At 45.2% G+C, this 144,179-nt stretch overlaps 2 protein-coding genes across 3 annotated transcripts in view; one reads left to right on the plus strand and one right to left on the minus strand.

Moving 5' to 3' along the window:
- Nucleotides 1-9,666: 9,666 nt before the first annotated feature.
- JPH1 (junctophilin 1) lies at nucleotides 9,667-100,146 on the minus strand. The gene is made up of 6 exons (XM_008150326.3): nucleotides 99,768-100,146; nucleotides 92,994-93,753; nucleotides 30,129-30,247; nucleotides 19,285-19,931; nucleotides 11,700-11,795; nucleotides 9,667-11,250 (listed from the first exon to the last, which is right to left on the minus strand). The coding sequence occupies exons 1-5, from the start codon at nucleotides 100,144-100,146 to the stop codon at nucleotides 11,715-11,717; spliced, it is 1,986 nt and encodes a 661-aa protein (XP_008148548.2). The 3' UTR covers nucleotides 9,667-11,250; nucleotides 11,700-11,714.
- Nucleotides 100,147-132,575: 32,429 nt separating this feature from the next.
- Nucleotides 132,576-144,179, plus strand: part of GDAP1 (ganglioside induced differentiation associated protein 1) — a 16,178-nt gene continuing 4,574 nt past the window's right edge. Inside the window, exons 1-2 of one of the 2 annotated variants that reach the window (XM_008150325.3) lie at nucleotides 132,576-132,959; nucleotides 134,217-134,409. In XM_008150325.3, the coding sequence (XP_008148547.2) occupies nucleotides 132,843-132,959; nucleotides 134,217-134,409 (310 nt within the window). In that variant the 5' untranslated portion in view covers nucleotides 132,576-132,842. Of the gene's footprint in view, nucleotides 132,960-134,093; nucleotides 134,410-144,179 lie in introns of those variants that run through there. The other variant, XM_028158718.2, reaches the window with a different exon arrangement.

Below are 144,179 nucleotides of genomic sequence, written 5' to 3' on the forward strand. Positions count from 1 at the left end.
TGGGGGACTGGGTTGCACAGCTGCTCTGTGTTGGCAGGGGTCCACTCCTGCACTGTGTAGAACTTCCCTGTGCGCTCTGCTGCCCTGTGTGGGCATGTGGCCTGGTTGCGTGATTGCACACTGCGGGGAACAGATCCCTAGTGCTTGTGCGTGCCCAGGCTGACATGCCGGCAGTGGAGCCACCCTGTGTGGGTGTGGGGGCTTGTCGCGCAATTGCACACTTTGGGGAACAGATTCCCAGTCCCCACGCGCGTACCCAGGCTCAAATTCTGGTAGTGAAGCTGCAGCCCTGTGTGAGGAGCGGAGCAGGTCTAGCAGTTCCTATGGCGCTGCAGCAAGCCTGTGGGGAGGGGGATGGGCTCTGTGACTCACAGAAATCTGCTGCCGGGATGTCTGGATTCTTGGTGTCTGGGTCTGCAGCTGTGGTCACAGGTCTTTGTCCCTAGTGGCTGTAGGGTCCTGGTTTGCGTTTCAGTCATTGTTTTTATCAATGTTGTTTTTATATCATGTTTTTATTCTTTTATATCATGTCTTTGTTGTTATATCATGTTGTTATTGTTTAATAATAAATTTATATATTATTTTCATATATATTTTACTAATTTTCTTTAATCTCTGACACTTCTATTATAGAGAAAGGGTGAATAGCGATATTAAAATATTTCTTCTAATTTCCTTTCAATGTGCATGAATCTGTGCACCGGGCCACTAGTATAGTCAATAATATTGTGGTGACTATGTATGGTGCCAGGTGGGTAATGGAAATGTCAGGGGGAACGCAAAGTGTATGATTGTCTAACCACTATGCTGTGCATCTAAAATTAATACAAAGTAATATTGAATATCAACTGTAATTGAAAAAAAACCCCCACTATGAGGCAGATAATATTGTTCGTATCTTACAGACATAAAAACTATCCTTAGAGTATACAACATGGACATGTGATATTTGGACATCTGTGGACATAGCAAGTGGTGATGGGGACAATTCCAACGGAAGTTCCATAGAAATGGCATTTGAGAAAGTGGCATTCCTGAGTTTAGGCTGCCTCATGCTTCTCTGGCAGAGTTAATCTCCTCAACTAAGCTGGGATGTTTGCCACCCTGCAGTGGTGACTTGTGTGTGTCTTTGCATGCTACTGGGCTGAGGAGACTGACAGGGAGCTATGCTCAGGTGGGATGGAGAGCTCAGGCTTGCAGGCTCTGAGGTAGTAGGCGGTGTATTGAGCACAGTGTTAAAATCCCTGAAAGCTGGAAGGAGGGCAGCAATCAGGTTTTGAATGCTCCCTTTGTAATTTGCTCAGGTAGTCTTTAGAATGTCAACACAAACACAGGTAAATTGTTAATAGTTTGAGTAAATCCATAGAAATCCCCAAATACAGTCTGTTAGGATCTTTAGGTAAGATTTTTACAGTTTGTTAATTTTTATATATTTTTTTTCTTTTTGTGAAAAAAAAAGTTTATTAGAATAAATGGAAAGATGTTTCTATGCACAAAAATTCTAATGGAACCCCCCCCCCCCCGCACCAAACTGTAAAGTAAGAAAATACAGGAAATGAAAAAGTGGACATTGAGAAATGACAAATTATGCTGAATACCTCACATTGCTTGTATCACAACACACTGGATGCAGATAACAACAAACCTTATTTTGAGTTCAGAAATATTTCATTTTTTGGGGTACTTTCTTGTGTGGAGACTATTTCCCAGATTCCTGCTTGGTTTCAATGGACTGATGAGTAACAACCGACTTAATGACACATTATCCTTTGGAATATTGTATGGATTTGAGTAATTCTAACCTCTGCTAACTTCTTATTTGGCCCAGTTGTCTGATGTTCAACTGCTTTTAAAATGCCATCTCTAGTTCTCAGATTCCACCACTACAGCAATTATATCTTCTTGGCCTTTATTAACATCAGAAACAGCGACTTGACCTCTAGGTACCTGCTCTACTGGTTGGAAACTGTTACAACCTGCTCCAACATGAGAAAATCCGATGATCTCGGCTTCTTCTCACCTTTGCATTTACTGCACAGGGGAGGTGATAGTCACCTATTAGATTCTTTTCTTCCAAACACGTGCCATAAATGGCAGGAATGTGAGATATGCAGTTCTGAAACCAAAGACCTCCATTGCTTACCCTTAAGTAAATATCATCCTGAATTCCATTGAATGTTGTATAGTGTTCTTCATATTTCACCAAGGGGGAAGTAGGGGGGCAAGGAAAGATTTGTATGTAAATATTATAATAATCTTTAATGAATTTATCTCTACCTCCAAATCCTTCCTATAAAATTCTTTTCAAGGATTGATACACTGTATTCTTTTATTAAATGATTTTTTACTTTTCAACTACAGTTAACATACTAATTATATTAGTTTCAGGTGTAGAATGTAGTGATTAGACATTTATATAATGAAGTGATCAATCTAGTACCCATCTGACACCATACATAGTTATTACAACATTACTGACTGTATTCCCTATACTGTCTTACATCCCTGTGACTGTTTTTATAACTGGCTATTTGTACAACTTAATCCTTCCACTTTCTCACCACCCCCACTCCCATCTGGAAACCATCAATTTCTTCTTTGTATCTATGAGTTTATCTTTTGTTTGTTCACTTATTTTATATTTTAGAATCCACATATGAGTGAAATCATATAGTATTTGTCTTTCTCTGTCTCACTTATTTCACTTAGCATAATGCCCTCTGGGTTCATCCACTTACTGTTGTAAGTGGCAAGATTTCATTACTTTTTTATGGCTGAGTAATATTCCATTGTGCATATGTACCACCTCTTCTTTATCCATTTATCTATCAATGAACACTAAGGTTACTTCCATATCTTGGCTATTGTAAATAATGCTGCAGTGAACATAGGTGTGCATATCTCTTTTCAAATTGATGTTTTTGTTTTCTTCAGATATATACCCAGAAGTGGAATTGCTGGGTCATACTGTAGTTACATTTTTAATTTTTTGAAGAACCTCCATACTATTTTCCATAGTGATTGCACCAATTTACAATCCCACCAACAATGCACCAGGGTTCCCTTTTCTCCACACCCTCACCAACACTTGTTCTTTGTTGATTTATTGATGATAGCCATTCTGATAGGAGTAAGGTGATATATCATTGGGTTTTTAATTTGCATTTCCCTGGTGATTAGTGATGTTGAGTATCTTTTCATATGTCTATTGGCCATGTGTATGTCCTCTGTGGAGAAATGTCTGTTCAGGTCCTTTGCCCATTTTTAAATCAGATTGATTGGTGTTTTTTTTAATTGTATGAATTCTTTGTATATTAAATCCTTATCGGATGTATCATAAATCCTTATCGGATGTATCATTAACGAATATGTTTTCCCATTGAGGGGTTTGTCTTTTCATTTTTTTTTTTGATGATTTCCTTTGCTGTGCAAAAACTCATTAGTTTGGCATAGACCCATTTGTTAATTTTCTTTTGTCTCCCTTGCTTGAGGAGACATAAAAAAATTATTAAGAGTAATATCAAAGAGTTTGTTGCTTATGTTTTATTCTAGGGAGTTTTATGATTTCCGGTCTTACATTTAAGTTTTTAATCCATTTTGAGTTTATTCTTGTAAATGGTTTAAGAAAGTGACCCACATATTTTTTGCATGTATCTGTCCAGTTTTCCCAACACCACTATGGAAGAGACTGTCTTTACTCCATTGTATACGCTTGCCTCCTTTGTCATAAATTAAACAACCATACAGGCCTGGGTTCTCTATTCTGTTCCATTCAAATATATGTCTGTTCTTATGCCAGTACCATGTTGTTTTGATTAGTATAGCCTTGTAGTATAGTTTGATATCAGGTAGCGTGCTACCTCTAACTTTGTTCTTTCTCAATACCACTTTGACTATTTGAGGTCTTTTGTGGTTCCATAAAAAGTTTAGGATTATTTGTTCTAGTTCTGTAAAAAATGCCATTGGTATTTTGATAGGGATTGCATTAAATCTCAGATCACTTTGGGTAGTGTGGACATTTTAATGATGTTAATTCTTCAATGATGAGCATGGTATATCCTTTCATTTATTTTTATCTTTTTCAATTTCTTTCTACAGTGTCTTATAGTTTTTCCAGTACAGGTCTTTTACCCCCATGTTTAAGTTTATCCTTAGGTATTTTGTTCTTTTTGATGCAATTGTAAATGGGGTTGTTTTTAAAATTTCTCTTTTTGATAGTTTGTTGGTGTATAAAAATGCAACTAATTTCTGAATGTTAATATTATATCCTGCTACTTACTGAATTCATGTGTTAGTTGTAATGGCTTTTTTGGTGGATTTGTTAGGGATACACACACACACACACACACACACACACACACACACACACACACTATCAAGTCCTCTGCAAATAATGACAGTTTTACTTCTTCCTTTCCAATTTGGATGTGCTTTTACTTCTTTTCCTTGTCTGATTGCTGTGGCTAGGACTTCCAATACTATGTTGAATAAAAGTGGTGAAAGTGTACATCCTTGTCTTGTTCCTGATCTTAAATATTTTTGCTTTTCACCGTTGAGTATAATGTTAGTTTTGGATTTGTCATATATGGCCTTTATTATGTGGAGATATGTTCCCTCTATCTCCAATTTGCTGAGAGTTTTTAATCATAAGTGGATGCTGTATTTTTGTCAAACGGGTTTTCTGCATCTATTAATATGGTCATATGATTTTTGTCCTTCATTTTGTTTATGTGGTGTATCAAGTTAATTGATTTTCAGATATTGAGCCAACCTTGCATCTTGGGAATAAATCCCCTTGATCATGGTGTATAATCTTTTTAATGTATTGTTGGATCTGGTTTGCTAATATTTTGTTGAGAATTTTTGCATCTGTATTTACCAGGGATATTGGCCTATAATTTTCTTTCATTTCTTTGTCTGGTTTTGGTATCATAGTAATGCTGGCCTTGTAAAATGAGTTTAGGTCCCTCCCCTACTCTATAATTTTCTCTAACAATTTGAGAAGGATAAGTATTAATTCTTTGAATGTTTGGTAAAAATTCACGTGTGAAGTCATCTGGTCCAGGGCTTTTGTTTGTTGGGAAGTTTTTGATTACTGACTAAATTTCATGAGCAGTTATTGTTATTGATCTTTTCAGATTTTTTGTTTCTTCCTGAATGAGCCTTGGAAAATTGTATATTTCTAGGAATTTATCTTTTTCTTACAGATTGTCCAGTTTGTTGGCATATATTGTTTGTAGTATTTCCTTATAATCCTTTGTATTTCTGTCAATGTCAGTTGTCCTCTTTCATTTTTTATTTTATTTATTTGGGTCATATCTATTTTTTTCTTGATGAGTCTAGCTAAGGATTTATCAATTTTATTTTTTAAAAAACCAGTTCTTGGTTTCATTGATCTTTTCTATTTTTTTAAAGACTCTTTTATTTATTTCCACTTTGACCTTTATTTTTCTTTCCTTCTATTCACTTGGGCTTTGTTCTTTTTCTAGGTCCTAGTGTAAGGTTAGATTGTTTATTCTCAAATCCCCCACTATTACTGTATTACTGTTGATCTTTCCCTTTATGTCCATAAATATTTGCTTGTTTCTTGAGGTAGGCCTGTATTGCTATAAATTTCCCTATTAGAACTTCCTTGGCTGTGTCCCATAGATTTTGAGTCATTGTGTTTTCATTTTCATTTATCTCAAGATATCTTTTGACTTGTTCTTTGATCTGGTTGTTAACCCATTCATTGTTCAGTAGCATGTTATTTAGCCTCCATGAGTTTGTGTGTTTTTTAGTTTTCTTCTTATAATTGACTAGAGGCCTGGTGCATGAAATTCGTGCGGGCTGGGGGGGTGGTCCGCTCAGCCCAGCCTGCACCCTCTCCAATCTGGGACCCCTTGGGGGATGTCCGACTGCCGGTTTAGGCCTGATCTCGGGGATCGGGCCTAAACTGGCAGTCGGACATCCCTCTCACAATCCTGGACCCGGGGCTCTTAATTGCTCACTTGCCTGCCTGCCTGGTTGCCCCTCACTGCCTCTGTGTGCCGGCCTGATTGCCCCTAACTGCCCCCCCTGCCGGCCTGGTCACCCATAACTTCCCCCCTCTGTCAGCCTGGTCGCCCCTCACTGCCCCCCTGCTGGCCTGGTCGCCCCCAACTGCCCTCCCCCACACTGGCCTAGTCGCCCCTCACTGCCCCCCCCTGCCAGCCTAATCGCCCCTAACTGCCCCCACTGCCGGCCTGTTCCGCTCCAACTGCACCCCACCCCACCCCCGCCGGCCTGGTTGCCCCTAACTGCCCCCCCCCCACCAGCCTAGTCGCCTCTTACTGCCCTCCCTGCTGGCTTGGTCGCCCCCAACTGTCCCCCCTGCTGGCCTGTCACCCCTCACGGCCCCCCCCACTGGCCTGGTCACCCCACGCAGCCTGCTGGTCAGTCGTTTGGTCATCCCTCGCTAACCCCCCTGCCAGCCTGGTTACCCCATGCAGCCTGCTTGTTCAGTCGTATGGTCGTCCCTCACCCCCCTGCTGGCCTGGTTGCCCCACACAGCCTGCTGTTCAGTTGTTTGGTTACTCCTCACTAATCCCCCAGCTGGCCTGGTGGAAGGCAGCCATCTTGTGAGGGCGTGAGGGTTAATTTGCATATTATATCTTTATTATAAAGGATTTTTAGTTTCATACCATTGTGATCAGAGAAGATACTTAATATGATTAAAATCTTCTTAAATTAATTAAAACTTGTTTTGTGGCCTATCCTTGGTCTATCCTGGAAAATGTTCCATGTGCACTTGAGAAAAATGTATATTCTGCTGCTTTGGTGTGAAATGCCCTAAAAATATCAACTAAATCCATCTGGTCTAACGTGTCATGTAAGGCCACTGTTTCCTTGTTGATTTTCCATCTGGCTGGCTGATCTATCCATTGATGTCAATGGAGCATTAAAATCCCCCACTATTGCTGCTATTACTGTTGATCTCTCCCTTTTATGTCCATAAATATTTGTTTTATATACAGGGTATCCCTCCCAAAAAAATGAATACCCACTTCAACAGCTGATTCAATTACATTTTCAAAATGAAATGTATTTTAATGAACACTGCCTTTATAATTATTCAAAGTGTGATCATGGTATCTCACCTGCCAGGTAAGCATTATACAAAGTGTGTATACATTTTTTGGGGACACCCTGTTTTTAGGTGCTCCTACATTGGGTGTGTAAATGCTTATAAGACTTATATCCTCTTGTTGGATTGACCCCTTTATCATTATGAAATGCCCTTCTTTGCTTCTTGTTACAGTCTTTGTTTTAAAGTCTATTTTTTTCCTGATATAATACTGCTACCCCTGTGTGAGGTGAGGAAGGCCACTTGTGTGGAAAAGCATCTAGAATAGGTTCCAAACAGGCATTTGAGTTGGGTGGGGTGGGGTCTCAGGGAATCACCACAGCAGGGCCAATGATGTTAGCCAAGTTAATGGAGAGCTCAGATTTGGCATCCATCTGCCACTACAGGCTGGGGATGGAGTGGTGGGATGATGGTGGTAACTCAACGAAGGAACACTGGCATCTGTCGGCACTTCTGTCCTGGAGAGTTGCCCTGATCCCTACCCTCCAGCCCTCACCCTGAAGCCAGTAAACTCAGTTCCTTCTCATATGACCCTGGTGCTTTTGTAGCTGCTGCCCCAGCACTGGAGCCCAGAGTGAAGGAGGGTGTGAGCGAGTGAGTCTGTGCTCAGGTTTTAAGACCTGAGGTGTCTAGATCTGCAGCAACCTCAGACTCAGCCACAATCTCCTGTGGTTTTCACAACCAGATATTATGGAGGATCCTCCTCCTGGCACTGGAGCCCCGGGCAGAGTAGCCCAGTCTGGGGCTGAGACACCTCACTCCACTGGGGGTACCTCTGCAGCAACATTTTCAGTACTTTTGGAATAAGAATGAAATGTGGGACCTCGTTCACAAGCCTCGGGTAAGCAAACACAGGTGTGTGAACTGTTCCTGGGGAGGGGCAGACTCCATATGGAGTTGGGAAGTCGAGGCTACACAACTTCCCAGAGCACGAGAGAAGGGCGGCAGGTCGCACAGTGTGAACCTGGGAGCCTACTCACCATGACTCTTAAAACAGTGATTGCAGTAATTGGGCGTGCAGAATATTTTTCCAGATTCTTCCCAGCCACAGTCTTCTCCTGAGCTTGGGCTTCAACCATCATGACGTGTGGTTTGGACATGAATCTGGAATCAATAATGTTTCTAGCACCCTGTGCTTTTCCCACTTGCTCCAGAACAGTCTGTCCTGTGTTGCGTTCCTTTAGGATTTGCTAGGAGATTCATCGTTTAAGTCGATAAATTGTTAAGTAGCCAGAGGTGATCACTTTGTGCATAATTTATATGGAGGGCTCAATAGACTAGCCCTCGGCAGGAGTGACAAACCTGGGAACTTAAAAGCACCCTGGCAGCTCCTGGGCAGCTGTTCTGGAGGTCCTTTTATTATACCTCTGAGCCCAGCTCGGAGGATGGCTTCAAAGGGCGCCCAGGGGCTGGGAGGTCTAGAGACAGCAGGTTCACTGAACTGCTCATTGGCCTAAGCTTCCAGAAGTGTGCTCAAGCAGGAGGGGCCATAGCAACGTATTAATTTATTTGGGGCACAATGGTCCAAAATACTTGAATTAATTGAAAAGTACCCATGCAGGAGGGAATTGACTCCAACTTTGAGTTTTCCTTAAAAACTTGAAACCCTTGCCCAGCTGGCGTGGCTTAGGGGTTGAGCATCGGCCTATGAACCAGGAGGTCACGGTTTGATTCCCAGTCAGGACACATGTTCGATCCCCAGTAGGAGGCATGCAGGAGGCATCCGATTGATGATTCTCTCTCATTGTTGATGTTTTTATCTATCTCCTTCTCCCTTCCTTTCTGACATCAATAAAAATATATTAAAAAAAACAAAAGGAAAAACTCGAAACTGGGTAGGGCACTAATCCAGTTAATGAAGGCAAGAACCAGAGCAGTGAATCTTATTTTGCAAAATTACCTGGAAGGCCCATGATGAAAGAAATGTAGAAAGAAATAACCGTATAGTACAGCTACCTTCTGCCACGTGGCTTCTCTGAGCCCCAATCCCCTCCCCCCATCATTTCTATTAATTTCTCAGCAGCTCTTTCTTTCAACACCACCACCAAAATTCCACATAACTCCAGACAGTAATTTATGCACAAAGGAGACACACCTACAACTTTTTAAATAACCAACTTTTTTTTTTTATTAGAGCAAATACAGTTGTGAAAACTGTACGTTATACATTTTGGTTTTAAGGATTATAAATAAAGGAACTCACAGGTAGGGAGTTCTTTTTTCACAGCAAGAAACTTTAAATAAACAAAGTCATGTTTTATTAAGTACACTGGCAGACTTCATGTGCTGTCCAAAATGTAGAGTACAGTATAACAACCCATTAGAAAGAGCCTTTCATGTAAAATACAGCTGTGCACATTTTAGAAAAATACCGACAATTTGGGCTTTGTTTTAAAAAAGCTTATAAATCATACATATATTTATAAATGGAACCAACATGCTTACTGTATAAACATATCCTTTCGTCATCTTGTTAACCCATTGTTTCAAAGCATTACACCTTTTAAATAAACACTTAATAAGATTAAATATTTTATCTTTTTTTAAAAAATCAGCTTTCCCAGCGTAAAGAGCTATGGGGTTAGGAAGGAGAAGTGAGAGTATTGAGAATGACACAGGAACTTAAACGTTTCTTGGGTAAAAACGTACTTCCTAAATTTCAAAGTCAAAGCAAAATGTAAAAAATAATTCAATATACAAGTTGTAATTTTCATTGGCTCTCTTTCCGCTTCCTGCTTCCTTCCATGTTGCTCACACCCAGGATTCTCAACATATTGCACTTCTGTAAGAAACGCCCCTGGGTTACTGCCCTGCAGGTGCCCAAGCACTCAGTTCTCCCCTGTGCTAACACGTGAATGGTCTCTTCCGCATCGAAAGGGTAGCAAATAAGGCCAAGAGAATCGGATTAAACCATGCAGATGGTGAAAATATTCAGGAATAGCTCCCTCTCCACAATGTCATGTTTCATAGAGATCTAACAGAAACCTTTCCTCCCCTGATTTCTTTTTAAATAATTGCTTTGAGAAAGACCCTGTAATTTCTCGTAGGCATGCTTCTGAGTAATAAAGGATACATTATAAAACAGCAAAAAAAAAAAAAAAAATCAGATTATGTCAGAATAACAAAGGACGGCGAAAGACAACTATTGAAACAAAAACGTCTAAGCCTTTAAGATGTGAAATAAAATTAAAAAAGGACTTGGAAAAAAACACGAAAGGCATAAAATCGAGAAGCAGTGATTTTACAAAGCTTTATGCTCTACCTGAATGTCTTCAACAAAAAATTTTCAGTTGGGGAAAAAGAAAAATAAAGGGAAAGAGAAGAGCAGTTATTAATAGCATCTTGCTTAACTTTCATGGGAATTAACATGGCCACTGACAAGATTCTATTTGGTTGTAAAGTACGTCAGCAATGAAACCGAATCCTTTAAACACCGATTACTGCAACCCATGCAACATTCTGACTTCTTAGAATTCTGTTGTCTTTCAGTTTTTAGAATTTAGCACCTCCCGAGTGCATAAAGAACTCATCGCAGTAACGTTAAACATGTTTAAAATTAAGTTATTTCTCAGGAAGGTAGGATGCTTTCCGATTGCTAACTTTTAAAGATACACAGCCTTTCACCAAAGGTTTAGGAAGACTAAGTGGCATTACAAAAAATGCTGTCTTGTTGTCAAAATCAACACATTGCCTCTAGACTTTTCGTTGCTTCTTTTCCTTGAGATGCAACGTGTGTGTTCCATCCAGCCAGGACTGCACGTGGTAGGTGACCGTACATCCTATCGAAATAAACAGCAAAAAGAGTCGTGCACAAGCAAACGCAGCGTTCTCTCCCAGAACGTGTGGGGGCGTGAAAGCAGCAGGTCATGGCATAAGACTGCTGAGTGAGGCTGCCGCCCCGTTCTCGGACCCAGGCCGGCGCGAGCGCTGGGAAGGCGGCGGCAGCAACACAATCCTCCGGCCGCATTCCTCGGGTCGGGTCGCTCGTTTCCCCAGCTCCCTACTGCAAACGTCAGATGGTAAAATAGTAAGGCAGCTGTTGACTTCCATCAACAACCCAACACGCAGCTCCATACGTTTCCAGTTTAGTCACACTCTGCTGGGACAGATGGAGCAGCCAGGGCCAGGAACTCCGCCGGACGGGGCTGCTTCAGCAGGTTTTAAAAAAGAAGGATGGTTAAGTTTGGCGCTCCAACCCGCTGCCTGCTTCAGCTCCCAGAGGACCCCAAAGCCACACAGCACTCCCCCCGGGAACCGGACAGGGCCCCTGGCCGCATTTCCCAAGGTTCCCGTCTCTCGAGAGCCCATCCTAATTCCAAGCCTCCTTCCCTGGGTCTGTGTCTGACCGGGGAGTGCCATTTAAAGGGCTGATGACACCACTGGGCACAACTGTGGGCGAAGGCTACTAGTTGTCATGACTCCACCGAAGGGTCAAAACAGTTATATCACCGAGCAGCTATGTGGAATCACATTCAGGCACAGCCAAAGTTAAAGCGAAGGACAATAGGTCGTTGTTAAAAAGAATGTGAATCTGAACATGGGACAAGAATGCTATGTTTTGTCGGTTTGTAATAGAAATCAAGGCTAGTCTTACCTTTCCTAACTCCAATCAAGTCAGAAAGTGAACAAAAAGAATGGCCAACCCGATATTCAACAGCATGACAAGGACAATCATGACTGAATTAGGGCCCTGGAAATAAAACAGAACAAAACAAGCATAACTTTTCCATTTTAATATCAGTACATAAATCAGCTCACAAAAGCAATTACTAAAAATATAAAAATACCCAACACAGTTGCGGTAAAGGAGGCATGAATAATGACAGCAGTTACAAAAGGTGTAAACTAAAAATAGCAATGCCGTATTTAGATGGAGCCATCTCTGAACTTTCACTTAAAAATGAATCCTGCCTTGATTGAATCTAAACTAGGACTTAAAAAAACAACCTGCTACATTCACCCGGAAACACTGGGCAGCAGTCTGGGTGAGACACAGGTCCCTAACAAGGTTAGGGACTGCTGTGGGTTGGACAGGCACTTGTGAACGTGCGATCAGGACGAGGAAGAGTGATTTCCTCAGAAAGGCAGTTGGAATGCGGGAGGGAAACCTGTAGGACAGAGAGGCCTCCCGGGAAAAACGTTGGGAAAACTCAAAATAAGGTTCTCTCTTGCCTTCTCTGGGCGTCTTTTTTGGACACCACCCCTTCCTTAAAATTAAAAACTATAAGTGGGAAGCTGAACACTTTCAGAAATTATTTTACAGGTCTAATTTTGTTGTTTCTCTGCTCATAACCCTAACCTTTCAGAGGTCAAGTTATCCTGAAGAAATTGAAGAATCCTAGTTTGATAAATACTGTTGTAATAAATACCTCACAGCCCAAGGAACCCAAACTGGGTTGGCTTGTTTAAAAACAAACCAGTTCTGGCTGGTGTGGCTCAGTTGGTTGGGTGTCATCCTGTGCACCGAATGGCTGCTGGTTCAATTCCTGGTCGGGGCACATACCCGGGTTGCAGGCTCGATGCCCGGTAGGGGGCATAGAGGAGGGAGCCAATCTCGAAGTTATTTATGCTCGCACATCGATGTTTCTCTCTCTTTCTCTCTAAAAATCAATAAGAAAACCCAAAACCCCAAAACAAAAACAAGCCAGCCTTATATGACCCACCTTTTCAGATCTGCCCAAGCTTGGCCTTGTTGATTACAAAGACATGATCTTGGTATTTACTATTAAAATAGTGTCTTATTCTCTTTTAAATATATTTTTATTGATTTCAGAGAGAAAAGGAGAGGGAGAGACAGAAACATCAATGATGAGAATCATTGATTGGCTGCCTCCTGCATGCCCCCGCTGGGGATGGAGCCTGAAACACGGGCATGTGCCCTGCCTGGGAATTGAACCGTGACCTCCTGGTTCATAGGTCAATGCTCAACCACTGAGCCACACCAGCCAGGCTCGTATCATATTCTTAAATAGCATTAGAAGCGTTCTAAAACTGGTCTCATGACTTAGGTGGGGAGGAAGTTTTGTTCTTAAAGATGAGAAAACAGTTGTACTATGTTTGACTACCCAGCGAGACCACAATGAAACTGTTAGTCTTCAAATGTCTTGTCGTAATTTTGAGGGGCATGGGGTGAGTAAGTTTGGAACTGCCATGGTCCAGTGCTTGTTTCACAGGGTCTAGGGCTCAGGTCACATATCCTTCAAGAAGGTCTCCTCCCTGGAGGAGGTCAGGGTGCGTGCGCCATTTTCCTCTATTCTAATACCTCACGCTTTATTGTCATCTTTGTTAGTTGCTGTTGTCCCTCCCAGATTGAGTTCCGCAGCAGCGGGGCCCCGCCTTGTTCACCGCCGTGCACCCACACAGGTTGCCCGATTCATTCCGGCCACCGGTGTTTAATGAAAGCCTACCATCTTCTGGCACTTTGCCAGGTGACATGGATGTGGTGAGCAGACTAACTCATGGCATTAAAAGAAGAACAGGGTGCCCTAACCTGTTTGGCTCAGTGGATAGAGCGTCAGCCTTCGGACTCAAGGGTCCCAGGTTCGATTCTGGTCAAGGGCATGTACCTCGGTTGTGGGCACATCCCCAGTAGGGGGTGTGCAGGAGGCAGCTGATTGATGTTTCTCTCTCATTGATATTTCTAATTCTCTATCCCTCTTCCTTCCTCTCTGTAAAAAATCAATACAATATATTAAAAACAAACAAACAGGGTGACTAGTAAAATCAGGGTGGTGGAAAGGAGGAAGTAAAAATGGGTGCCTTGCCATAGGTAGTGTTAGTTCCTAAACCCCAAGGAAATGACAGAAAAAAGAAAACACCGACTGCAGGTCTTCCTAGGCCAGGACTGGGCCACGACGCCTGTGTCGATTATTTTTAAAAATTCTTCACAAGGGATTATTAGTTCCATTTCACGGAGCTGAGAGTGTGTGTTTCCCAAGGTGAACGCAGCCTGTTCGGACAAGTTAGAACTAGAATTAAACTTTGGTCTGCTTACGCCAGTGCTCATGTCCTTTTCTCTGCATCCCTATGAAAGCCACAGGCCTCCGGTGAAAAAGAGTGACTTCCCATCAACTACTTTAACATGGCATTTTCATCTCTACCCTATGCTTCTAATATCAGAAGAACATCAGACTTTGGGAAGGACCCGTGTTTCTGCTGGAATACTTGTGTTGTGATTTATTAAGAGAGGACTAACCCAGGCAACTTCTCAATCAGGTGGGAAACTCTTATGACCCAGGAGATAATTTTGATGATGTTTTAACATCACAACAGCATGGAGATTAAGGAAATGCTGTGAATACCACGAACTTTGATTAGATTTTGCTCACGAATGTGTTACCAATTTTGGAATCGTTTCCACTCTCTGGGGTCAGCGGATTTAATTCCCAGCCCCAAAGATAGGGATATGAAAGAAGACGAGGACATTTCTCTATTGAACATATATTCATCCTGTAATATGTTCTAATAGACACACCCACTTATCCTACCATTAAGAGTGCCCTCTTTAAAGATGATTCAGTAAAACCAGCAACAAAAGGTTCAACCTGCAACCAGGTGAAAAGTGAGTTCTGGGTCGCTGTGTCTGAGAGGCAGACGTCGGGACTCAAGCTCTGTGTTCATCAGGGTGCAAAGCTTTAAGGCGAAGTCCCATAAATATGACTGGTGGCCAGTTGTAGCTTAAAATAGCAAAATGGAAAAAAAAACCAGTCTTGCTTTTCAAGACTGACTGGGACAGGTGTCTTGAAGGAAGCTGTTTCAGGGCAAAGTGCAAGTCTTGATTGGAAGAAAACTTTGGGCAGTTACAAAGTAAAGTTCGAGAAGTCAGAATGTGGGGAGGCCAGCTAATTCAAGAAATCAATATCCCCCCGCCCCTTTTCTTTCTTTAAGAGACTATTCGTTCATTTAAAATGGTGAGGAATTTCCTGCTAGAGAGTACAGTTTATTAACGTTAAATGGAAAGCTTCTGCAAAAACAGAAAGACCAAAGCTTAGTTTAGTATTAACAGCAAATTTTAATGATATGGATTGTCTTCTTTATGTGTGTGTATGTGTGTGGTTCAAACATGGCCTGACAAGTTTTTCAAACACGTTTTTCAATAGTTCAAAAGAAATAACGGGTAAATCTCAGAATGAACTTGGAAGCCGATCAGAGGAACGGCCGGGAAAAGGGCAGGCAGTTTCCAGAAGGGGTCGAGATTCTTAATTAGAAGACCCCTCACCATTCTAGCTGACAAGGCTCTACAGATGCTTCTACTGACCCCTACCCAAGTTGCCAGGTTGCAAAATCCTCAAAATATTGTGGTATCCTGTGAGTCTACATGCAACCCCTGCCCACAGGGGCCACAAACTTCATCAGGGGGTTACAGAGCAATCCCTGCCATGGCTCCCCCTCTCAGATTCAAGTAATTCATTTGCTCTCAGTGATTAGCCTGTGTCCCAGAAGATTTTATAGATTTCTAGGGGTTCAATCGCCAGGGTGATCAGAGAATTCTGGAGGACAGCAGGTTCTCAAATGGGTTGTTTTGTTCAACATGGTTTCATTATAAGATGGAGGAGGAAAAAAACACCGCAATAAACAAAAAAACAATTCCCGGTCAGAGCCACTGTCTGCGTGGGTTTTCTCCTACAGCCCGATGGTGTGCTCATGAATGCATTGTTGTGTCTCCATTGTCCCTGTGACGGAAGGTCATCCTGTCCAGGGTGGGTCCCGCCTTGTGCTCTGAGCTGCTGGGACAGGCTCCCGCCACCCACAACCCTGAACTGGAATAAGTAGGTTGGAAAAGAATGATAGTACTTGTTTTTATTTATCTTTCTTACATATGTATGTAGCTCACATTTATCTCAGTGTTGAATATTAGAAGTGTTTTGGGTCTTTATTTAGAAGTTTGGTGATGGTTTTGTGACCAGAAATATGCTGGAACTTAGCTCTTGCTTTTCTCAATTAGCCTGTGGCGAATTGGTTTCGTTACCTGTCATTTCACTTAAAGTGGCCATTTACAAGAACCTATCTGGGTACTGATGACATTAAGCAGGGACTTACTATATTTATCAACTATTCATGCTTCAGCTAGTTCCGTGTTGAAGCAAATTTAATAATAGTTTTTGAGCACTCACAATGTGCCAGGTACCAGGCTAAGAACTTTATAAGTATTAGCTCATTTAATCTTCACAACAACTCTCTGATAGAGGATGAAGAAACCAAGACACCGAACAGCTAGGAAACTTGCCTCAGGTCACACAGCAGGGACTTGAACCTAGGGCGTTTGGTAGCACAGCTCCCACCCTCAGCCACTAGCCTATCCTGTCTCCATAAGCTGGTTGGAATTCTAGATCTGGTTTGGTCAGCCACCCTACACGGGGCGATTCTGACTCACACCGGATCTGCCAGCTGCCCGCAGAGAGCACTGGCTGATTCAGTGTTGTTTTCCCTCAAATGTCTGCTTCAGTGTGAATGTTCCTTTAGTGTGAATGTTCCTATGAATTTCCAAGTTGTTATTTTATCAATCTCTTACTTACACAGTGTCTTCTAATCTCAAAATTGTATTAAATTGTAGTGCTCCCCAGTTTTATTACTTATTTATTAATACTCACCTGAGGATATTTTTCTACTGATCTTTTAGAGAGAGTGGGAGAGAGAGGGAGAGACATCATTATGAGAGAAACACCATTGATTGGTTGCCTCTTGCACATGGCCCTGCTGGGGAGGAGCCCACAACTGAGGTATGTGCCCTCGACCGGAATCGAACCTGGGACCCTTTGGTCTGCAGGCCAACACTTTATCCACTGAGCAAAACTGGCTAGGGCCTCCCTGGGTTTAAAAGTTGTTCATTGACTAACTTGAGGGTAATTCTGTCACTTCCTACATCTCTGTGAAGAAAACAGTGATCAGGGTGTGAAAGGCAGCTTTTGATTATTATTGGAAAGAGAAGGTTAATTGTTAAAATCTTCCCACGAAGGTGCCACGTCCATCCTGACTTCTGGTGCCCATGGCAGACGGAGGTGAGAGCTGCTCTGCCTCCTTGGGGTGTGGAAGGGAACCTGGGAGACCAACCTACTGAGCTGGGAGATGCTTGGCTAACTCCAAGAATCACACAGTTCTGCACAGAAGTCAAACAGATGCTCTTTCTAAACCAGGAGACTATGAAGTCTATAGAGGAGCTATTACAGATAGGAGCTAGGTCACTCACCCAACTGTAAGACACCAGGGCATATGCTTCCCCTGGGGCAGTTCTGGAAGTCAACTGAACCCCACTACTGGGAACCCAAAGCTACAGATTATAGGGCTTGGCAGTGTTTGAATTTCCCCCTTGTAAATCAGGCAAACTAATACTAATGTAAATGTGAGGCTTTATTAATCTGTGGATAAAAATTCTGAAAGCCAAAGGAGAAGTGAATTATTACATTTAACAACTTCAGTAGTGATATCATGTATATTATAGATATAATATCAGGATACTGATATATCAATGTTAAAAACTAAAAAAAGAATGCTTATTGAATAGTCAGAGTCTCAAAGTTATTCTGTTTTGAAACCATCTATCCTCATGGGGACTGACTCTCAGAAAGATAATTCAGTTAATCTGATTAATATATACACTTAGATAATTAAAAAGATGAGAATTTGAAAAAAAGGACGGGAACCAGTGTTTATAGATATTAGCAAAGTCAACAAACCTAAGAAGTTTCAAACATAAGTTAATTAAAAAAATGAATTTCAATTGTTTAAACCTGTGAATACATTAAACAGACAAAAGAAACTGGTGATTGTATTATATTCTTGTTTGCTAAAATACTAACCCACACCTTTATGCAAATATGTCTCTGAAATTTCTAGTAAACATTGGGTTGGCTGTGGCTTCTACCATAAGCTAAACATGCAACACCTCTGTTCCAAAGGCATATGAATAGGTTGATCAACTGTCTATCAGAAAATACTTGCTTCAGATTTTATAAATTCTATAGAATTTGATAAAATCCAAATTCCATTTATCATTAACAAATCAAACTCATTTGATTGAGGATATATTTATCAATAACTGAAAGCTAACTGGTTGAATAACAAAAACCTTAGCTTCTCAAGGCTGATGATAAAACCAGCATCTACCAGAAATATGAAATGTCAGGAGCACTAACACTCTGAGGGGTTAGAACAGTGGTCGGCAAACTCATTAGTCAACAGAGCCAAATATCAACAGTACAACGACTGAAATTTCTTTTGAAAGCCAAATTTTTTAAACTTTAACTTCTTCTAAATAGACTCGCCCAGGCAATGGTATTTTGTGGAAGAGCCACACTCACTGGGCCAAAGAGCCTCATGTGGCTCTCGAGCTGCAGTTTGCCGACCACGGGGTTAGAAGACCAAGGTCGTCATCTTAAACAGTTGAAACCTGGCTTTAATTAAGTAAAATCCAAACGAAATATTTATGAGAATAATTCACAATTGCTAGAAAAGATGTTCTTTTGTCTAAAGGCACTGACTGTTTTGGGGAGTCAAAAGGTGGGCTAAGAACTTAGCAAATGGTGGTGGATCACTCTTCTTAGCTAGAGCTCTGAGCTTTGTAGCCATCGGGGAGTCAGCTTTTGTTCTGGACTGCATGCTTGTGTCCCTCCAGAATTCAGATGTTGAAACCCTAACCACCGATGTAATGTGACGGTATTTGGAGATGGGGGTCTTTGGGAGGTAGTTAGGTGATGAGGGCAGAGCCCTCCTGATGGGTTAGTGCCCTTATAAAAACGAGGCAGAGAGAGCTTGCTTTCTCTCTCTCCCTCAGCTGGGTGAGGACACAGTGAGAAGATGGCCTATGAACCAGGATGTGGGTTCTCACCAGACACCAAATCTCCGGGGACTTGACCTTGGAACTCCCTACCCAATCTACGGTATTTCTGGGAGAGCAGTCCCAACTAAGACAGCTACCAGGAGTGATGCAGTCCCAGCCGGTCATGTTTTAACCTACCTGAAGGATGTCTAAGGTGGGTGGCTGGCTGAACATGGAGGAATTTCTGTCCGGAAAGCTTTTTCCTGTCTCCAGCTACACACGGGCTCAGCTCTACTCTAAACAGCCCTGTGTGTGTTAGGACTTTTGCGAGCCTAGCTGCCATCAAGGTGCAAGTCACCCCATGCTGCTCCCCGAAAGAACCAGAGTGAGGAAAGGAGGGGAAAACACAGCTCAGACAACTTACTGAATTGGCTTCTTTTTCCGAAGTAGGGCACGAATCGTTGCTTGCTGGATTCTTTGGTATAGCAAGTTCAGACTTCTTAGCTTTTGGCTCAGCTTTGCTTTCTTTGGCAACTGGTTTTGTCACAGACTTAGGGGGACTCCACTTGTTGGGTGTCGGCTTGTGCACCAGCGCCGAGGAAGAGTGGCCGGATCCTTCATCTTCCCGCACGTCTTCCGAAGGGTGCTTGGGGGCGTTCAGTTTCACGTAGTAGCCGTGGTACTGAGAATGCAGCTCCCCGTTACTGGGGTTGGGGACATGGTGGCGGCCAGAGTACTTGGACTGGGGCACGGCGGCTCCCAGCTCCTTCGAGGGAGCCTTTGACATCAGGGGCTTGTTGACGATGGCCGTCACCTGCTCATCGGCCACACTCCTTTTGTCACGGTTGAGTCTGGCCCCTGAGCTGGGGTTCTGCTTCCTCATGGGCTGGGGGGAAGGCTGGGGAGAGTGGCTTTGTCTGGGATGTGTCTCAGGAGTGCTCGGGGGTGTCGTGCCTTTGCGATAAAAATGAGGAGATTCCTTTGGTGAAGGTGGCTTTTCCGGTACCTTTTCTTCTGGATTTTCTTTAGCATCAACACCTTCCTGAAATCTCTGTTTGATATAATCTGGGCCTGGCAGGGGAAAAGTGACAACAGAAAGGAAGGTGATAAAAATAAGGCATAAAGGTTTCATCCTCATAGTATGCATCTACAGCAGGTCCCCAAATAACGTGGTTTCATTCAATGCCGATGACATGCCCTAGGAACTTATATCAATTAGCCAGTGGGAAAACTGGTTTCATTATAAGTCATTTCACTTAAAGTAATAGAACCTGTGGATGAAGTTAAGTGAGGACTCAGCAAACATGCAGTAAGTCAGCTTAACCTTTCTTCTTTTTCTCTTAAATATACTTTTGAGGCTTTGACTAAGCACAAGCACATTTCATTCCCCAAAAGGTTACTTACTGCTGAAAATGTGTTTTTGCATTAACACATGTGGTATTTATACTATTCTGATGGCCATAAAGGTGAAACCATTGTGACTTCCCTAATAATTGCACTGGCCGTGCCTACTCGCAGAACACGGAGGCAGAATTCACGGTGACGGAGCCCTGCTGACCACACCGTGGGGATCTGCACATTCAAATTAGGTGGCATAACTAAAACACAGATCCTACTCTCATATCAGTGACATGGACTCGTGTGCTCAATATTTAATAAATTACACTGTATGAGGCGAACCTACAGGTTATATATCTATTGTGTTAATCCTCACTTGATATTTTTTCCATTGATTTTTTAGAGAGTGGGAGGGAAGGGAGGAGAGAGAAGCACCAATGTGAAAGACACATGGATTGGTTGCCTCCTGGACCGGGGCCAGGGAACGAACCCGAGATCCTTTGGTGCGCAGGCCAACGCTCTACCACTGGCCACGCGGACCAGGGCATCCTATTTTTAAGGATCCTCCTTCAAAGGGTCATTTCAAGTTCCTCGCTCGGAGCCACCTCTGTGGTTTAGGTTGTACTTCACAAAAGAACTCGCACACAGTCCTTCCCAGCATGGGCTTGCACTGCAGGCATCAAAGTCAAGACAGGGCAGTTGTCTTTGGCCCTCAGGTCTCAGGATGGTTTATAACAATCCCATGTTATTTTTATCAATGGGAATCCTTTCATTCAAAAAAGGGACGCTGGTGCATTGTTATTTTCTATGGGAGATCTGGGGAGGGAGTGAGGAGTAGAGACACAGAAAGTGCAGCACAAGATGGTACCAGTCACGAGCGTTTAAGGATGCCAGTGGTCCAGGCAGGGACACTGCTGGGGCTCTCAGGGACAGCGCTCCCAGGAAGTTTCCTCCTGCTAGGGACTTCGCCTCTCAGCCCCTCTCCTAGAACCAGGCCATGCACATCCTCTGGCCACCACTCCACCATCAGCCACTTTTCACGTCACAAGGTGAAGCCAAGGTCACCCAGTGCAGTTGGTCCTCTGCTCTGCACGTGGGCAGGAGCGGACGATGTCATCTCTCCCGTGTACAAGGGAGAAACCACCCCACCAATTGCTGACAGGACTTGACCAGTTCTTGTCAACCGCACAGCATCCATTTTCCTTTTGCCCCCTCACGACCCTGAGGGGCCGAAAACCAATTATCCTCATTGTTAAAAAGACATGCTGCCTATTGACACTTTCAATTGCTCTTCCCTTGGTGGTCTGAGTAATAATTTGTTAGGAGACTGCTATTTATTATACGAGGTATTTCCCCAAATTCCAAGCCTCACCAAGTTTTTAGGAAGCAGGCATTATCTCGACTTTACTGATGTGAAAAAAGCGTAGCAGCGGAAAAACCAAATGTCACAGAGCCTGTGTATCCTTAAGATGAGATAGAATACAATGAATAAGGTGATGTTTTAAGCCCATAAATGAGAATTCCTAAGGACCCACAATTATAATTGTATTCAGGGCAAAAACATAATAGCATTATCCCACCTTCCATCCTCCAAAGACAAATCCACCCTGGAGGGTTCGAATTTCCTGGTCCGTGTGGCCCAGTCAGTGGTAGAGCGTTGGCCTGCGCACCAAAGGGCCTTGGGTTCGTTCCCTGGCCCCGGTCTAGGAGGCAACCAATCCATGTGTCTCACATTGATGTTTCTCTCTCCCCCCTTCCCTCCTTTCATGATCACATGTCAACAGTGGTGGTGTCTTTTCTAAATTCAGTATAAGCACCCTCTTTTTAAAAGTTGGCAGTTTTCTTTTAAAAATAAATTGTCGACACAGAGAAAGGCCTCTCGGGTGAGTGAAGAAAAAGGAGAAACTGCAGTTTCTTTTCCGAATTTGTTCTTGGTGCTGTGACAGGGACATAGCACCCCGAGGGCTGGGCTTCGCCCGCAGGCTGGCCGCGGGGTTTAGAACCCATTCGGGTCACTTCCACTGGCCGTCCATGGAGGGGCCCCTCCTCCTCCGATTGTGGAATTGTTTTTACAGAGCCTCTCCCCGGTCAAAGCAGCTGCCACCAAGTGAGAGCTGACAGCAAGGAGCAGACAGAGGAAACACTAACAGTGACAAGAGACCGATTATTTGGGAGGGGGGGGGGACCTCAAAGTAATTCAGTCATCGTGGGTCCAAGGAAAATGTAACTTTTTTTAAAGTCAGCACTTCAAGGAATATGCTTTAGTTATCTGGAAAAAGCTATCTTAAATACAAAGCACATTTTCAAATGCTTTTTGTAAATACGACTCTCTGTGCTTTTTTAAAAAATAAATTTTTCTTGATTTCAGAGAGGAAGGGAGAGGGAGAGAGATAGAAACCTTAATGATGAGAATCATTAATCGGCTGCCTCCTGGACACCCCACACAGGGGAATAGAGCTCGCAACCTGAGCATATGCCCTGACTGGGAATCGAACCATGACCTCCTGGTTCATAGATCGATGTTCAACCACTGAGCCACACTGGCTGGGCTCTCCCTACTTCTTCACTTATGCTCCCATTAATAGGCCAAGTTGGCAATACTCTGGCCACTGGAGGAATATGTGTTAATGGATTTATGAAGCTATCGTCGTTTGGACTCCATTGCACATACTCATTACGTTTATTAACCAGACTACTCCCTTAGATCTGTAGAAATCTGATGTGTTGCTTCGACACACTTTTTCTGTTCTAAATGTGTTAGGAAAGGCATTTCTTTCGCAATTGCTTGTGACACTCTCCTAAGACGCAGTTTTCAGGCATATTCCTGTGGATTTCTCTATAGGGCTTCCAGTGAAATTCAAAATCTGTTGCGTTCCAAGAATTTACTAGGAGGATGGAAGTACACTCTAGCACAGGCTGTCCGATTTGAAAGGGTCCTAGCGTTACTATGCATTGAACGTAGCTGGGTCAGGGACTCCATGTCCTCCACAGCTGTGGCTCCAGAGCTGCCGCCTCAGAGACACCTGGGGCACGACTCCCGGAGACTTAGATTTCATGAGGATGAAGAGAAGCCTAGAAATCTTGAGGTTTAACAAGTATTTCAGGAGGTTCTAACGGATCCAGCCACAGGCGCTTGAAAGCAGCAAGAAAACACGCTGACCAGTGGTGGTCCTCGCTCCAGCCCTGTTGGCAATGATCCCAGGGATGCCGTCGTATGGGGCCTGGGCTCTGGTCGAGGATATACAGTTAACATTTCCAGAATAAGATCAAATGCATTTGAAACAAGACATTTAATATAAGGCAGAGGACAGATGTTGTTCCTGGACTACCTTCTTGGAGGGCACACGTTGTGTCTGCTACTTGTCTGCTGTAGGAATGCATGTCAGGCTCGCCAGGCCAGCGTGAAGCTGATGAGATACAGCGGTTCCTGAGAAAGACTTGTCAGAACAGTGCCAGGGAGGAAAAGGATGGCGAGTGCGAGTGCACAAGGCCTTTTCATCTGTTTTCACTGACAGGATCTATGAGTCTTAAGGGGTTTATCCCTGGAGGATTCCTGTTGGGAATCAGGTCACATGCTCACGGACATACCACACAATGTGAACCAAGAACATTCAGAACAGGCCATTCAGCGCCACGGAAAGGTTCCTGGCTGCAGTGGGCAGGAAGGCGCTGAACAGCTAGGGCAGATGGTAACAGCAGGGTACCCAGCTGGTTCTCACAGGTGAGCTTTGGGGGGGCTGGCCATGGGCAGACGCAGCACCATGAAGATTCCCCCGAAACAAATGTCTGCAAGGGCAGTGCTTGGGAGCAGAGGCTCTGTAGCGTCAGCAGAAGTCATGACATGGACATGAGGTCTCTTCTATGGAGACCGCCTTTCAGCAAAGCAGAGCCACGTGGAACAATTCTAAAAAGATGACAGGGCTGGCGGGAGAACCACTTTTACCTGCAATCTGGGGAGAAAACCACTTTCCTACAGGACTTCGACCCCGTCTCTGACAAGACGGCCGTGTCTGAACACAGCCACAGCAGTCTTGTCTGCGGGACGTCCATTCCTGTCCCTTGCACATGGCCGGCACTCAATACACAGCTGTGAAACTGAATGAATAAGTGGTAAGAATAACCAGAAAAACCATGAATTATTCATTACATATCAACTAGTAGATTATTCCATTCCCCATTTTCTATGAAACAGTTGGTTCGGATTTTGGCAAGTGAGTTGAGAGAAGTCGTCTATTCCAGAATGCTTCTCTTGTCTTAACCATAAAATTTACATATTAATGACTGGCATAGGAAATTACATAATGAATATGTGCTTTATCTCTAAAGATTTCTTTTAAATTTTTATTGAACTTATTGGGGTGCCATTGGTTAATAAAATTATATAGGTTTCAGGTGTGCAGTTCTAGAATGCAGCATTTGTATATTGTATTGTGCCTTCACCAAGTCAGGTCTCCATCCATCACTATTTATCCCCCCTTAACTCTCTTCTAACGTCCCCCATCCCCTTTCCCTCTAGTAATCACCATACTAATGTCTGAGTTGTTTTTTCCCCCCTTAATCTCTTCACCCTTTTCACCCAGTCCCTTCTTATCATTATGTCCTATCTATTTCATTGCTAATTTATTTTGTTCATTAGATTTCACATATAAGTGAAATCCTATGGTGCTTGTCTTTCTCTGACTGGCTTATTTCTCTTAGCATAATACTCTCCAGGTCCATTTATGCTGTTGAGACCCCACACTTCTCAGAGGGAATCCCTTCCGAATCTCAGGGGCTGCCTGTGGGAGTGGGGTCAGCCGTTTTGTGCCTCCATCCTTTTTACCAGTCTCAGTGTGGTTTCTTCTGTAAATCTTTGGTTGTAAGAATTCTCTTCAGCAAAAGGTAAGATTTCCTTCTTTTTTATGGCCAAGTAATATTCCATTGTATAAAGAAATGTACCACAGCTTTATTAATCCACTCATCTAAGGATGTTACTTGGGCTGCTTCCCAATCTTGGCTATTGTAAATAATGCGCTGTAATGAATACAGGAGTGCATATACTAGTATTCTTTTGAATTAGTGTTTCGGGTTTCTGCGGATATATTTACAGAAGTGGAGTCACTGGGTCATTAGGCAGTTCTGTTTTGAATTTTTCGAGTTAGCTCCATACTGCTTTACACAATGGCTGCATTCATTTCCTTTCCCACCAACAATGCATAAGGGTTCCCTTTTATCCACATCCTCACCAATACTTGTTTTTTGTTGTTTTATCTATGATATAGCCATTCTGACAGGTGTGAGGTGATATCTCATTGTGGTTTTAACTGGTGATTAGTGATAAATATCTTTTCATGTCTATTGGCCATTTGTATGTCCTCTTTGGAGGCTGGCTGGACTCTGGCAGTATTCAAATTGCATGAGGTAGGTTCTCAGTGAGTCACCAGGTAGAGGTGAGTGGTGTTCACTAGGTTGATACAGTTTCAAACTCTGTGTCCTTGCTGGGTCTGAGGCCACTCAGCAAAGTCCCAGGGTATACCAAGTCTAGCTGCCATCTGCCGGGTGCCTGCAGGCCTTTGTGGTGAGATGGGGGTCTCGGAGCTATCAGGGTGAGGCAACAGAGTTTATTACTCCAAATGGGACCAAGACTTGGCCTTGTAAATGGAGGGCTCTGCACCAGTCGGGAGTGGGAGAGAAAAATGTCCCCAGTCCTACACCACACAACTCAGTCTGTCTCAGATTCTGCCAGGAGCCCGATCTCAGCAGGGCAAGGCTGACGGGAAGATGGGGCTAGTGGATCTCCCCTGAGGAGGAGGTGCTGATCAAGCTTAGGGGAGGTGGGGGGAGTGGCCCTTGCTCCAGAGTCATGCAACTCAGTCTGTCCCTCATTCTGCCTGTAACATTCACCTCCTCTCTAAAGAGTTCTAATTCATAACAGAAATGTGAACTTCAGCCCACAATAACCTATGCCAAAAACCTTACTTAAAATGATAAATTTACTGGTGTGTGCAAATACATGCTACTATGCATGGTATGTGTGCTCCCCAAATCCATAGTTTGGAGGTGTGGTCACAGGGAGGTAAGTAGGATTAGATTATATCATGTGTGTGAAAACCTTATGATGGAATCGGTGAACTTGCAAAAAGAGGAAGACACAGCAGAGTTCTGTCACTCCCCTTGCATGCGCCCAGGAGAGGTGACCTCACGTTCTGGGAACAGCCCTCTTCTCTCAGACAACGCAGGGAGAAGGTAGGAGAAGGCTCCTCAGCACCCACCTCCCTTTCCTTTCCCCATCTCCACTGTCCTTGGGAAGAAATGGGGAGAATTCTCCCATCATCCCACTGCCTCCCTTTCCTTTCTCTACCTGCCTCTTGTCCTTGAGGAGAATTCTCCCCAGCACCCACCTTCCATTTCCTACCAAGCTCTCATCCTAGGGAAGAAGTGTCCCCCTCATTACCTACTTACCTTTCCCCACTTCTCGTCCTTGGGAAGAAGTGGGGAGGAGGCCACCTCCTTCCTCTCCCTACTACCTGCACTGGGCTTGCTATCTCCAAAGAGGGGCTCCCTGTAAGACATCTGCCACATTCCAGGGCAGTGTTTCTTGGTCTTTTTAAAGTCATGCCCTGTCACTTTGATAAACATAAAAATTTTACACTCTACTTAATATCACATAAAAATTTTTACATTCTACTTAATATCACTTAATATTAAAAATGAAGTATTTTGACTAAAAGGAAATTGTAACAGCGGGACAAACAACCACATGTATATAGTTTCTTGATCTCACCATGTCCCTTTCCCCCTTCCTGAGTGACCACCTGAGGCCTCTCATCTTACCTTTCCTGGCTTAGCTACCTGATTTCACTTGAAGCAGAGCGGCTCCTTGGGGCAGACTCACATTGCCACCAAAGCTCACAGACTGATGCAGGACAGCAGAAGTCCAGCTCATTATTTTAGAACCACCAATGCCAATGTCACATAGGCCAGGGGACTTGCCCTGATACCACCGGTGCATGCTCTCCTTGTGGTCGACCTCCACCAGAAGCTCAATCAACATGAGAAGGTTGCTAGTGAACACGAATCAGGACACGGAGCATGAGATGAGTCAAATTTCTGAAGGCCTGAGGCAGCCAATTCCTCAGTGGGGTCATCTTGCCAATAAAGCCACTCAGTGTTGGTGACAGCTCCTGCATCCTTCCCCATTATAGCAATGTCCTTCCAACGCAACCGCTAGACTCGAGCTTACGTTTTGGCCAAGGCTCCGCTCTCCTTTGGACAGTATTTACGTGGGTGCTGCCAACATTTTTCTCTGTGACTCTTTTTCCCTGGACTCTTTGGGTGACCAATTCTGTCTTTAGATATTTTAATACACTCAATCAGGTGACAAGGACATCTCGCAACTCTGAAACCCAGGTGACCACTTCTGAGCCCTTTATATATATCTCTGTGTAGTATCCTGGGCTCATTTTATAATTCAACGCACAGAAGGCAACCTTTTTCTAAATTCTTGGGGGATGATTCACTCTACCGTGCATGTATGCGGTCACCTACACACATTCAAAGCCATTTGTATGTTTACTTACTAGAATTTAACCCTTTACTCAAAGCCATCCCACAAGGCTTGATGTTACCCCCCCCCCCTTAGTTTTAACTGAACTGCAGAATCATCCAGTTTTGAACTAAAAGCATAAGGTTTAACAAAGAGGGTAAATACGTGAAAATATCGCCAGGTCCTGAGGTAGGTAACTTATTATGAAAGTGATCAGAACATCAGCTCTGATGGACATCCTTCCCCAGGGTTAACAACTTCTCCGCAGGACACATGTACTTCCAACAACGGAAACATTTATAGGTGAGATACCTAAGTTGAACGAGGTGCCTGACTTGCTCACCCTGTCACGTGGCGGGGGAAAGCATGAGTTACGGAGTTCAGCTCCCTGCAGAAGCTCCATCACACTCAGTACAGAAAAGACTTTCTAGACAGTTGCCGAAGGAAGTGCTGGCTGTGGGTAAAGGGGACGCAGCCTCCCCCACCCCTGGGCCTTGTCTCAAACAGAGCCCTTGTTGTCATCCCCTGCTATGGGGATATATTCATTACTGACCAACAACTAGCTTCCATGAAGCCGGTTTCACTCAGAAAGGGTGCAATTACATTTTCCCACAATATTCTCTGCCCACCCCTCTTCCCCCCCACCAAATGCTTTTACAACCATAAAAGGCTTTTAAAACCATTTAGTCTGGAAAACTGAGATGACCTTCTGTATCATTTACCTCTTGGTAACACACCTAATGGAAATCTATAGGGAACCCTTTCCCCAACAGAACCCAGAAACGGCCATCTGCAGACAATAGGGAGTTTGTTTGCTTTGAAAGCCGCTCAGTCAGTGCTGACTCCTGGGGCTGTGTGGTCTCCTCACAGTGTGAGCACTGCGGGGAGGAGCCAGCGGTTCCCAGCTCTCACCTTATAGCAGGCCAGTCGCTAATGTACTTAGGTACCCGGGAAGGGAGTTGATTTCACACCAGCCAACAGTTTCTTCCCACCTGAGGGCACCATAAAAATTGGAAAGTTTCCCTCTCTGGACAAAACATATATACATACATGTTAAATGATTTCAATCTCAGCCACAGGTTAAAAATAACGCACGCGAAGGAGCACACACACAATCCCCACTGCCTCCCCTGAGCTGCTACAGAAGCCACTCTGTGACAAGTCCATCACTCAACCGACCGGACCGGGCCTCGCCCCGGCCTCTCTCATAAAAACAGTCTTCCGAACCTGCCTTTACTGTCTTTATTCTTTGCCGAAAAAAACAACATCCTGTTACTTTCTCTTTCCTCCGTCCTTTATTACAGCCAAACTTTCTAGCTTTTATATGGATTTTGCTCTTCTGTTCACTCTGACTTACCTTGTTCATTCAGTCACAGCGATGTCCCGGGGGTTCCAATATTCTCTCACCTTCATTGGAACCCAATGTGTATGATACACACATGCTGTGCAGGGTGCTAGTTATCCAGCTTGATTTATAGAAACCAATGTGGAAAAATTCTTTACCAAGAAAATACATTATTTTGATATTTTGGTTCTTCTTCACTTAGAAATCTATTGAACCCTCAACCAATCCCGAGAAAGATGTTGACAAGACAATGGAGAAACACATAAAAATGGCTATTGCCATTTTATTAACACCAGTATATTATAGAAAGGGATGGAGGCAGTCTAGTTGGAAACCACTAGGAAGTGACTTCAATATTTAAACCCACGGCAAACATTTGCTTATTGCTATTTTATAACACTCGAGAGACAGATAATCAGGACTGACTGTTATTTTCTGAGGTTGTCACTTTCTCTGCGTCCGTCATGACATACACCGTCATCTCAACCTGTGCAGAGTCACCAGTCTTTAAGCGGGATGTTTCTATACCTCCTAACCACAGTCCTGGGAGCCTCAGTTCAGGTATGTTTCAAAAGGACTTGCACGCATGCATATTAGCATAACCAATGGACACAGACACTGGGGGGTGTGGGGTGGTCAATTGGGGAAAAAGGAGACATATGTAAAACTTTAGACAATAAAACACACACACACACCAGTTTGTATGTATGGGCTCTCCTCTTACTGCCAGTGTGGGGTTATTTGTTACAACTGCAATGGCCACTAACTACGCACTGTGTTAGAATCAGATGCTTCTTTTGGATTCCCGTCTCCCGTACTGCCATCAGCTCAAAGGTTGTTGCTGGGAGTGGGGAGGCAGGCGGGGAGTCACACTGGCAAACACCCGAACCTCTAGCGCTAACCCTCAGGCCTCAGATGTTTCTAACTGTGCTCCCATTTCTTTTCTAGTATTTCTGGGGTTCATGAAGCACAGACCTTTCAGTTGAATGGGAAAGAATGAAAAAAAGGAAATCAGAGGCGATGGTCTTACCTGTCCCACCGCAGGACCACGCGGTCTTACCTGGTTGGTAGAAGTCAGGCGACAGCTCCCTGGCCACTGCTCTGGCGATGTCGCACTCCTGGCGGGCGGCCAGCGCGGCCTGGTCCGCGGCGTCGGCTTTGGCTCTGGCGTGTGCAGTCCTGCAGGGAGCACAAGCGGCCAGCCATCAGGGTGGGACCTTGTTAGCTACACGTGGCCAAGCAAACTGGCTGCGGCCGAAAAGAAATGCTAATTGTGATCCGGCCTTGCACCAGCAAGGCTTAGAGTCGTTTCAACAGAGACAACATGCACTAAACTACCAGTAACATGCCTCAGTCCTTCTTTCAAGGGACACGAAGGATGAGCACGTTCTGTACAGCTCGATGCAAAACTCACTGAATGGAATATCCGGTTCACTTTGGTTGCCATTCCTCTCCCCAACCATGGAGAGTAGAATTAGAACATGCATCAACATGGTGTTTTCTGGATTTAATTCCTATGGTAGGATTTGATTAAGGGTCTGCCCACTGCTGTGGGTAAAGTAGCTCCCTGGGGGAGAAATAAAGTAAAACTCTGATTTTGTAGCACTAATTTCACTGGTGTAAATACTCCCACCACAGCCAATTTCAGGCTACCAGCGTGGTGCCACTGACTGGGGTTGGGAAGCGATGCACACAGTTGGCTCTCACCAGCCTGCTCTAAGAATGTGCTCAGGGGAGGTCCCAAGGAGTAGCTGCTCTGTAAGCATGCTCCTTGGGTAAAACAAAAAAGACGGCAGAGAGGAGAGGAGGAAATGGACTTCGTTCAGTCTTCTGCCCTCTCCCAGGCCCATCCTCCCTCACCGAGACCTCTTATGCTTCTAGACTCTAGAGCAAGCATGTCAAACTCCCGGCTGGCGGGCCGTAAACCTTGTTTAACATGCTTGCTCTAGGGCTAGGGAGAAGGCAGTAGGGAGAACAATGGAACTTCTTATGGCAACAGCAGGTATTTGTTATTGATTTGCTTCCTGCCTGCCTGAGAAGAGGGGATCTGGAGGGTGTGACTGAGAACTTGGGTCATGCACTTCCAAAGGAGAAGACCTTGTCCAGTTAGTCCTTGGATGATGATCACAAGCACCTACTCCTTATAACTTTGTAAACTTCCTTTCCATTCTGTTTCATGAGCACCAGCAGGACTATAGATAACCACTACTGAGAACTTAAGTCTAAAAGGTGCTTGGGCTGATTTCAGAGAGAGGCGCTGGGAAAGGGCAGTGCCCTGGCTGGTCTGAGGAGAGAGAACACAGACGGCAGCCGGAGGAGGCTGGTAGACAGAGTTCCAGGGAGAGGCAGGAGGCCGAGGTCGGACCTGCGACCGTGGGGCTCACTGGTAGGAGGCCCCATTCTCCAGTTACTTTCTTCAACTAGGTCCTCTCCCCCTGTGCTCTCACGGGGCGTTTCCCTCCTACGTACGCCCTAGCCTGGAGGCCTGATGTGCTAGCCGTAGGCTTCCTTCCTGCAGGCTGGGGTTTTAAATCTGGCCCTTGGCTAGATGCCCAATGCACAGAACACTGCCCGGCACACAGTATTTATTGAGGGCTCACTTTATAAATAAATGAATGAATGAGGCTTCCTTAGAAATAGCTGAGTAGTTACTTACACATGAGTGGATGGACAAAACTACAGAGACAGTCAAAAGATCAGTGGTTGCCAAGGGTCCAGGGTGAAAGTGGGTGAGGGATGAACAGGTGGATCATGGGATTTTTAGGGCAGTGAGACTAGTCTGGGGGATACATGACATTATGTATTTGTCAAAGCTCACCGGACTGTACAAAGAGTGAACCCTCCTGCCAACCATGGACTCTAGTTCATACTAATGTATCAATATTGGTTCATCAATTGTACCGAATGTACCCGCTAACACAAGATGTTAAATAGTAACGGGGGAAACGGTGTGGGTGTGGGGAGAGCAGGCACAGGGGAACTCTCTGTACTGTCTACTTACTTTTTCTGTAAACTTAATATTGCTCTAAAAATAAAAACTTTCAATTAAAATGAAGTGGATCAACGTCCAGTCATCAGAATTGTTATTTCTGAATCCCGGAGGATGTATTAGATGGTCTCTGTCTAACGGGTATCGTGAAATGGAGACAAAACCACGAGGGTGAGAACACATTCCTAAACACTGGCCTCGTCACCCCACAGGCAGCCATCACTGAGGACAGGTGACACGTCAGTCCCACGTACGGTGCCTGAGCATCTACGGGGCCTCCGTTATGTTCTTTCAGCTTCCCAGAATCTCCTTTTTCCCAGGACTAGTTTTCATGTTCTCTCATGTTCTTAGCTAGAGCCTAATCATGTCCAGGTGTCATCATACATGAAACCGTAAGAGTTCAGTTATGCTGCCTTGTAATAAAACCTACTACCCTTTCAATGACAAATTCACAAAACTCAAGTAACCAACAGCTCACTGTGATACCATCACAACCCACCACCACAGCGTCAAATAAAATGGAGGTATTAGTTCTGCCGCTTTTCACAATATGCGAAACCGGAGCACAGACAAATACAGCTTAACCTTTCTGCAAATATATTTTGGAAGCAGAACATCAGTGAAGCCTTAACCCTGTCCTGTCTCACTTGCTCCTTCCTGTAACACCACACAGGGAGGGGGACCTTTCCATCCAGCGCCTGTGCCAATTCTCCCGGCCGGCTGCTGAGATGAGTCCAAACCACCTTCGACCCTGAAACCCGAGGTCTGCTGGGGAGCTTTCGGTAGCCCTGGATCCGATCGCAAAAAGCAGAAGAGGACAAGAACCCACTCTGACTTTGCTGTCGCCACCAGCTTTGTGTGGCGAGAGCTGATATATCTAGATTTTGCCTGGGGGGCAATCCAGGCCTGACCCTGCCTCATGTTAGTGAGTTCCTGTGTTCACGCCCCAGGTTCAGTTCCAGAGCAACACACGGTCCCTTTACTCAGCCAGCTGGTAAGACCTGCCATTGCTCATGGGTTGGGGGATGGGGGTTCAGGCTGGTCCATCTGGAGAGATGAGCTCAAACAACTCACAGGGAATGCCCTGCTGCTGTCGCTGGTCACGTGGGAAACACGTATGCATAAAAGCAGCACGCATGCCCAAGAACCTCTCATTCAATCAAACCACTGCTGACACCCATAAATCTTCAGACCCTCACCAGTCTCCAAACACTGACATCACATACACTTTCTCCCATAAAACACAGTCAACAGTAAGTGAAAAGCAACTTCTCTCAGGCATTTGTCACTGACTTTCTTTTAGGGTCATATTTTTAGAAATAAACCAAAGTTTTAACTGGTAGAGAGTTACTATGTAGGAATGTAGAGATACAGACATGTGGGCAGCTGGCTAGACTCACACGGGAGCTAAGTGACTCCCTCCTGGACAGGAGTCCTGCCAAGGTCACCTGTCAAGGGCCAAAAACAGTCCATGTGGAATTTCTGAACTTTAGGCACCACCTGAACTTAAGAACTTAATTACAACTTATTTTTCCAATCAGTAAGTTTATGAGAATCTGAGCTTTCCCCCCCTTTAATGACTGAAACAGTGTTTCATGTCACCTTGTTCAGAACAACATAGCCCGGCTTTCCCAATATTTCTTAAACATAATAATACTTTTACTAAAGAAAGCATATAAACAATACACTGAACATAACCAATTAAAGTAACACGTGGTTCCCTTACATGCCTGTCCCAACTTCTAACTTTCCCTCTTTTATACATCTGTTCACTGACTTAGCTGATAATGATTTTAATCTAGAAAGGACTATGATTCTACTAAAACTCCATTCTCAGTAAATTTGGGGTGGGAAGATAGCTTCATAAGGGTCAATCTTTACATTTATATGTTCTTGAATGTTACTTTTCTCCCTGAGTTGCTTTTTATTTTTATTTTTAAAAGGACGTAGAATAGTAACTTTAAGACAAAAATCTTAGATCCTGGCTATAAACTTGTTCCATCAAAAAAACAAAACCAAAAACCAACCCCCCAAAACAAAACAAAACAAAACAACAACAAAAAACTTGTTCCATCATCAGAAAACATTTGTCTTTCTTGCCAGAGCAGGAGTTCATGTCTTACTTCCCTAAAAAGTAAGCAACATCAAGTTATTTAGATATAAAATGTAAACTAAGGGGCTAGCTATCCCCATGGGAGTTTGATGTTTGATCTTTTAAAGGCCCAGATTCACAGAGGTATGATGACACAGGCTTTGGAAGCACTAATACTCAGAGACGAGGTTAAGGCCAGTCTAGACCACAGATAATCCTTGTCCATAAGATCAAAAGTTAAACCATGTTACTTTTATCACAGAAATGTCTTTGTAGAATCATAATTTATACCACACCCTTGGTTTTTTATCAAGCGGAGACAGGAGGAACCAAGATGTGTATGAAGAATGTTTACATACCTGTTGTAAAATGCAGTTCACTGTATGTATCCTTGCCATGTTTATAAAGATCTGGGTGAGATATTCCTCATAAAGTTCAGTGCCAGGAAGAATGTGGTCTCTGCTGATAAACCGGTGTACTTCCTCATATCATACATAAGAACTACATAACCTTTATTTCTCTTGTTGTTAAGGCAGCCGGGAAATTTGGAGCAAATCCACCCTCAATCTGTGTATATGGTTATCTTCCCTAACTACATGGCTGCAACATTCCCCAGTGTCAGGAATGTATGTGTGACTCATCATAATGCCCTTGCTAATCCTTTTTGGAAACTGGCAGGATATTGGGAAAAAAATTACTGGCTCAATAAAGCTCTCTGTTTTCTGAACTCTAGCCCCTCACACTGTGTTAACGCTCAGGAACACATGTACTAACTTGGGAAAAGCTGAACATATTAGTCAACTTCCTGTATAGGATTTTTTTCTATATTCAGAACATTTTCAAGCTTGGAAAATAAGTCCTCATTCTTAAATACTTTATAGACTTTATTCCCTAAAATTTGATCAAACTTAATAAGCTTAAAGGCTATAGTCTCTGGATAGGCCAGGTCAACAGCACATTCCTAATCCTCAGTTGAAATATGCCAAATAATTGGCTCTCTTTTACTTTATTCTGAGTTTTGTAGAATTTATCTAAAATGTACTTTCGCATGTAATTTGTGCACTGAGAAAAATCGGATGTAAAAAAAAATTAAGAAATGTTATGTTCTTGAAATAATTTTTAGAGAAAAGCCCTTTAATGCGGTCATTTTGAAGTTCAAAGACATTATGACTAAATAATATTAAAACTTCACTTTGAAATAGAGTCACCTGCAACCTACTGAATGGGAGAAAATATGTGCTGACCATATATCTGACAATGGATTAGCATCCAGAATACATAAAAAAACTACTACAACTCAATACCAACAAAGGACCCAATTAAAAACTGGCAAAGGACTTGAATAGGTATTTCTGCAAAGATGACATACAAACGGCCAATAAACATGTGAAAAAAACTCAAGATCATGTATATGAAGGGAAATGCAAATCAAAATCACAATGAGATACTACCTCACATCCATTAGGATGGTCACTAGAAAAAACCCTCCAGAAAATAACAATTGTTGGTGGGGATGTGGAGAAATTAAAAACCTGGTGCACTATTGGTGGGAATGTAACATGTTGCAGCTGTTGTAGAAAACAGTATGGTGGAGGGTAGGGCTGGGAACATAGGGTTTTAGAGGAGGAGGCAATCTGGAGACCCCTGCCCACTGGTTCTCTGTTTTCATTGTCAAAGACTTATTTTAATAAGTATCTCCCCAGTGGACTTCTGTTTTCAGAGATGCTTGCCAATTAAATTGTACAAATTAAGAATAAAACAAGAAAAGGAAACAGTATGGTGGTTTCCCAAAAATTAAAAATAGAATTACCATACGATCTGCCAATTCTATTCCTAGGCATCTACCACAAAGAAGGAAAAGCAGAGTCTCAAAGAGATATCTGCACATCCATGTTCAGGAAGCATTCTTCACAGTCGTCAAAAGGGGGAAACAACCCGTGTCCACCAATGAGTGAATGGATAAACAAAATGTGGTGTATATGGCCATATACTGCACAATGATGTTTTGGTTAATGGTGGACTGCATATAAGATGATCCCACAAGATTATAATGGAGCTAAAAATTTCCTATGGCCCAGTGACCTCAGCTGTTGTAACACTGTAGTGAAATGCACTACTCACATGTTTGTGGTGATGCTAGTGTAAACAAACTTACTGTGCGGCCTGTGGTATAAAAGCATAGCACATACAATTACAGTAGTGCGCTAGACCATATAGATTTGAGTAAGTACACTCTACGATGTGCGAATGACCACGGAATCACCTTATGAAACATTTCTCAGAAAGCATGCCAATGTTAAATGGCCCAGGACTGTACATCCATGTAATATTATTCAACCTCCAAAAGGAAGGAAATTCTGACAACTGTTTCAACATGGACGAACCAGGAGGACATTATGCTTAGTGAAATAAGCCAGTCACAAAACAATGATTCCATTCATATGACGCACTTGGAATAGTCAAATTCATAGAGTCAGAAAGCAGAAGGGTGGTTGCAGAGAATAGGGAGAAAGAATGAGGTGTTATTATTTAATGAGTGTAGCGTTTTAGTTGTGCAAAATGGAAAAGTTCTGGAGACTGGTTGCACAACACTGTGAATACACTTAACACTATGAACTATAACACTTAAGGATGGTTAAGATGGTAAATTTTAGGCTATGTATACTTTTTAAAACAAAGAAAACATGGTTACGGATGTTCAAGTAATTTCCAGAGCATCCTGTGTGTCCAGAGGGTGTGAGGAGAAAGAGCAAAGGTTGGGTTCTCAGATGAGAAGTTGCACGAATCTCAGCCAGGGCATGCAGTGTGTCCTGCGGGGGAAGAGCCATAAGAAAAGGAATAACCAAAGGGCATTATGAGGGAAGAACTATCACCCCTTTGAAACACCAGGGCAGCCTCCACGCCTGCACTGTCAGCTCTTAAAGCCTGGCACAGAGGCTGTCAACAAGAACTCACTGAATGGAGAAATGGGTAAGAAGGATAGAAACATCAGGGAAAACCCCAAGATTTCTAACTTGGTATCCAGATGAATGGCTTTGCTACAGATAGAAATCGTGCAGGTGCGCATGGGAGACAGTCTGAAGGTGATGACAAGTTCAGTTTCATACGAGTAGGATCTTACATGACACAGGCATTCAGAGGGCTGCCATGCAGAGTAAAGGTCAAGGTTAGAAACAGGGAAGTGGGCATTATGATCACGGAGGATGAGTGCACGACAGGTGGATGAACCTATCAAGTCAATGAGTCAAAAACCCAAAGGACACCCTGGCCGGTGTGGGTCAGTGGTTAGAGCGTTGGCCCACACACCAAAGAATTTCGGGTTCGATTCCTGATCAAGGGCATGTACCGGGGTTGCAGGTTCCATCCATAGCCCTGGTCATATGTGCAGGAGGCAACTAATTTATGTTTCTCTCACATCGATGTTTCTCTCTCTCTCTCCCTTCTCTCTTCCACTCTCTCTAAAAAAAAAAAAAAAATCAAAGGAAAAAGTATCCTTGGGTGACAATTAACTGCAACAAAAAACAAAGGACTAAAGACAGAGACAAAAGTGCCCATGGGACTTGGTGAAGGACATAGTGAACTGAGAGGCAGCAGGGAACAGGTGGAAGGTGGACTTCCAATAGAAGCATTCAGAGTTCTTGTTCTTGGATAAATCTCTGCTCCTGTTAGGACGTAAGTGGGCTAGATCGGAATTTGTCCCTTTCCTGGGGCACTACCACTGTGACATGGGCCCGTAGAGTCTGAGGAAGGGGTGGCTTGTCAATTCGGCTGTGTGCTGAGAGAGCTGAGGGCTCAGAGCGTTTGCTAAGAAGCTTTGAGAGGGCAGTGCTGACCCAAAGGCCACTGCAGGAGCCAGACGGAAGGGGGTCGGCGAGGAAAGGGGCGGAGGAAGTAGAGGAAGCAGGTGTCGGCCACATACTGGACACTTTTGACCCAGAAAGGAAGGAGGCAATTTGGACAGTAACCAGAAGGATGAAGTGGGCCAAGGGAAAGGGCGTTTTATTCGCAGCTGAAGACAACAAGAGCTGGTCAGGTTGGAAGCTGGGCAGAAAGATGCCCAGAGAAGAGAAGCAAATGAAGAAGCTTTGAGAAGGTGACAATGGTCGGAGTCGGGTCCAAGATGAAGCAAAAGAAAGGAAATGGGAAAAAGTTAAGAACAGCTAGGTTGATCCAACGTTTTAAGGTTATTTGAAGGATCCTAAGCTTGAAAGAGACACAGAGAACTGTGGGCTTTAGAAGCAGACAGACCTGGGTCAATCCCCCGTTTATCACATACAAGCCATGTAACTTTAGCCTCAAGGTCCTTCCTTGTCAAATGGGGATGCTATTATCTAAGGAACTGTTCTGCATCAGAACTGATTTATACGAAGTACTTAGCACTAACTGAGGGTATTTCGTCGATAAATGGCCATGGTTAGTCTTCCGTTGAAATGTAGGGCTTGGAGGAAGAACCAGGGGGCTTAAAGAGGTGCTATGGGATGGCAGGAAGGAGCACTGGAATTGCTGGATGGGACCAGGAGGACCTGACTTCAGGTCTATATGATTCTGCCTCGTTCTCCATCAGGCTCTCACTCTGGGAGAAACAGGAGAGGGAGAAGGTGGCTTTGACCCAGGGTAGAGACTCGAGCGAGGAGGATGTCCCCGCTGCAGGGCTTTGGGTAGGAAGTAAGGGCACATGGCAACTGTGGACCCTGGGCTGGAGGAAGTAGAAAGGATTAGGTTAGGATCAAGTGAAAAATGGGGAGGCAATCTGATCATTGTGAAGTCTATACATGTAGGCTATTACTATAGTTTTAGGTGCCTTTCATTTTTATTATTATTATTTTTAATATATTTTATTGATTTTACAGAGAGGAAGGGAGAGGGATAGAGAGTTAGATACATTGATGAGAGAGAAACATCGATCAGCTGCCTCCTGCACGCTCCTACTGGGGATGTGCCCACAACCAGGGTACATGCCCTTGACCAGAATCGAACTTGGGACCCTTCAGTCCGCAGGCCGATGCTCTATCCGTGAAGCCAAACCGGTTAGGGCAGGTGCTTTTTTTTTTTTTTTTTTTTTTCAGAGAGGAAGAGAGAGGGATAGAGAGTTAGAAACATCGATGAGAGAGAAACATCGATCAGCTGCCTCCTGCACACCCCCCACTGGGGATGTGCCCGCAACCAAGGCACATGCGCCCGACCGGAACCGAACCCAGGACCCTTTGAGTCCGCAGGCCGACGCTCTATCCACTGAGCCAAACCGGTTAGGGCAGGTGCTTTATAACGAACTGAAATGAGGCTTTGTCTTTCCCTTGGCAAATTCTATAGAAACTGCCTGATTCTGACTAAATTCAAATTCTATAGGAACTGCCTGATTCTTACTACTAAAAGGAATTACTTTAGTTCAAATGATCAGCTAGCAGGCTTTTGAGAACCAAAGGGGGGCCAAATCATTTCAAAATGGATGCATATTGTATAAAATGAAGCCAGAGAGAACCAGGACTACATTTCCTACTGGAACAGACACATCTGGTTGTGTCCGATAAGGACGCTGCAACCTTGGGAACCTAAGACCTGGGTAACGAGAACAGTCATGTCAAGACGGCTTTTATTTGCACACCACTGTTGTTGTGCATCTTGTGCTTTACCAATGGTCCGTTATGGGCACAAATTAAAGTATGACTAAGGATTAGAGCAATTCCAGACGAATGACCCAACCCATCGTGGCAGCTAGCAGTGCTCAGGGAAGGCGGGCCTGTTCTCCACTCACTGCTGCAAGTGCCCAGTAAATGCATGCTCTGTGGGGCTCAAATTCTCCACTGTATACATCCTTCTACATGAAAAAAATGAAGCAACCATCACTCACTCCTCAAAAATGACAGAGATTCTTTAGAACTCCTCCTTCAACTCACAGTTGAAACACATTCTCTTAGGTAATAAAATACCCATTTTTCTTTTTTTTTGTTAATCATCACCCAAGGATATTTTTCTTTGATTTTTTTTTTTTTTTTTTTTTTAGAGAAAGTGGAAGGGAGAAGGAGAGACAGAGAGAAATATCAACGTGAAAGAGACATACTGATTGGTTGCCTCCTGCATGCAGGGCTGGGAAACCTGCAACCAAGGTATGTGCCCTTGACCTAAATCAAACCCGGGACCCTTCAGTCTGTGGGCTGATGCTCTATCCACTGAACCAAACCAGCTAGGGCCAAAATACCCATTTTCTATCCTATAGTATCTAAATGGTTTTCTAAATTCTGTAACTATGTATGGTGATTAGACTTGTTGTGGTGATGTTTCACAAAAGACACAAAGATAGAATCATTACGTTTGTGTACCCCAAACGAATATAATGTATGTCAATTATACCTCAGTACAATAAATTATAAAGCATTAAGAATAAAATTAACATCATAAATTAGTATCATAAAAAATGGCTCTCTAACAAAATCCCGAATCTACCAGTTTCCTCCTTCCCTTTGGCCTGTCTCGAATGCCTAAATGGTAACAATAAAAGAATCTATTCCTCTATCGGGCATTGGATGCTGTCTGAACAAGAACTTGCTTGGGACTAGCTATGCAAAGCCATCCTGAATCTTTAGTTCCATCTCATTCAATGTACAGGTTTTGAAGTTGTTGAGCTTATGAGAAGACTGCTTTGTGAGGAAGGTCAGGACAGTAGGTTATAGTTATTCTCGGCAAACTAGTTTTATTCATTTCGTGTTTCCTTGTAGAAATAGTAATTTAGTTATAACCTACATGAATTTCATGCCTGGTCTGCAACAAGAAATCACTTGCTAGTTCAACCAAGAAGTCCTTGACTAACTTCACTTTACATCATCAGTCTTTTGCAGTAACAGGTATTGGGGACAACAACCTAATGAGCCCAAAGGACTGGCTCTGATTCCTGGTAACCTTCTGATTTTGAGGAAGCGGCTCTTGAATGTTCTGCTTTGCCAGACAGGCTGGAAACCACAATTAGGACTGGAAGGGCCTCTGAGAGCCCCATGGTCAATTATTTTTCTTTCTGTAGGGTTTTGAGACTCAGAGAGGCTAAGGAACATATGCAAAGTCACACAGCAATTCAGTGGGATGAATGGGCAGAACCCGAGTCTCCTAACCTTTTGAGCAAAGCTGGGTGACCTCTGTGAAGAGAGATTTCTGTACCTCTTCTTGATTTTGCTGCCATTTAATGGTTTCATCTATATTTTTGTTCTGTTATAAAAACATATTCATAGCCCTAGTCCTATCTTCTTATATTCATATTTTCTCTGAATCTGCAGCCCTCTTTCTCTAATTCTTTAGTTTTAATAAATTTATGATTCCATTGAAAATTAAAATTTTGAGCTTTCTTCTCATATATGTATATTTTAAAACCAGTTTTGGCTGACTTTCAAATGAAATAACACAGCTTAGAAAACATCTCACTGGAAACTGTAAGAAAGATTTGGTTTTCATCAAGGCTATTCTGCTGGAACATTTTTAGGTGGTGTTAAAAATACTGCAGATTCATCCAACTCATAGTTGCCTTCCCCAAATCACAAATTAGTAATTAACACCTCCAAACTTAAGAGGAAATATCAGATCATTCAGTTTTTCCTGAATTCTTAAAAAGTTTTCTTCTTTTTCCTCATGAGAATCTCAAAAAAATCTCCGTTGTGATTGTACCTGTTTTTAGCATTTGCTGTGTTAAACCGAGAAGATTTTCACCCCAATACTCAACAGATAAAATAATAGCTTGCCCAAGGGCACTGAGAAAAATGCAGGCAGAAACAAATATATAAATTAGGGTGACTGGTTTTCTGTTTACTGCCTTTAAATAAAAATAACACAATTACTTAGGGGAAGACAGAGGTGGTTTTGAAGATGATTATGTGTACCTGGAGGTAAGAATGTATACATACTTCCCCTTCATTAAAGACCATGGTAGAAATGCAAGGCAGGATTCAAATAAAATAAAAGAATCATGTTAAATTCTGGCTCAGATGATAGGAATATTTCCTTCTAGTCCTGGAAGGTCGCCAGTGGTCTGCTTCAATACTGCATCCTTACGGTGCCTATAATACTTGGATTTCTTGACCAGGAGCCTGCTGTCTGCCTGGGTATCTACTCTAGACACATTTTGATGAACTTTTAACCTTTGTTTTTTTCTTCAGGGTGGAATTTATTGACTCTGGGGCCTGGGATGCGTGCCTGTCAGTAGGATGGACAGACGCCGGCTGCAGTCACTGGGGAATGCAGGGTCTGCCTTCTGCGACTCCATTTCTTAGTGACAGATGCATTAACGGGAATGGAACTAGTCCTCAGCAATCTGAGGTCCACACTGAATCCTAAGAATCTCCAGAAGAATTCCAGGCAGAGAGGGAATGCTGCACCTCCCACCCCCAAACAAGGGGGATGTGATTGACACTAAGGTCAGAATTTTCCTTGAGGCCCAAGAATTCAAAATCTACTCCCTGCTACCTTGTCACTGGGGGAATGTCAGGCTGATCTCAGGAGGGGCAGGGAGAGTTACCTGCCAAACCAAAGCCTGCCTCCCCCCAGTTGGGAGTTGTCTAGGGTGGGTCTCCGGTCTGGCTGCTTCGCCGTTTCTCACAGCTGCCCCAGAGGCCTCTAGGTCTACCTCGGAGCACTGAGCTACTTTCCAAGTTATGTTTCCCGACTGTGCCATGTTTTAGCCAGCGATACAAGGGCTGGAAACAACTCCTTCCTTTTCTTTTCTTTTTTTAAATACACTGTTATTGATTTCTGAGAGGAAGGGAGATGGAGAGAGAGAGAGATAGAAACATCAATGATGAGAGAGAACCACTGATCAGCTGCCTCCTGCACAACCCACAGGGGGACTGAGCCCGCAACCTGGACATGTGTCTTGACTGGGAATCAAACTGTGACCTCCTAGTTCAGAGGTCGACGCTCAACCACTGAGCCATGCCAGCTGGGCTCTTCCTTCCTTTTCAATATAATCACAGCACCTACCAAAATGACAACAGATTTGGGGTGCCCTCACCTATGGCTGTCCTGTGCTATCTGAAGTGGGAACATGAAAATGCCTTGCACTTAAGGCAGAGAACCCTGGAGCCTTGAGAGGCTCTGTGGGGCTCTAGTTGAAACCGTAAAGTATATTTATATACAATTTTTGACCCAAGTAATGCTTCAATGGACATGACAAAGTATGGTACTTCACATTCTTCCCTTTGTTCTGGCATGAATGAAATGGGGGACAGAAAACCCTTTTATAGCTTCACGTGGGATTGCTTTGGGTTGACTAGTTAGCCTGAAACGTGAGGGACATTAAGGAAAGGAGAGGCCTATGAGAGTCAATCATAATGTTCAGAACAAGTCCATCCTTCCATATCTATATATAAACTGAAACAGAAGGAAAACTTCCAAACTTATTCTGCAAAGCTAGCATTACCCTCATACCAAAACCAGACAAAGATATGACCGCCCCCTCCCCGCAAAAAAAAAAAAAAAAGAAAATTACAGGCCAATATCCTTGATGAACATAGGTGTAAACATTCTCAACAACATATTAGCAAACCAGATTCAACAATGCATTAAAAAGATTGCCCATCCAGTGTAGCTCAGTGGTTGAGCATCGACCAATGAACAAAGAGGTCCCCAGTTCAATTATCAGTCAGTGCACATGCCCGAATTGCAGACTCGATCCCCAGTAGGGGGCAGGCAGGAGGCAGCTGGTCCATGTTTCTGTCTCTATCTTTCTTCTCCTTTCTAGAATCAATAAAAACATATTAAAAAAATAAAGATCATACACTGTGACCAAGTGGGATTTATCCCAGGATGCAAGGATGGTTCATCAACCGTAAGTCAATATGATACACTGCATCAATAAGATGAAAGCTAAAAATCATATGTTCATCTCAATAAATGCAGAAAAAGCATTTCACAAAATTCAACATCCTTTTATGATAAATACTCTAAAAAGTGGTAGGGAAGGAACACACTTCAACATAATAAAGGCTATGTATGACAAACCCATAGCTAATATCATACTCAGGGGTGAAAAGCTCAGAACTTTTCCCCTAAGATAAGGAACAAGAGAAGGATGCCCATTATCACCACTTCCCAACATAGCATTGGCAATCCTAGCCACAGCAATCAGACAAGAAAAATAAATAAAGCATCCAAATTGGAAAGGAAGAAGTAAAACTCTCTTTGCAGATAACATGATACTATCCAGAGAAAAAAACCCTAAAAACGCCACCAAAAAACTATTAGAACTTATAAATGAATTTAGTAAAGTTGCAGGATACAAAATCAACATACAGAAATCTGTTGCATTTCTATACACCAGTAATGAACAGAGGAGAAATTAAGAAAACAATCCTATTTATAATTGCATCAAAAAGCATAAAATATCTAAGAATAAATTTATCCAAAGAGGTGAAAGACCTATACTCTGACAACTATAGAAAACATTAAAAAAAAGCTAAAGAGGATACAAATAAATGGAAGGACATACCTGGCTCATGGATGGAAGGATTAATATTGTTAAAATATTCTTACTGCCTAAAGTAACATAAGATTCCATGTAATTCCTATTAAATACTAGCAGCATTCTTCACAAAACTGGAATAATCCTAAAATTTATATGGAACCATAAAAGACCCCAAATAGCCAAAGAAATCTCGAGAGAGAAAAAAGTGTAAGGTATCATGCTCCCTGATTTCAAACTATCCTACAAAGTGACAATAATCAAAACAGTATGTACTGACATAAAAACAGATATATAGATCAATGGAATAGAATAGAGAGCCCAGAAATAAATCCCCACTTACATGGTCAATTTATCTATGATGCAGGAGGCACGGATGTATGGTGGGGTAAAGATAGTGTCACTGAAGATAAGTGGTACTGAAAAAACTAGATGGATACATGCAAAAAAATAAAACTGGACTAGTTTCTTAATCATATATAAAAACAAACTCCAAATGGATTAAAGACTTAAAAGTAAGACCTGAAACCATAAAACTTCTGGAAGAAAAAATAGGCAGTAAACTCTTTGACATGGGTCTTACAAATATTTTTTGTATATGTCTCTTCGGGCAGCAACAAAAGAAAAACATAAACAAATGGGACTACATCAAAGTAAAAAGGTTTTTGCATAGCAAAGGGAACCATTTACAAATGAAAAGACAAGCTACTGAATGAGAGATGATATTTGGCAATGATACATCCAATAAGTGGTTAATATCCAAAATATGTAAGGAACTCATACAACCTAACACCGAAAAAAACAACCAGTCCAATTAAAAAATGGGCAGAGGATCTGAATAGACATTTCTCCCCATACACATGGCCCATCCTATATAATAAAAGGCTAATATGCAAATTGACTTAATGGCAGAATGACTGGTCACTATGACATGCACTGACCACCAGGGGGCAGACGCTCAATGCAGGAGCTGCCCCCTGGTGGTCAGTGCACTCCCATAGAGGGAGCGCTACTCAGTTAGAAGCCAGGCTCACGGCTGGCAAGCATAGCCGCGATGGAGGGAGCCTCTCCCACCTCCGTGGCAGTGCTAAGGATGTCTGACTGCCGGCTTGAGAGTGCCTAAGCCAGCAGTCAGACATCCCCCCTATGAGGGCTCCTGGACTGCAAGAGGGCACAGGCCGGGCTGAGGGAACCGCCCCCCACCCAGTGCACAAATTTTGTGCACCGGGCCTCTAGTAGACATATAAAAAGATGCTCAACATCACTAATCATCAGGAAAATGAAAATTAAAACCACAATGAAATATCACTTTATACCTATCAAATTGGCTATTATCAATAAGTCAATAAATAATGTGTTGGCGAAGAGTTAGAGAAAAGGGAACCCTCATGCACTGTTGGTGAGATTGTAAATTTGTACAGCCACTATGAAAAAAGTGTAGAGATTTCTCAAAAAATTAAAACTAGAGCTGCCATATGACCCAGCAATTACATACTGGGTATTTATTTGAAGAAAACAAAAACACTAATTAAAAAGAATATATGCACCCCTATGTTCATTGCAGCATTATTCACACTAGCCAAGATATGGAAGCAACCTAGGTGTCTACTCACAGATGAATGGATAAAGAAGATGTGGTATATATTAAAAACAGAGTATTACTGAGCCATAAAAATGAATAAAATATTGCCATTTGCAACAACATGGATGGACCTATAGGGCATTATGCTAAGTGAAATATGCTGGACAGAGAAAGACAAATACTGCATGAATTCACCTGTATGTGGAATCTAAACAAAACAAAACAAACAAATAAACAAAATAGAAAGAGAACCATAGATAATAGAGAATAAACTAATGGTTACCAAAGAGTTGGGGGGATGGGTGCAATAAAAACATATAAATAAAGCTCACTCTCACATAAGAAAAAAAAAGATGTCTGGGTCGCATTTTTAAAATAGATCCAGAGACACAGAAGCATGGAACAGACTGTCAAACCTCAGGGGGAAGGCAGGGGAGGGTGGATGGGTGGGAAGAGATCAACCAATGAACTTGTATGCATAGATGCATAACCCATGGACACAGACTGTAGGGTGGTGAAGGCCTGGGATGGGGCTTGGGGGCAGGCTAGAAGAGATCACTGGGGAATAAAGGGGACTTATGCAATACTTTCAACAATGAAGATTTTTAAACCCACCTCACCCCCCGCCCCCCGCCCCAATTCCTCAGGGGTAGGAATACAAGAGTAAGCCTGTCTCACAGAGCCCTCCACTGCCCTGTAGACAGGGCTTCTTCCAGGGAGGGCTGGAATGCCCTAGAAAATGGCATTTGTTCCACAGGGCAAGGGGTTAGGAAGCCTCTTTCCATGCAAACCGGAGCTCAAGGCCGGTGAGCAGCTGGCGGCTGGCATTGATGCTGTTAGGAGCTCTTACTGATGTTGCGAAGGTCCTGCTGTTCCCCGTCTTCCTGTGGCTGCCTCTCCAGGTTTCAGATCACTTTCGAAGTTGGTCCCCGAAAATGATCACCGCTGGCCTGTCTCTCCTGACACCTTTCCAATGCCGTTTCAACCCTCATCTCATGATCAACCCCTAATGCACGCATGTCAAACTCAGAGGCTAACACGGGCCAAATAAACGAGGCATGTGGGCCACGGGCCCCGAGTTTGACATGCTTGCCCTAATGTTTTCTCTCTCAAATAAAAACCTCAACATACTTAATGATTCACAGATGTCTCAAAATCCTTTTAAATTCTTTGCTACTCTGGACACACATAATTCATTCTACTGAATTCTGAAGATCATGCTCCTTTTTCTTTCCCTAAATATAATAATATATTTAGTGAACACACCGCCCTCCTGTTCGGAGCCCTCTGCAATGCTAGTCGTGGAACGAAAGCTCCTTTTCTTTTTCCTTTTCTTTTTTTCCCCAATTTTTTTAATTAAGGTATTATATGTGTACATATCTTACCATTGCACCCCCCACCCCACTCCCATATATGTCCTCACCCCCCAGAGTTTTGCATCCATTGGTTATGCTTATACGCATGCATACAAGTCCTTTGGTTGATCTCTTATCTTCCCCACCTCTCCCTAACCTTCCTGCTGTAATTTGACAGACTGTTTGATGCCGAAAGCTCCTTTTCCCTTGCATTTCTCTCTGGCAGGTGATCACTGCTGACAACAGTTGATTGTAAGCATGACATTTCTCTGCAGTGTGTTTCTGAAACGTCACAGTGACAGCAGCTTACAGAGAGCTCGCAGGGCGAAGGGAAAAAAAAATAAAGATTTCCCCCCTTTTTCAGATTCTGGTCTGAGAGGGGCGGCCTGTCACCCCTGGGCTCTCTGACAGCACAACAAGTCACCACGAGCGACATGTTTTAATATGATAAAGAACTTCTTGTCATTTACTTGTTAAAATTTCTTTTCTCCAGAGCCAGCTTAATTCCCAGCAAACAGCTTATCTACCTTCGTTCTAAAAGTCTGAAGTTGATTTTTGAAGCAAACCTTTTTCATTCTAAATGTAACGAAAAGGCCTAGGGTTATTATTACTTTTTAAATGTGTTTTGTCATCTTACAAGTAACCATCAACTTAAATACTATGAGAAGATGAGTCTCTTGTATCATTAAAATTCCTACAGCAGTACGGAATGTTGGCTTGGTAGGCTTAATCTGATAGTGAATTTTGGGGAAGGAATGCATAAATATATGTAAATATGTAATACACAAATTTAAAGTGTGAATGTAATATTTGATTGAAATACAGGGATAGGTAAAAGTAGGTTTATGGCTGTGAGTACACGAAACACAGTTTATTCTTGTATTATTATTTATTAATTACTAGTGGCCCGGTGCACGAAATTCGTGCACTGGGGGTGGGGGTGGGGTCCCTCAGCCCAACCTGCCCCCTCTCACAAACTGGGAGCCCTCAGGGAATGTCCTACTGACGGCTTAGGCCCGCTCCCCTTTGTGGGAGGCAACCGGGCTGATCAGGGGAAGGCACCAGCCCCATCACCCCACTGCTGCAGCCACTGCTAGTCACCACAGCCACCAAGGTGTTTTCATCAACACGGACTCCAGTCCATTCACCAAGAAAAAATAACAGTTTTCTTTAGGCATTTTCAAGATGTGTCTTTCATAGGATATGCATTTCTTTCTTTCTTTCTTTTTTATCCTCACCTGAGGATATGTTTCCATTGACTTTTAGAGAATGTGGAAGAGAAAGGGAAAGACAGAGAGCAGCATCAAAGTGAGAGGAACACTTTGATTGGTTGCCTCCTGCATGAGCCCTGATCTGGGCCCCGGCCAGGGAGGAGCCTGCAACCTAGGTACATGCCCTTGATCAGAATCAACCCAGACCCTGCTGTGGGCAGGCCGAGGCTCTATCCACTGAATCAAACCGGCTAGGGCAGGATATGACATTTCTTAGCCCTCCAGCAGCGGACCTTCGTTTTTTTCTCCAGAGTGTGGTGGAAAAACCCTAGATCACCTTTTTGGATTCTTATTACCAAGTTACTAAGAATATTACCAGTGGCATACAGGAAGCTTAGCCAATGTGCAGTCAGAAAAGGTGTTTCCTCTATAGTTCACACCAATCGTGGGCTGGGCCCTGCCCAGGCCTAAAGCCTCTGGCCGAAGCTTTAGGCCTGGGCAAGGCCCCTCCAGCTCCCTCTGATCCCTGGCTCCACCCCTGCCCAGGCCAAAAGCCTCCAGGGCAGGAGCGGAGCCCCAGCAACCTGCCATCCATCACAGGGGGGCCACTCCTGCACCAGGCCTTCGGCCTTGAGCAGGAGGGGAGCCCAAGCTCCCTGCAATCGATCACAGGGGGTCCGCTCCTGCCCAGGTGATGGATCGCAGGGGGTCCGCTCCTGCCCCAGGCCTTACCTCACAGTGACCTGGGTGCCAGGATGTTCCTGGGACACAGGTGCTGGGCGCCTATGTATGCAAATTAACCGCCATCTTTTTTGGGTTAATTTGCATAGTCACTCTGATTGGCTATGGGCGTAGCGAAGGTACGGTCAATTTACATGTTTGTCTATTATTAGGTAAGAAGGTAAGACAGTATTATTTATTATTACTAATCTACTTTAGCCCACTCCTGTATATATCTGAATCAACCAACATGCACCAGTATTATGTGTGCCTGAAGTTTTTTTGTTTGTTTGTTCTCATTTGGGACAAATATTAACTGTACTTATTATCCTCTAATAATTTTGAGGGGGGGAGTTTTGTTGATTCTCAGGGAATATGACAGAGTTGAAATCAAGAAAAACTAAAAAACAACCAACCAAACAAAAATTTCAGGAATGAATACTTTTAAGAGAAATATCAGCTAAAACTCTAGTACTGATTACTACCAGTGCCCTGGAAACTAGTTAAGTCAGGGCTGCCCCTGTTTTTAAGTTATAATTTCATTATGTGCGGCACCAGGCTCCTTTGTCAAGTAAGGCTTTGTTTCAGGGTTGTTACGTAATTCAACTGATGGGTGACAAAGGTCTTCTAGGCCTGGCAAACCTAACGGCAACGGCGTTGCCCTGGCCTGCGGATGGGAAATCATTAAACGGGGATCCAGTAACCAGCCCATAATAGAAAAGTTATACTATCACACAGTTTTCATCAGCTTTTTAAATAGAAAAGCTTCTGAGTATCTTCACCATTCTTCTCCTTTACGCTCTGGGACTTTGCACGACCGGACAGGTAAGCAATGATGTTGGACGCGGGCGGCCTGTCTGCTGTTCTCCGAGCCTGTACAGTCCATCTCAATCGCCCGTTTCCCCTTTCCCTTCGCCCATCGCTTGGCCGAGAGCCCTCCTCCCTGCCATTTGCCACTTGTTCTGGGCTATTTTAATTCTGGACACGTTGTGGTAGCTGCTATATTTAAATTGGCCTGTGCGGTGCAGAAACACGGCAAATGCTAGTGGCAACCTTTTCCCTTTTTGACATAACCCAGTTGTGCTCTGGCTTTGAGTCAAGATTTGGCCCCATCCACACTGGCTCAGCTCCCGCTCTGCATCCAGGTGCTCACCGCCCTTTGGGCAGGTGGGGGCGGGGTGGTTTTCTGGGAGGGATGACCCACAGCAGGGCCCAAAACTAGAGCGTAAACGGAGAAACAGGAACCATCGCGGAAGGAAGAGCTAAACGCTTCTGGAATATTGGCAGAGTGGTTTTTCAAAGACCAACGTCCAGATATGAATTCTGTAGAATGTAACCCATCGATCGAGGGAGCCTTAAGGGAAACCGCTCGCACGTGAAGAGCCGGCTTTCTGGTTCCTGGGCGCTGAGAAGTGGGCTTGCTAAGATTCGCTTGGTCCTACCCCGCCCCGTGCTGGCCCAGCGGGCTCCTCGGCCAGCGGTGGTTTCTGCACGTCTGAGCTGGGAGGAAGATGTCTCCCCGGGGACTTAAGCTGTCCCTTCAGAGAAGACAAATACATGGAAAATGCCCCCTCATCATTAAAAGCTAAATACAACATAAAGAAGAGGTTTTATAGATGTCCACAGCTCAAAGCTAGCCTTTAGCCAGACTCTGTCATGAAGAATCAGAGAAAATCAACCTAAAAAATTTTTTTTTTACAGTCTAGGGCAGGCGTCCTCAAACTACGGCCCGCGGGCCACATGCGGGTGTTTTTGCTGTTTTGTTTTTTTACTTCAAAATAAGATATGTGCAGTGTGAATAGGAATTTGTTCGTAGTTTTTTTAAAACTATAGTCCGGCCCTCTAACGGTCTGAGGGACAGTGAAATGGCCCCCTGTTTAAAAAGTTTGAGGACCCCTGCTCTAGGGCTTTTGCTTTAAGACCTTAACGTACAAATGCTAATACTGACACGCTCATTTCACTGGCAGGGGAATGAAAATTCAGACGGGCTACAGGATCCTACCCATCTATCTGAAGTTCAGGATTTCTGCCTAAATAGGCCTTTTGAGGTATTTTCTTAGACTGCTTGGGCTATTACACTTTACCTTCTGTCAGCCAAGATTGTACTTGGTTTTTTTTTTCTGGATAAACTTTATACCCACGCAGGTAGTAAGTAAGACTGGGCTTTTATTTTCAGGGCTGAGTAAGAAAACCATCGTGGAAATGTTTCGCTAAAAAAAGAGCATTCACTAGTCAATTCATATGAAACCACCTTTAAACGTCCCCAACAAAGGAGGGCCCATTAGTAGGTTATTTGGTTACATGTAGTCAGGGTTACCAGCTTTCCGATTTCTCGACATAGTAGCCAAACAAAGATGGAGAGAATGGATGGAAACAGAGATGCCTGCTTTTACTAGAAGGCACACAAGTGGTACTGAATATATCATGCTGAGTATCATGAAAACACAACTCGAAATAAATCCCGTATTATCCTAGTGCTCTAAGCTTTCAGAGAGCTAATTCCAATTTTAAGAAATCACATGCCGTCTTCTTTCCCAAATACTTTCCCCGACGCCCTGATATTCTTGTAGGTAAGAAAATTACCTGAGCCCTCAGTGGTTAGAGTATCAGCCTGGGGACCGAAGGGTCCTGGGTTTGATTTTGGCCAAGGGCAAATTGGGGTTGTGGGCTCGATCCCCAGCCCTGGTTGGGGCATGTATGGGAGGCAACCAATCAATGTATCTTTCTCACATCGATGTTTCTCTCTTTGTCTCTCCCCCTCCCTTCCAGTCTCTCTAAAAATCAATGGAAAAGTATCCTCAGGTGATAACACACACACACACACACACACACACGCACACACACATACACACACACACGCACACGCACAATTAAAATTACTTGAGGACCTGAGGCCTTCCTAGTTTGTCTTCTACTAAGATATAGTTTAAGCTCATTCCATTTAAAAAATATTTTTATTGATTTCAGAGAGAGGGAAGGAGAGGGAGAGAGAGATAGAAACATCAATGAGGAGAGAGAATCACTGATCCGCTGTCTCCTGCACACCCCACACTGGGGATTGAACCCACAACCGGGGCATGTGTCCTGACCAGGAATCAGACCGTGACCTCTTGGTTCATGGGTTGATACTTAACCACTGAATCATACCAGCTGGGCTTAAGCTCATTTTTAAATGACAAGGACACATGTGAGGGCCTCTCCCACCACAACCCTGCATAACTATTTCGAATAAATTGTGCGTTTACAAGTCTGGAACAAGAACCCGCCACAGAAATGCTGGTGACAGGAGAACAAGTGTGTCCACAGCACAACAGGATCATGGAAGCGTGCTGGCCCTCAACGAACGTCCAGTCCTCTCATTTACTCTCCCGACAGTCATCTGGATCTTCCCACACAACAAGGACCTGAGGCGGGCTCTTCCGAACTCCCTGCTCTGAGACTGAGGGACAGAAAGGTCATATGAGGTAGGAAAGAAACAAGCAGAAAAGAGACCAATTCTGGCCTTTAAAAAAAAAGGGGGGGGGACTTTAATGATTACTAGTGCTTTTAAAGACACATTTCTAACAACTTCAAAATTATTAGTTCAATTTTGTTATACTGTGTGTTTCTCTGTGATGATTACCAGCTAACACACAAATATATACAGATATCACTCCAAGATCACAATAAACCAACGGCTGATGTCTCGTGATTTCTAGGAGCGACAGGATAAAGGAGAAGTTAAGAAAAATTCTAGCACATTTCTTAAGGAATCCTGGACAGGAACATGAAACGGACAAATAAAGCCATAGGTGGTAGGAGCTGAAAACTAAGGGGCATAGGCCACATTTCTGAATCTGGGGGTGGGGAAGACGGGTGACTGGATGGGACAGCTCCCAGGAGTTTACACCACCCACAACCGGACAGGCTCACCCCAGGCTGTGAAGGAGTGAGCAGGGAGGTGACCTGTGGCCTGGAGGACAGCCCTGCCTCTGGCCATCACATGGCATCGGCGGGACAGGGTACAAAGGAGAAGTGCAGTCTCTTCCTAGTCAACGCAATGACTTGTAATCCACCAAGTACAGCAGGTCCTCACTTGGCAGCGCGGTGGGTTCTGTGACTTTAAGAAAAACGTATAAAGAAACGAATGTCGTCACAGGCTAACGGGTATAAACAAGAGTTAAGTTCGTAGGGCATCTCACCAACGTTATCACGAAACGACTTTATTCGAGGACCTGCTGTATCACCATTGGAAAAAATATAAATACCTGGTATTAAGTTAATCAAGCAAGAAAGTATTGATGATGATAATTACTGTTAAGATTGACCAAGTGCTTTTTATACTCGAGGCCTAAACTTGCATTTTCTGTTCCAAGAACTTGACGTGTAATGTCTCCTATGATCCACGCTGGGTTACGGGCTAGTGTGTGGTGGGAGCTCATTTGAATCAAACGTCAGAATTGTGCCTACACACCCACCCAGCCCAAATCCTGCTCAAGCTCTCTAGACTCCCCCTGGGGTGGTCTCCCTTCTCATTCCAGCCATAATAAATACTTGGTTTCCCTCATCATCTGAATTAATAAAGATGAACATTTTTTTTTCCAGGTACATTTAACATTTTTCTTAAACTAACATATACATTTCTCCTTTTCCCATGAGTTAATTCTTATATATAATAACCGTTTAGGGACAAAAATTTTGAGTTTAAATAAAAGTAGGATCGATGCTATCAAGTAACAAGTGACTAAAAGCTGCACTACCTTTTCAAATGATCTACTCCAAGAAAAGGGATTCAAAAAACCATTGAAATCAGGTTTAAATTTAACATCTCTCTCAGACATTGACATGCTGCTGTTTCACTGGGGTTTCGGCGGCGATACACACCAAATCCTACACACACCAAATCCTACACACACCAAATCCTACACACACCAAATCCTACACACACCAAATCCTACACACACCAAATCCTACACACACCAAATCCTACACACACCAAGCCCTCTAACACAGGCACTTTGCGCCTGTGGTGGTGGCATATGACGCCTTCTGCCTGCTGGGCCACCCTGAGGCCACCTCTACATCCACCCTGGTCCCTGCTGTGCCCTCCATCTGGAGGCTCTGACTGTTCCCTCCCACCTACTCCCCTCGGCATGTCCTTAGGTGTCTCGGCATTTGTGCTATTTGGCACAGAAAACCTGCTACCTCAATCTGTGGCATATTGTTCCAGCCACAGCATAAATGTAACCCTCGGATTAGATAAGCATAGTGGAGATTTCACGGTCTCCCTGGACCGGCACTATAGATGGAGACAAGTTACTGTGGATTCACAGACTTCAGACCTGAAGATCTCTCTTCCACTGCAATGGAACACACTCGAAGTGGAGTTTCTCGCTGTGTGTCGCGTCCCCTCCTAGTGCGCTTAGGAGCGTGAGTTCTAGAATCAGACTGCCTGGATGCGAATTAGCTCTCGCCCTCACTGGCCTGCAACCCTGGGATGTTCCCTCACCTAGCCGTGCCTTCGTTTCAGGAATGGTGGTAAACCCACCTTTTGGGTACTCACATAGGGTACTCAATATCAGTACCAATTAATATTTATCAATTAATTCAATAACTTAAAAATATATTACATTTTGCCCTGGCCAGTGTGGCTCAGTTGGTTGAGCAATGCCCAGTTTAATACCCGGTCAGGGCACATACCCAGGTTATGGGTTTGATCCCCAGTTGGGTTGCATACAGGAGGCAACTGATCAATGTTTCTCTCTCACATTGATGTTTCTCTCTCTCTCCTCCCTTCCATTCTCTTTAAAATCAATAAAAACATATTAAAATATATATGAAGTTTCTGAATAAGATATTCAAATGGTTCAAAAAATATAAAAAAAGAATAATAGGGAAACTCTCCCTTTTACCTGGTCCTGATCCAGCCATAGCCAACCAGTGTCGATGTTTTTTAAAAAACCTTTTCCATAGTTTCTTTAAGTGAATACAAGAAAATAAAGTTCCCGTTTTCTCCTTTTCTACACAAAAGAAAGCAATACGTACATCGTGTCTGTTCCTTTGTGAAATGCAACAAGAAAACAGCGATGAGAGCATAAACCTTATACTGTGGCAAACTTCGGCAGCCCTTGACTATCATGAGGTGACAGTGAGTGGAACTACCCGGGTGAAGCCAGGACAGCAGCGGGGTGGGGCTCTAGTCAGAAGGCCTCTGTTTGGGTCCTGGGCCCGTCATTTGCAAGCTGTGCAGTCCTGGACAGATCACCTAAAAGGAGGTGTGGAGTTGGTCATCACTATGTTTGTTGTGGGGATGTAAGATTTGTGTGCAAGAGTTTTGTAGCCCTGGCTTGTATGGTTCAGTCAGAGCAGTGGTCGGCAAACTGCGGCTCGCGAGCCACATGCGGCTCTTTGGCCCCTTGAGTGTGGCTCTTCCACAAAAGACCACGGCCTGGGCGAGTCTATTTTGAAGAAGTGGCATTAGAAGAAGTTTAAGTTTAAAAAATTTGGCTCTCAAAAGAAATTTCAATCGTTGTACTGTTGATATTTGGCTCTGTTGACTAGTGAGTTTGCTGACCACTGAGTTAGAGCATCGGCCCACGGACTGAAGGGTCAAGGGTTTGATTCTAGGTCAAGGGCATGTACCTGGGTTTCAGGTTCAATCCCCCAGTCCCTGTCGAGTTGCGTGCAGGAGGCAACCAGTCAATGTCTGTCTGTCTGCCTGCCTGCTCCTCGCTCTCTCCCTCCCTCCTTTCACATTCTCTGTAAAAATCAACAAAAAAAGTAACCTTGGGTGAGGATTAAAAAACAAACAAAGCCCAGCCGGTGTGGCTTGGTGGTTGAGCACTGACTCATGAACAAGGAGGTCACAGTTTGATCCCTGGTCAAGGGCACATGCCCAGGTTGCGGGCTCCACCCCCAATGTGGGGCATGCGGGAGGCAGCCTATCAATGATTCTTACCACTGACTAGAGGCCTGGTGCACGAATTTGTGCATGGGTGGGGTCCCTCAGCGTGGCCTGCGGGGATTGGACCGAAACTGGCAGTCCAAGGCCGCCTGCCGCTCCTGCTCATCCCAGCCCCACTGTGCCTGCCGTGGGCTCGTGCCCAGTCAGTACTGATTGGGAGAGGTGAGCGCCAGCCCTGCGTATGGCGCCCATCCCGAGGGAGGTACAGGAGTGGGGAGGGAGGCCCGGGATGCAGTCAGCCCTCCAGGCAGGTGGTAGGACACCTTTGCCGGCCCAGGATCTGGATCCGTCCCACTGACATTCATGCCGGTTGTCAGGAGCCACCTGGAGGCCACTTTTATTTCTTTTCTTTCTATATTGTTTCTTCCTTGCGGAGTGTCTAGGGAGGGGAAGTGGCCATGGTGCCTGAGGCCAACTTCCAGGAGGCCAGCGGGGCTCTTTGGATCGTGCTGGTGGCACCAGTCCGTCGGTGCCTGGCCCGTTCTCCAGAGATTGGACCTGCAGGACTACTGAGGGAGTGAGCGGCTGCTGCTGGGCTGGTGGGCCGCCGGGCTGGTGGGCCGCAGGGACAGTGAGCCGCTGGAACAGGTCAGTCAGCTGAGCAACACTCCTGCTGTGGGAGCGCACTGACCACCAGGGGGCAGCTCCTGCATTGAACGCCTGCCCCCTGGAGGTCAGTGTGCATCACAGTGACCGGTTGACCCGTTGCTTAGGCTTTTATATATATAGATGTTTCTATTTCTCTCTCCCTCTCCCTTCTTCTTTTTGAAATCAATAAAAACTTGTTTAAAAAAATAAGAATTTTGTAAATTGAAGATACACACACCAAGGGTATTACCAGTTAGAAGCTACCACAACCCTTGAAGCCATTCCCCCTCCTCTGGAAACCCCAGTGGAGTGATGAGAACAAAAGTCTCCATCTGCGACCTGGAATCTGGCCGGACAGATTCCATTACTCATCTAGGGTCACCTAGCTGGTGTGGGGTGTGCTCTGTGCCGTAGCTCTATCTTGCTCAACTTTTCCAACATGGGTCCAGTTTGAGAGCTGACCCCAAAATGTGTCAACATAATGGGAGGCTGAAGGTGTGAAAATCAATGAGAGAGAGGCTGGAAGGAGAGGGGGTGACACACAGGACCTAGTGGTTTCCCTTCCTCACCAGCAGCCCAACCTGTTTGGCCCCCCCGAGAGTGCGGCTGTCACGGTGCTCCGGACACTGGCCATGTGGGCCGGCACTGTGTGCGCACTGGTCAAGGGGAAGCTGTCCGTGGGTTTAGAGATTTGGGTTCTTTTGCTGATTCCTTACTATTGTGACCAGAGGCCTCTCACCTCCCTGTGATCCATTAGCTTCCTCAGCTATAAAATGAAGGGGTTCAAGTGAGAATTCTAATCTGCTCTTGTAACAAAATTTAACATACACTTTCAACAATAAAGATTTAAAAACAACAACAACAAAAATTTAACTTACTTCCCTCTACCCCCACACAGTGAGATACCAGGGTGCATGCTCTGGCTGGCAGGGACCCGGGTTTTCCCCGCCTCCAGCAACAGGCCTTCCACCAAACCCTAGAATGCCACAGATCCCGAGAACGCCCACGGATCCCGAGCACGCCCACGGATCCCGAGCACGCCCACGGATCCCGAGCACGCCCACGGATCCCGAGCACGCCCACAGAACCTAAAACTACAGCTTGAAGGTGCCAAGTAAAGAGTCCTAAAGTTCCCTCCAACCTGAATGTTCAATAACTGTGGCAGCTATCCTTGTGTTTCTAAAGAAGTCTGCTTATTATGTATAAACAAAACTAGATCTCTCTTTACTATCTTTAAAAAGTGAGACTAGCCCTGACCTGGAATCAAACCCACCATCTTTTGGTGCACAGGACAATGCCCCAACCAGCCGAGCCACTGGCCAGGGCTGACTAAAATAAATTATTTTGCTTTAGTAGACCAAGTTAGAGGTAAGGTGATTATACCTTCTGGTTAAAGTTTTCCTGCAACTTGAATGGTAAAGAACCCTAAATAATAACCTGGGCATAGCAAACAAATCACCCGTGGAAGGTGAAATATGAAGTTGTATGTATTTCATACAACGTAGATCAACATGTCTAGCAATAGATGTGTACACATGTGAGCATCGAGCAGAAACATCCTCAAGGATTCGTGGCTTCTTCTTCTTATTACTTAAATCCTCACCTAAGGATATGCCCTCTATTGAGTTTTAGAGAGAGGAGGAAAGGGAGGAGAGGGAAGGAGGGTGAGAAAAAGAGAGATACATGTGAGAGATAAACATCGATTAGTTGCCTCCTGCATGCACCCTGACTGGGAATTGAACCCAAAACCTAGGTAAATGCCCTGACCCAGAATCAAACCTGCCACCTTCTGGTGCCCAGATCGACACCCCAACCAACCAAGCCACCTGGCCAGGGCCTTGGTTGATTATTTTTATAAGTGGATCGCTAACGCTAAACATAGTCCTTAAACATCCTGTAATCTGCTAATTAAACCTGGAACAAATTCACATTATATCAACCTATTTCACAAAATCTGGAAACTTGAGAAAGGCCTCAGATCACCGAGTTCGATTCACTTATATAGATCAGCGCCGGCTGGAGCAGGTAAGGTTAATCACACTCCCCCACACTCACGTGCACCCTGCAAATGTCTGCCTGAGGGGACCCAGCCTCGCTGGCGCCAGCGCCCACGGGGACAGCATGGTGGGAGGCACCATAACAGAGCCATACGGGATGCAAAGTCCTGATAGTCCCAGGCGCTGGGCTAAAGGCACTCCTGCAGCGACCATGAGGTGATGAAACGTGGGGGACCTGCCTCCCTCAGGGGACTGTCCGAAGGCGCCTTGTACAGGGATGGCTGTAATTTGATGGCCAAGGATTGGCTACTCTTCAGGAAAGCACACAGGTGTTTTCCAAATATTTGTTTTTAATTAATTACACTTCTAATGCATCCCCATCTCTTATAAGAGAGGGAGAAGGTATGAGAGGAAGGGGAGGGGGGCGGAAGACCCAGAGAAAGGTGGGTGATGGGAGGAGAGGAAAGACAGCAACACAGGGACTAGTGTGGGTCCACACAGCCCAGGAGACATGCCCAGCAGACTTGCTAGAGTTAAGTCTAACCGAGAAAAACTCTCTTAAGTCCCTGAAATGTGAAAAATCACGATTTTAATATTTATATACCACTGTAATGTGTATGTAGATACACACAAACACACTCTAAAGATACAGAATTTTATGCTACTTGCTAAGCATCTATATTCCAGGAATCTTGCTAAACACTTGGGGAGCAAAATTATTACGCTGAGCTCTCCCAACCCCCCTTCGAGGCTGTCAGTCCCCGTTATAAGGAGGCATAAGGAAGTGTGCTCTGACAGCGGTCTGTCCAGAGGACACAGCAGCATCGGACAGAGCCCGGGGACTTTTAATGATGAAGCCCACACCCTTTCTTCCACATGATGCCACCTATCAGCTGGAAGTAATTAAAATGTTATGGGGGAAATCTGCCATTGGTGACACTGTTTGCTTATTACACTGGTTTTTATATTTAAGTCAAACATGATCCCAGTAAAATGACCTTTCACTAAAGTTGATCATTCAGATAAAGGTTCTTATAAACTCTGTGCGATGCAGATGAAACTAAGAAGGAACTGGAAATTAAGCAGCATCGCTAAACCTACGCTGCTTATCAGGGTGCCCCCTGGAGCAGAATGCTAGCAGCGGTCGCTTGGGCATTTAAGCCTCGCCTTAACATCTAAGGAGCAGACCCCTGCTGACCCACTGAGCCAATTTGGTGAAGAGAGCTGAAAATACCACGTGGACAGATGTGTGTACCCAATTATTTCAGGCGTGCAGACCCAGCCCTGGTGCCCAACACACTGAAATAACCTCCTCCTTCTTCGGAAGCAAGTGTCTATGGACAAGTTGCAAACTGAAGTTTGATGAGGACATTTCAGGCTCGAGGGAGTTGGTGAGAGATGCTCAATGTTCCCCTGAGGGCCAGAGTCCACGTGCCACGCCCTGGCCTACGCAACAGGTCCAGATCTGTTCTCACCTGTGACCCACAATTACTCCCTCACGTTTATTCATGCTCTGATGATCTTGGGTCCTGGGATAAATCTTAACATACACCTTCCAACACCCTGCCCTCTTCTCTAACCACTGATGCCGCCCTCTCCCTTCCTAGGAGGGCTGAGCAGCAGCTCTGACAAAAGCGACTGGAAGATGGCGAGAGGCAACTCTCCGACAGGACCAAGCGGCTCCTAGAAGCCGGAGAAACGCGTCTGCCAAATTCTCTAATCCAACCTGGGGCGAGGCGGCGTTCCTAAGGCCCATCGTTCCCCTTACGGCCCGCTCACCGTGTCAGGGATCCTACACGATCCACCGCACACATGCACTTTCCGTGTCCCTCTGAGGAGGGTTCTATAATGATCCCATTTTCATTGGGGAAGAGGCCAAGGCTGAGAGCGGCTCAATCACCTGCCCAAGGTGGAGTCGAGACTTGGCCAGTCTCCAAAGCACATGCTCGTCCTGCACTCCATGACCTCAAGTTACAGTATGCACATCAGATCAGACCCCCTTCAGAGTCTAGAATCTTCCTCCCAGTTTGGCCCCTCAAAGACCTGAACTATTATTAGGGCAGATGTGTGAATATTTTATTCTAAAACAGATGACCCAGAGGCTGTCTGCCCAACCCCAGGAGGCATCCCACCCACTATCAGATTTCTTTTCTGTGCGGTTAGGACAGAGATGCCGATGGTAATCACGGAGGGGTGGGCACTAAAAAGTATCCTAAGTTGTAGAACATTTTAAATGAAGGACTTGAGAATGTTTGCATTAATTTGAGTGGGTACCACCAGGTTTTACTAGAGGTACTTGAAGGACCTGCATCTTGGTTTTTAAAAGTGAGCTGGACACAATGTTTGTTACAGCACAGCCTGAGATAGTGGGGAGCCGGAGGCCCCCGAAATGTCCCCCAGTCAGGCGTGTCAGTCACACGGGGGGGCATGCAGAGTCTGGGATGGTGTGCAGCCATCAGACCAACAGCCCTGGGGGACACAGGCAGCATGCATGGATCCGAAAACGCAGTCTGGAGACGCAAAAAAACAACAACCCCCTAAAAATGATATACAACATGTAAATGTTATTAAGGTATTAAATAAAACATAAATAAGAGAAAATGAGCTTTGTGGTGCAGTGCCATTCATATAAACTAAAAATACACAGGAGAGCCCAGCTGGCGTGGCTCAGTGGTTGAGCATCAACCTATGAACCAGGAGGTCACGGTTCGATTCCTGGTCAGGGCACATGCCTGGGTTGTGGGCTCGATCCCCAGTGTGGGGTGTGCAGGAGGCAGCCGATCAATGATTCTCTCTCATCATTGATGTTTCTATCTCTCTCCCTCTCCCTTCCTCTGGAAATGAAGCAGCATCGCTAAACCTACTCTGGAAATGAATATATATATTCAAATGAACAAACAAAAAATACACAGGAGACACAGCATGTTTCCGTGTATACAGAATCAATGAGCTATAATAAATATCGACTGCTGAGCGCTTACAGAGGGAAGGGAGTGGACGGGGAAAATGGAGAAAGAGGGAAGAGAACAGAAGAGAGAGGCCTGGGGGTGATGGTGCATACAGAAGGCAGAACCGAAGGGATGTGTTCCTTCAACCTTCTACACTGAAGGGTTAAGAAAAGGCAGGAGGAAGGAGAGAGTGGGGAGGGGAAGTGGGGGAGGAGGGAAGATAGAGGACTTGATAGAGGGTGGACACAAGTCGTGAATCCAGCTCAGAGCTAACACCCACTGTTAGCTTTCAGTCCACCTTGTGCTGTTATCACATGCAACCCTCGGCGTGGGGCAGGTCTGTACCACGTGTGTGGGCACACGCTCACCCCGCACCCCCACGCCCTGTATGGCCACGCCTGGATTAGAGCCAGTTTGTAGGTTTGAAGACGAACAGAAACGGAGGATAGTACCTGTGGGCATTGGAATGGAACACTTGGATTGATTCCGAGAAAAAAAATGCTCCCTTTTCTTTTTCTACGTCTACAGGCTGGCAGAGTTTAAACACGCAGAACACGGAGTCCAAGGCAATGAAAGATGAGAGGCGAGTTCATGACCATACGTGACGAAAAGCTCCACCTCGCCTCCTTCCTCCCCTCCACCCGGAGGTTCGGGGGTGGCCCCGATCGCTTTCTCCTTGCTTGGACCCCAGCCCCACGCTCAGGCCGCTGTGGAGGCGCTGGGCTGGGCTGGTGGGGAGAAAGCCGGGGAGCCAGGGGCGGTGAATGAATGCCCAAACAAACTCTCCCCTGACACATCACTAAAAATAAGCCTGCTTACATGCACAGCACGCTGTGGACTGGTAAACTGAACCCTCTCCTTCATCCTCTCTGGAGACCAGACGCTTCAGCTTTTAGAGAAAATGAAATGCAGGTGCAACCGCGTGGAGCCCCGGGGGTGGGAACGTTTGATGTGTGTGACAACGGCGCACCTGCCAGGAGGTTAAGGCCTCGCAGGGCGCACAGCCCGTGGGTGGACGAGTCCCGCGTCCTTGGTCAGACGCTGATAAGGCTCACTGGGGCATTGCCTTATTTAGTCAGGCTGCTCTGCCCCAAGCCGGGCACGGTGACAACTGCGTAAGCTGGGACCGGCCGGCTCTCGCCTCCCAGTCGCTGGTGCTGACACACCAATTACAAAGGCTCTCTGGGATTTAAACAGCCTCTCGCCTTTCCGAGTAGCAACTTCCCTACAAAGAACAACGATATCACAAATAAACCCTGAATGTGTATATTTGCTTGGCAATGAATTCTCTGAGGAACACCGGAAACGAAGTTCCAGTTCGTTCTTAAGGCTTTCTTGCCGCCAACCCTGAACACATGATGAGGTTATATAAGGTGCTTCTATTGGGTTGGCTAACTTGCATATTTTCTTCATAAACCACTATTATTACTGTTTCTTTCATCTTCTTCTGTGTGTGTGTGTGAGCATTGCTTGATTGTGTTTCACAGATACTATCTTTTTTTTTTTTTTTTTTACAAATTCAAGGTTTGCAGCACCCCTGCGTGGAGCAAGCCCACGGGCACCATTTTCCCAACAGCACTTGCTCCCTTTCTGTCTCTGTGTCACACTTTGATAATTCGCACAATATTTTAAGCTACTTGAATATTATTATATTTGTTATATTGATCTGTGATCAGTGATCACTTTTTATTTTTTCCATAACCATTTATCCCTCTATGCCCTCTTCCACCCCCACGCCCCCTGCCCCCAAATCACCACACTGTTGTCCAGTTCTTTTTTTCTCCTCAATCCTTCAGGCTCTACCCCCACCCCTCCGCCACACACACACTATTTCTAACTGTATTATTAAAAAAACAACAGGCATTATAGTATTAAAGACAGCCTGATCTATCAATAACTTGCTCTAGACCTGACTCTGCTCTCAATGAATCTTATACATCTTTACCTACATACATATGTATGTATATGTACATAAACCACTATACATGTAAATTATTTTCTGCAAGAAGGCTAGCATGTGAGCCAGTGTAGTTGCTGATAAATGAGGAAGCTTTCTAGGTACTGAAATGGAACACATTCTAATTTATATTGCTAATTAAAAAACACACACACACCCAACAGGGTACATACACAACAGTGTATTCTGGGCTACAATCCTTTATCTACAATTCCAACATCTGAAAAACTTTAAAAACCAACATTTTTTTTTTAATAAGCTTAGGGCCAAAACTTCTTTGACTATGGCACCGGAAGGTAACTGGAAGGAGGCTATTTATGGTTCTGATTTATCCCCCTCTGTGTGAATACTGTCTCCCTAGAGAATGAATGTGCTTGATTACTGGATGCTACTCAGACCCTGTGGGTAAATGCACCAAATTACTTTTCTAAAATCTAATATGGTGCATTCTAAAACATACCTGGACCCAAAAGGTTTGGAAAGCAATTATGGACTTGTGGGATGTAACCATATGTGTCAAAGGGGACAAAATGTATATTGGTATGTATACACATCAGAAAAATTTTATAAAGATGCCAGTAACATTGCTTATCTTCAGGGAAAGAAAATAATCAGCTGGAGTCAGGAGTGGGAGGGAGATTTATCACTCAGTCTAGACCAGTGGTCGGCAAACCGTGGCTTGCGAGCCACATGAGGCTCTTTGGCCCCTTGAGTGTGGCTCTTCCACAAAATACCACGGCCTGGGCGAATCTATTTTGAAGAAGTGGCGTTAGAAGAAGTTTAAGTTTAAAAAATTTGGCTCTCTAAAGAAATTTCAATCGTTGTACTGTTGATATTTGGCTCTGTTGACTGAGTTTGCCGACCACTGGTCTAGACCATTTTGCAACTTTAAAATTTTGAACCATAAACATGTGCCATCTATTAAAGCATAAACAACATTAAAAATTTAAAAAACCACCAATTCTTCCCTGGCCAGGAGGCTCGGTTGGTTGGAGTGTCATCCCGTGCACCAAATGGTTTCGGGTTCCATTCCTGGTCAGGGCACATCCCTAGATTGCTGGTTTGATCACCAGTTGTGGTGAGTACAGGAAGCAACTGATTGATGTTTCTCACATCCATGTTTCTTTCTCTCTCTTGCTCTCTCTGTCTAAAACTCAATATAAACATGTCCTTGGGTGAGGATTAAAAAAATCACGAATTCTAAGCACAGGACGAGAGCCTAATCTATTTAAAATACATCCTGTTAACAAGTCTTCAGTAAGCAGCATTTCACACCCACTGCCAATGGATCCCTTTGACCAGCCTTCCTTAGTACCTGTTAATTTCAGCTTCTCTTGACTCTCATTTTAAGCATGTCCAGGTCTTTCCAATGCTGCTGTCTTTTCCTTTGAACTACAAAGAGTCCTCACTTAATGTTGTCTACAAGTTCTGCAACTTTAAGCCAAACGACAAATATAACGAAACCGACAGAGTTCAGTGCCTACGGCATCTCATCAATGCCATAATGAAATGACATTATATGAGGTTCTGTTGTACTGCTGACTGTTCATTTCTTTTTTTTTTAAATAAATCTTTATTGTTCAGATTATTACAATTGTTTCTCCTTTTTTCCGCCCATATCTCCCCATCACCCAGTTCCCTCCCCCCCATTGTCCTTATCCATAGGTGTATGATTTTTGTCCAGTCTCTTCCCATACCCCCCACACAGACACCCCTTTCCCCCTGAGAATTATCAATCCACTCCCATTCTATGCCTCTGATTCTATTATGTTCACCAGTTTATTCTGTTCCTCAGATTTTGAATTCACTTGATTTTTAGAATCACTTGTTGATAGATATTTGTTGTTCATAATTTTTATCTTTACTTTTTTCTTCTTTTTCCTCTTTTTAAAGAATACCTTTCAGCATTTCATATAATACTGGTTTGGTGGTGATGAACTCCTTTAGCTTTTTCTTATCTGTGAAGCTCTTTATCTGCCCTTCAATTCTGAATGATAACTTTGCTGGGTAGAGTAATCTTGGTTGTAGGTTCTTGCTATTCATCACTTTGAATATTTCTTGCCATTCCCATCTGGCCTGCATAGTTTCTGTTGAGAAATCAGCTGACAGTTGTATGGGTGCTCCCTTGTAGGTAACTAACTGTTTTTCTCTTGCTGCTTGTAAGATTCTCTCTTTGTCTTTTGCCCTTGGCATTTAATTATGATGTGTCTTGGTGTGGTCCTCTTTGGATTCCTCTTGTTTGGGGTTCTGTGCGCTTCCTGAACTTGTAAGTCTATTTCTTTCACCAGGTGGGGGAAGTTTTCTGTCATTATTTCTTCAAATAGGTTTTCAGTATCTTGCTTTCTCTCTTCTGGCACCCCAAAATTCGGATATTGGTACGCTTAAAGCCATCCCGGAGGCTCCTTATGCTATCCTCACACTTTTGGATTCTTCTTTCTTTCTGCCTCTCTGGTTGGGTGTTTTTTTCTTCCTCATATTCCAGATCTTTGGTTTGACTCTTCGGGTGCGGTGGTCTACTCTGAATATTCTTTATTTCAGACAGTGTATGCATAATTTCTGACTGGTCCTTTTCCATTTTTTTTGGTATTCTCATTAAGGTCCTTGAAGGTCTCTTCAAGTTTCTCAGTGGTTTTTAGAAGATTCTTGAGTAACCTTATAAATATGGTTCTGAACACTGTGTCGTCCATTAGTTTGCTTTCATCTATCTCTCCTACTTGTGACATACTTCGATGTCTCCACATTTTGGCTGCCTCCCTGTGTTGATGGAGTGGCTTTGTGTGGTCGGTGACCTATAGGGGCCGGTAGCTCAGCTTCCCCAATCACCCTAGGTGGTCGCTCTTGGTACTCCCCTTTGTGGGCTGAGTGGAAAGTCTTGGTGTAGTTAAAAGCCCTGATTGCTGTTGGTACACTGGGAGGAATTGACCTCCGGTCCAACTGGTTGTGAGGGCCTGCTGTGTCTATAACGGAAGAATTGCTGTGCTGGAGACACAGTAGGGCTTTTGTGCTCACTGAGTCTGCCTCTTGAGTGTGTCCCTTATGAGAGTGGTTGAAATCTGGTGTCGTCCACACCAACAGAAAAGTCACTCTCACTCTCCGACCAATGGCCAAGAGTCCCGTAGGCATCTGGGTCCCCCGCGTGTCCCCAGAAACTGGAGTTCAGAGTGGTTGGGATTGTTGGTATCACTGGCAGGAATTGATCTCCAAGCCAGTTGGCTGTGAGGATCAGCAGTGTCTCCGCTGGGAGAGCTTCTGTGCTCAGCTTGGATGGGGCGGAGTCTCAGAATGGCGCAGACAAACTTGGTTTCCGTCCGCGCCGTCCTAAGAGGGTCGGTTTCTCCGTGCCCTAATCAATGGCTGCGCGCCTCTGATAGAAGGCAGCTTTCGAGCCTCGTCCGCTGCCAAACAGACCAGTTTCTCCCCGACCGCAGCTGGATTTCAGTGCAGTCGGGAGGTTTTTTTCTCCCAAACGAGAAAGCTAGCCACGCAGCGTCTGTTGCCCTCCCTCTCCGCGCGCTGCGAGCAGGCCTGCCGCATATTCAGCCGCCCGCCCTTTCCGTGCTCACGGATCTCCGCACCTCCACGGCTCCTGAGGCTCAGCGTCCCCCTCTCTTTTTTTCTCTAGTTGTAGGTTTTCCACTCTGCCAGCTTTCTGGTGGTTCTGGACGGTGTGTGCTCTGTTTTCCAGTTGTAGTTTCAAAATTGTTGTGGTAGGCAACAGTTAGGTGTTTACCTTATGCCGCCATCTTGGTTTCTCTCTGTTCATTTCTTAAATAAAGTTTTTGTCTCCCTAACCCACATGTGGTTTCTTCAATTAGATCTGAAACTCGCATTTCTTAAATAAAGTTTTTGTCTCCCTAACCCACATGTGGTTTCTTCAATTAGATCTGAAACTCGATAAAACTCATGTAACAGGCCAGATACACGCTTACTTATTTGACCTAGCCTTTCCATTTCCATGAAATTTCATAAAAGTACAGATAAAATAATCTAACTTTAAAATTTTTACTTGGCACAGTTTTTCTTACATTGGTGGTTAATTATACGGTGTGTATATCTGGTCTTCCTAATGAGCCCTCAGGGTCCACCCAAGTAGCAAGTGATAAATGTAAGCTAAATTGGATTAAGCCTATAAAACAAAAACATTTCCCAGGAAGACTTCATCTTGAAAAGGAAATGGGAAAAGAATCAAGGCAGGTTTCTGAAGACTCAAGTGCCACCTGTAATGGCCGTGAGAAGTAGGGCCCTGGGCTGATGGACATTATTCTGAGATTACAATTTCCAAGTGCTGCTTCGTGCACTGATGGTGGAGAAAGCCCAGTTACTTTTGGTGCCCTTGCCTCTGCAAGACGTGGCCTAATAAGAATTACTGTGAGTTAAAAATCACATTTGTTCCCTGTGATATTAAAATAACAAGTTACTTACTGATTATAACGAGTCCCAAAGGCATAAACTAGGAATCAAAATCTTTAAAAATCATGGGCTACTAAATTTAGAAATAACACCATCCTTATCTTTCTTAGAATCCTTGGAATCACTTCCAAACGATTTTTGAAAACGATATTTGATTTAAAATTAGTCCAGTTTCTCCTTTTTAAGACAGAAAGCAGAGACTTTTGAAGAGTGAAATTCCATGTGGTGCAGCACAATTTCCCTCTGACTATGCATTTCATTCAATTCCACTGCCCTGGCATTGGTAACAAACCTTTGCATCCAAAGCCAAAAATAAAAACGACATTTTCTCCCCTTTTTACCCTTAAAAATTAATCCTAGTAAAGAAATTTACTTACAAACCATGTTGATATAATTACAAGATAAAGGCAAAACATCTACATAGTTTTCAAAACAAATATATAGCTGTTTTAACTGATAATCACAGACTTTTTTTTTTTTGTTAAGCCAGAAAAATCTTGGCCAGAATTCTCAGTCACCCTTTTACTTTACAGATGAAAAACACCAAGCCCAGGGAACTCACAACGTATTGTCTGTGTTCTACCCGCTATGCATTGTGAGGTGTACAATTACTAATAACTGGCTAGACTTACTTAAACAAGCAACTGTGTATGTATATATAGTCTAATAAGTATGGAAACCTATCTGCACCCTATTCCTCGGGAGCACAGGAAGATGGGGGGAGTTGGAGGAGGTGCCCCGGGAGGGTTTGGCTGAGACAGGTTCATCTTTCTGCCTCCCTACCTCGTGGGTCGCTAAGCCTCCCACACCTTCTCCAGAAGGATTTCAGCTGCACCAGTAACTTACGCCCTGTAGTTGGCCATTTACTCGTTTGTCTCGCCCAAAGGGTGAGCACTGCCTTGGAAAACCCATTTCTCAAACATGCACAATGTCATGTCAGCATCCATGAAGTGAACTGGATCTACAAATGACTTGAGGGTACAAACGGGCCAAGTAGAGCTGGACATCCAGGACAGTGGATGGTGGGTCTAGGGAAAGTAGAAAAGGGGGTGGAGGGATGCGAGCAGAAAGGCAAGAAAAGAGCAAGAGGCAGAAGTGAAGAGACAGGGAGCAGGTGAGCTGTTCGAGAACACGCTTAACCAGGAAGGTGAAGCAGAGAGCGGAGTCCATGGACAATTTCTCCAGGAGAGATGAGTGTGTGCATCCTTCCGAGTCAACACTAAACAGAGGTCATGCGACGACAGACTTCCATCACTGTCACAACAGTCTTAGGTTATTTCAATAATCTCCGCTTCACATATTTTCATTAAGAACTAGGACATACCTTCATGGTGCAGGGCTGACTTGGCCTTGGGCGCATCTCTCAAACTGCTTTTGTGCAGGGACTGAGGATATGTCCTGGAAGTTTGCTGCTTGGCCAACATGGACGCAGTCACATGTGGCGGGAGTGGAGGAGCCATCAGAAAAGAGGCTGCCACGTGACCTCTGAAAGACCCAGCAAGCCCGTCCAAAGAAATACACCCCTCCTACCCCACAGGATCCACGACACCACGCTGCCTTCAGTAGGGGAAAACACGTTTTCTATAGAAACCTTATTTGAGAAGATGGGGCAACAGTGGAGTGAGATCCCATGTTCATTGCTTTACAGGATTAAAAGGAAATAACTGACTCCCTCGGCTTCACAGCTTAAGTGCCCCATGGCAGCAAGCGTCTGTATCCATCACAAAGATGCCGCCAGCCACGGTGCGGTCCTCTTTAGAGAAAGATGGTAACATACATCTTCTAAGCAAGAACAACAAGACGGTCTAACAGGCTTGTAGTGATAATTCAAGCTTTGATAGTTTTAAAAAAGGATCGAACCCCGAAGGCATTTAGTTGAAAAAATGTACACACATCACAAATATCCAGAAGCTCTGCGGGCCTTGGTGTACCACGAGATGTTCTCTGTTGTAACTGCTGCTGTGCCCACACCCGCTTTACTTTTTGCTCCGCTTAGAACACCTCTCCCTCCCCCATTTCTGCCTGGCAAATTCTCCTCATGCTTTGAGAGCCAACTGGAACCCCCTCCCCATGAGACCTTCCCCGGTGCTCCCACATGGATAAAACCCTCTGCTTTAAAAACTTTATCCAGACCCGGGAAGATTGTGAAAAACTGACTTGCCCACAGCACTCATGCCTCACCGCGCATCACAGTGACTTGCTGTATTTCGCTCCTGGGGAAGCAGGTGCTGGACAGCGGGATTATGTCCTGCTCACTTCTGCACTGCCCATGCTCTCACGAAGCATCGACAAGTTCACTGTGGTCCAGGACAGTGGCGTAGGGCTTCCATGAATTGTCACGCACTCATGGCATGTGGTTCCGTGGGTACTGACTCTCCCTACTTTTCCTCTATTCTTCTGATGCCATTTTGCAAATGACAACTGACCTAACTGTATAGGGCAGTGGTCGGCAAACTCATTAGTCAACAGAGCCAAATATCAACAGTACAACGACTGAAATTTTTTTTGAGAGCCAAATTTTTTAAACTTAAACTTCTTCTAACGCCACTTCTTCAAAATAGACTCGCCTAGGCCGTGGTATTTTGTGGAAGAGCCACACTCAAGGGGCCAAAGGGCCGCATGTGGCTCGCGAGCCGCAGTTTGCCGACCACGGGTATAGGGGGAAATTCTGGTTTCAGGTATTCCCTAAAGCCTAAACAGACACACTGAGAAAAGGATATAATACGACCTCAATAATCTTATGGTAGACTTGCACACTTTTTTTACATTAATTAAACAGAAAGGTATTATAAGGAGAATTTTCTACCTCATGTGAATGTTACTTTCTCACACTTTCCAGTCCGGCTATTTCTTCTAAATAAGTTGATTGAAATAATGAGGTGGAAATGCAGACATGCAAGCATATAGGTGGCCAACTGTGCAAATCCTGTCACACAAGGCAAGACCCAGGACAGAGGCACAGGTGTTCCGCTCAGAGCTGTTGAAACGTCCCGCGCAGACGGCACACGGTATGAGCCAGGCTGGTCGGAGCCTCGACAGGAAACCTGCATCGCAAAACCCTGTGCTCTGGCCACAGTTTGCACACACCGGAGTGGCCCCCAGGCACCTCACACAGAGGTGCGGCCCTGTTCACCACTGGCCGGGCTTCTCCTCCGTCTGTGTGATGCATCAGGAGGAAACTGGCCCTCCTCTTCCAGGCCTCAGGTCAGAATCTCTACCGCTCTCCTTCTCAGAGACCTCGGAGTGCCAACGAGCGTCAGCCCGATCACTGAACACAGATGTGACCCGAACTTCACAAAAGCCTTGGCTAATGGCTCACAGGCACGATCATGTCCTCAGGTATGGCCAGTGAGGCAGCGGGGAATGACGGCACCCCAAATCTCTCTCTGTGCCCATAGTAAGAGTCAGAGCTCAGACCCGCAGGGCTTACTGGTGCCAGGCACCACTCCAAGCCCAACACACGCCAACTCATGGAGGAAGTACCCGTTCCAACCCTGTGAGGAGGCTCTATGAACGACCATGCCCACTGCACAGATGAGGAGGCTACAGCTTGGGGAGGTCAAGTTGTTTGCTCGAGGCCACTCAGCTAAAAAGTGACAGAGCCAAGACCTAACTACTATACCGTAACACAGAAAGATTTCCGGAGAATTCCCTGCACCTCGCTGGGCAAAAAGCAGGCTGTCGTATTAAAGATTTATTTAAATTTCCTCCCATGCAGCCAGCTCATGCTCACTCCTTCCCTGATTTTCCCGTAACGATACTGAATTTGAGCCGACTTCGGACCAGACTGGCCAAAGAGGAGAGACAGCATTTATCACACTCGAAACTATGGTTCAGAGCCAGGCACACACCACACCTGTGACATATTTTTGCCAGAAATAGGCTAGTTTGGACCTAACTGTTGGAAGACACTGGGGCCAATGGATAGGTATGTCGATCTTGGCCTGGGAGCCGGGGACTGGGGGACACATGGACACAGTAGGGGACACAGTAGGGCACAGGGTGGGCGCTGCGGGGCGGGGCTGCACTAACCTCTTTGCTTTCTCAGATTCGGCTTCCACAACACAGCACAGACCTCCCTCTGGACTTCCTCCCTCTGGTCTGGGCTGAGGGAGTGATGGGGGTGCCACCTGCACGTCTGAGGGAGCTCCCTCCACAGTGGGAGTCCTGGGAGCCGCTAGAATGGAGAGCAACAGGATGGGAGCAACGAAGCGGCTGGGAGTGGAATCACGTGAATGGGCCCCAAAGCGCCAGCCTCGGGACCTGTCTGTGACCTGACTTCTCTCCGCTGCACCTCTCTCAAGCGGATAGCAGGAACCTCCCTATTACCTCTCCAGCTGCAGCGCTAAGGGAAGCATGTGAGCTCCGGCCAGGTAGACGGACGGGAGCCAGGGCGAAGTCAGCCGCAGGGAGTGAAACGGGGCCAAGCGCAGCCTGGCCAGACCTGCCCTGACTCACACGTGACGGAGCCAAAGGACTCCGTGGGCACCAGCCCCTCTCCCCCCAGGATCCCTCCTCGTCTCTGCAACAGACGTCTTTTCTGGTGATGCCGCTGCCTCCCCCTCCGCGTGGCTCATGGTTAATTTCCAGCGGCGCTGCTACCTGTGTACGGATCCATCTCTGTCACTCGGTTATAAATTTCCTGGAGGACAGGGGCCACGTTTTTCTCATTTTGGTCTCTCCCAAGCCACCAACTCCGCTTGCTTTACACAGAGCAGGCATTCATTCACGGTTGAAACGACTACAGCATTTACTCTAACATGAAACAGTAAGCATCCACACTCCACTTCAAATGTCTCACCCCACGATAATCCTGTGAGGAGCTATTACTGCTTCCCCCCCCCCCCCCCACCGTGCAGGTGAAGGAGCGCGAGACGTGGGAGGGTTAAGCCATTTGCCTGAATCCCTGCACTGGGACTCAGGATCTGAACCCAGACTTGGGCTGTGGTGTAGAGACGACCCCTTTATCTCTGGATACAAACCAAGATCCCCAGTGGATACCTGAAACCGCAGATAGCACCGAACCCTATAGATACTATGCATTTTCCCCTATATGTACAGGCCTTTTCACTGAACAGAAGCATTTTATGTCTTATTTGGCATACCTAAATTGCCAGCATCTTGTAATTTGGGGCATTATAATTATTTTTAAAATATTTTTATTGATTTCAGAGAGGAAGGGAGAGAGGGAGAGAGAATCATTGATTGGCTGCCTCTCGCACGCCCCTCACTGGAGATTGAGCCTGCAACCTGTGCCTGTGCCCTGACCAGAAATCCAATCATGACCTCCTGGTTCATAGGTGGATGCTCAAATACAGCCATTCCAGGTGGGCATGATGTGGGGCCATTATTAAGTAAAATAAGGTTACTTGAACACAAGCTCTGTGTTAACCCAGATGGCTACTAAGTGACTGACAGGCAGGGAGCATCTCCAGTGCGGAGACACTGGACAAAGGGATGAGTCATGACCCGGGCAGGGCAGAGCTGGACAGCATGAGATTTCATCACGCTTCTCCGAGTGGCACATAATTGAACACGTATGAATTGTTTATTTCTGGAATTTTCCATTTAATATTTTTGGACCACCATTGACCACAAATAACTGAAACTGTGGAAAGCAGGTGGTGGGGGGTGTGTGGATGCTACATGGTCCTAACCACTAACTGCTAGGACTGCCTCTCTGTGCCCTGGGTCTACATGAATATAAATAACAATAGCGTTTCGGCAGGGAAGAAACCAGCAAGAGCTCTTAATCCCCCAGCTTTGCCCTGGCAGCTACCTCTGCTTGGAGAGCCCTTTCTCTCCTTTCTATTCCTGGAAACACCTACTTGTGTCCTCAAGGCTGCTCAAGAGTCACCCCTTGAAGTCTCCCATGGTCCCTCCAGGTGTTTTGGGACCCTCTGGGTTCTTATATATACACTAGAGGCCCGATGCACAAAATCTGTGCAAGGGGCTTGGCCCTCGCAGCTGTGGCGGCTTGCCGTGGCCTGTGCAGCCCCGACTTCATCCAGAAGGACATCTGGAAGGTTGTTTGGCTGTCCAGTCTAATTAGCATATTACGCTTTTATTATTATAAGTACTGTCATTTGCTAGGTCACATCATATAATACCTGCTGGTTTTCTTCTCAATCTCCTGCCCCAGCATAGGAGGGCAAGGACGGTTTCTTTGTAATATTCAGCATGGAGGCATTCAACAATTGTTGTCCATATCAGTTTATTTACTAACTATTAAGTGCTATTTGTTGGGTTAGGGACATTCACATACACTAATCTCATTTAATTCTTCCAACTTCCTGTGAATTGCCAGGTATCAAGTCACCCCATTTGGGGGATGAGATAGCTGAGGCTTAAACAATATTTAATTAGCCAATATTTGAATGAAATCTCCCACTTTAGTGCCATCTAGTAAGTTCCCAGAGTCATTTTAGCATCCTCATCACCAAACAAGGGAGGGGACAGTACCATGAGAGAGATCCGGTGTCCTCCCTCAGGGCACCTGCGGATGGGTCTGTTGGTGTCTTGCTCCTGGGTCCTGATCTGAGCCTGTTCAGGAAGAGGGTTCAGTCTCCAGGTCACCAGTCACTGGGCCTCTCCAACTGCAACTCATTCGTCCACTCACCTCCTTTCACTCAGGCTTCTGTGTATGTTTTAGCCAAGGCTAGGGATTCAGTCTCACTGACCACAGAGGACTTTCCATAATGAGCGATCATTTCCATTAAACTGAATAACTCTTACGCCGTGACTTCCATATAGAGATTTTACATATATATGGTGTATTGTGCTGATATATGAACTGAGAAATCCACTTAGATCTTAGCCTTGCACTGCAGATTCAAAAATCTCTAAGAAAGAATGCCAACTCAAATATGACAAATCAATGAAAACCAAGTATTTAGAGTGGCAAGAAATATACAAAGTGATGAATAGCAAGAACCTACAGCCAAGATTACTCTACCCAGCAAAGCTATCATTCAGAATTGAAGGTCAGATAAAGAGCTTCACAGACACCAAACCAGCATTATATGAAATGCTGAAGGGTACTCTCTAAGAAGAGGAAGAAAAAGGTAAAGATTAAAAATTATGAACAACAAAGTGACAACAAGTACATATCTATCAACAAGTGAATCTAAAAATCAAGTGAATAAAAAATCTGAAGAACAGAATAAATTGGTAAATATAATGGAATCAGGGGCATAGAAAGGGAGTGGACTGACAATTCTTGGGGGGAAGGGGATGTGGGGAGGTGCGGAAGGAGATTGGACAAAAATCTTACACCTATGGACAAGGACAATGAGGGGGCGGTAAGGGCATAGGGTGGGGTGGGAACCGGGTGGAGGGGAGCTATGGGGGGAAAAAAGAGGAACAACTGTAATAATCTGAATAAAGATTTATTCAAAAATAAAATAAAATAAAATGTCCATACTACCTAAAGCAATCTATAGATTCAATGCAATACCTATTAAAATACCAATGGCATATTTCAAAGATCTAGAACAAACTCTCCAAAATTCATCTGGAATAAAAAAAGACCCTGAATAGCCACAGCAATCCTGAGAAAGAAGAACAAAGTTGGAGGGATCACAATATCAGACATCAAACTATATTACCAAACCATGGTTCTCAAAACTGCCTGGTACTGGCACAAGAACAGACATATAGACCAATGGAACAGAATAGAGGACCCAGAAATTGACCCAAGCCATTATACTCTATTAATATTTGACAAAGGAGGCAAGAGCATACAATGGAGTCAAAACAGCCTCTTTAATAAATGGTGCTGGGAAATTTGGTCAGATACATGCAAAAAAATGAAACTAAATCACCAACTTATACCATACACAAAAACAAACTCAAAATAGCTAAAGGTCTTGAATGTAAGACAGAAAACCATAAAAATCCTACAAGACTCCATAGGTAGCAAAATTGCAGACATATGTCATAGCAATATCTTTACAGACACAGATCCTAGGGCAAGATAGACTAAGGAGAAAAGAAATAAATGGGACTACATCAAAATAAAAAGCTTCTGCACAGCAAGAGAAACCATCAACAAAACAACAAGAAAGCCCACTGCATGGGAGAACATATTTGCCAATGTTATCTCCGATAAGGGTTTAATCTCCAACAATTACAGAGAACTCATACAACTTAACAAAAGGAAGATAAACAATCCAATCAAAAAATGGGCAAAGGACCTAAATAGATACTTTTCTAAAGAGGACATTCAGAAAGCCAAGAGACACATGAAAACATGCTCAAAGTCACTAATCATCCGAGAGATGCAAATCAAAACAACAATGAGGTACCACCTCACACCTGTCAGAATGGCTATCATCAACAAATGACAAGTGCTGGTGAGGATGCGGAGAAAAAGGAACCCTTCTTCAGTGCTGGTGGGAATGCAGACTGGTGCAGCCACTGTGGAGAACAGTATGGCGTTTCCTCAAAAATTTAAAAATGGAACTGCCATTTGACCCAGTAATACCACTTCTAGGAATATATCCCAAGAAAACAGAAACATCAATCAGAAAGGATATATGCACCCCTATGTTCATAGCAGCACAATTTACAATAGTACTACGGTACATCTATAATTGGCCTGTGCATGTACCATTTATTATGGTACATCTACAAAATGGAATACTACCCTGCTATAAAAAAAAGGAATTCTTACTATTTGCAGCAGCATGGATGGAACTGGAGAACATTATGCTAAGTGAAATAAGCCAGGCAGTGAAAGAAAAATACCACATGATCTCACTCATTTATGGATAATAAAGAACATTATAACCTGATGAATAAAAAGATAGATACAGAGGCAGAGAAGTATCAGACTGTCAAACTACAGCGGGAAGGCTGGGGAGGGTTGTGGGGGAGGTAAGAGATCAACCGAAGGACTTGTATGCATGCATATAAGCATAACCAATGGACATAAGACACTGGGGGGGGGGAGGAGGTGAGGTGAGGGCATGTGCGGGGGGGTAGGGGAAGGTCAATGGGGAAAAAAAGAAGACATATATACTACTATTTGTAATACTTTAAACAATAAAAAAATAAAAATAATAAATATCTAAATAAATAAAATTATATAGAACCACAAAAGACCCCAAATAACCTCAATAAAAAAAAAAAAGAAAACCAAGTATTTAGAGTACCTAGAATGTCTTGACATCTGTGCTAGGTTCCATGCAAGGTATAACAAATAGAACTGGTTCTATTAGCTATATCCCAGTGGTTCCCACAGGGGCGTAATTTGATTTTTAAGGGAGGCAATTCGAGAATGAGTTATTAACAGTAAATTTTTTGCATTTCTTATGGTTCTAGGGGCCTCATATATAGTCTATATATATTGTGACATATTTATGCATTTCAGTTCTCTATTATATGTTGTGAAACTTTATTTGCTATTTTTTCATATCACTTCATATTATTATTATTATTTAAACAATTTCTTAGTGATTTCTTCCTCAGTATTTCAACTGTCCTTTCATTCTTTTATTTTTTCTCTTTCATGGATGCTGTGTTCTTTGGAAGCTTGTTTAGATCAAGTTAATGGCCTTTTAGGCTTCCTCCATGTGAACAGGAGTGCACTTTGAATAATAAGAATTATATGTCACGGGGGGGGGGCGGGGGCGGGGGGCGCGCATCAGGATTTTAGAGATGCTTAGGTGGGCCTGGCCAAAAAAAGGTTGGGAATCACTGCTATACAGTATCTATAATAATAAAAGTGTAATATGCTAATTAGACTGGACAGCCGAATGACCTTCCAGATGTCCTTCCGAGGCTGGGGCTGCAAGGGCTGAGGCAAGCCGCCGTGGCTGTGAGGGCCGAGCCCCTTGCATGAATTTTGTGCATCGGGCCTCTAGTATACTAATAAACATAATAGGCCACTGAAGTCTAAAAACGATCTATTCATATCATTTTCTTCTCAGGCGTCGCTAAGTAAACATTTCATTCTTACTAAAAATGATTCCAGCTTGCTTTAGATTTATGCTTAATTATCAGGGAAAACTTGTTAAGTCTGTATAGCTTCGCTGTTCATTAGTTCAGTACTTATTAATTCAGAGTTCTAAAAAGTATTTAGAATTTAAGCAAGTAGGATTTCATACTTATTCTAGAGGTTGAATGGAAGGGGGAAAAAAGAATTGAAAAAAGAGGGGGAAAAAAATCCTGCAAATGTCATGAGAAAATCCAGTTATGCACAGCCTGTTTTAAGTTCTAAAGGTCTTTATACTTATTTGGTACAAGGACTATAATTATATCAATTTGCCTAAAAACTTTCTTTTTTTCTACAAAGAAATCCCTTTTTAATTTCCATGGCTTGAAAACTTAAGCTTTATACATCTCTGGCTGATTCAGAGTCCTCCTACAGACAAACATATAAAGCATGACTCAGTGCAACCAATGATTTTTTTTTTTTTTTTTTTGGTTAATCCTCACTGGAGGATATTTTTCCCATTGATTTTTAGAGACAGTGGAAGAGAGGGGTAGATACACAGAGAGAAACATCAATGTGAGCGAGACACATCGATTGGTTGGCCTCCCACATGTCGGGATTGAGTCTGCAACCCAGGTACATGCCCTTGTCTGGAATCAAACTCGGGACCCTTCAATCTGCAGGCTAATGCTCTATCCACTGAGCCAAACTGGCTAGGGCTGTACCCGATGATTTTGAAAGAGCAGTTTATACCCGAAGAGCATGTAATATAAACAACTTTATATTTTGATTCATTTAAGAGGTGTTTGCCACTTAGTACAAGTATTTTTTCTTTTCATATTTTCCTGTTTTGTGAGTAATAAGAACACTGTTGATGGACTAGAACAGAATATACCTGTAACCAGATTCCTCTTAACAGGAAAGTCAGACTGCTCAAGAGAGACCCCTGTATCTCATCAACACCCCACCCCTGCCTGCTTTCTAGCAGGGGAGGGGACTTCTCACACCCCGGTGAGCAAGGGAGTCCTTTCAAGCAGGGAGTTGCCACTAAGGATTTGCAGAGAGGCCGGATTGTCAGCGGGACATGCCAGCTCCCAGAGGTTAGGCAGATTCTCTGCTACAAACCAGAGAGGAGGGCCCACAAAAGTGACAGGTCAGAGCAGGGACCAGGGAAGGCCGTAGATGGTATCATGGAACATAATACAAAAAAAAAACAACCAAAAAAACACAGACCCTTGGGACCCCCTTGGTTTTGATCATAAGCTGAACCCAAGTGCTCTTTGCGGGCCCCCTAACTCACTCACTGTCCTCCATGCTACCTCCCTACTCCACGCAGGTAACACACCTACACACGTCCTCCTGTAGGGCAGCCCTGGATGGTAAGGTCCAGGGCCTGAAATCAGCCACTGCAAAGCTCCCACATTCTTTATTGAACTACGAAGACAGGTATCTCCATGCAAGCCATGTCTGTGCTCATTCTCTTGATCCATTTTTGCACACACGGTAACTAATAAAAATGAAAGATGCCTTTTCGAAGGCAAAGAGAGTCAGAGATGTTCATTTCATTTGTCTATATGGACTTAGTCCAAAACAAAAGTGAGCACGAGGATCCCCTGAAAGCTCTGAGTACCCTTTGACTGACCAGTTAGATCAAGCATGTCAAACTCGCGGCCCATGGACCGCATGCCTCGTTTATTTGGCCCGTGTTAGCCTTTGAGTTTGACATGCTTGAGCTAGATACTGCAACGGCTACTCTATTAACAAAGTAAATTAAAAAAAAAGGGGGGTGGGGGGTTGTTAATTTGGTTTGATTTTTAAATCATGGAATTATGCAAATAGATATGTTAGTTACAACCACACTCAAACCTGGTTCAGTACCTTGTCTTAGGTTAGTGTTTTAGGATAAAATAATTCCCTGCTTCTTTCCACACATGGGTCACCGTCCTGGAAAATTCCTTATAAATTTCTCTACCCCAGCCCTCTCTACTCGCTTTCCGAACAACTCTTTTATTATGGAGGACAGCGTGAATCTTTGATTTTTGATGTTTTCCTTTCCTTTGGAAGCTCTTACATGCGCAAGCCTTGAGAGTGACCGTTCTTACAGGACTCTCATCTCCCGTTTTGTTCCTCCTTTAAATGTCCATGAGTCAAAAGATTCCTTATCCTCCTCCTCAAATGTCTCCACCATGATTCATGAGCCCTTGTGCTCTGAGCTAACGATGCTCAGATCCTAGCGTTTTAACTCCCTTGGACAAAACCAGCTGTATATTTGCAAACTTCAAGGGTCCAGTTCTTTACGGCTGGACACATTTATTCCTGTCCTTCATGGCTCTGCCCCACCTGCTGCTGCCTGGGATCCACCCCCCGTGCACGGCAGCGCAAACCATTCTCCTCAGATGTTGTTTTGCTCATGTTACTCACTTGCTGGGAACTCAGGCGGCTTCCACTTGCGCGTTGCATAACACCTGATAGTGCTTTTCAGATCCTTGAGCAGTCAGCACCCTTATCTAATTGTCCTCTTCTCTCCCCATGACTCAGCTGTGCTCATGCCACGGCAAAGCACCCCACTGTGCATCTTAGATGACACGCACCGGCAGGGGGGTGCACAGCCCACAAGGGGGCTGAATACACTTTTGTACACATGTTTGTAAGACTTCTCAAACGAGGAGGAAGCTCTACAGTCTGAATCATCCAAAAACGTTATAGCCAGCATCTCTAGCCTCCTACTTTCCTGTTGTGTGTATTCTTTTCTAACAAACCAAAAGCATTAATTTTCAGGAATTTTAGACTAGCACCGCCGCGCTCCACAGATGTGCTGCCTTTCTGGATCATCTCTCCTGGAGGCAGGACGAGGGTGTCTGCAAATGAAAGACCCCTATTTCCAGGTTCTAGAGGCAACAGGAGCCGCTGGGACACAGAACACGAGGAGAAGAGTAATAAGGCTATGAAGCTAAAAGATCTCCAGCAAGGTACAAGACAGTCCTGCCCACGGATAATGAGCACTGCTGGGCTTTATTGCCTCTGAGCGATTTTCATTCTCTTCAGGTTGTGAGTCACCGGACACGCTGTCCTTCCCCCACCTGGCAAAAACCCCCGCTTGCCCCTGTGACAAAACCATGCCTTCGCTTCCCTTCAAAATATTGCTCAAGGCTCCAATTCTCTATGAAATCATTCCAGACCAATTCCATCTGGCACCAGACACACCAATTATGCAAGGAACCCCTCCATATTCATGCCGTCTCCAATTTTTCTCCTTTTTCTCATTACTCGGCATTTCTTCAGGGCCAGCATTCATATGCACGCATGCTCATGTAGACTCGTCTACACACATGTTTACACAGGCCCTGTGTGTGGGGGATGGTCATTTGAGACTTTATTTTTCTTTCCTTTGTTGGCTTACCCCTTCTATTCCCTTGAAATACCTTTAAGATCTTATTGGGCACCAAATACAGCGGAGGCTCTGGAATGGTTGTAACTGTTACCAACATAGCAACTGGATTTAAAGAAAACTTCTCAACAACAAAGTTTCCTAACAACTCTAACACCACAAAATTAACACATCACTGAAGGTTCTGAAGGGAAAAAAAAAAAAGAAAAGAAAATCCCTAAATATGCTTCCCTGTCCCTCATTTTCGTTGATGGAATTAAACATTAGTGACGGCTCACTCCTTAATCAGATTTTCATCATTCCAACAATAGGCTGAAAGCTATTCCAATTTAGTGAAGTGCAAGAAGAATAAGATAATTTTAAAAAATGCTTTTGCTATCAACTTTGTACAGTAACATGAAAAAAGAAAAGTCCACCCAAGAAACGACGTCAAAAGTCTTTGGAAGCGCTTTCTGAACAAGTCAACCGATTCCTGTTTGATTTCTGTAAGACAGACCCTTTAGAGAATTTTGGAAACCTGCATGGCGAGAGGCAGAGCACTGAGAAGTGAAGGGCTGACAGTGACCTCTCTGTGTGATTTAACTACTTCCTGTGAGTGTGAGATATGTGCAACCAGCTCTAAGCTTACGGAGGCGTGGGCCCCAGCCTACCCCTGCCCCCTCCAGGCCCAGCGCAGTCCTGAGTGTGCACGTGGTGCTCAGGAACTCTGAGAAGCTCAGGGCCATTGCTTGGTGACCTGCGCTCCTTAACGTGGTTGGTCCGTGTTGATTTGGGTTATGTTCCCAACAACTGACACAGTGGGACACTGTCCCTTTCAGGCCACCTTCCTCTGATTGCGGACACACCTGGAGTTGGAAAAGTAAATGGTCAGCGATGTTTCACTATGTTCACTTACTGAATAATTTTTATCAGAAACCTCGCTGGAATTGGCATGTGACTTCAGCTTCAAAAACCATGCAATTGGAGGGGAAGTCGCCCAGACTTGGGCTTTCTGTGACAAATGGGTCCGGGTGCCCACTTCCTCAGCCCCACTCCTTGTTGAGGATTTATGGACTGGAGTCAGAGACCCAGAAGATTACCTGTTTAATATGCTTGACAAAACTCCCCCATGTTCTGGAATGAATGAACCTTTTCACGAACATGACCGAGAGCCATTGCAATATCAGACACTCGTATCTAAGATTCGCCTCCATCCCTTACCCACCACTTCTGGTCCATCAATTCCTGTAAGTTTTATCCTTTGCCTCTCTACCACCCTGACCTTGACTGGGTCTTTATCCTCTCCTCCACAGGCCAGGCCTTAGGTCTTGGCCCACTTAGCTCCATCGAAAAGGCTGATGGCTCCCTTCAAATCCCTTTAAAGACTCCCCAAGGCCATCGGTAGAAAATTAGCTGCCAAACCTTCATGATCTCATTCCTATCAAAACTCAACCTACACTTACTGACCAGGTTTAGTATGCCTAAGACGCAGTGATGGGCAACCTTTTGAGCTTGGTGTGTCAAACTTCGCCAAAAAAACTGAGCATAACTCGGGTAGTGTGTCACTTTGAGGAAAAAAACTAACTCCAAGACTCTAGTCGCAAATGTTTCATCCTCAGGAGCAGCAAATGTTTCATCCTCGGCATGCTGCCGCGTGTCATCAGAAATGGCTACGCGTGTCAGTGCTGACACGCGTGTCATAGGTTCGCCATCACTGCCTAAGAGTAACCTGGAAAGCTCTGGGCCTTGCCCCGAGAAAGGTTAATTTAGCACTGGGTGGGGGGCCAGGTATTTTTAGGAACCCCCTGAGATGTGCTGCAGGGGGTGGTGGGCTGCACCTGGAGAAGCACTGTCTACCGTCCAATGGCCAGGAGGAACTTAACGCGGAGTTAGGCAACGGAAAGGGGCTGGGGGTGAGGGCATTCAGGCACACGCAGGCTGGCTTAGTGGCTTAGGTACTTCGCAGGGGTGTGTGTGTGTGTGTGTGTGTGTGTGTGTGTGTGTGTCCCTCTGACCTGCAGCCCCACCGTGCTCACAGCACCTGCCCAGCTGCAGAGAAGCACTACCGACCCATCAGCAGGGTATTTGTGCTTCACCACACGTTTTGTTTCTGATTCATCTCTGTATGCCTAGGGCCTACTGCCATGTTTGGACAGAGCTGACACTAAATAAATGTTTGCCAAATGATGTTCTTTAGCATAATAATTTGCAAGGGTGATATTCTGTTCTACGCTGTTGCCAAGAAAGAAACAGGCCAGCGGATCTTGCTCACTGGGTGGGTCCCTTCAGCACAAATCTTCGAAAGCATATATTTCACAAATTCAAGTGCAGACATTCTGATACTTGAGTCGCATTATTCAAAGGCAACAGATTTCTGGTCACTTAATGTGAGAACTGCTTTATGTGTGCTTCTTAAAAAGAGCTTTTTTCTAACATCATCTGCATACACTTCCTTTCCTGGCCTCCTAAGTGTCTTCGTTCTGTTGAGTTCTGGTCTGAGCTCCATATGAAGAGTGGGAATCTTTTTTGCATTCTAGGCCTGTGTTCCCTGTTGTCTTTGGGGCCAGCACCTCAAAAATTCACGAAGTCAAAAATCCATTGCAAACTCACCTTCCTCTTTAAACCCGTACCTTACTCTCAGGTCCGTATGTGAATCAACAGGACCACCGCCCATCCGGTGGGCCATCCAGAACCACTGACTTCCTTTTCTAGGTCCACCGCACGCATTCAACCAACCATCAAGTCCCATTGAGTCTGCTTGGGAGGCTCTCGCCCAACATTTGCTTTTTTCCATCGTCACTGCCATCGCTTAGCTCAGCCCATGGACTCTCCTTACCTAGACTGCTAGTTAGCAGATCACTACTTCATTTTTCTCCAGTTCTCTCTCTCCTTACTCTTCCCTAACCCTATACTACCTGTAACCGAAGTGATCTTTCTAAGTCTGACCAGGTAATTCCTGCTTAAGACTACCAAAAGCCCTCCCCTGTCTTGAGGATAATGTCCAAACCTCCCCTTACAGGTCAGTGAGGTTGCTTCTCCACCTCATCTCTCAACACCCCGACCTAGCACTCTCTTTTCCAGCCATGCCCAGTATTTCACAGTGGCCCAAATACACGTGGCTGTTGTCCTTGGCACTCTTCTCCATCTTCTGGAGAACATGTGCACATCCTTCGGTTCTCATGTTGGATACCACCTGCAAAAGCATGCCTCCATCCCCAGGCTATGATTAAGCTCCTCCTTTGGGCTACCTGACCTCACAGCTAGGTACCAATCATCCGACAGGTAATTAAATGTTTTCTCTGTCCCAACTAGACTCTATCATGGGAAGGACTGGGTCCCAATCATAATTTTACATTTACATAGTATGTAATCAATTAATGTCACAAAGAGACAATTAAAATGAGTAGTGATAGGAAGAAGTCTTCTATAGCAAGCACTTCATACACTTGGCGGAAGGAAGCTAGGGAGAGCAAATGTGAAGTGGGCATTGACAGCGGAAATAGCTTTATCAGGACTCTAAATACTGTAGAAATGTACTAATGTGGGAGGTGGGCTTCCTTCTGTCTTTAAGTAAATAATTATATATGCATATGTGAAATCACTTATCAAAAAAATAAAATCAATGTTTCACTGAGTTTAAGAACCAAATCTTATCAAATGGGCTAAGCATCCAAACCAGAGTGCTAACTAACGTGTAACTGATGACGGACAAGGGCTAAGGTACCACCCGTCCAGGGCATTTGCATCTTTCCAAGGTAATCTATCAGCCCACAGCGGAGCCGATTCTCCATTCACTGGGACGAGCAAGAGCAGGTGGGAACCAGTGACAGGTAAACCGGCCACCTGGTGCTCCTCCCTTCGACTCTTGAACCCTAAACTCTAGCTTTTACGGGATAGCTTAACATGTTTTGACTAACAGGCTCCCCATAGGATGCTCAACCCTGGGCCCTAATGGATGGATGCGAATGTATGAAATCTTGACATACTAACTCAAAAAAACTCTGACACCGATGTAAAACGTTAAACATTGGGGGCTTCTAGACCAAGCAACTGAGATCAACATTTGATTTTATTGACTTGCTATAGTAAACTTCAGCGAAATTTTTACCTTACTTACAAAGTTTTTAAAAACTCACACAACTATTTGTTAATCTCTGGCATAAGTGAATGTTTTAACGACGCTAGAAAGTGAGTGTGTTTTCCTTGGCTTGAGCAAGTTTCTTTTGGCACATGGGGACATGCTAAGAAGATTGGACTTCAAAGAGTTGCACTATTTTGGAGGCAGCCTTGATTCCTTACATGTTAATTAAATTTCTGATAAAGCAGCTTATTTTGAACTGAGTATATTATCCAAATAAATGGGAAACACCAACTAAGATAGAAGGGCAACATTATTAAAAGCTTATTTGGTTAATTCTCAAGAGGCTGTTGTACTAAAGCTGAATGACTTACATAAATACCTTTGGCATTTGTTGGATCCTGTTCCTAAACACAATGTTCATATTTCATCTATAATAAGAAAAGCATCTCAAAGATTTGCAAGGCACTGGTCTTGCAAGCGTCCAGCGTGGTGTCTTGAGTGAAGGGAGATTGGCAGTCAGCTTAATCCATAATGGAAAGTTGTGAGTGGGCGGGTTGGGCTGCCCGGCAGCTGCCCGGAGGAGGCGGCTCCCAGCTCTGTGAGATGCCCACGGAACTAGACACTTGCCCCAAAGCAGAGTTTCTCCAGGTCAAAGCTCAAATTCCTGCGGAGCACCTGGGACGGACCACAAACGCCACCATGCCTCTGGCTTTCCGGAAGACATTACAGGAGGGGGGATTTCATTACAAATGCAGCTCTCCTACAGTGTAACTGATGCTTGAATGCTTCCCATTCACAGAATCACAAAAATGTCATATTTCAGAGCTAAATGAGATGGTCTGCTGCAGTTTGTATTGTTGAAGTAAATGCAGACTTTTACAGTTAAAACAAGGCCAACACGTGTCCCAAAACCTAGTTTATCATCAGCACCCTGGATTATAGTTTCCCCCCCCTTTCTTTCCAGTTCTCATCAAGTACTGAATTGAACATGCTCTCCTATCCCATCCACACCACACATGGCATCTTCTCCTCGCCCTCTCTGTTTAATCTAAGTGGAGAGCCATGCCTACCTGAGTCAGGGTTCAAAAAGTATGTTTATCGTGGGCCCAACGTCTGGAAAACTGTGTGAGCCTCCCATTATTATGGCCCAAGACCAATTGTCGTTCAATCTCTACCACTTGAACCTCCGTGTTAATCATTAAAACACAGGGCCACCTCAACGCCACACCGTTTCTGAATGGGCCTGGACTTGGAAGGGCTGGATGAAGAGTTTTTTTTTTTAAAGAAAGATATTTAGCAACAAGATAGCCTCAGGATGTTTTACAAAGTTCTCATAACACAGTATGTTCCCATGTGCTGTGCAATGACCTGCTAAACGGCGAGGTGATAGAGATCAGAGTTGAAGGACAGGGGCTGGGCCAGGAGTTTCTCTCTGTTCCCCAGCCAGGACTCTGGGGACGATGATATCCTAGCTTGACTCCCCCCTGCTGGGGGTGGGACAGAGCTGCTGCTGGCCCAGGTGATCTTTCTGGTTCCAGCTGCTCCCTCTGCACACCCACACGGAAGAGTCTCAGTGACTGCTCGGCCCAGGAAGGGGTCTGGGCCTTTGGTACAGAGGAGCGCGACTTTCTTGAAACAGCCTGGAGAACGGCAGGAAACCGCAGCAGGCTCCTCACTCTCGGCATGGGAAAGGGGTGCTCGTGGGCGAAGAGGAGAAATGCGTACCTAAGATTGTTATGTGCCACACGAAATGGATAATGCACACAAAGGATACTGGTGACCCACACTAATAAACCCAGACGCTCGAAAGAGAAAAATCTTTATTTTCCTGTACTGTCTTCAGAATAGTGCCCCAGTGTAGCTTGAAATAAATACATATGCCATTTCCCTGGGCATTTTCTTTCGTCTTAAAAATTAGAATTGCCTGTTGACAGTATACTGACTTCACCTAGACCTGAGGCTGGGAAGGGGGCGAGTTCTGAACCGTGCTCATGTCTGCACACAGTGGTCAAGCTTACCGGCGGGGGGTGGGGGGGTGGGGGGGAGGGGGTTAGTTAACTCCTTTCCTCTTGTTTATCCCTCTTTCTGCTTCCCAAGCCTGCCTCGCGCCCCCGCCCCCCATCCCCCCAATTCTACCTCCATCCCAGTCTGACTTCTTGGTCTCCTATCTGCTTTCACTTTGGGCAATGGTACTTGCAGGGTTGACGTGCTTTTGGAAACATTAACTCTATACAGTGATTTACAGTTTACAAAGCCCTGTGACCCCCACTCCCTCATTCAACTCTGACAGCAACCCTCCTGTGAAGAAAGGCAAGTTATCAGTCCTCGTTCATGGTGACTTGTCTGCAGCTCAGGGTCTGAGTGTTTTAACCGAGCCTTTGGAATTAGTGTGGAGAAGGGCGGGGATAACAGGTGGGAACAGGTGACAGGCAGAAAGGCAGATATGGAAGAACACAGGAGGCACAGCTACAGAAAAGAATTAATACTCTCGTGAGCTGTAAACACCCACATTTTAGGTAATTTCCTTCCAAAATTTCTTTACCCGCTTAACAGGCTTTTCATTAAAATGCCTTGTTAGGCATTACAAGGACGTGCCTTCCTGCAAAAATGACTTACGCTAATAATTGGGAAGGAACCAGAGCCCCAGGAGAAGAAGCAAAAAGTTCACGGAAGAGGTGACCTAAAATTGTTTTCAAAGATATGATGTGACCCCAAGACAGGAAGGAAAGACAGACAGAATGTGAACTATAATTCTGATTTGCAGAAGAGAAAGAGAATCCTTCTGTCCAACGGAATTGAAGAATTTCGAATTCCCTGCCCTTCCCAACCACGTGGTGGAGGTCAAGCTTGCTCCTGATGGTAGGAGGTTCCACTGGGATCCAGACTGTGCCCCGACTCCCGCCTGCCCTTGGGTTTTAATGACTAATAAGTACGAATCGAGTCAAGCAGTCTTGCGAGGGACTGTTCTATTGAGGATCATTAAAAATATGACCCTAAATAGGCAAGACAAGAAAAATCTCTCAAGAGGAAAACTAAGCCAGCTGAACACTCAGCAAACTTTGATTTTGAAAAGGCAGTAAGCTCTCATGTCCTGACGTCTCATATATGTTGGTGATGTCCAATATGCAGGAGGAACTAATGCTGTTCTAGTTAAGTAAGGTGACTTTTTGGAGTCTCCGTATCTGCTTACAGGAAGTACCCGCATGTAGCGCTGGACCAGCTCACACCTATGAGGAATGGTGATAACAGTCTGGCTTAACCTGAAGCTCTCATTTCCTGGCCCTGCCTTAGTTATGACACTTCAATGTTGACTTCATTGAAGACAAGGGTACCTGCAGCTCACCCTTCCGCATCTTCTGCACTCACTTGACTATTGTTAAGAGTAGAGCCTGATGAATTATGAGCGCGATGCTTCTTTTCTTAAAACGGTGACTTATAAATGTCCAGCAGAACGGAATTGGAAGCACTGGCCGTGTTCAGACCTTAAGCAGTGAGAATTTAATTCACTCATTCACCAAATATTTACTCGGGGCCTTAGGGAAGTGCCCTGATCCAAGCTAGCTGCTGGGCATTCAGAGGTGAGCAAAGCTGCCTGCAGCCTGGCTTTCTGACCTCGTTGGAGAAAGAGCTATTAAACAAACAGGCTGAAATAAAGTGACAGCGTAGCCCAGTGGGGGCTGTAGACCGGGGAGATGGCAGTGGGGTGGGAGGGTGTGGAGTTGGAGAGAGACTCAGTGAAGAAGAGACTTTGTGCCGAAACCTGAGGACAGAGCAGCCTGCAGGAGGCCCAGGAGCCGGGTAAGGGCCAGGCAGAGGGAAGGGCTCAGCAAAGGGAAGCTGTCGTGCCGAGTCATTCTGGGTATGGAGGGCAGGGGGAGAGTGGTATGAAATGGTAATATGGCTTTTTAAAGAAAGGTATGGGAAATATACTTTTCCTGAAGGATTTTTTCCAACTATGTCATTTTTTATATTGAAGTCGAAAATTGGCAAACACGGAACCCAGACTCGAGCTCTGGGAGCAGATGCAGCCAGCTCACCTGCGCGCCAGACCTTGAGCTTCAGGCCCTGCACCCTCTACCTGGCTGCTCGGTCCCTACCCCCGCCCCCTCCCGTGCAGCTATGGCTGGGGCTCCAGCTGAACAGGGGACCCCACAGGGCTCCCTCCTGACACTACCTGCCTAGGTGTGGCTGTTACCAGCTGTGGGGCACTGAGAGTCCATATCGTGCTAACGGGGTAATGGGAGGAGCACGGCCCCACATGGCAGGCTGGCCTGCCCCTGCCTTGACACTTCCCCCCTAGCTCTAGGATCTCGCAGCCATGCATCCCGCTAGCTCCAGTGAGGCTGGCCACTCCCGTCTCCTACTTCTTCTTGCTTCTAATCTGACAAAGTGAAGGTAGTGCAAGCAAAGGCCTATGGTTGTCACTGCTTTAGCTGGCTCTCCCGTCCTGTCACCATCTGTTTCCATCCTAGAGTCTAGAGCCAGGGTTATGACAGTCAGACAGCTAGAAGGCCTCCCCAGGCAGTGAGCTCCAAAAACTTAACAGAAGCTGCCCCTCCCCACTTTAAAAAAAAGTTTTATAAGAAGGCAGAACTCTAAACTCCGAGCTAGTACAGGAAGAATGCCAGTCCTTCAGTTACTTCCTACCAAGACGAGTTGCAAAGCTCAGTACCTGAAGTAGTCATTAAAGCAAGGGATGGGGACTACAACAGTGAAAGTAAGTAAAATAGAAAGGGTTCACTGAGTGGGCATTTTTGGTTTAGTGTATCATCCCAAGAGTATTTTTTTTTTTAATTCTGATAAGAAGGCTTAACATAAGATCTACCCTATTAACACACGTTAAGTGCACACTAGCATATTGTTAACTGCAGACACAATGCTGTGCACAGCTCTCTAGAACTCTTCTTGCTAAACTGAAACTTTATACCTGCTGAACCCCACCTTCCCACGTCCCCCTCCCCCAAGCTCCTGGCAACCACTTTCACTCTCTGTTTCCATGAGTTTGGCCACTTTCCATACTTTCATAAGTGGAGTCAAGCAGCATTTGCCCTGTGACTGTGAGCATAATGGACCAAGCCTTTTTGAACAGTTAACTAAAGTCTTTTACGAAGTTAACCAGTGCAAAGTATAATATCTTAAGCTAAAGAACTCCCGATTATAAACTGTATAACACAGTATTCCCAAACTGCATAATAGCACTCCCAAAAGACTTCCAGCAGAGAGGACATGGCTAGGACTTGGGTAAGAGCTCTAGGATACTAATATAATCACAGATCAGCTTTGTATTGCAAGCGGTTCCCTTTCGTTATGTAGATTCCTCCAATATAAACTAATCATAAACTCAGTAATCACAGAAAGCATAAGAAAGTCTTTTGATGCCAGAGTGTCCTGCATGGCTTACTTTCCATCAGGCAAGACTGAACTGCCTCCACTATAGCACTAGGTTGTAAGGTGGAAATAAAATGGAAGAATCCAGGAGTGTGCTAGAAATTACATGCTAGGTATATGACTGGTTTTAGTTAGCTGAGGACCAGGGAAGCCAGCAGATTAGATGTGCCAAGCATCCTATCTACAAAGCAAATGGAAAAGCAGATAGATACATTGCTTGGTGATCAGAGAAAACCAAGATCTAAAATAAAAGATGCTTGGCAGTGAAGACAGGAGAGACCTTTCATAAAAGTTTGTGCTGATTAACAAGAAATACTAACTTTAAATGAGGATTGATTTGAGATGCAATGGAAACCTTCAAAAACTTTTAGTATTGGCATAGGTATCTATACATCAGAGGTGGGAAACCTTTTTTCTGCCAAGGGCCATTTGGATATTTATAACATCATTCGAGGGCCATACAAAATTATCAACTTAAAAATTAACCTGCTATATTTGGTCAAACATTTAATTAACTCATCCCTAATGCCTTGGCAGGGCCAGACCAAATGATTTCGTGGGTCTTATCCGGCCCGAGGGCCGGACATTCCCCACCCCTGCTATAAATAATGCAAAATCTCCCATTTGCCAAGCAGTGTTTCAGACACTCAGAAGTAAATAGTAGCCATAGAATAGGAACACTAAAAACAAACAAACAAACAAACAAACAAAAACACACATCACACGCACAAACTTTATAGGTCTGGAAGTATATGAAATTGCCACATGAAAAAGTTCAAATATCAGAAATTTCATGTTTCAACCAAAAAAAAAAAAAAAAGGTGGGTGTCTTTCATTCAATGCTAATAAAAACCTGAAGACATGATGATCTTTTGTGGTTTCAAAGGAGGTTTACTTCTATGGACAGTAAACGCACTGTTAATATTCTATGCTAAATGTCTGCTTCAAGTCACACACAACTGCGGTCCCTCAGCACGCACCGCAATACGGCTAAAAAATATTTCCAATGACAACCGCCCCTTTTTCTTTTGTGTCTAACATGACATCCATCCTTCATAAAATTCTATTCCCAACAGATTTCTCCATCCCTCTCGTTGGATCCCTGAACCCAGCTATTAGTGGTAAAACATTAAGTACACAGACCTTCTGTGCCCACATACACCCTACTTCTCCATCTCTTATTCACCCACCTTCTCCTCCTCACTCCAGCCTGTCTCTACTGCTCTACTTTCTTCCAACCTTGGCGCACTCACAGTCCCATCTGTCCACGGCAGGCTCCCCGCCCCCCTTCCTTTTAATACACAGTGATCTAATCTTCCCTGCACAGAATGAGGCGATTTCTGTGAGCCTTCGTGCCTCTGCCTCTCGCATGTCGTTTTCAAGAATGCATGCTAGATTTTGTCACGTAACTTCCAAACTTCTGCCGATCTAGATCCTGGAGGCTTCCTCCAAACCAATGTCACCTACCAAGGCTTCAGGAAACAGAACACGAATTTTATAAATTAGGATAATTCTACAGGAGGGAGTTGGAAACACTTAGAACTGACATATTGGGATAAAGGGACTCATCTATACCAGGTATGTTTCCATGGCAGTATCTCAGGAGTACTTTCTAAAATATGTATAACTTTCTGGGCTCGGGAAATAAACACAGGGCCTGCGTGAACTCCATCACAGTAAGGATCAGGGAAGTAATTTGTAACAGGAAGGGGACCTCCATGTGCCTTCAATGTGGGTTTTTTTTTTGATGATGGAAAGTTTCAGGAACAGCGCGGGGACATTTCTGACTCTGATTCTATTGGGCTTCATCACTTGCCACCTTTGCTTCCGGCAGGGGTAGGACCTATTGGCGATGTCACCGACAGACCGACAGACAAACTGACATGGCACGGCCCGGCAGAACCGGGCACGCCGCGCTCACGTACCTTGAATTGGCTATTTCCACTTTGGTTCTCGCCATGGCAGCTGCCCTTTGCGCGCCTTCGATGGCTCTGTCCACCTTCTCCCTAGTTTTTGTGTTTCTTATCGGTATAAGCTGCTTCCTTATTCCACGGACCAGAACGTTATTTTTGTATTTCCCCTCTTCCTTGGAGCCGTCGGGAAACAGGGTGCAGCCGTAGCCATGCCTCTTGTTGTTGACCCACTCGCCCTCGTACTTCATGCCGTTGGAGCGCTCGCTGATGCCGAAGCCGTTGCGCTTGTCGTTCCTCCACTCGCCCATGTAGGTTTCCGTGGTGGTGGCGTCCACGTGGTCTTCCACGGGGCAGAAGTCGCAGTCGACGTCGCCGAAGCTGATGGTGGAGTTGGCGTCGCTGGAGCTAATTCTGCTCATGGCCGCGTCGCTGCGGACCGAGCTGCGCTTGCTGGAGATGGAAGACTTGGATTCGGATTTGCGGATCTTCATGCTGCCGAGGAGCGAGCCCCGGCGGAAGAGGCCACCCTTCTTCTTGCCCGCGAGCTCGGCGTCGGCCTGGAAGTTGAGCACAAAGCCGCCCCGGGTGCCCGTCGGGGTGTCCGCGGCGGCCGCGGCGTCGTGGAGCACGCTGCCGTTGCTCTGCTCGCTGCGCAGCGAGGCCAGCGAGGTGCGCAGGGGCGAGCGGATCACCGTGGCCATGCCGTAGGGCACGCTCTGGCGCACTCCGTAGCCATGCCGCATGCCGCCGGCCCACTGGCCCTGGTAGGTACCTTGGAGAGACCAAAGCACAGTATGAATCCGGGGTGGAGGGCGCGTGATCCTTGCCAGGGCCGCTGTCCGCTTGGACAGCCAGGCGCACAGGGCCCAGGGTCCAATCCCACAGCCTCCCGAGACGAAGGGGAACCTTTTCATTTGGGAATCCCTGTCCTCTATATGCCTTTTTGGAATTGTATAGGATTTCCCAATAGTCTGGTTTTGCTTTTCATCTAAAAATGTATGCCAGTGTCAGATAGAACCAGTACTTTCAAATACCAAGAGTGGTCACTGGAAACCAACTTTTCACCCCTGAAATGAACACAGCAGAAATCCCTCTGATCTTCGTAAGTTATATAAATGTCTAACCCACTGTGCTGTACGCCTGCAACTAATATTGAATGTTAACTCTAATGGAATTTTTTTATTTTTAAAAAAAAAAAAAAAAAAAAAAAGAAATAAATCCCTCTTAGAAAGGCAGTGCCATAGTAGAAGATGAAATGAGTTCTACTTGTGCATTTCATCCTAATTTTACTATTAATGAGTCTAATTTAGCTGAAAAACTACAAACGACTCTTGGGGCTGTTGGTACAACATTCCAACACGATTAAGGACTTAAAATGATTAAGGTATGGGTCAACAAACAAACTATCTTAAATTTTCTTTCTACCATGTTCACCCTTTTGAGGGGGTGGGGAAAAGTTTAATATTTAGGATTCTTACTTAAATTTGGGTAGAAGTTTTTGAGCTAACAGTGACTTGACAAAAACAATATATATACTGAATATAGTGAACCATCATGAAAAATTAGGCAATTTGTTTTAACACTGTCTACTTCCAGGTGGAAAGGTTATGACATAGATGTGGATGAGACTTGTTACGGTGATTATTTCACTAGATACACACATATGGAGTCATTATGTTGTACACCTGAAAGTAACATATGTCAATTATAGTTTAAAAATATATGTATATTTAAAAAAAAGGTTTATCCCATATTACTTGCCAAATTTCTGCTTTCTCTGGGCCATCCGATTCCCCTAGCCCCGTGGTCGGCAAACCGTGGCTCGCGAGCCACATGCGGCTCTTTGGCCCCCTGAGTGTGGCTCTTCCACAAAATACCATGGCCTGGGCGAGTCTATTTTGAAGAAGTGGCGTTAGAAGAAGTTAAGTTTAAAAAATTTGGCTATCAAAAGAAATTTCAATCGTTGTACTGTTGATATTTGGCTCTGTTGACTAATGAGTTTGCCGACCACGGCCCTAGCCCATGCCACTGCATGGACTAGAAGCACGCTGAGGGCAGGAATTATCCTAAGAGAACACAACATTTCTAGACTCATGGCTTGTGTGGTTTGTAGTCTGTAAGTGTTTGGTAACTTTATAGTAAACAGCTATTATGGTGAAAAAGAATACACTATTTATCCCCAGAAAAACTGAGATCAGGCCAAAGGAAACCTCCCATTCTTAACATTATGGAATTCATCTCAGAGCAAAGATGTCTTAAAACTTTGATACCAGATCACTTTTCAATGAATATTATGCCTTTTCAGGAAGAGGATAACCTCTAATCTAAAGAATTTATGTTCAGTAAGGTTTTTTATTAAATAAATTAGCAAAGGCACATTTAAAAAATAGCCTGGTGCAGAGTTTTAAATATTCTTAGGAAGAAATGAATGTTAAAATTAGCAAACTTAAATTTTTCTTTTCACAATCAAGGCCATTTCCTTTCAGTAAAAGCAAAATTTAAATTATAGTACCTCCCCTGGAAATATTGGGGGGGGGGAACACTTTGTAAAATATGATTGTCTAACCACTAACTGTATACCTGAAATTAATACAAAATAATATTGAATGTGAGCCATAATTGAAAAAATAAACCATCTGAATACATTATAGCTAATTTATACAAAGTAATAAAAAATAAATTATAGTACCTCCCCAAAACAAAGCTATGTGGAAATTTTAAGATGCAATTACTTTTGTATTCATAACAATTCACAGGATCATAGAAAATGAATCATTATTACGGTCTGTCTTGACCTCCTTGTTTCTGATTTCATAGAGCTACCTTGAAGTCATTTTTCATTTTAAATTGCCACATCAGATGTCCATTGTGTGGCATGCATTTCATTTCAAAATTCTGAGCAAAAATGCTAGTTGTTTTATGTCATTGTGTTAGCAAGGGCTGCACTTAAAAGTTAAGACCACAGTGGCTCCTAAATAAAAAAATCTGGACTAATTTCAAGATTGCCTTCTCTTTCTGTTCATTCTGTTATACTAGTAAACAGATAATAGCAGGGCAACAATGAAATATGAAATAGATCTGGTACTGAGAATGTCATATGCTGGCAGATGTGAAAGTCTTAACCAGACATCTAGGAACTTCTGAGGAGGTAGGTGGGCAATCGCTTTCTCTAAGGGTAAACCAAAAGGGCAGGACCAGTCACATAGAACATTTTACGGTAAGAAATTCCCTGCTGAATACTAGCCATCTTCAAACATCACCACCTTAACAGTAAGGAAAATGGAATTATCGGGAAATGTCAATTTTGACTTTACCTTTGCCCATACAGATACAATTTAAATTCTAGGATAAAATGTATACAAATCTGACTTGCACATACTAAAACAAACCACCTTATTTTAAATATTTTGTTCTTTTAAATAAATGTGGAATACTGAGATTATATCCTTCTAACTTTCCTACAGAATGACAAGTTAATTTTGCCAGGAAAGTTTCCAGGGGTGCTGTTTGAAACTGTATGATTGCAGTTTAAAAGTAGAGTATTTATACTTTTAAACTGCAATCATATTATCCTAGTAAATGTTTAGCAGCGAGAGAACATTAACAGCTAGTTTCTTTGAGTTGATATCTCAAAAGTAAGACTAATATTTGGAATTTCCAAAGAAGTATTGCTTGAAAACCCAAGCAGTCTACAGCAACAACAATAATTAGAAAGTGTAGGACTCTGATTAACTGTCAAGTAGGGAAGGCCAGGCGAACAGCTGGCCACATTCCCATCCTATTCTGTTAGATCACAGTATATGGAAGAATTCCTTAGTGGATTTGCTAGAAACCAATTTACAGCCAAACTGTTAATAGTTCATCTGAAGTTTAAATTATATTTAGTTTAGTCAATGAAACTAGAAAAAAGGGCCACTGTTTCTTTATGAAGCAGGTGGGTCTCAACTTCTTTATTTGCTGCGCAACTAAAGCTCTAATGAGGTCCTCTCGGCTCCTTCAAGATAGATGCAGATTTCACAAGCGTTAAGACTCATTTTTATGGGCTTGGTTTTAAATTCTGTTCTATGATTTTTCACCTGGGAGCTGATTTTCTAGATAGAGCCATTTTGTACTGGAAGGCCTCTAGTTCAGAACGAGTTCCAATCCAATGAAGACTGTTGCATGCAAACCTACGTTTATATGCTACAGATGGGTGTGTGCAAGTACGAATACCGTTAACGACAATGTGTCTTCCTAGACATTCCCAGTGGTTTTATGACAGTTGGGAAAAAATGAAGTACGGCAGATCAGAATTTGCACCAAAAATGCTGGGCACCTCAACTTGGATTTCATGAGTACAGTACCAATTTATTCTGATGTAATATTCAGGGGTTTCTATTCAGCAACACTTCACACACAAATCACTAATAAGTCACATGATACTTCTCACATGGAATTACTACTTCCTTCCTCCTCTAACTTAATGTCACCCCAAAATACATGGGATCAGATTTTCCCTAAGTCCCACAGAGGGTGTACAGGGACAAACATCTAGTTGTGCAGAGGGGGAAAAAAAAAATCCCAAGCTAATTCAAGTAACAACAGGGAAAGTGATTAATTCCTATTTCGGTCAAAACCTTCGTATGAAGTAAGTTATACACTTCCATTTCGACCCCACCTTTTACGAGTTAGGACTTTCTAATCAAAGAGTGACAAATGAAAGAAAGCAGGGAACCACCTACCACAAATAAACTCACAATCGTGGTTTTTAAGGTTTTTTTTCCCCCCTTCTTAATTGGTGGCATATTAGATTTTTTTTTTTTGTAGAAAAAGAAAACCACTGTTTTATGGTGATGCCAAATTTTAAGGTTTTTAATTTTTTTAAAATTTTAAACAGAAGGCAGATTATCCACAAAGTCAGCCTGAACACTTCCTGGAGCTTCCACAAAACATACAGAGACCTTCACTGTGCTATATATATTTTTTGATTACTAGGTAAAATGAATACTCTAAACCAAGAGAGTTTGTTTAATGAGTAGTAACTTTAAAAGAAGACTAATTTATTTTTAACCTTCCCGAACTGAAGAGAACTATCCACAGCCTTCCTGAAAGGTTATAACATGATGCACACATTTAAAAAATAAATACTGTGTCCCACTTTTGAGCATGGAATTTAATTATATTGAAGATCTGGGGCCTCCAATGAAATCCAATCACAAGCTAACATATTGATAGGGCTGCCTACCAAGGCACCCTGGCCCATTCAGAACATTTAACCTTTTGCACTCGGATGTCGAGTGTGACTCGACACGGTTAGCATTAGAATAAAGGAATCGAGAAAAAAGCAAGCGAGTGCAAAGGGTTAAGGCCCTAATTAACTACTGTGGAATGTGGGACTCCAACAGCCCATATAACAGTGTTTGAGAATGATTGTTTTTTCTTCCTTTTAATCCATGAGAAACATGTCCTTTATCTAGGACCCAAAAATGTCCTTTTTAGCATATCCTACCATTCTGCTGTTTTGCATTTGAAACACGGCCCGTGTTCTGAGTAAGTGAAGTGTATAAATTGTATAAGTTTTTTTTTTTTTAATAGGCAACTGGGCTGGAGGAACTTTTAATTGGGTCCCTTTAATATCTTCCCACTCTGGGCTGCCTAACTCCAAAAGATGGCATCACCTCCTACAACCCCTTTCAATGAACTATGATTATGTTTATTATTAGAAAATGTACTTTGCCAAAGCATGACCTATTCATCCTTCTCAGCTTATTACACAAGGAAATTCATCAGGCTCTGACACCTGTTTCAATAATGTATACCTTTCCTAACGGAAAAGAAAAAGTCTGCTCTACATGCACATACATTCTTTTGCAAGCATTGTAAGGCGAGTTTTGGTCACCATCCTGTTTAGGTCATGCACCTTTGTGCAAATCAGTTTTGGGCACTGCCATTCTCAGGGGTACAGCAGCTGCTAACTTAACGACTATCGCGACGATCTCTCTCAATTGAATATTTTAAAACCCAGAGTTCCTGGCTCATTTCTAAAATGTTTTCCTAGTGATCTGTCCATACAGCTCCAGATCAACAAACACTACCGTTCACTTGACCGAACACCAATACCTCAGGAACCGAAGGAAAACTAGTAACAAAACACCACACCCTCCGAGCTCCACCTGCGTCAGGTGCCCTCTCTACTCCCCTCGCCTAGGGTGTTTCCAAACGCACCCCAAATAAGGCACCATTCCCCCCCACATCCTACTTATGGGGTTCTGACTGCTATCTTTAGGCTACGAGAGGACCAGCAGCGAAATACGACTCCTCGTGAAACCAATCCGGGAGCGGTCAGCACCCACCGCCAGCCTCGCAAGCCCAGGGCGCTCGCTCTGACTCCCAGGGAGTGGCGATCTCAAACCCGGCCGGGAGAGGGAGGGATCCGGAACGTAATGTGACGGGCTCAAGTGACAGCGTCCTCGCTCCAGCCCAGCCTCCCGGGCGGGCGGCGTCTCCTCCCGGTGGCAGCGCTGCGCTGGCGCCCGCCAGGTATCCTCGCGCCTGGCTGCCCCGAGTGTGGCCACGGCGCCCGCGCCCAGAACCCGGTCAGATCCCCCCGCCCCCAACCCCCCTCGCACCAGCTGCGTCCCAACACACCCTCCACACGGGCGCGGGAGGTGGGTGGGAGGCAGTCCAGGTGTTTTGGCGGGTTCCCGGACACGTGCGTCTCCGGTCCCCCCCCCCCCCGCCCGCCGCCCCGCAGCCACCGCTCAGCCCACCGCGCCCGCCGGCCGAGCCACCCGCGACGCCGCTCACCTCCGTCCCCGTAGGTCTCCACGCCGTACCCGTCCTGCAGCCCGTTACTCCAGGTACCCTCGTAGCGAGCGGGGGTGCACAGGCTCTGCCGGACCCCATAGCGCCCCTTGAAACCATGGGACCACTCCCCCCGGTACATCCACTTGCCCTTCGTCTCCACCCCCAGCCCGTGCCGCTTGCCCTGCGCCCAGTAGCCCTGGTAGGTGTTGCCGCTGGGCCAGGTGTAGCCTCCGACCACCTCGAAGCCGTGCGACCAGGAGCCCGAGTACTCGCCCTGGCCCTTGGGCCCCGTGCAGATGCCATGCCCGTGCGCCTTGCCCTCCTCCCAGCCGCCGCAGTAGGTGCCGCCATCGTCGAAGTCGAACCTTCCGCCCGTCATTCGGGGGGCAGCCCCGGCGCGCTCCCCGCGGGGGCACGGACGCGGGCAGAGCTGGGCACGGCAGGGTGTAGCTCGGGGGTGGGGGCCCGGCGGGCGAGCGCACGACAGCGCCCCGGGCAGCTCGCGCCGCCGCTCGGCTCCAGTCCGACGCCGCCCCCGTCCTCCCCTCTTCTTTCGCCGGCGCCGCCACCGCCGCCTTCCTCCTCCTCCTCCTCCTCCCCCCTCTCCTCCTCCTCCTCCTCCTCCTTCACCGCCGCCGCCCTGGCCAGCGCCGCGCGCGAGAGGACAGCCCCGGCTCCGCCGCGGACCTTCAGCTGCTCCCGCCCGCCCACGTGAGCCGGGCACCGCCCCATGCCCGCCCCTGTCCCCTCCCCGGGCGCCCGGGCCCGCCCCGCCCCGCGGCGCGCCCGCCCCACCGAGCCCTGCCCCCAGCCCCGGGGCGGCCGCTTCTCCGGTGCGGGGCGCGGGGCGCGCGTGTGCTCGCGCAGCGGGGGTGCGGGGGGAGGGCGAGTGTCCCCCGGGACGCGCGACAGTCCCCACCTGGACCTGAAGGCGCGGCCGCATGCCTGGAGACCGCTCGCGGGCGGCGGAGCCTCCGGGGGTTGTGCTCGGGGTTAATCAAGGTGGTTAAGCGCCTCTCAGCGCGGCCACGTGTGTGTGGAGGGAAAACTCCTGCGCGCAGGATTGTCTGCATGGGCCTTGCAGTTGCATTTCTTCGGCATTCCAACTTGTGTTCTGCTGCATTTGTCATGCTCAGCTGTCGTCATGACTCAATATCCCCCAGATATATGCAAGCCTGTGAGAGAAATCGGCGGCAGCCTAGATATAATTGCGCAGGATGTTCTTATACACCCACCCGTTTCAAAGCACATGTGTTTGCATTTATTTAATGAAGATGCAGGGGAGAGCGGTGCAGTTGGAAAAAGCACAGAGTCAACTAGTTACTTTTTGATTTGTAATCACGGAGAGGTTGTTGTTAACCTGTTTTTGCAGGGGTCTGGGCCGTTTTCCCTGTACATCAGAGCCCACTCCCCTTAATGCCTCATTTGTTCTTCTAACAACCTTAGAAATTCTCCAGCCTGAAGCTGTGTACCCTACAGGCAGACGGCTCAATGGGTGTGTTTATTGGGTAAGTGTCTGGAATGTACACCCAATACTTTCCCGCTGGTATCCACAGTTTAAGAAAGTAAACAGAAGCTCTCAAGGAGGTATATGGTAAGTAAAACACTGCCCTAAACTTACAAAGAGTCTGTGACCTACAAACCCGGGGACAGGTGTCAGCTGATCTTTCCAGCTACAACACTGCTTTGTTGAATTCACTTTCGACAACTCTTTAAACTTTTAAACGTCAGTTTCACCATCTTCCACGTGTGGAAGGGACACGAGTTGCTTCCCCCTTTCCATGGTAGATGGCAACTGAGTACTAGTACAGGGTCGGCGCAGGGCAAAGCCGGGCATTAGAGAGTTGGTAACTGGCAGGTTGAACCAGTCAGCTGTCTCTGCTGAGAGCAGGCATTGGTCGGAACCGCATCCTCAGAGTGCCCCGGGAGACGCTTCTCTGTGGTGCGTAGCCAGGGGTCTTAGGCTGGCCTCCCAAGGACATGCTTTGCCGATTATTCACGCGATTCCTTAGGCCGAGAGGCTTTGGATGACTGAGTGAGCACCAGAGCTGCCGAAGGTTCTCTCCTAGGTATTTGATAATCAGATAAAAATACAAGGACAGGTGTCGGGAAGGCAGCAGGGAAAAGTAGACTAAACTGCACAGAAAAGGAACTGAAATTGACCTTGATTGCCTCCATCTCAGGCCTGGAGCGGGCCTTTCCTGCTTATCTGGCTGAAATGCTGAAAGAAAAATCTCAGTTTACACAGAACCAAATCACCAAAGAGAATTGGAAACCCTCATCTGTGGCGCTGCCTGCAGGGCTGCCAGGAATAGTGCTTACCCCAGTGGCCTGAAATAATTCCGCATCTTGCTCAGCATCTCGCCCTGGCCTGGGGATTGATTTAGGCCACTGGGAAAACGAGGGCCCCGGACTTTGCCGCTGAGCCATAACTGCATTTCTCTGTTATGGGGATACAGTAGGATCAGCAGCTAGCATAGATAGACACATTTCCATTTATTTGGGGGTTCTGTTTCATAGGAGAAACAGTGTGGTTGCTAAGACAGCATTTTTTTCCTCTCTTAAAACTTTTTTTCAGAGTATCCTTGTTCCCTGATCATATTTTTTTTTGGAACTAGCCGTATGTTGGATCCATATAGGAACATTTAAGGTCTACGATTTTGTTTGCAAGCATGGTGGAAACATTGAATGATTTGTACTTTTCCTACTTTGCTCTCACACAAATGACGAATTTTCTGGAAGATACAGCACAGAGAAAGTTTCTAGCTTCTGTAAAAAAAAAAATGTTTGGTCCATCTATGGTGGAAGGACACAGGATCGTGGTACATACACATCTGGGTAGAATATGGAAATTTGGGGAGGATAGAAGACATGGCTATTTATCTCTTAATATTTTTCTCTTCCTCTCCCTAATAATGTTTTCCTTGGAGGGAACCCTCATTAAAAGAGAGAATCCACCACCAGCTATCTGCTATTAAATTTCAAATAATCTTAATTGTAACCCGACTCTGCCATTGACTCTCTTTATGGAAGAAATTTATTTATTGGATGCTTGGTACCTCACTGAACAATATTTGGCAAAGTAACAATACAAGCCATGCTCCCATGTACCTGCTGCCACCACGAGGGAATGTTTCCCCCAATGCACTGATGTGTTTACTGATGTTAGGGTTCAGGTTCAATGGTAACGGTTGGAGAAGATGGGAAGGTGCACTAGGAAGAGGTGCCAAGAATGATGGATGGCAGAGAGGAGTCAGGGTTAGTAATGTCCTTATTTTCCCTCTCACTCTGAACCTTTGCCCTGGATAAGGGGGAGTTGAATTTAGCTTTAAGGAGGGATTAGTAAGAAGAGAATGTGAATGTTGGTTTGACAGGTGGGGTGGGGGAGGCCATTAAAGCCCAGGGGCCAACAACCGCCCTGGCAGTTTCTTTTCCTCCCTTCAAGCCCAGCGAGTAGAGACTGCCCTTCCAGAAAACCCTGCAACCAAAGGTAAGCCGTTTTGAGTGTGACTCTAGTAACAACATATTGGTGAGGGTGTTTAACTTAGATTTTAATCTTTTAAAAAATGAAGGTGTGTTTAAAAGTTATTAGTAACTATTTGACAGGTTAGAATTAATTATGGAGAAAATTTAATAAAACATTTACAAATCTGCCAGTGTTTATTGTTTTAAAGGATGTGATTCCAAGTGTGTCTACAGCCTGGACCCTACCTTGACCCCGATGTAAACCAACTCTGAAAGATGGACCGTGATTTACTCTATGTCAAAATGAGTATTACTTGCACCTTTGCAATAAAGCATTCAAGAAATTTAAGAAATTGTCTGCAATGAATATAGATATTAAGAAATGTGGTCATAAGCATTGCAGACAACCTGAGGTCAGCAGAAGAGAGTTCCAAAATGAGTGGTTTTCACCCGCCTGGCGTGGCTCAGTGGTTGAGCACCGACCTATGAACCAGGAGGCCATGGATCCATTCCTGGTCAGGGCATATGCCTAGGTTGCGGGCTTGATCCCATTTGTGGGGTGTGCAGGAGGCAGCTGAGAAAAGATTCTCTCTCATTATTGATGTTTCTATCTCTCTCTCCCTCTCCCTTCCTCTCTGAAATCAATAAAATGAAATAAAAAGAACGGTTTTCAAAACTTTGAAGGCATCACCGTGTGCCCGATTCTGCGCTAAGTTCTTTACATGCATCAATTCATTGAAATCTCATCATAACCCATGTGGTTAGTATTATAACCATTTTACAGGAGAAGAACAATAAGGTGTAGGGCATTCATGTGCCCAAGGTAGGCATGGCTGAGCAAGGATTCAAACCCAGGTTGGTCTGGCTCTTGAGGCGGTTCTCCTTATTACCCTCCTGCTTTGGAGCAAGAGTGAGAGCTTTCAAATGGGGGGAGGAAGCCCTCTGGGTGGAGAGCAAGAAGGATTGTGAAGGTGACTTTCCTCATTGTTTAGAATGGCTGCCTGGATTGGATGAGTGGTAATGCCACTGTCTAGCATGAAAGAAATGGAAGAAAAAGAGTCAATTACAGAGGTTGAGAAGATAGGTTCATTTAGGAGATGGTCAGTAGACAGCTGGGTAACACAGGTCAAACACTAAAAATTAATGAGTTAGTAAGTACAGGTATACCTCGGTGATATTGCGGGCTTGGTTTCAGACCACTGCAATAAAGTGAGTACGGCAATAAAGCAAGCTGTAATCTTTTTGCTGGTGGAGGGTCTTGCTTCAATTTGTGAACAATGCAACATCCGTGAAGCACAATAAAACGAGGTCTGCCTGTAAGTAATTGGCACTGTTCTCCTCTGACCGTTGTTGCTCAGAAGCACCTCCTTTTGAGACTCACACTAGTCGTTCAAGCCATAAGTGCCAATCTGGTCGCCATCTTCTCTAGGTCACTCCCCTGCCTTCATCCAGGACTGATGGTTTATCTGCTCTTCCCCCACACACTGTTCCAAGCAGCTTCATCCTGGCCTCAAGCCTTTCTCAGAGGCATGACCTTTATCTTAAAATCCTCAGACACAACCTGGACCTTACCTTGAACCCAACGTAAGCCAACTCTGGAAATGCACCTCGACAACCCCACTCTCTGACAACACTGTCTCATCTTCCCTACTCACTGAACAAACAAACTGACTCATATCAAAGTCTCTATTCCTTTGATGCCCACTTGTCCTCCTGGCACCACCCTGCCCAACCCCAGGCCCTCTGAGTCATTTCTACCACAATGTCCTTTCCATAGTGACCTCCTGGTGCGTTTGCCCACCTGGTCCCCACCCCCAAGCCACCATTTCTCATCCCCCACTCCTAGGAAGCCCCTGTAGAGAAATCACATCATTTACTAGCTGCCATTGCAAATCATGGGTGCAGAGCTCAGACCCATCCCTCCACTCGGCACCACTGTCTCTTCCCAGGTGACTTCCAGTTGCCCGTGACTGTCTCCAGGCTCCTCTCAGCCCCAGTTCCTTCCTAAAGGGTCTTGTCTTCTCCCTCAGAGAGGAAAAGAGCCAACGCATGGGCCACCTGCCCTCTCTTTCCTCTCTTCAGAACTTAGCATCAGTTCTCATTTTCTCTCTCCTCACCCACCCCAACCCCAAGGAAAAGACACCCCTTTCCTCTCCAAGTTCTGGGTCTGTTCCTTCCCTCCGTTGAATGTGCTGTAATGTCTTCCATCTATCAGATGTGACCATGTGTCCTCCATGTGAAAACAGTCCTCATTTCCAGGCGCTGCTTTCACTTCAAGTCTCTGGTTCTGCCCTTGAAGCTGCAGACTCCTAGGGAGAGTATGTCACGTTCAAGTGTTGACCTCCCACCACTTCTTGTGCACCCCCCCCTGCAATTTGGGTTCTGTCCTCCCCAGTGTAGTGGAGCTTGCCTAGCCATTGGGGACCTCCTAGTTAACATCTCTTCAGTTCTTGTCCTGCTGGAGGCAGCTGGGAATTTGATACCCATGAGCATGTATCTCCCTTGGCTTCTGTAAAACCGGTATGTCTCTCCTCTGCCTCTTCTTCACTCACCACTTCAGCTGCCTCATGTCCTGTATAGCTTTCTCCTTATCCCTTTCCAGTCTCCTTAATTTTAGGCTATCATTTGTGTTCTAGACATTAGCTTCATGGTACCAGAATTTTGTATAATTGCTGGATACCTGCTAGCTTACCTTGTACAATTAGGCACTCCTGTCCTCGGCTTTCGTGCCTAATTTAGAACTAGTCTAATTCCAGTGTAAAAGCACCAGCTGGGCCTTATTTAAGTCTCAAGGGCAGTGCTTTGGTTTCTTCCCCTGACTCGTCCCTTGTGGCTCTCTGCCTGCTCTTCCTAATGGGCAGGGCTCCACGGAGACTTAGCATGTGTCCAACGATGGGGCTCACAGAGGGTTTCAGGAAAAGTTCTAACAACGAGAAGATATGACAGACTAAAGGGAGGCTTAAAGGAGGTGGTCAGCTTGAAGACACAGAGTGGGTTGCAGGTCTGTACTGAAGACCTGGCACCTGAAACAAACCACAGCATGTGTGTGTATGTATGTGCATATGTGTACATGTGTATATGATTACTTACTGGGTTAGATTTGGAGACACAGAGAAGCAAGGCTCAGACCTTGCTCTTAAGACTATAAAACATCTCTAAAGAGGTAAGAGATAAAAAAAGACAATAAAAGTACCTGGGTGACCACTACAAGTAGCAAGTAAGTGTCAAGAGTCCTAAGAGTTCAGAGGACAGAGTGGTTTTGTGGGCTGCTGGTTGAAGCTGTTTTGGGGGATCAAGGACATATTGTTTAGCTTTGGGATAAAGTGGAAGGGGCATCCTTCCAGGCATCTGTAGAGGAGTGGTCTTCAGTTAAGAGACAGAAGGAATGAAGGAGTCCACGTCTGTGACTGAGACAGAGGAGACCTCTTGGGAAAGAGGTCCCTGGGATCTGGGGAAACAAAAAGACAAGCTCCTCTCTCTCGTGGTGCACTGAAAATCAGAATGCTTTCTTCTGAGGCTAGGAAGATACTGGGGCAACTCAGTATTTGAAATAGCACAACTTGGGGGTGGCAAGGGAACATGAAAGTATATTTGGGAGTGTTGGTATTGAGATGGTAAGAGTTGTGAACACTGACGGGATGACCTTTCTCTGAAGAGCTAAAGAAGGGAGGCACACACTACTGTGGAAAGCACTGCTAAGGAGTGCACAGCCCCCAAACGATGATCGAGGAAGGACAGAAAAAGGAAGCCAATTTGTAGGCAGTAGAAGAAATGCCAGTTCTAACTGGGGGAGGAATGGTTCCCGGGGCTCTGGAAAGGGACATGAAACAATAGCCAGTAATAGAAGAGGCTTTCTTCTAACTGAGTGACATGGGGGATGCTCTGTCCTTGCCAAGGGTTGCAGTCCCAGCCCATGTGTCACCTCAACAGCACACCTCAAAGCCCTCGTTGGGTTCTTTTGCACTGATTTCATTCCAGATAAAGCTTCAATTCTTCTTCCTTTCCTTACACATGCTCTCACCCTTTGTCATCTCTTGCATTTCACTATTACTTTCACATGGCAAGCACTTAAAAATTAAAAAAAAAATTTAAATTGATTTTAGAGAGGAAGAGAGAGAGAGCGCGAGCTAGAAACATCAATGATGAGAGAGAATCATTGATCCGCTGCCTCCTACATGCTCCACACTGTGGATCAAGCCCATAACCCTGGGCATGTGCCTGGACCTGGAATCGAACTATGACCTCCTGGTTCATATAGGTCAACACTCAACCACTGAGCCACACCGGGCAGGCATGAAAATCACTTTTTAAAGCTCCCTGAGAAGTAGGCACAGCCCATGGGACAGTCTGCTCAGGTGCAGGAAGGAGGGCACTCGGCAGATAGCCTCCAGCTGCTGCAACTTCAGCTCAGCCGTGTTCACATCAAGGCCAAGCTCTCCCAGGACATCCTCTACGGATAAGAGGCAAATTGTGCATCTTGCAGCCTCCAACACAAAAAAGGAGCCAGGGCACTTGGTAGGTCTCTTGGGTTCTGGAAGCGACACATACCACACTTACTAGTAGAAGCTGCTCCAGCCTGTACACTGAGTGACATGGAAGATGGGCTGCCCGCTCTGAGAGGGTTCAGAGCAGGAAGGCCTTTGCAGGAGGCCCGGGCTGTGCTGTAAGCAGCCCTGCCTCTTGGGCCCTGTGACCAGGCAGATTCGTTGGTGTTGGTGTCTGGTGTCAGGGGGAGAAAAGATACAATATGGAGATTATGGCAAGCCCTAGTGGAGAATCACACTGAAGGTCTAGGGAGATCTGAAGCAAGGCCATGTCACTTGCAAAAGAGAATGTTGTAGCGTTTGAGAAGCAGTTCCTGGTAAGTTACTTGACTTAGATAGAAAGGGAATGCTTGACCAAAGGACACCAAGTGACATTCATCTAGAATTTCTCATTATGAGCCGGGTCTCCTTGAACCTGCCCAGGCAGAGACAGATCTAGAAGCAGTTTATTGTGAGACGGACACAGTAGGTCCAGGATCAAGCTGGTTAGGACCAGAGGGCACGAGTAAGCTGCAAGAACTGGTCTTACCAGTACCCTGTCCCCAGCTCTCACTATGGGAAGATGAGGTCCCATAAACCCAGCTGAAGGAGGGATAAAAGCCTGCATTAGGTTTATAGATGGACAGGCTCAGGAGCCTGATGGAGCTGTAAATGAATGGAGGCTGCATTACAGCCACCTGGGGGGAAGTCCTTCCGGGGGCCAGAGCTGTGAGTGGTGAACCTGGTCATCTATTTTGTGTGAAAGGGGCCTGACGTGGGAATATATGTACATTTCTGGACAACAGTCAACAGCTTGGCCATCTGGTCAGGAGCCTGGAAGGGACAGGACTGGAAGACTAGAGATGTGGAGCTCTAGGCTAGGGACATGTGGATGAATATTCAGTGATGGGCAGTATGTGTGGAGTTTTGCACTACAAGTCAATGGCTTCCATGGAAGAGGCAAACCCAAGCAGATGACAGGACTCTGCCAGGCGATGGCAGCCATCCTTCCTCATCAGCCAGCCCAGCCCCAAAACAAGGGCCACACGAACTGGTGGCCTTGGTGGCAGAGATGGAGGTTCTACGGGGCCCATCAGGAAAGGCTCCCAGTTATCAGGGCCGATTAAGCTACTGCTGCCTCTGTCCCACCTGCCAGCAATAGAAACTGCTCCTTGAGGACACTAATCATCCGCTTGGCGGCAGGTTGACCCCGTGCGGCCCCTTCCAGCCTGGAATAGCCAGTGTTCACCTGGTCTGGGTAGAGGTTCACCTTTTCTGCCCACAGAGCCTCAGTCTTTGTCACCGCTGTCCAGGAGCTATGGCAGGCCTGATCCACAGGTGTAGAATTCCACACAACAAAGCGTCCGACCAGGGGACCCACTTCACAGTGAAGGAGGTGCCAAAGTGAGCCCCGACCATGGGTCTGATTACAGCCTGCATCCCCACATCCCTCTATTATCTATGGGGAGCGGGCCTTGTCGAATGAGGAAATGAATGGTCTCCCGAAGACACAGGTTGCAGGTAATAATCTGCAAACAGAGCGAGTGTGGCCTTCAGGATGCAGTACATTCACTAAATCAGACTTCTTGGTAGCATGATTTTCCAAGTAGGAAGAACATATGGGCCTGGGAACTGACTGGTGGAAGTGAGATTACCCCACTTATCATCACATCCAAATGACTTCCTCAGCATCTTTATCCTTTCGATCCCCGCAGCTCTGCACTCTGCCGGGTTCCCAGGGGGCCTCACTCTTGCAAGAGGACAAAGTGAGGTTGCACTGCAAATTCTGGCTGCTGCCTGGCAGTTCCATTGACTCCTTGAGCCCAGGGATCAGCAGATGAGAGGAGGAATCCCATACCGGCAGGAGGAGTTGACCCTGCAGGAAGAGGACAATGGGGACAGAAAGGAAGATGTGCAGAACCCAGCTGATCCATTGCATGCTTCCTGGTTCTCCTCAGATCCCTTGCAGCGTAGGGTGAGGGGAATGCAGAATGCATGGAAGGAGAGGGAGAAGATAAGCATTTGCAGCCCCCCATGACCCACTGCAGAGACGGGGCTTCTAGTTGTCTTATTAACTTTCCTTTTCTAAGCTTTCCCTCAAGAAGACGGGTTGATGGCCTGACCGGTGTGGCTCAGTGGTTGAGCATCAATCTATGAAACAGGAGGTCAGGGTTTGATTCCCGGTCAGGGCACATTTCTCAGGTTGCAGACTCGATCCCCAGTAGGGGGTGTGCAGGAGGCAGCCAATCAGTGATTCTCTCTCATCACTGATGTTCCTATCTCTCTCTCCCTCTCCCTTCCTCTTTGAACTCAATAAAAATATATTTTAAAAAATAAGAAAGAAGAGAGGTCGATGGAACTGCTCCCCAAAGTGTGGACAAGGCAATGCTTGCAGTGGAAGGGGGGACTCTGTGGGCCAGGGCTGCACACTGCTCAGAGCTTCCTTCAAGGGAACCTGCTGCGAGGAGGGCGAGAGATGAACAGGCTCGAGCTGCTGCACCTCTGGTCCTGGCAGGGTTTGTGCTGAGGCCACGCGCCTCCTAGACTATCTCCAGCCAACTGCTGGGCACAGTGGAGCTGGGCCATGCCTCCTCCGACAGGCTGCTGTGTTCTGTGCTCCCACTGACTTGTCTGAAGCTTATTCAGGGTGCACTGCGGTCTGAGGTTCCTCCACTCCCCCACCCCACCCCCTTCCTTCCTGCTTCCTTTCGCAGGTTTCAGACCTGCCTCCTGACCAAGAGGCTCTCCCCACCACTCCTGCTTCTTCTGACGTTTATCTTTTGGATGTGTTCTCCCCGTAACTCTTTGGCATATCGAATGCTGTCCTGGCATCTGCTTTTTGGAGACCCTGAGCTGAGATGCCCAGTGATCTTTTCAAAAACACGCATGTACGTACACACACTCACACACACTTTTGCAGGCGGGACTTGGTCAGAGAGATGAAAGTCTTTTCAGAACTTCATAAAACCAAATTGAAATTCAGATTTCATGATTCTCAAAAACGAAAGAGGAAACTATATACTGATATGAAAAAATCCCCAAGACCTATTAGCTGGAAAAAAAGAAAGATCCAGACCAGTATATGTAGCATGCTGTATGTGAATGTATGTAAAAATCTGTAACAATACAAATAAACAAACAAACAAATAAATAAATAAATAAGTGGGGCAGGGGGCAATGCTCACTAAAGAGCATTTTGATTTGTTTTTATTTTAAGCCTTAAACTTGTACTGCTTATTAATAATTAATAATTAAGTTGAAATGTCAATCTTTAGCATCTTAGCATGTACTTTTATTTTTCTATTTATACAGCACCTAGTTCATCGTTATCGTTTGGTGCAAACAGCCCCACACAGCTAGTACCATTTACATACTAAATTCACAGCACAAATGAAAACACTGTGGGAGAATTATGCAGTTAGACACGCATTGGAAACTCACTGGTTCAGACCCTGAATTGCATTGAATGGAGAGGAAGATGTTTCTGGGCTTAATGATTAGTACGTATCAGTAATAATTGTGCATATGAAGAGGCACTTCGGAGTTTTTAGGGTACCTGAAGTATTTCTCTTTGTGCTTCCTAATATTTGAGTTAGTAGATAAGTATTTTTTAATTTTATTTTTTTCAATTACAGTTGATAATTCAATATTATATTAGTGTCAGGTGTATAGCATAGTGGTTTGATGTTATTATGTAAAAAATCAATACATGTGATTGAATAGAGCTGCCAGTTGGCATAGGATTTAGTAATATGGGGACAGCAGTGAGTGGACCTCATGAATTTTAGACACTCGAATGCTGTGTGTCCTGTTTGGATGAGGACTGACCAGATGGCATGAGTGATTTCGGACTCACCAAGTGATGGTTTCAGCGACTGCCTGCCTGGGACGGAGTGGACATTCAGCAACCTCCCGCTGTACACCAGTGTGCCAGTCCTGCCGTGTTCGCTGCTTTGAAAAACTGTGCTGTTTCTAAAAAGAGGTATGCACCACATTTCCTCCTCAACGCTGCAGCCTGGGCTCGGTTATGCCTCATTCCCACGCCTCACGTCCGTATTAGGTTTCCTCTAGGACAGAGGTATCTTCAACGCGCAGGCAAGAATCCCTCAGTGAGTGTTTTCAAAAGATGCTTGTCCAGCCTTGCTGGTGTGGCTCAGTGGATTGAGCGTCGCCCCATGGACCATGAGGTCCCCTGGTCAGGACACACACCTGGGTTGCCGGTTCAATCCCCAGTAGGGGGCATACAGGAGGCAGCCGATCAATGTGTCTCTGTCATCTATGTTTCTATCTCTCACTCCCTCTCTGAAATAAATAAAAATATATTAAAAATTAAAGATGCTTGTCTAGCTACACCCTCCCTTAAAAACATCTCTGAGTGAGGCTCCATCACAGAGATTCTAGCAGCCTCCCCAGCGACCCCAAGGTGTTTCTCTGGCGAAGACTCATTTCTGTAGGGCAAGTTCTAAGACTCCCCTGTGACAGTCACTGGGGACACTTGCTAACTATCCATATGTCCAGGTTATTCCCTTGGTGAATTTTTACTCACTGAGTTTGAGTTGAGGCTCAGGAATCTTGTGAGATGTTAACAAATCCTTGCCCAAGGATATGTTTTTATTGATTTTAGAGAAAGAGGGAGGAGCAGAGAGAGAAACATCAATGGGTTGCCTCCCATGCACCTTGACCATGGGTGGAACCTAAAAACTAGGTGTGTGCCCTGACTGGGAATAAAACCTGCAACCTTTTATTGTATGGACAACATTCCAACCAACTGAGCCACCTGGCCAGGGCTCAGGAGTTTCGTTTTTAATAACAACTTTTGAGTGTTCTTATGTGGACTACTTTAGAGTACACAAATTGACAAAATAAATTCAAAGTTGCCTCATACTAGTGATCCTAATATGAATTCATTTCTCTTGCATGAATTCTCTCTCAAAGTTCTTTGATAATTATAAATAACTAGAGGCCCGGTGCACGACATTCGTGCACTGGGGGGGGAGGGGGAATCCCTCAGCCTGGCCTGCACCCTCTTGCAGTCCGGGACCCCTTGGCGGACATCCCCCGAGGGGTCCTTAGCGCTGCTGCAGAGGCGGGAGAGGCTCTTGTCACCACCGCTGTGCTCGCCAGCCATGAGCCTGGCTTCTGGCTGAGCAGCGCTCCCCCTGTGGGAGTGCACTGACCACCAGGGGGCAGCTCCTGTGTTGAGCGTCTGCCCTCTGGTGGTCAGTGCACATCATAACGACCAGTCATTCCACCATTGGGTTGATTTGCATATTAGGGTTTTATTATATAGGATGTTCTCATCATTTAAAAAGCATAATTCAAAAGTACTTCATAAGAGCATGCCTACTAAGAATGAGTGTACAACAGATAGTGATACTTACAAAATAAAACAAGCCATTAATGGGTGGCCTTGAAATCTACACCTTAACAAAAATCTGATAGCTCTAGACAAGCTGGTGCACATGTAAGGTCTCCATTCCTTGCCCAAGGTCTCTGGAGCGTGGGCTCAGGGAAGTGTGCTGTCTTTAGGATCTCTGGCCTTGAGAGTTCTATCCCCTTTCTCCAGGGCACAGGGCCTGGGCTAAGCTGGGAAGAGCTTAGGGTTACCACACAGCAAGGTGCCCCAAGCCCCAGCTCCTACAACTTCCAGATAGTTTAGAATTGTAACCTGATCCTGCTGGCAAACTTCGCATGGCCCTGGACTGGCGGGCACTGTGGCAGCGGGCACACGGGCCTACCCCCTGCTCCTGATTATGGGCACCTGCATCGACTGGCATCGCTGCCCATCATTCCTGGGGACCTAGAGCAGCTTTAAGTCAGGAGGGGCTTAGGTTTGAACACACAGGGAGAGAATGTGTCCAAATGATCCTGGGACCACCCCTTCCATATAAAAAAATAATAATTATGTCAGATAGATGAAAAAAATATTTCTTTTCTATTATTTTGAGCAAATGGTTTGTTGACTACTAAATCACATATATCTTATGAGCTCCTCTGTCCAAGTAAAAGCTGAATTTTGCTAAAACGTCTGTAGCCTTTATGGGCACTTTCATACTGATTATAGTGTATATTTTGTCTTTGATTTGTGTCTTTGAGACTGTGTACAAGGACTGTTTCAGTTGGTGGCTCTCTTTCATCTCAAAGGCCACATGTTACTTTTCCCCAAAATATGTCATTCTTTTTTTTTTTTATTTTTTTTATTTTTAATTTCTTTATTGATTAAGGTGTCACATATTTGTCCTCATCCCCCCATTCCCATCCCACCCCTCTCCCCACGCATGCCCCAATCCCCTGTTGAACTTAACCGTTGGATAGGCTTATATGCATGCATATAGGTCCTTTGGTTGAACTCTCCCCCTCCCCCCGACCCTCCCCCTACCCTCACCTGTCCTCCCTCTGAGGCCCGATAGTCCGATCGATGCCTCCTTGCTTCTGGTTCTGTTCTTGTTCCTCAGTCTATGTTGTTCATCATTTCCCCTAGATGAGCGAGATCATATGTCACTAGATATATACTAATAAGAACTGAATGTGAGACGAGCAATAATAGTTATGCTGACAGGCAAATGAATCAATCTGTAGCGAGCTTCCCCCTGGACCAACAGTTCTTTTGAGACCCAATTTCAATGTCCAGTAGTTCCTTATGTGTACATGTCAGCACTGACCCCTCAGCTCTGGATGGTGGACAAATGGTGGTAATGGAGGTCCGACTCCCTCTGGTTTGGTCTCGGCCGAACCCAGGGGCACGGCGTCACCCGGACTAAGGGGCACGTGGCCTCACCCATACCCAAGGGGCGCGTGGTCTTACCCGGGCCTGGGACCCAGCCTCACCCGGATGGATCCAGGGGCGCACGGCCTCACCCGGACCCAGGATCTGGCTTCACCCGTACCCAGGGACGCTTGGCCTCTCCCAGACCCAGGGGCACGTGGCCTCACCCGGGCTTAGTTGCACAAGGCCTCACCTGGTTCCAGGGACACATGGTCTCTCCCGGACCCAGGGACGCTTGGCCTCTCCCAGACCCAGGGCCACTTGGGCTCACCCGGGCCTAGGTGCACAAGGCCTCATCCGGATCCAGGGACGCATGGTCTCACCCGGACCCAGGGACGCTTAGCCTCTCCCAGACCCAGGGGCACGTGGCCTCACCCGGGCCTAGGTGCACGAGGCCTCATCCGGATCCAGGGACACATGGTCGCTCCCGGACCCAGGGACGCTTGGCCTCTCCCAGACCCAGGGCCACTTGGGCTCACCCGGGCCTAGGTGTACGAGGCCTCACCCGGATCCAGGGACACATGGTCTCACCCGGACCCAGGGACGCTTGGCCTCTCCCAGACCCAGGGCCACTTGGGCTCACCCGGGCCTAGGTGCACGAGGCCTCATCCGGATCCAGGGACGCATGGTCTCACCCGGACCCAGGGATGCTTGGCCTCTCCCAGACCCAGGGGCACGTGGCCTCACCCGGGCCTAGGTGCACGAGGCCTCACCCGGATCCAGGGACACATGGTCTCACCCGGACCCAGGGATGCTTGGCCTCTCCCAGACCCAGGGCCACTTGGGCTCACCCGGGCCTAGGTGCACGAGGCCTCACCCGGATCCAGGGACACATGGTCTCACCCGGACCCAGGGACGCTTGGCCTCTCCCAGACCCAGGGCCACTTGGGCTCACCCGGGCCTAGGTGCACGAGGCCTCACCCGGATCCTGGGACACATGGTCTCACCCGGACCCAGGGACGCTTGGCCTCTCCCAGACCCAGGGCCACTTGGGCTCACCCAGGCCTAGGTGCACGAGGCCTCACCCGGATCCAGGGACACATGGTCTCACCCGGACCCAGGGACGCTTGGCCTCTCCCAGACCCAGGGCCACTTGGGCTCACCCGGGCCTAGGTGCACGAGGCCTCACCCGGATCCTGGGACACATGGTCTCACCCGGACCCAGGGACGCTTGGCCTCTCCCAGACCCAGGGCCACTTGAGCTCACCCGGGCCTAGGTGCACGAGGCCTCATCCGGATCCAGGGACGCATGGTCTCACCCGGACCCAGGGACGCTTGGCCTCTCCCAGACCCAGGGGCACGTGGCCTCACCCGGGCCTAGGTGCACGAGGCCTCACCCGGATCCAGGGACACATGGTCTCACCCGGACCCAGGGACGCTTGGCTTCTTCCAGACCCAGGGCCACTTGGGCTCACCCGGGCCTAGGTGCATGAGGCCTCACCCGGATCCAGGGACACATGGTCTCACCCGGACCCAGGGACGCTTGGCCTCTCCCAGACCCAGGGGCACGTGGCCTCACCCGGGCCTAGGTGCACGAGGCCTCATCCGGCTCCAGGGACACATGGTCGCACCCGGACCCAGGGATGCTTGGCCTCTCCCAGACCCAGGGCCACTTGGGCTCACCCGGGTCTAGGTGCACGCGGCCTCACCCGGATCCAGGGACACATGGTCTCACCCGGACCCAGGGACGCTTGGCCTCTCAGACCCCGGGGCACGTGACCTCACCCATGCCTAGGTGCACGAGGTCTCACCCGGATCCAGGGACACACGGTCTCACCCGGACCCAGGGACGCCTGGCCTCCCCCAGACCCAGGGGCACGTGGCCTCACCCGGGCCTAGGCGCACGAGGCCTCACCCGGATCCAGGGACACACGGTCTCACCCGGACCCAGGGACGCCTGGCCTCCCCCAGACCCAGGGGCACGCGGCCCCACCCGGGCCTAGGTGCACGAGGCCCCACCCGGATCCAGGGACACATGGTCTCGCCCGGACGTAGGGGTGCGTGGCCTCTCTCAGACCCAGGGGCACGTGGCCTCACCTGGACCTAGGTGCACGAAGCCACCCAGACCCAGGGGCGCGTTACCTCTCTCAGACCCCTGGTCGCGTGGTCTCACCCGGATCCAGGGGCTCACGGCCTCACCCGTACTCGGGACCCAGCCTTACCCGGATCCAGGGGCCCACGGCCTCACCCGGACCCAGGGTTCAGATTCGCCCGGACCCAGGGGCACATGGCCTCACCCGAACCCGGAATCCAGCTTCACCTGGACCCAGGGGCGCATGGCCTCACCCAAACCCAGGGGCGTGAGGCCTCACCTAGACCCAGAGGCGTGTGACCACATCTGAGCCCAGAGGCTCGCAGGCTCGCCTGGACTCGGGTCTCAGCGGGGTTTCGTCTTCTTGATCCCAATTCCTGTTGGTCAATTCCCTCTCAGCAATTCCTTCGGTCATTTTCTCAGAGCTCCAGGGCGGCTGCCGCAGAACTCGTTGGGCGGCGGGCTCGGCAAGGCTCCGGTGTGCCCGGTGCCCGGCGGTGGGCTGGTCCGGTGTCGCTGCGTCGGCCCTTGGGTCTGCAACGGTGGCCAGTCGCTGAGCGTGCGCACCTGGCCACTTCGGGGCATTGAGATTCTTGAAGGACTCGGAGGTCAGCAAGCACGGAGTCTCCCACCCCATGTCTCCCAGGGGCTCGTCTGTCCGTGCTCGGCAGCGAGTGGAGCCGTCCCCTCAGCCGGAGACCGCCGGGGGGACTGCGCCGAGCACGTTCCAGGCCACCATTGTGTCGCCTGAGCCATAGTTCTTAAAGTGTGGACTTTGGGTCACCGGCATCAGCATCATCCTGCGTACCCCTCTCTTTTATTCTAGTTGTAGAGCATCTGCTCAGCCAGCCCCCCGGTCTTTCTGGCTGGTGTCTGCTCTGCTCTCCCGTCGTAGTCTCAATATTGTTGTGGTAGGCAACGATCAGGCTGCCGCCCTATGTCTCCATCTTGGTCCTCCTTTGTACAGTTAAGTCTTGATTGTTGTTGGTGTCACTGGGAGGAATTGTCCTCCAGGCCAATTGGCCGTGAGGACCCTCTTTGTCTATATAGGAAGAGTTGCTGTGCAGGAGACATGTTTGTGGGCCGGGTCTTGATGCAGCAATGCCTTGGCGCTCACTGAGTCTGCCTCTAGAATGCCTCCCTTATGCAAGTGATTGAAATCTGGTGTCATCTCCCACCAACCACTAGATGCCCTCGTTTCTGGGTCTCCAATGTAGTGTGGGTCAGCCACTACCTGAGGCACTCAGCAGGAAAAAGCTTCTGCTCAGCTTGGCTGGGGCGGAGCTACAGGGTGGAGCCTACAACCTTGGCTTCCTGTCAGCCCCGCCCTATGAGGCTCCTGTGTCTGTGTCCCTCTGTATTCCTTGCAAACACCTCTGAGAGAAACGCGCCCTGGAGTTTCGCCCACTGCCAAACAGTCCAGTCCCTCCCCTAATGAATCTGGACTCCCAGATTCTCGCCTGGAACTGGGTTTCAGTGTAGTTGGAACTGGGTCTCAGCGCAGTCTGGCGTCCCTGTCTCCTTCCCAGCAGGGCCACCCAGTGGCGCAGGCAAAAGTCCGTCCTCTGCGCACCTTCCAGTGCGCGCGTCTGGAGCCGCCGCTTCTCTGTGCCTCCGCCACCACAGCCCAAATTCATTCCCCCAGCGTGCGCCTGGCTTCCCAGGGTTTCGCCCGGAACTGGGGTTCAGTGCAGTCGGAACTGGGGTTCAGCACGGTCCTGAGCTTATGTCTCCTTCCCGCTAGGGCAGTTCAGTGGCGCAGGCAACAGTCCGTCCTTTGCGCCCCTTCCCGTGCCCGCCTCTGGAGCTCTGCCTTCCCCCGCTCCTCTGTGCCTGCGCCCCACAGCCCAGATTCATTCCCCCAGCCTGCGCCTGGCTTCCCAGGGTTTCGCCCGGAACGGGGTTCAGTGCAGTCGGAGCCGGCGCTTAGCGCACTCCGGAGCCTTTATCTCCTTCCTGCCAGTGAACGCCGGCCAGGCCGTCAGCCGCCCCTTCCTCTCCGGCTCCATCCTCCCCGCAGGCGCGCGTGCTCGTGTCTCCGCCAGTTTCTCCATACCTCAGGCTTTTACGGCTCCCCCGATTGTCCCCGTGGCCTTCTCCTTCCCCCCAGCTGTGGGCATTTCAGTCCGCCAGCTCTCCTGTGGTTCTGGACGATGTCCGTTCTGACCTCTAGTTGTGCCTTTGAAATTGTTGTGCCCGGCTGCAGGTTAGGTGTTTCACCTATGCCGCCATCTTGGTTTCTCCAAATATGTCATTCTTTTGGGTTGTTTCATGTTAATGAAATTCATTAATTAAAAGACCTTAAAATGTTAGAAAAAGTCTTACCCCTCCTTACAGCTATTTTAGTGATGTGAATGTAACCCTCAGGTTTTCCTTGTGTTCATTTACTCAGTGTAGATATAGTGGATGTCTCCTGAATAGAATGCCTCTGACGGGTATGGAGTCATTAATCACCTGCCCCCACTGGGTTGGGGAGGATATATGCTAAATCAACATATCATTGACATTTTCTGTGCAATAATAGCAAAAGTACTGCTATAAAATAATATCAAGGGACATTTTCATTTATATTTCAGGGTCAAGAAAGTCATCTCCATCCACTCATACATTCACCCATCCTTCCTTCCAACAGATATTGCTCAGATGCCTCTGTAATAGAATGACATTTAAGCGGATCTCTGAAGGCTGAGTAGGAGATATTTGGGAAAGTAAATAGGAGATCAGCTGGAGATGAGGAAACGGAGAGATGCTAGTGGGAGGGAGGCAGGGACCAGGCCTGTGCACTCTAAGAGCTCAGTAAGGAATGATGACTCTTCAGTCACTCTCCACATGGCTGGGGAAGGGCAGAGACAGGAAAAGAGGAAGAAGCGTAGCTTTGGGAAGAAAATATGAAAGGCTGCTAAGTGCCAGCCTCTCCTACTGATTCTGACCCCCCCCCCCCACCGCCCGAAGCAAGATGTGAGCCCCCTGCTACAGAATGGTGGTTTTCAAACTTGAGAAATGTTTTTTTAAGGAAAACAAAAATTTATCCAGACCTCTCTCCCATGGTTATTTAATTAATTTTGATTTAATTTGAATATACAATCATTGTTTATATGTAGTTAAATATGTAAACTATAAAATAAGGTATACCTCCCTATGCTTATTTACAACACAAAGCCAACATAAATTGAAAACAAGTAACACTGAAATTAACAACCTGAGGCATAGCTTCCCTGATTCAGCACAGCCGATGCCTCGAGGACGCCTCTGTGGATGGATTAGGAAGCCTTTCCTTGGACAGCGAGCTGGCACCATTTGGCTATTGCTTGATGGAGATGCATCATCTAAATAATAGGTCCGCCTCTCTCCTCATGAGTCAGAAACAAAGTAGAAAGAACCAGTGCCAAGTCAGCCTACACATCAACACAGGAGAGCCCTGAAACCAAGTCACTGTCCACGAAGATGGAAAACCCTAGAAAGGATTACCAGACTCCTTAGAACATGTGGGAAAACCCCCATGGGTGCGGGGACTTCTGTTCTGACAACAGCTCTACATGTGAGAGTGGATTATTCCTAGAGGAGAAAAGGAAAGCTGTAGAGCCATGGGGACAGGATACATCGCCCTCCTCTCGTTCTACAAAGGCATTCTTGGAATGGAAGGTTTGGGAGGGTCAAGAGGGATCACTAAGATTTGAGTGTAAGCAGAGACCAACTAGGGTGTGGTCACAAGTCCCTGTGGTTCCTGCTTCTGGGACTCAGGACAGACGAGATGACAAAGAGGCCACTGAGAGGTGTCTGCCTCCCTGGCCGTGTGGCTGAGAATGGCTTGCAGCACCCCAGGCCTCCTGAGCCAGGGCTCAAACCAGCCCCCTGGAGTGTGGGCAGAAAACACTGGGGCCCTGGAGAGCTGAGCCCTGCCCGCGGCTCGGAGCGAACAGCTCCCAGAGAGGTGTGAGCCAGGCTCTGTGAAACCCAGAGTGCCCCACAGTTTGTATGATTTACCAAGTGCACAGAGTGGCCGGAGAGAGAAACGCGCATTTCCTGACAAGACAGAAAACGATGCCGTCTATAATTGTGAGGTGATCCTAACTTAGGCGAAATGTCAACCGAAGTTACGTGTTAATGTTCCAAAGTGTCACATGCCTTCCTGTCCACCCACGAGGTCCACTACTTCAGGGAGAGGGGCGGAGAAGGAACAGAGGAGTAAACTTGAAATTTTCAACTTGAAAGCAAATTTTTACTTGGGGAGAAACGATACACAAGAGATCCAGGCGAACATGTATAAGACTCGGGCTCTGCTGGGAGGAATGAAAGGATTTGTGAGGTTCCCGAAAGCCACGAGTTGGAGAATCGAACAGAGGGTTTGCTCTGTGAACCACAGATTAGAAAGAACGTGGTTTAGGATATCAAAGCGGCTGGGAGAGATTGACGGGGGAGAACAATTCCCAGACACATTCCCAGGTATATTGAGGATCTGAGGGGAGAGGAGTCACATATTCCATTTCCGTCCCAGACATCTGAGGACAGAGATGGAGCAGCCTCATCAGATAACTAGAAGGAACACAGGACAGCCATGTCAGGACAGAGGGACGTGTGGGGTACGGAGGCAGACAGAGCCTGAGACGGCCACGCAGTGGGCCCTGACACGCTGCCCTGTCCCCTCTGGATCCGGCCCTCGTGCCTGCAGCAGCTGTGAGTATTGGCAGCGGATGCCCTGCTGCCGATGCCCTTCTCCAGGCCGTGCCCTTAGCCGAAGAAGGCCTCCTCGCCCAAGGCCAGGTGAACTCCGGGGCGGCCCACGTCCAAGGGCTGGTGTGCTGCAGGGATACAAAGTCCACACCCCTCGCTCGCCTGGAACAACTGGGAAAGCCTCCCAGCTCCAGAGCAACCTGTGCCATCAGCTGCTCTGTGACTGCCCAGCAGTTCTAACCTCACCCGCTCCCCTCACTCCCTTCCAGGGGTTGTTCCCAAGAACGTTTGCCAGTAAATGTTTTACAGGCAAATCTTAACATCTGTTTCCTGGGGAGCTATGACAGGCCTCCTGGGTCTCCCTCGCTGTGGGGTTGGGGGTTGGGGTATGGAGAAAACCCCGAGATGGGTTCTGCTGACCTCACGTAGATGAGAATCACGAGCTGGCGGGCAGGTAAGGCTTCTGGTGGATGTCACAAAGGCCAGGATGGACGACGTGGCTGAATTTCAGAGGATCGGTGAGAGCCACGACTGAGTCAGCATTGGTGGGAGGGGCGAATGGAAAGCCACACGCTGACCATGACTGACCATGCCGGAAGGGCCAGCCACAGGCAACTTCAGATATGAACCCTTTGGCACATGCAGAAGGGCCAGAGGTCAAGCCCCCCAAATCTAGCTGGGCAAGACACCCGGGGAGGCCAGTGAGGACCAGAGGCTGTTATCACCCAGATGTCCCCCTCCTGAGGGCAGGTGAGCACTGAGCCCACTAGATCCACATCCCACCATGCCACCCACCACCAGAGGGAGGGAGGGGCAGACTGGATGTTGACCCCAGAGAGATCTCTACTAGACGGAAGGTGGCTCAGTTACCATGGAAGGAACAAAATGAGGAGTTTCTCCACCATCCGTGGAAATGGATGCAGAAACATGAATAAAAAGAGGGAGGAAAGACAAAAACCACAAACCAGTTGGGGCAAAAAAAAAGCCATGTATGTGATACATATTTATAGACATCACTTTCTTAACTCTAAGAACTGGGCCTCGTCCTAAGGGCTTTTATGTAGGTAGTTTTGTAGTTTATGGACTTTTAGGTGAAAATTTGCCAAGCTGCCAGGTAGCTGCCAGCTCACATCAAGTACCACCCTGGTTACTGAAAAGTATTTCCCCAGCAGGCAGCCAGACACATCCCCATCGGAAGCACAGTCCTGTGCCTTGTCACTTGAAGAGGAACAGACAGGCCGGCGAGGAGCCACAACGGAGTGGGGCGAGGTTCCGTCTGCTTCTGTTCTAACTGCGCTTGCACACAGTTTTCCCATGTCATTCTCACAGGCACCCTGTGAGGGCTCACTGTGATCATCCTAAGTTTAGAGAGGACATGGGGACCATGGAGGCCCCAGGCTGGGCCATGGCTGCGCAGGAATTCAGAGCCGGGCGGCTGGCTCCAGAGCCTCGCCTGCCGCCTCTGCGACCCACTGCAACGCACTGTGACATACTGTGACCCACTGCCTCCCTACATCTGCTCCGTGCACATTGCAAATGGCATTTGTGTCAGGGGGCTTGAGATCTGAAGAGCCATTTTAGCCAAGCGCCAGACATAAGTGTTGCCGAGGGCGGACGATCACCCAGGTGGGCGCACACAGGGAGGGAATAGGAGCCATGATGACTGATGGGTAATGAGCAGGGGTCGTTGGTAAAGCCAGAGTCACTCCCGTGTGGTGTATCCTGGAATGCACGTGTCAGCAGTTATGTGTCTAAAGTCTTCATTTGGAAGGTCTGTGTACAGTGACTGTCCAGGAGCTGTCACCAGTGTCCCGTAGGACTCCCTGCGGCTGGTCACTGAGTCCCCTCCATGTCACAAAAGAGGAGTGTCTTAGTAAGGGACAGAGGCAAGTCAGACACCTCCCAACACCGGGCAGTGGGAAACTCAACGTTGGCCACATTTCCAAGCTGTGATGATCAGTCGGGCCGATTTTCCCTCCTTTATCCACGTTTTCTCTCCTTCGCAAAGTCACCACCCATCGCCATGTATGTTAACAGTGGGATGCTCGTTTCAAACCCAGGACTGCAGAATGTAAAGCGTTTCATGCCAACAGCAGATCGATTTGAGAATGCTTCAGAACTGCTCATTTTAACTCTCCTCCTGGTAGACTCTATTTGGATCCCCGGTTTTAGCCTCGCAGACTTGGAGGGGGTGGTGAAAGATGAACGGGCAGTGCTCAGCCACCAGGGGAGGAAAACGTCATCCAGCCCCCAGAATAGCAACGGCAGTAAATATGGTCACGGAGCTCTTCTGCTGAGGCCGAAGCGACAGACAGGATCACATTTGTGGCACCCAACGGGCCTCCTGGCTGCGGGGGCTGGCTCAGGGGCTTGGAGGAAACACGCATAAAGCCGATGCGGACAGAGCTGTGACTTAGTGAGCAAAGGAAGAGGGGTGGGGGGTCCAGGACCTCCCCCCGCAGAGCTGGGGGTGCTCGGCACCCTTCTGGCCACAGGGGAGCGCGCCCTAAATCAGCGTTGGGGACAGCTGGCTCCTGAGAGCTGAGCCGAGAACTTCGCTGCACGTCTGCCTGAGAACTCGCTGTGAGTTGCAGCTGCCACAGCCATCAAGGCACATGTGTAGTGAGGAAGGTGAACGAGAGGCTCCCGCGGCCACCGGTTGTTTAAAGAGGGCCCTGCGGGTTTCGGTCCCTCCATGAGCAGAAGCAGCGCCTTTGCTCTGGGAGGCCTGGACGAAGGGGCATCTCTCTCCCTTCAAAACTCCTCACGTCTCCTTTGCAGACCAAGCCATCAGGCCCTTAGCCGTTTCTGGGGCTCCCGGGGCTCCTTCGTTGGTCATTTTTCCTGTATATTTCGGTTTCATCTACGATATGGCCACATCTCTGGATGGTGGCGGTTTTAGCATCTTTACGTTCTTTTGCCACTTGCAATAGGCAGGCCTGGGCTACCACGTCTGCATAACTCACACAGAGCAGTCGTCATTCAGGATGAAACGTTTTTAAGCTAATACATCATTTTCCCCTTGTGTTTTGGAAATCAAAGCATCACTGGAATGTGACCAGTTTCCCTTTTCCTGTTAAACACCTCTACTGTAAAAGAAGAGAATCCTATATAATAAAGAGCTAATATGCTAATTAGACCAGATGGTAGAATGACCTGCCAGAATGACCTGTGGACCGCACCTTCTGCAGAGGTGGCAGGAGAGGGGGCGGTGTGGTCCTGGTGCCTCCACCGAGGTGGGACGGGGTGTGACCGTGGTGCCTCAACCTTCCACAGCCCCTCCCCCAGCTGGCCCCACCCTGATCAGCCCCCCCCAACCCCCCCCCCCAGTGGGCAGGGGGCAGGGACAGCGCTAAGGAGCAGTGAGCCTGGCTTCTGGTTGAGCAGTCCCCCCACCCCCCGCCCCTCCCGCTGCCGGCTTAAGCTGTCAGTTGGACATCCCTCAAGGGCTCCCGGACTGCAAGAGGGTGCAGGATGAACTGAGGGACACCCCCCCCCCCCTGCTGAGTGCACAATTTTCATGCACCAGGCCTCTAGTTTCTTATAAAGCCACACTCCTTCTCTCTACGACCTTGGTGGATCACGGGTCTCTCCAACCAGTCCTCAATGCTATGCAGGAAGTCACTGGAAACAGGTTCATGGTGGCCACATGTCACCCATTTAACATGCACAGATTCAGTTCCATGCTTTCATTGGCCTCAGTTCCATGCTTAGGACTGAAAGGAATCTTTTCTCTATGAACCACAACTTTGCTTTCATTTGAAAAGGGGAGTCCGTAAAGAATTAAAGCACATGTTGCTGTAGACTTTGGTATCTCAGTGTAAAAGTTAGCACTCTCTTCTATTGTCACTCTTATCTTCCCTTCTTTAGGATCTTATTAAGACCAACAAGATAAAGGAAGTAGGTTTTATAGCACCAGCTCTCACGTTCCTTCCCCAGTCGTCCCTGGTGACTTTGGGTGGTTAAGAAAAAAACACAAAACCATTCCAGTGTGTTGCAATTAGTGCCAAAGGAACACAGATGACTCTTTAGTGCCCAGGACCTACGGCTGCCCAGAACCTTATCTTGTCCTATTTATACATCCACAAAGCAAAAGCCTCCTTTTAGCAACCCTTGCAACGTTAGCATTTTCTTTCTGTAAAACTTATGTCTGAGTTTTTATGCCATTTTTCTCATGTGGCCAGAGACAATGCAGGCATAAATTAACCTTTTGCACTCGCATGTCGAGTGTGACTCGACATGGTTAGCATCGGTAGCAGCTCTTTTTATACTCTTTGAATGTATCAATAATTTGAAATATAAAAAAAATCCAAATAAATAAGTTTGTATGAAAAGAAACTCCAGTTTTTTATTCTACTGCCACACTTTGTAAAATCTGGGGTATTTAAAAAATTAAATCCTGAGTAGAATAAAGGAATCGAGAAAAAAGCAAGCGAGTGCAAAGGGTTAACCTCTCCACTTATTATTTAGTGGCTAAAAGATAAGTACCCAATGCTTTTAAATCCATGGAAAGATTCCTTTAAAGATAAAAAGAAAAGACTCCCTCAATCGTTTATTGGGAAATAGGAAGAAAAAGTCGCCTTCCGCTGTGAGGATGGCGTTCTGTGCTCATGATAAAGGATGAATCATAGACAAGCACATTTAAATTAGTAAGCAAGCACTCAACTTTAGGAAATATAACTGATGAAAAACTGTGATTTCATACCTTAGAGTTAGGCATCTTATATGGAAGATACTTTTTCCAAGATTGCATCTAAATATCCTGGAGGCTTTTATAGTTGCAATCATTCATATGCGTTTTTGATTGTCCCTAGCCCCCATGTTGTTCAAGGGTCAACTGTATAGACCAACGAAGGAGGTATGATTATTGTACCTGGTTTATAGGTGAGCAGGCTGTGCCCATGATAACACAGCTGGCAATCAGTGGCGCCAGTGATTGCAGTTCTGACTTTTTTTTCTTTGAATACTTAACAGACATTTTTAAGAGCAGTGTTTGGGTCCACAGCATGATTTAGTGGATGGTACAGAGGGATCCCATACCCCCTACCCCCACATTCATGGCTTCCTCTATTATCATCATCCCACACAAAGTGGTACATTTGTTTCAACTGATGAACCTACAGCACACATCATAATCACCCAAAGTCCATAGTTTAAAATAGGGTTCACTCTTGTACATTTATGTGTTTTGACAAATGTATAATTCCATGTATCTACCATTGTAGTATCACATAGAGTAGTTTAACTGCCCTGAAAATCCTCTGTGCTTGCCCAGCCGGTGTGGCTCAGTGGTTGAGCATGGACCTATGAACCAGGAGGTCACAGTTCCATTCCCTGCTCAGGGCACATGTCCGGGTTGCGGGCTCGATCCCCAGAAGGGGGCATGCAGGAGGCAGCCGATCAATGATTCTCTCTCATCATGGATGTTTTTATCTCTCTCTCCTTCTCCCTGCATCTCTGAAATCAATAAAACTATATTTTAAGAAAATCCCCTGTGCTCTGACTGTTCATCATTCCTCCCCACAATCGCTGGCAACAGCTGATCTTTTTATTGTCCTCAGTTCTGTCTTCTCCAGAATGTCATATAGTTGGAATCATACACCATGTATCCTATTCAGATGGACTTCTTTCACCAAGTAACATGAATGCAGCTCTGACTTTGGAGCCTGAGCCATGTTAATGCTAAGTGAATGGTAATGCTAAGTTAACGTGGAGAAATTGACCAGTGAAGTATCAACGCCAGGCACTGCTCTCATACAGTGACATGATCCACAGGACTGCGTCATTGTGTCCAAATCCGTAATTGTAAAGTCAATAAACCCAACCGAAGTCAGACTGTGATGTAATACATAAATAGTAGAAGGCTCTAGAGTTGGCCTAGATCTGTGCTCAGGCGAGTAGCGGGCCACACGGAAGCTGTGGGATGCAGTGGCTGGATAGAATTTGGAGCTAGAAGTCTGGTGCATTGGTTCCTACCTACCAATACTTAGAAGGGTAGTTGGCTTCATATCTCAGTGCCGATTCCTTATCTTACAAAGGGGATAGGTGGAAAAATCAAATGACTATTGTTTTTAAAGCATTTGCAGACTTTTAGTAGGAAATTAGGTATTATTAGGGGAATGTTGGCACAAATTTGTAGTAAGTGTAGCTTTAGTTTTAGGAGGATATTTTCCCTACTCTGTTCCTCTCACTTTTTCTTTCTTTCTACAAATCCTAAACAATTTGGGCAAAAAATTCCTGAAGTAAAAACCATTAGAGACTTGAGGAGTAGGTAACATTTGCATGCGACTAGTGAAACCCCAGCTGATGCTCTGCGATTGTCCCTCACAGACTGAGGCTGGCTCTTGCAGTGGTAAGAACATGACCTCTAAACCAGTCTTCTGGGGTGAAGTCCAGGTTTTGATACTTAATGACAACAGTGTGAGTTTGGGAAATTTCCTGTCCCTTCTGTGTCTCAATATCCTCATTTATAAAATGGGTATAATTCTCCCTGCCTTCAGATGGTTCCTGGCACACACTAAACACACACACACACACACAAAAAGTAGCAATCATTTCATGCAAGTGCATCTGTGAATTGCTTACTGGTCCATAGTCCAGTGTTTCCTCTGAAAGGACCCCATTCCTCACAGTACAGATGATGAGAGAGGGTGGCCAACATGTGAAACCCTCTCTGACAGAAACACAACGTGAATTCTCTACTAAAAAATAATTTCGTGCGTTATTTACATTAGCAGTCATTCTTTGAGAAACGAGAAAGTTAATCAAAGTATTGTAAGTCTCCAGAGCCTCCTGAATTAATGCGGTGGGTGCACTTGGCAGTATGCATGATTATTTGCTCTGGGATGCAAGAAAGACCAGAGGAAGCAATTTAGAGTGTCAGGAGCAAGTCTGGGCCATTCTAAGGTCATGGAGGCTTTCTCTTAGAAGCCCACAGAGGGTAATCTACGGTTTTTGAGGGAAAAGCGGAGGAGTCTTGGCATCTTGAGTCTATATACTGGGGCTTGGCACCATGCTTTTTTTTTTTTTAAACCAGGCTGTTTTATGAAAATGGTTCCAGATTATCTAACCTTTTTTTCCCAGCTACCATAAGTCAGCCTTTGAGTTTCATACACCATTCTGCTCCTGAGGTTTCATAGATGGGGCAAACTAGGAACTGAGAATTGGAATAATTCATCAATTCTATACTAAATTGGCAATTTTCAAGCTTAATATGTATCAGAAAAATTGATGGAGAGCCTTTTAAAACACCAGTTGCTGGACTCTGCCTCCAAATTTTCTGATTCAGTAAGATGTAACAAGTTCCCGGTTGCTGTTGTTTGTCCGGGGGCCACACTTTGAAAACCACTGCTGATAAATCAAACATAGGAGTCAAGTTGATTAGGGCTCCGGTCAACCAGTTAGAACCATCACAACTCTTTCACCAAATTAATGTATGCAGGTGAGCGATGATTAGATAATACTTTGAGTTTTGTAGATGCTCAAGAAGAGCAGATAGTAAGAAGTCTTCATATTTGAGATAAAAATTCTAAAAAATTATTTCTAAATATCCCCTTTATTTTGTTTTTCATGCTTACGTATACCAATTACAAAACATTTGCAATTCTTTGTAGGCATGGGTCAGGACGGAACAGGCAAAGTCTGGGTGCTTGGTTAGTATTAATGTTGCTACTCTCAGGAGAAAGTGGAAATTCTATTTTTTTAAACATATACTAGTATATAAAATATTTTTTCCAATTTTGAAAATTTTGATTTTGAACTAGATAGCTTAATTAGTTAAATATATTCTTTAGAGACTAGAGATGTTTCTGTATTCTAATTGTCAAGAAAGGAAATATCAGGGGATTGATTTTTCTTTAAAAAATAGAGACCTCTTGTGGTCATTCATAAAAGTACTTTAAAAAACAGAAACCTAGAGTGTTCCAATTTGTCAAAAGGTTTCAAGATATTTGACTTTGTTGAAATACATTACAAAATTATATCTATCTCATAATGCCTATCAAAATAGATAAGAAGATCAGTAATAGGATTTTAGGACTTTACATAACAGTAACTTTTATAAATATATACATCAGCCAGCCATAACAGTTCTAGATTGTAATTTAAAATCTGATTGAAGCAAAAGACATAAAGGAAAGTGAACAAATCCTAATTGTCTAATTCAAAGAAATTTCCTGAACTGGATCTCTCTGTGTAGCCAGTATGCCTGATAGATTTTCTATTGTAATTTTATAGGTAAGGTGACTCAGGCTCAGAGAAGTTATGTGATCTGCTAATTCATAATATCAATCAAATCCATTTTAACTTCATTTATGTAGGAATATTTAAATGAATGAAGAATTTCAATAAATATTAATATAAAAGACAGTCAACTTACAGAGGCATAATCTTCAGCCCAGATTTGTAAATACCAAATTCTATCAAATGAAAATACTTGTACACATAGAATTTTGAGAGCAGTAGACTAAACAGGCTATAATTTATTATTATTGTTGTTAGTTGTTGATTGTCATTGTTTGCTGTGGCAGTTGTTGTTGGTGATCTACTCTTGCTCATTAATTAATAAGCAGTTTTAGAGCACCTTTCATGAACCAGGCATTAATTTGGATTCCTGGGATAATACAATGAATATTGGGCCTTGACCTTATGAAGCTCTGAATCTAATGCACAAGAAAGACATATAAACAGTAGTTTCTGATACTGTAGTTTGTGCTTCAATAGAAGTATATATACCTATGTGGAGTTATTTTCAAGAAGGTGGCTATATTTTCCCCACCTTTGCTACGCCTTACAAAGCTTGAAAGTCCACAAATTTCTCTTTAGTTTTAGAGCTAGCAAAGTGTAGTAGAAAATAGTACCTGACTAGCAGTCAGAAAAGTCGTGTTTGAGGTACGGCTTTTTCACTTATCAGGATTTTGGACCAGTCTTTTAGTCATGAAACCTTATTTTCCTCAGTTATAAATTAGGGATGGTAGCACTATCAGAGGGATCATATGAGACTGCAAGAAATTGGTCTGTGGTCTTTAGATGAAGTTCTACATTATACTTTGTCTATAGGGTATTTTAAATATGAAACACCACTGCAATAATCAATTCATTCAGTTTTCCCGGGCTTATGGTGTTGTTGTTTTTTTTGCTGCTGGGAAGATGTGCTAGAGAAAGTGCTGTGTTTGATTGTGAGCAGATAGTACTTCTTAAGTACAGTGAAGAGAATGAAAATGTTGTAAGGGTAGTGGGTGTCTGAGTCATGGGGAAGGAAGCAGAACTAAGCTTGTCAGGACAGGAAAAGGTACCAAAAGCAGATTAATATACAAACTCATTCATTCTCAGATTTACCATCATCATCATCATCATCATCATCAAAATAATTTACTAAACATTAAATAAAATTCATACTCCATAGTGTGCAGGTAAATGTTTAACAACCAATTCTTTGGAAAACAAACAAACATATGATAGATAGCACTGGCCAGTTGCTATAGTGTAAATACTCCTATGATGGCCAATTTCAGGCTACTAACATGACATCAGTGAACAGGGAGTTAGGAAGAGATACATATCCACACACCCTTATATATGATATAAATAATTTCAAGAGTATAGACAATAATAAACATTGCAAAACGATGTAGGAAGTAATTAGTTTTGAGTATTTGCTAGCTCTATTTTAAAATTATTTAAATGTAATTCAACTTTATTTCATTTTTAATATTGGCTATGCTGAATATCCAGCTTGCAAAATTCCTTAAAATTCAGCAGTCAGCTCTCATCAGTCTGTATGAGCCAGTGGTAGCCCAACACTAGATATGTTGGTAATTGCACCACTATGGTACTAGTTACGGTAAAAGTCATCACCTCTTCTGGGAAGACTCTATGTTAGGAGTCTTTCTCTATACTTCTATCACAAGATTCTAGATATCCAAGCAATTGCCACACTGTGTTGTAATTTCATCTCTCTCCCTCCACACTTGACTTCCTTTGGCCAGTTACTGTGACTTTTAACTCCATCTCTTCTCCATCTAGCACTGTTCCTGAAAGAGGGAAAGCTCAACAAGTGCACACTGACCTGGATCTGGGTCCTGCTCTCTAGGAGCCCACAATCTAACTTAATGTACAAAGACACACAGCAACAGAATACACGCACGATTTAGCAGAAGCTCTGAATAAACATGTGAATGGATAATAAGGTTGTTCTATTACATACAAGTGGATTTTAGTGGGAAGTATTGGAAAGGGGAGCGGGACATTATGAGATCTGTCTCTTCCAAGGCCCCTCTGCCCTTTTTTTTAAAATTTGAGTTGGATACCTGACTTTGTTTTCTCATAGTACCTTGTGTTTACTTTAAGACACATAGGTCTTATCTCTGTTATGGTCATCTATTTATTTGTTGTCTCTGCCATCAATCTTATATCTTGGGTGCCAGATATCAGGTCTTACATATCTTTGCATTCCAAGTGCCAGCATAATGCTTGGAATATAGTAGGTACTCAGTAAATATTTGCTGAATGCATTATACAAGCATCCACAGTCATATTAGTACATTAATTTACTAGTGATACCACATTTTAAGAGGTGTACAATAACCAGACTAGTACAAAATTATGATTTTGACCATGCCTATAAAGAGAATGTTTATAAGTCAACTGAACCTGTGAATAACATCGAGTACCTACAACATGCCAGGCTGTTTTAAGTTTTTAACATTGTATTTAGTTACTTAATTGTCATAAAAACCTTATTAGGGTAGTAAATTATCTCCACTACAAAAATGGGAAATATTGGAAAACCAGGACATGAATTCAGGTAGATCTGTTCTAAAAATTTCTGTATTTAACAACTAAACTATTTTTCCTCACCATTGTGTATTAGTTGTTTATGATGATGATGATGATGATGATGATAAATTAGTTTGGCCCAGCTGGCATGGCTCAGTGGTTGAGCATGGACCTATGAACCAGGAGGTCATGGTTCAATTCCCAGTCAGGACACATGCCCAGGTTTCAGGCTCAATCCCCAGCGGGGGGCATGCCAGGAGGCAGCCGACCAATGGTTCTGTCTCATCATTGATATTTCTATCTCTTTCTCTCTCTCCTTTCCTCTCTGAAATAAATAAAGTATTTAAAAAAAATGATAAATTAGTTTGCACGACTCTGTAGTAGCTTCTTCTAATGACAACACCTAGATCCTTATCCTGTTGCTTTGGCAACTGGAACTTCCCCTCTGCCAAAGGTAGGTCTTTCCCAGAGGAACTCTAAAAATCCTGGAAAATTGCTGTTTTTATATCTGAGCAACCTCTACTTCACCTCCAAAACCAACGAGTAATTTGCTACCAACATTATTCATTACCCACTTTAATGACCAGGGATTCATTTTAGGTTGTTTCCTCTAAAAAACGACTACTTGCGCCTCCCGATGACTCCCGTGCCCCAGAGGCTTTCTGGCTCACGTACACCCCAGTTTTGCAGACGCTGCCCCACAATTTTCTGGCTGCAGAAACTACACTTCCCAGCGGCCCGTGCGCACGAACTCGCTTTCCAGGCTCGGAGAGGCATCGCGGGAAAACGACCCAAGCTTTGCAAGGCAGTGCGGGTGGGAGAAATACAGAGAGCACCTCGAAATGGCTCAGATGCAGGATGAGCAGGGAGGGGGCGCGCCCTTGATGGCGGAAGGCAAGTCGGAGGCGGAGGTTAAGCTCATTCTGTACCATTGGACACATTCCTTCAGCTCCCAAAAGGTAAAGGCCTCGGCCGGCGGAGGGCGGAGAGGATCGGGTTTCAGCACCAGGACAGCTCCCTCGGGGCCTGGCCCGCACTGGCCCACCTGGAAACAGGCCTCCCCACCACAGCTCCCTCCAGGGCCGGGGTGCGCCTTAGTGGGGGGCAAGGAGCATCAGCCTGAGATGGAAAGGCTATGCCGGAGGAGCTGCCACTCATGGAACACGACCAAAAGCATCACTTTCGGTGTTCCGGCTGGAGGCCTTGTCCCCTGGGCCTCACAGAGGGAGGCAGAGGGAAGCGCTTTCCAACAGCCCAAACACCGATTTTACTCCATTTTGTTCCCATCCGTTCTCTTTCACAAGGTCTAGCGTATTTGTATTGCAGTTTCTTCTTTGGGGAGGATATAATTAGGTTTAGGGCACAAAGAAAGTATTGGTGATGGGGAGGGTGACTGAATTATTGTAGCCAGAGTCATTGTCATTACTGATCTTTTCTAATTCATAGGAACAAGACGCTAGATTATATCTGACTTGTTAATTCTAGAACAGGAATACAGTGACATGTTCTGATAAATGCATTGTTAGGTGAGTCTGTTGCTCTGAGAACATCACAGAGTGCACATCCACAAACCTAGATGGTACAGCCTGCTGCATACCTAGACTGTATGGTATAGTTTATGGCTCCTAGGCTACAAGCCTGTACAGCATGTTCATGTACAAAACTACATGAGATTAAATTTACACACAAGAGAAAATGATGCAATCAAGAGACAGGTAAAAACAAAATATATGAGGCTGCTGCTGGTGTAACGTGACATATTGTTTTACAAGTGAACTCTAAATACCGGGATAAAAGTACAGTATAGTACATACATAAACCAGTAACACAGTCATATAGTGTCATTATCAGGTATTATGTACTGTACATAATAGTACGCATGCACATAATTATGGACGACTGGCAGTGCAGTGTGTTTGTTTACACCAGCGTCACCACAAACATGTGAGTAATGTGTTGTGCTATGATGCTAGGATGGCTATGACATCACTAAGGGATAGGAATTTTTAGCTTCATTATAATCTTATGGGACCACTATCATATATGCAGTCTGTTGTTGACCCAACGGTAGTCATGCTGCACAGGACTGTAGCTAAAGAGGATGTTGAAAACATTAATAACTCAGGGAAGCACAGGAAAGCTGCCTAGTGGTATCCAGGGATGCCATTTAATTGAAAGCCCCCATGCTCTGTGGTAACCGGTGTGACCTCTTCCAGGTGCGCTTGGTAATTGCTGAAAAGGCATTGAAGTGCGAGGAACATGATGTAAGTCTGCCCCTGAGTGAGCACAATGAGCCTTGGTTTATGCGTTTGAACTCAACTGGAGAAGTGCCTGTCCTTATCCACGGGGAAAGCATTATTTGTGAGGCCACTCAGATCATTGATTATCTTGAACAGACTTTCCTGGATGGTAATGTTAAGGCTATTTGTGATTTCTTGGATTTACTTTTAACACAAGTCTGTGTGTTCCCTCCATCTGTTCTTCCCTCCCTTCCTTCCCCATTCCTTCCCTTTCTTCCTTTTTTTTTTCTTATTGGTTTCATGATGGTGGTTTAGTGATAAAAACTTTTCCATTTCCATAAGCACACAAAAATAAATTAGGCCAATAACATAAATTTTGTATAAACCAGTACAACTCCATTTAAATTTCATGTAAACTACAAATTTTAATGTTTTACATTTACATGTAAAAAAAACCCTGCAGGTGTGTGGCTTGTGGTGGTTAATTTAGTTGCCTTAAGGTCAAATTCATAATATTGATTCTAAATGTACACTATGAAAATCAGTCTCATCTGTTCTACCAAATGGTTCCACCTTAAAAACAATAAGAGGGAAACAGAGGAATAAATTATAGGCAAGGGAGAATAGAATGTTGGTATACTTTTGAGTTCTTGTGCCCTGTTACTCCTGTATAGTTTGAATTTCATCTCTTGTAAGGAATTATAGTGCCTTTAAGTAACAATCACTTATTGATAGCCTGTTTTATATCAGGCATTTTATAATTTCTGTTCTATTCAGTCTTCAAAGAACCCATCTGAGACAGGTGCGGTAGACTAGTTATTCCCATTTTGTACATGAGGGATTGCCTAAGGTAATATAGCTTTGTCAGGGTAGGGCTGGAATGCAAGCCCTTCAAATCCATATCTTCATATTGTACCAACTGTCTTCCATAGTCATTGCCACTTACACATGTGTCACTTGTTCCTCATGACAATCCTTTGAGGAGACTGTGGCTTCACTGATTTGCCCAAGATTCCACAGCTGATCAGGACTGGCAGGACCAAGATCAGAACACAGGGCACCTAGCTGTCAGCAGAGTATTCTGCAAAAGAAGCTGCATGAGATCCAGTTACGCTCCATCTCCCATCAGTTGTGTTGATATTGATTGGGCAAATTAAAACCAAAATATAATGTCAAATCACTGGAAACTGAGTAAGGAAATTGGCCAAGAAAAATGTCTGAGGTACTAATTTGAAGGAAAACAGATATGGGACCTGAAGGGGGCAGGGAGCCCAGGGAATTCGATGAGCAATGGGCTGCTTCTGCTCTTAATCCAGCTATTCAGTTCTCTAGGATTCTGACTGGAGGTGTTATTTAGAGGTGGCCATTGATCTAAATGAAAGAATTTAATGAATGGCTTTTTCCTTCATCATTACCTGCCATCCCTCTGAGTCTATATGCTGGGGATTGTATTGAAAATGATGGCTAATTGATTTGATACCATTTTTCTCAACTTTGAGCTTTTTGGAAATGGACAAGCCTATTAAATAGTAATTGGTATTTATTGGGAAAAGTGGTTATAATAATGTGAATAAAAAATAATTGTACAAGAATTCTGTTTTAAATAATCACAAGCTTTAAAATGATACAGTAAATGGAAAAATCATATTTAAATCTTTTGTTAGTATCTCTTAAACTACTACTACTACCATTCTCCTCCTCCTCCGCCTTCTCCTTATCTCTTCCTCCTTACATGGTTTCTCCTCTGAGGTACTGAGTAATATGAAATATGTTACTTAATGACATAGTAATGTTAATGATTATTAGGCTTTCTTAAAATGTTCCTTAGGCTTTTCCTTTTCCTTTGACTGTATAACAACAAAACTGAAACACATTCTGAGTCCTTCTCTAACAAGGGAAATACTTGGTTCTTATTGTAACTTATTGAATCAGAGGAGGAGTCATTGTGGGATAAGTGTTAAGATAAAATTATGGAAACTAAGGACTTTAATTCTGGTATACCAACCGAATAAGTAAGAAATCAAGAATCCTAGCTTGTAGCCCGAAGCTGACCCTAACGTATTCCAGGTCCTTGGTGACTTGACTTCTGTTCGTCCTCTCGGATTAGGTGACATCGTTTTATCAATTGCAGACATAAAGCAAGTCCAGCTGGTTCCTATTTTACTCATTCCTCTTTCCTAGGAGAGTAGTCTTAGTGTTGTAAAATATTATTATTAAAGGACCTAAAACCCATATTAAACCAGCACAAGAACAATTAGTTACATAAATGAAGACTAGTCTAATCTACAGATGCAGTTTATCCCCAAGTATTAAATAAAAAACAAACGTGCAAGTGTTATCACAATTATCATTAAGATACTTTATATCTATCATTAGGAACGCAGGGTGATTAGGAAAAGAGCCAGACAAGAGATAGGCAAGTGTTATCCCAATTGTCAAGGAGGCGGAGTGGGGAATTCTACCAATTCGTGCTACTTAAAGTGTCTTCCATTGACCAGTGGCACTGGTATCACTGGGAGCTGGTTAGAAATGTCATTAACTAACACTTAACAAAAAGAGTCTATTATGTGCCAGGCATGATTCTTGATATTGTGTATCTTGATTTAAGTAGAGCATTTACAATTGCTTTATATGATACCCTTGTGGAATGAAGGAGCAAATATGGCTTGATGAAATGTACATTTTCAGTTGAATAAACCACTGTATTGAAGAATATTCATTTTAGATTTCTTATACTAGGCTGCTCCTTTAGCCATAGACTGTCGTTTCACTTATCCTATAATAATTTTTATTTCACTTTATTTTAATTATTTCAATTGCTTGCAGACCACTCTAAACATCAAAAGGTCAGAGACAGTGTCTGTCTTATTAACGACAGTATTTCCAATGCCTCATATGGTGAATATTCTTTAATAGGAACTTAATAAATGCATTTGAATTATTAAAATAAGTGAATTATTGAAAATAAATGTCAACCTGGACAGGGATCTCTACTGGTGTTCATATAGGCTTCTATTCTCCAAGGAGCCTAACAATTCTATAAATGACTTGAATAAAGACATAGCAGAAATATTATTAGATTTGTAAATGACAGAAAAGCTAGGATGGTTAATATGTTGACTAGCTTATGAAATGTTTCTAATGGAACAATAAAATGGAAAGATAACTGAGATAAAGTTTAACAAGGTTAAATGTAGTGTGTGAATGTTGTTTTTAAAAGTCATCTCCATCAATGAAGGATGGGAGACCTGGCTGGCTAATAAGTTACCAATAAAAGCCAATAATAAAACAAAAGGCTAGTATGATCTGAAATTGTTTCCAAAGTATAGGTTCTATCTAGAAAATGGGGAATTGTAACCTGCTGCATTTTTAACTGGTTGGAATATGTAGCATTTTGTCCAGTTATGGATGGAACTATGAAGGAGTTGGCAAATTAGAATGATAAGTGAATGGATTTCATGAGGTGTATAGTTGCCCAGGGTTATAATAGGGAGACTTTAATTAAGTGTATCCATTCTAAAGAATAGAGTGTAGTGAACTGGTATCTCCTTCACTGTTACTATTTGCTATCCCGTGTTAGTCTATCAGCTGGGGATTATACTAAAAATGACCTTTCTCAATCTCTCTCTGTAATCAGTATTTCCATATTTCCACCCTTATGAGATAAGTCCATTAAATAACTGCTAGTTTGGGGGAAAAATTTGATCACCAAGACAGTCTTTCCAAGATTTAGCCAAAGAAAGTGAATATTAAATTGAATGATGGCTATACTTGATTTTTTTAAAGCAGTTACATGGAAGACTGGTGTAGACATCAGCCCGATTCATGAATCACTTAAGAAAGCCAATTAGATCTTCAAATGTACTCAGTTGAATTTTGTACTTTAACAGTGATATGTTCCTGAGGTCAGAGGTTGGGTCAAAGGAAGAATTTAGAACTACTCTGTTGCTCAACCAAAGGCTGGCCAAGAACAATCTCTTGATTCATTCTTTCAGTAGACATTTAGTAGGTATTAATTGGTAGAAGGTCCCAATTTGAAAGACCCCAAATCATTAAAAACTTACTTATCTTCAAAGGTAATTTCGTTCTATAAACTTGGACGATGCCAAACCTGCTTGCAAGACATCCATGTACTATTATTACTACTCAGTTTTCATATATGTGACAACTTTTCCTACCTGGGCATGTGATGAAGAGTAGTTACAGTAAAGCAAGCAATTTATTAATCTAGATGAGGTATGATAGTAAGCCAAATTAGGAGAACTCAGGAGAAATGGATGTGACAAGTGAATATACACACTAATAATAGGAATTTAAAATCCAGATGTTTCTTATACTATTCATAATCTCATTGGGTGACCTTTAATTTGGCCACTAGATAATAAAAAAATGTGGGCATAAAATAACTGCAAAATACTAGAACATATGATATTTTTTACTGCCAGTGGTAACCTGGAAACATGGTGAATATTGAATTTTGGTAATTTAATCTTTTGCACTCGGATGTCGAGTGTGACTCGACACGGTTAGCATCGGTAGCAGCTCGTATGTCGAATTGTATTGAATGTATCAATAATTTGAAATATAAAAAAATCCAAATAAGTAAGTTTGTATGAAAAGAAACTCCATTTTTTTATTCTACTGCCGCGCTTTGTAAAATCTGGGGTATTTAAAAAATTAAATCCCGAGTAGAATAAAGGAATCGAGAAAAAAGCAAGTGAGTGCAAAGGGTTAATATATAACGGAAAATCCTGGGTGCATATGGTGAATTTGTATAATTTGACACCATGTAATTTTCCTTGTCTGTGTTTAGATTTGATCTTGCTAGCACCAAAGTTAAAATAATCTTGAATTATAGTTTTTAACCATTCCTTTTGCTTCAGGTCATAACTTAATTGTTTACTATTAGTATATTTTCTAATGGTCAGGTGTATGACTTGTTGAAGGGTATAATCTTGTTCAGCTAGTTGATGCATATTATCTTATATACTAACTAGAGGCCTGTTGCAGGAAGATTCCTGCAAGAATAGGGCTTCCTCGGGCCTATTTGTGCAAGAATAGGGCTTCCTGCGGACTGAGCGAAGCAGAGAAGGGAGCGAAGCCTGCCAAGGCCCCTGGCCCAGCTGACAGGCCTGGACACTTCCAGAGGCTGGGGAGCAGTGAGGCTGGATCCCCCATTGGAGTGGGTGGACCCTGCCTCTCCGGTTGGTCCCCGCGACCCCTGGCTAGGCCAACAGGCCCAAACACTTCAGCAGCAGCAAGGCTGGTTCCGCTACCTCTGGACACTCCAGAGGCGGCAGAGCAGCGAGGCTGGATCTGCTACTGGAGTGGGAGGATCCTGCCTCACCGCTTGGTCCCCGCCATCTTTGTAACGGAGTGATGGTTAATTTGCATATCACTCTTTTATTAGATAGGATGTCATCACTAAGTGATCTAAGTAGAATAGAAAAAAAAAAATCAACAAAAGGACTGAGTTAGAAATGAAATCTACTCTGTTTTCATTGAGCTAGTAAAGAAGACCTGAAAGTTCTTCAAATAGACCTGGGGGAGTCTTTCTTGAAAACAGGCATAAAATGCCTCTTTTATCTGCATCACAAGGGAATGCAGGCAATCAGAGTAGTGAATTTAGTAAAATAATGAAAGCTTATGCCTTTAAGTCCTTAGATCCTTTTTATTTTTTGCTCTTGGAACTGAATGTAATTTTTTTAAATGGCTCAAGGCCATTGTTATTATCACCAGCAATATAGGGACTTGAGAATTAAAGGGCTGCAGAATGCTTTTATTGTTTCTTTCTGATTAAAAAAACATAAAACTTGTTTTCTCTCATTGTTTATCACGTCATTCTGTTTTTTTATGTCTATCTGCCTTTTTCTAAGTTGTTGCCTAAATTTAGGTGCAATACAAGACCTGTCTTGTCCCCTACTCAGTCTTCTAGGAAGTCAGATCTTATGCAAGTTATTTATTTATTCTTTTTTAAAAATTGATTTCAGAGAGGAAAGGAGAGCGAGAGAGAGAGATGGAAACATCAATGATGAGAGGGAATCATTGGTTGGCTGCCTCCTGAATGCCCTCTATTGGGGATGGAGCCCGCAATCCAGGCATGTGCCCTGACCAGAATTGAACCCATGACCTCCTGGTTCATAGGCCCATGCTCATCCACTAAGCCACACCAACTGGGCTATTTTTCTTATTTATTCTTCCAGTGACTGCTAATCGCGGCTTCCACTACTGCAACCCTATTCCCCAATGCTGGGAACTCTTCCGATTGCCTGCTTCTTAAAAGTCCTTGATTACGACCCTGTCTGGTTCGGCTCAGTGGATAGAGTGTGTGCCTGCGGACTCAAGGGTCCTGGGTTCAAATCTGTCAAGGGCACATGCCTAGGTAACACACACACACACACACACACACACACACACACACACACACACACATACCCAGGACCCTCTATCCACATATATTTTAGTATATTGACCTTTAACAAATAGCCAGATATCTCTCCAGCACAATGTGTTTATTTGAGAACAAAGAATTGCAATTTGGGACATGTGGCCTAAGGGTGAACCATGTGCAAGCGCAGAGAAACAAGAGGAACACACTCTTGTATGGACAAAGGAGGGAGGGTTGTAAACGAAGAATCCATTGTAGGAAATTCAAAGTTCAAAGATTAGTTAGTGACTTCTCATTGGCTGAATTTGGAGGCCTCCCATTGGCGGAGCTGTTGCTGGGCCGGGAGGAACCTTTCCCTCCTCCAGCTTAGGTGGGAGGAGGATGTTGGAGGTGCTGGTGCGTGTCTTCCTGTGGGGTCCGTAGTGAGCTTTGAGAGACATGTGTTAGAGTTCTCCCAGCCTTCCGCCTCCATTGAAATGAGGGTTTTGTTTATTAATTTTCGCAGGATGATAACAAAGCTGAAAGGACTGGCAAATAAAGGTTGATGAGAGTGAGAGGGAAGATGTGTATAGTTCAAAGGAAATTCCCAGCTGTGTTTTGACTGCTGTGCTCTGGTGACAGGAGGTGGTGACCACACTGGCAATTAAAGCGGAGAGAAGTCTAGGGCTCGGGCGAGGCTGAGACTGGAAGAGAAGCGGGACCCGCGGGTGTTTTCTGCTCTGACACAGCGTTTCGGGAGAGAGTTACATAGCAATGGTGTACTGAGTCAAGAGCATTATTTGCATGCATTTCAACATTGGAAGAGTTCAGGCCTGGCCGCATGAAGCCTCCCTCCCCAGAAAGCAACCAGCCCTCTTTTTCCTGCTCTCTCTCACTTTCCAGGGGGACATGGCTGCTCTCCTGGACACAAGCCTCAGGCCTGGCACCAGAAGGCAGCCAGGGCCAGGAACCATGAGTTTAACCACTGGGAAGCATTTAAAAATGCTGCACCATTTATGGTATTAAGCTGAGGTTCTTAGAGTCCTAAAGCAGTGGTTCTTAAACTTTTTGGTTTCTGGGTCGCTTTGTGTTAAAAATTATTGAGGATACCTGGGTCACGTCTATCAATATCGACCACACTGGCAATTAAAGTGGAGAGAAGTCTGAAACACAAGAATGCGCAGGCCTACGGGCCATGAACTGTGGGAGGGAGGAGTCAGGTAGCCCCTGCACAACAACACTGTACAGAGAGAGAAGAGTGAAAAAACAACCAACATCTTAGAATTACAATAAAAACAGCTTTGACGTTGGGGAGCCCCTGAGAGTGTCTTGGGAAAGCTCAGGGGTTCTCAGATGACACTTTGCCCTTCGTGGTCTATGAATAGAATTCAGGAGATTTGAGATCTTACTTAGATGGGGGAAATTATATCTTGTTTTCACTAATTTCCAGTAGAAATTTATTATTTCCTCTCCTTTCTAATGTAGGCATAATCCACAGCAGTAGCAGGAACGCCTCTGACTTTGTTACCAATAGAAATCACAGATGTGCTCATAGCATATCAAGTTATTGCAGATATTTAAAATTATCATTTATACTCCATTTTTTTTGAAATGATAGACCTGCTGCTAAATCTTGTTAATATATTAACACATAGGCACCCATATTAGTATTTTATCATTTAAAATTACTTTCATAACTATATTTTAATATAATCAATTTCTTATACAATCCTATGTTTGTATTTTATGCATTCTTTTTAAAACAACAAGAATTTATTTTCATGATTACATGTCTTGTAGATTAGCTGGAGTTTGCATCATACAGACTGGCCTCAGCCCCGGACCGCAGGGTCAGCTCAGGTCTTCTCTCTTGGACAAGGGCAAGAATCTACTCAGAATGAGTGATTCTCATAATGGATTACTTGAGCACACCGAGTGCTAACACAGCTTGTATTTCACACATTTAAGAACAATATTTTGAGCAGAGGGTGGTGGTACGTAAAAGGTTAAGAACTCTCAGCATTTCAAGGACCTTAGAAGGCATCCAGCGTGTTGTACTCATGGAAGTGGGATGTGTGTACCGTGCATTGATTGGTTGGCATCCCGGTGACACAATGAGATCAAGAGATCTTGAAAGGTCAGCAAGGAAGTGTGCTCTGGTTGGGTAAATCCCCTGTTGGCAGGCGGTGTGTAGCTGACACTTCATTCTGGATGATCCTAATGCGGCCTTCAAAATTGGATAACCTAGCAGTTTGAAGAATAATCCATCTTGTGTTTTCTTAGAGAGTCAGAAATAGCCTGTTGGCTTCAAAAACTTGTGCTACTTGGTCTGGCATTAGGAAATCTTCCCTGCAACCAACTCTGAATTGTCAACACTTATGAATGAGTGGGTGATGCTCAAAAGGATTCTAAGTTCAATAAATAACCCAAACTGAGAAATAAATCAATAAAACTGAGACTGTTCTTTTCACTCATTGGAATAAGGTAGTTGGCATTTTTTTTTTTCCGGGCAGTTTGAGAGGCGGAAATGGAAAGTGATTCTGAAGGGACATTGCCATCTCCTTTGGGGCACGTAATTCATCTTTATCATCCTTAGATAGTCTCCGAAAAGTAAGCTCTTTGAAGATGTTATGATGATGTAATAAAACAGAGCACTGTATTAAGAGATAGATGACTTTAGTTCTTCTTCTGCCTCTAATTAGCTGTGGGATCTTGGGAGAATTTCTTGGCTTCTATATCTCAGTGCTTTATACTGTAGAGCTTCTCCAGCTCAAAAACACTAGTCCCCTTTTCTGTTGGAGATAGATACAAGACTCCCAGTGAATGGCTGAAATTGTGGATAGTACCAAACCCTACATATCATGTTTTTTTCCTATGCATACATATCTATAATAAAGTTCAATTTATAAATTAGGCCTAGGAAGAGATTAACCACAATAACAATAATAAAACAGAACAGTTATAACAACACACTGCAATAAAAGTTTTGTGAATGGCTTTGGGACTATTATGAAATAAAGAGGGTGACTTGAACACAAGCTCTGTGATGCTGTGACACTTGATCTGATAACTGAGACAGCTACTAAGTGACTAATAGGAAGGGACAGCATGAAATTTCATCATGCTACTCAGAATGGCGTGCAATGCAAAACGTATGAATTGTTTATTTCTGGAGCTTTTCATTTAATGTTTTTGGATCATGGTTGAATGCAGGTAGCTGAGGCAATGGAAAGTGAAACCATGAATACATGTGTCTGCTATTGTCTATAATTCCTAGTAATTTGGGAATGTATTAATTAATTTGTTAATTAAAATTTACTGTGTACCTATTTTGAGCCAAATATGATATTAAGTACTGAGGATGCAAAAGAGAACATGGTCCTTGCCCTCAAGGAGTCTATAGTCTAGATTTTAACCAGAAAATGAGGATTCATGTAAAATCCACTTTCCAGAGATAACATATTAGAAATTCCATGAAGATTGTCATTTCACATTCACATAGCATCAATAGGGTAACTCTTGGTATTAATTGGAACCTAGGAAAGAGTAGTCCCTGCACATCTGTCTGTAAT

This window comes from Eptesicus fuscus, chromosome 19 (genome assembly GCF_027574615.1).
Source record: "Eptesicus fuscus isolate TK198812 chromosome 19, DD_ASM_mEF_20220401, whole genome shotgun sequence".
NCBI classification, from domain to species: Eukaryota; Metazoa; Chordata; class Mammalia; order Chiroptera; family Vespertilionidae; genus Eptesicus; species Eptesicus fuscus.

What these genes read in the sequence shown, in the direction of transcription:
- JPH1 (XM_008150326.3), bottom strand. Translation starts at nt 100,146, where the DNA reads ATGACGGGCGGAAGGTTCGACTTCGACGATGGCGGCACCTACTGCGGC. An exon ending in GTGGAAATAGCCAATTCAAG is followed by an intron (nt 30,248 to 92,993) that starts GTACGTGAGCGC and finishes TGCTCCCTGCAG; the next exon opens with GACTGCACACGCCAGAGCCA. An exon ending in CGGAAAAAGAAGCCAATTCA is followed by an intron (nt 11,796 to 19,284) that starts GTAAGTTGTCTG and finishes TTTTATTTCCAG; the next exon opens with GGCCCTAATTCAGTCATGAT.